Below are 118,917 nucleotides of genomic sequence, written 5' to 3'. Positions count from 1 at the left end.
TATATTTCTTCTGACATAAATTTAGTTTCAGAACAGAGACAGTTACAGGTTTGTGTTTATAGTTCCAGCGAAGGCATTCTAATACATTATACTTTGGCAGAGAGTTTACTATCACTAGAAGCGTTTTACAACTTTACTGTGGTCTCTAGGACACAACGCAACTCTCCTTCCATGGCCTTCAACTGCTCTTAAATGCAAGTAAAACTAAATGCATGCTCTTCAATCGATCGCTGCCCGCACCTGCCCGCCCGTCCAGCATCACTACTCTGGACGGTTCTGGCTTAGAATACGTGGACAACTATAAATACCTAGGTGTCGGGTTAGACTGTAAACTCTCCTTCCAGACTCACATTAAGCATCTCCAATCCAAAATTAAATCTAGAATCGGCTTCCTATTATGCAACAAAGCATCCTTCACTCATGCTGCCAAACATACCCTCGTAAAACGAACTATCCTACCGATCCTTGACTTCGGCGATGTCATTTACAAAATAGCCTCCAACACTCTACTCAGCAAATTGGATGCAGTCTATCACAGTGCTATCCGTTTTGTCACCAAAGCCCCATATACTGCTCTCATTGGCTAGCCCTCGCTACATATTCGTCGCCAAACCCACTGGCCCCAGGTCATCTATAAGTCTTTGCTAAGTAAAGCCCCGCCTTATCTCAGCTCACTGGTCACCATAGCGGCACCCACCCGTAGCACGCGCTCCAGCAGGTATATTTCACTGGTCACCCCCAAAGCCAATTCCTCTTTTGGCCGCCTTTCCTTCCAGTTCTCTGCTGTCAATGACTGGAACGAACTGCAAAAATCCCTGAAGCTGGAGACTCATATCTCCCTCACTAACTTTTTAAGCACCAGCTGTCAGAGCAGCTCACAGATCACTGCACCTGAACATAGCCCATCTAACTACCTCATCCCCATACTGTTATTTATTTTGCTTCTTTGCACCCCAGTATCTCTGCTTGCACACTCATCTTCTGCACATATATCACTCCAGTGTTTAATTGCTATATTGTAATTATTTTGCCACTATGGCTTATTTATTGCCTCACCCCCCTTATCCTACCTTATTTGCACCCACTGTATATAGACTTTTTATATTGTATTATTGACTGTATGTTTGTTTATTCCATGTGTAACTGTGTTGTTGTTTGTGTTGCACTGCTTTGCTTTATCTTGGCCAGGTCGCAGTTGTAAATGAGAACTTGTTCTCAACTAGCCTCCCTGGTAAAATAAAGGTGAAATAAAAAAAAAAAAAATGGTGTTCAGATTATATCTGTTTACAACTTTTACTGGCAGTCTTCAGGATCCCAAGGCTCTTTATAAGTTCAATATTTGTGTTATACATACCGTCAGCGAGTTCTTATCTTTAATTGATGCTGTAAAACTATACAGTACTTTAACCAAAGCAAAACACCATTTTGGGAGTGATGGAATCACCTGAGGAACATCAAAGTGCTGCATGGATCTGTAAAGCTAAGAGAATAGGCCTGGGAACTATCAGGAGTGAATCAAGTGCATCAGATTAGACACCATTCTGGAACAGAAACACACCCAGGTTATTTCTCACTGACACGTTCATTGCGTCATACAGTATTACTGTAATCTATAATTGCCAGCTCCAGTCTCTAAGCTTTTTGAGCGATGTCAGGCGGCGGCAGACTAACTCTCCCCCCTGTTAAAATCAGTTTTATGTTGCGATAAGGCAGCCAAAGAGGTTTATTCTGTAAAAATCCCTGACTGGAGGCAGACAAATGGTTTCCAATCCCAGCTATTAAGAGGATAGAAAGCTGGGGATTACAGGTTCTGGCCTCGGTCCCTCCCAAAGTCAGCACAAGATTTGAAGGCTGACGGAGGGACTTGGGCAGGCAGAGATGGTATGGATGGGCTATCCTGGTATAACCCTAGTATAACCCTAGTGAGAGGCTTTGTGGGTATGCATTTGAGTCCTGCCTCATTCAGCAACGCAAAAGCTCCCAACTACCATAAATGCACAATTTCTACATTTTTGTTCCAGTACACTGAGTTTCTCACACACATTCTGTCAGGTACATTCACTTCATGTAGAGTGTAGAACATTTTCTGAATTGCTCTGCAAGTGTTCTTGGCCTGCTGCAGAGTTGCAGGGGTCTGCTGGAGTGCAAGCTCTTGACGGTTTGTGGTTAGCTGTTGGGTGTTTGCTTGAGAGTTTCCAGTGTCACTGTCTGCCTAAAGTGGGAGAGCTGATTCACAGCAAGCTATTTCACACTCATCCAGCTTGCTGTGCACTCTCAGTACACTCGGTGGCTACAGTAGAAAATCAGCCTGCTCTTCACTGTGACGTATTGGCTAGTGAGAGGCTTCTGTAGCCTGTGCTGGGTGAACACAGCATGAGCTCCCTCCCTCTCAGGCTTGGATAGGATCTAGTGTAACCATTGGCATTTAAAGAAGTGGAACACTTCTGAGGAGTGTTTTATGTTGGGCCTATAAAGGCCAGTGGGTTTAGCACAGACCAGTCAAGACTCCAAACTGTCCATCACATCCACATACTGTGGCCTTTCTATCATCCAGTTATTTCTCCTTGAATATGTTTATCATTCTATGTTGACTGTAGATACCCAACCCACACGCGACATGAAACAGACTGGGATTACGCCATAGGTGTTGTGCAGCCTAAATGTGGCTGTCACAAATTCCCGTCGGGTTAACTGGGAGTTTCAGTCCTTAATCCACTCAACGTCTGTCCTCATCCAAGCATCCGTCTTTAATGACTCCCCCTTGCCGCCGATAAATCTCCTCAAACAACACATGATAGGGTGTCCCTCTCACCCGAGTACTCTTTCAGAAGATGGACACTTATCCCCCACTAGTTTAGCTGTATATGTAAGGTCAGGTTAATCGTCTGGCAGCCAGGGTAAGTCTGCATCTTGACTGACGCTACAGCACATTAACCCTCCTCTCTTCTCCCACTATTTCACACAGATTTCAACACACACTAATAACATGCGAGTGACTGAGCTCTCTCTGTGAGCTGACAGGCTGGCTAGCTGGCACTTCATGGCGAGGGCCTAGAAATAGGCCACCAAGCCTCATTAAGGCCCTAAATTCGTTTGCCTCGGTATAATGCCCATATACAAACGCTGGCATCCATGGGCCTGGGTGTTTGTGTCTGTTTGCAAACATCAAAGTCTGGCCAATCAATCTAATGAGGAGAATGAGGACACGCATCTGTTGTCTCTCGCCTCTCTCTTACCATTGTCCTCATTTCTGCAATTAGATGTCCCCATGCTAAAACCACTGCTTTAATCCAGATGAGTCATGACAAATATTTATTTATCTATCTATTTAGCCGGGGGAAAATGCTTCCAGATTTAAACATCGGTGGCTTACATAATAACACATCTGGCAGTTAGCTGAGGAAACATGGGTGATAAGCCAGTCATCTAAGTGGAGTGGCTGTCGTCCAGCCCAACGGGAAGCGTCTTCCATGTGGACTTGCCACACTGTTTGTTGGTTTATTACGGCATTACAATCCTGTAGGTTGGTAAGTGCTTTTTGATTTTGAGAAGGATTATGTTTTTTTTATGGTTTTATCTATTGACTTTGATCATGGCTTTCATCTCTGCCTGTTTGTATTTTGCAACCTTTAGTGATATTAGTATCACTAACCTTGTGGCGGTAGGATTAGTGTTAAAGAGCACTGCCAAGGGTCTCCCTGCCTACCTCGTGTTCTGATTAGAATGGATCATTTGATTAGATAAAGATGACATGAGACGAACGGCAGAGCAGAACCGCTAATTGTCCCAAAGCCTCTGACTAGCCTGGATGGGAGTGTTGCATGTTGTACATACTTCTGTCTACTTTCAGCATTGTTCTGATGACTGTGTTTAAAGGATGTGGCTTCTAAAGAAAGCTCACTGTATCGTATTCCTGGACCCATAGTTTTGCCACAATTTCCATGTTTATTTGTTTCTTTACAGAAGACTGTTAATGACCCCAGAGGAAAGGGGGCTCAGCCATGTACCTGTTGTGGAGAATGGAGAGAGGCAACAACAGAGGACTGTGTCTATAGGCCAGGCTTTTGATGGTGATGTGTGAAGAGGCCGTAGGCTGCCGTTAGGAAGGCAAACGCGTGTTTGCGCACGACAATGGCTGAGAACACAAGAGCACCACAAAAAGAAAGTGTTGCTTGTACAAACACCAGGCTGTGTGAAAGCTTCAGAGACAAGCAAACAAAGGTGGCACGTATAATGTGCCACAAAGACACACTGACAGGTGAGGGTTGAATGGAAATAGCATTCTCATAACCTGCCTGTGACATCAAACCTTCCAGCGCGTGTGTCTGTATGACGACAGAAGCGTATCTGATTATCGAGCGGTGCTGGACTGGGCTGTGTCTTTATCTGTTCAATTACTCGGCTGGGTTGTCTGGCCTAATAGCCGCAACATCCTAATTTTAGCACGGCAAAGTTCCTTATAAAACCGGGGAATTGCTCAAATGGAAAGAGAGATCACTTTGAGGGAAATATTATTCACAGCGACAGGGTGCATTTTGTCTGTCAAAATGCACTATACAACCACGATATGACATTATAGCACGTTTACAAAATCCACCTGGATAATAAAGGAAGAGATCTCGTGAGCTACAGTGCCTTGCGAAAGTATTCGGCCCCCTTAAACTTTGCGACCTTTTGACACATTTCACGGTTTCAAACATAAAGATATAAAACTGTATTTTTTTGTGAAGAATCAACAACAAGTGGGACACAATCATGAAGTGGAACGACATTTATTGGATATTTCAAACTTTTTTAACAAATCAAAAACTGAAAAATTGGGCGTGCAAAATTATTCAGCCCCCTTAAGTTAATACTTTGTAGCGCCACCTTTTGCTGCGATTACAGCTGTAAGTCACTTGGGGTATGTCTCTATCAGTTTTGCACATCGAGAGACTGAATTTTTTTTCCATTCCTCCTTGCAAAACAGCTCGAGCTCAGTGAGGTTGGATGGAGAGCATTTGTGAACAGCAGTTTTCAGTTCTTTCCACAAATTCTCGATTGGATTCAGGTCTGGACTTTGACTTGGCCATTCTAACACCTGGATATGTTTATTTTTGAACCATTCCATTGTAGATTTTGCTTTATGTTTTGGATCATTGTCTTGTTGGAAGACAAATCTCCGTCCCAGTCTCAGGTCTTTTGCAGACTCCATCAGGTTTTCTTCCAGAATGGTCCTGTATTTGGCTCCATCCATCTTCACATCAATTTTAACCATCTTCCCTGTCCCTGCTGAAGAAAAGCAGGCCCAAACCATGATGCTGCCACCACCATGTTTGACAGTGGGTATGGTGTGTTCATGGTGATGAGCTGTGTTGCTTTTACGCCAAACATAACGTTTTGCATTGTTGCCAAAAAGTTCAATTTTGGTTTCATCTGACCAGAGCACCTTCTTCCACATGTTTGGTGTGTCTCCCAGGTGGCTTGTGGCAAACGACACTTTAAACAACACTTTTTATGGATATCTTTAAGAAATGGCTTTCTTCTTGCCACTCTTCCATAAAGGCCAGATTTGTGCAATATATGACTGATTGTTGTCCTATGGACAGAGTCTCCCACCTCAGCTGTAGATCTCTGCAGTTCATCCAGAGTGATCATGGGGCTCTTGGCTGCATCTCTGATCAGTCTTCTCCTTGTATGAGCTGAAAGTTTAGAGGGACGGCCAGGTCTTGGTAGATTTGCAGTGGTCTGATACTCCTTCCATTTCAATATTATCGCTTGCACAGTGCTCCTTGGGATGTTTAAAGCTTGGGAAACCTTTTTGTATCCAAATCCGGCTTTAAACTTCTTCACAACCGTATCTCGGACCTGCCTGGTGTGTTCCTTGTTCTTCATGATGCTCTCTGCGCTTTTAACGGACCTCTGAGACTATGACAGTGCAGGTGCATTTATACGGAGACTTGATTACACACAGGTGGATTGTATTTATCATCATTAGTCATTTAGGTCAACATTGGATCATTCAGAGATCCTCACTGAACTTCTGGAGAGAGTTTGCTGCACTGAAAGTAAAGGGGCTGAATAATCTTGCACGCCCAATTTTTCAGTTTTTGATTTGTTAAAAAAGTTTTAAATATCTAATAAATGTCGTTCCACTTCATGATTATGTCCCACTTGTTGTTGATTCTTCACAAAGAAATACAGTTTATATCTTTATGTTTGAAGCCTGAAATGTGGCAAAAGGTCGCAAAGTTCAAGGGGGCCGAATACTTTCGCAAGGCACTGTAAATGTACACTGGTCACTGTTACTGTTTAAGAGCAGTCATCGCTGCCACCCGGAAGGGTCGACGGCAGTGCACACAACTATTCTACGCATAGATCAAAACCTTGCGGTATCATGCCTTACATGCTCACTGGGAGGATTGCAACGACGGGTGCCATGTTCAATTATTTTGTTTCGTATAAATCACAGAAATGACCTAAGTGGGTCCTATTGCCTAGACTGTTCTGGTTTCATAGCAGCCACTCTGATTGACTGAAGCTCATATGTGAAAAAACAGCTGGTTAAAACCAGATATGAGAATATCTAATATTCACACTGTTCCTATAGAGCTGAAGGGTGTTTAACACCGTGAAGTGACAGACTATATATTATAATAAACTCAGTGTGTTGCAAATTAAGGTTAAACAATCCTAAATAGAAGGGGGGAAACTTTGACCAGGAACTATTTGACAGGAAAGGGAAATAATAGCAGGATCAGTGGCTGTGTACAGAGGCCTGTAATTGGGAGAATATTTTGACCCCGCTGAGCCCAGGAAAGCAGAACAAGCTGTCAAATGTGTGCCAAGTCCTGGGTGGAAAGCATCGCTCTGCCAGGCTGCAATTTCTTACCACTTTCTGTCAGTTTCCAACTTCAAACACACAAACATAGTCCCAGGGGTTTAAGAGGTGCTTGCAATAGCCCATCTTTTTATCTCCCGCAAATGTTCCACTGTGGAAAACTTTGCGTCGGCACAAGAGCCCCAGTGTCCTGAGGTCGTGAAAAGCGAGATGTACCTAATTTCCGAGGATTAGGGGGTACACTGGCTCCCAGAACAGGAGTGGGTGCCTCTGACCTCAGAACCTTGATGGGTACGTCAAATCTTCCCCCACTCAAACAAACAACCAGTATCGCCAAAAGCATAGAGTTTGATTAATAGGTCCGTTGATTCTTGGAGCGCTAGAACTTTCGGACCAGAAGTGAACAGCTATCAACCTCCAGCAAATTTCAATTTATTGTTTTATTTCCGGCGTTTTTAAGTCGCGTCAGTATGAATCAGGTCAGGCATACTTACACTGTTTGGGATTGCTCTAGTAACACATACTCTGTACCTCTTTTGAACTGAAGTCTGGAACTCTGTCAGAGTCAGTATTCTAGTTGACCACCAGGGGTCTTTGTTTAGCTCCGTCTGGTACCATAGGGAAGAGAATTACAGCTCCTCAGCTGAGAAGCTTTCAACAGGCCTTATATCAAACTACATAGAAATGTAGAGCACTCTCTTAAGTGTCATTACATGACTTAACACAATGAGGCACCTGCCATACAACCAATAGGGTTGAATAAACAAACGTGTCAGACTCTTGGTAACAGAGGTACAGTATTACCCCATTCGATAACAACAACTGTGGTAAGGGAAACTAAGTATGATGGGAATTAATTATTTCTCATATCTGTATGTGTCTGTCCTATCAGTGAGAAATGGTGTGCCTACGTGCCTTTCTCAGGTATGTCTGATGAAGCCTGGGTTGTTTGATCATAGTCACCCGTCCGCTTGGCGCAGTTTTTACTGGCTGTTTTACAGCCTTGGCGCGGGAGATGAAAGCAGCTCTTCGTTGAGGATTCACCGGTGGATGCCTGTCATGCTGCGTTAGCTCCCTGCCTCATCACTCACACAAACGGACCTTTGTCATGTGTAACACATACATTTCCTTATGTAATTTCCTGGCAGCAAGAGAGAGAGGCGCTGACGCTGGGTTTCCAGTGAGTGGCGCAGTGCTGAGTGTTAGGGTTAATCAGAGGAGCTGAAGGCTGCACAATAGCAGAAGATTAGTGCTGGGTACAAATAGGTGTGGAGCCTGACAGGGGAGCGGCTATGCCAAGTGGGTAAGCACCGGCAATCCATCAGCTGTCAAGGCCTCATTGTCTCCCAGAGGCACTGGTTACAGCCATGGGACGTGCCTGAGGGGGAGAGAGAGTGTGTGTGTGCGTGCACGTGTGTGTGTGTATTACTCAGGAACTCTATCATGCTTTCGATGATGGTGGGGAAGGACAACAGGCAGGATATGTGCTCCAGAGACTGTGTACTTCAGGAAGTGGACTGACTGATGACTGTGTACAAAATGCTGTGTTTGGACAGGCCTTCAATGGACAAGCTGTGACTTGGCTGTGTTCTGTCTCGGCCATTAGACAATGACGAAGCCTTTCAAGGGGCTTGTCTCAGGGTCTATCTGAGAAGGGATCAGTTGACAATAAGCATTATGTGTAGGAGCTCAAAGTACTGCGACAGTGATTCTCAAACCTTTTGAGTCCGGGGACCCCTTCATCCGGGACCCCCTCATAATTAGAACACAAGTCATGTGCGATGAAAATAGCCTACAGGGATTTTCACTATGACGTCTACAGTACATGGCTAGAGTCTCGGACCCGGGGAAACAACAGTTCAAAGGCCCACCATCTGAGAGAACATTTTGCAGTTTTGAAGCCAATTTCCTGCAATTCTACACATTTTTCCTTGAGTCAAAGAGACAAACTTAGTCGTTTTAAAGCTAAAATGACATTGCATTTATGTTTAAAAAAAGTGTCAGTTAGCCTAGCGGTTAAGAGCATTGGGCCAATAACTGAAACTTTGCTGGTTCAAATCCCCAAGACAACTCTGTGAAAAATCATCCGATGTGCCCTTGAGCAAGGAACCTAACCCTAATTACTCCTGTTGCTAATTGAATGTAAATATAAAAATAGAAATAGGGGAATAAATAAAATGTGTAATTGGTGGTAGAGTACTGTCTGATACCAATATCCCTGTGAGCCTGTAGATGGATAAGAGGACATTGTGTTACACACTTTAAACTTATTCCAGAGATCAATTGGACAAAAGTTGTTTAATCGGGTTAGTAATATTCATTATAAAAATTACATAAATCAAAATATCCCTCCGCTGACCCCACTTTGAGAACCCCTGCTGCCTGTTATAGTAAAATAGTATCATCATTTGATGTGGTAATGGATCATAAACATGGATTTACAACTGAACATTATATTAAACATTCATAAAAGGATCATTCACCCTGTTGCAGCAACATAGTTTGATTTACAGTGTGAAACAACTAGTAGCACCTGCTTGGCTCATGGCCCATTATGTTTCAGTGACTAAGTCAGAGTACAAAATACTTGATCTGTGGGAATACCCTCAGGTGTCCTTGGATTAATAAGTCAAAATGTTAGACTCATGCAGATACTCGTACCAGCAGCCCTGATTTCACCATCTCGGAACACTGTGCCAATGATGCAAGATAACCCAGCAGAGAGATGCTGTTCTAACATGCCGTTTGAGGTCAAGAGCACAGGTTCTCTCTCTTGTTTCTCAAGAGGAAAAATAGCTTCTGTAAGTGGGTGCAGTAGCCAACCATGATCTTTTTTTGAAAAACTGCATATGATTGTGTTATAAACATGATTACAAACACAGTCATGCATGCTAGGAGAGACTGAAAAGATTTGGCATGAGTCCTCAGATCCTCAAAAAGTTCTACAGCTGCACCATCGCGAGCATCCTGACTGGTTGTATCACCGCCTGGTTTGGCAACTGCTCGGCCTCCGACCGCAAGGCACTACAGAGGGTAGTGTGTACAGTCTAGTACATCACCGGGGCCAAGCTTCCTGCCATCCAGGACCTCTATACCAGGCGGTATCAGAGGAAGGCCCTAAAAAGTGTCAAAGACACCAGTCACCCTAATCATAGACTGTTCTCTCTGCTACCGCACAGCAAGCAGTACCGGAGCACCAAGTCTAGGTCCAAAAGGCTTCTTAACAGCTTCTAACCCCAAGCCAAAATACCCCTGAACAGCTAATCAAATGGCTACCCAGACTATTTGCCCCCCCCCCCATTCTAGGAAAGGCAGCTCTCTGTGTATTTTCTATGCGTAGTCACTTTAACTATACCTACATGTACATATTACCTCGACTAACCGGTACCCCCTGTATATGGCCTCGCTATTGTTATTTTACTGCTGCTCTTTAATTATTTGCTACTTATTTTTTTATTTTTTTTACTTAACACATTTCTACTCAACCAACGATGCAGTTTTAAGAAAAATGAGTGTTAAGGACTTGTAAGTAAGCATTTCACTGTAAGGTCTACACATGTTGTATTCGGCACATGTGACATATATCATTTGATTTGATTTGAGATACACTATATATACAAAAGTACAGTATGTGGAAACCCCTTCAAATGAGTGGATTTGGCTATTTCAGCCAAAGCCGTTGCTGACAGGTGTATAATATCGAGCACACAGCCATGCAATCTCCATAGACAAACATTGGCAGTAGAATGGCTTTACTGAAGAGCTCAGTGACTTTCAACGTGACACCGTCATATAGGCTGCCATCTTTCCAACAAGTCAGTTCGTCAAATTTCTGCCCTGCTAGAGCTGCCCCGGTCAAATGTAAGTGCTGTTATTGTGAAATGGAAACATCTAGGAGCAACAATGGCTCAGCCGCAAAGTGGTAGGCCACACAAGCTCACAGAACAGGACCCCCGAGTGCTGAAGCGCTTGGCACTTAAAAATTGTCTGTCCTCGGTTGCAACACTCACTACCAAGTTTCAAACGGCCTCTGGAAGCAACGTCAGCACAATAACTGTTCATTGGGAGCTTCATGAAATGGGCTTACATGGCCGAGCAACCGCACACAAGCCTAAGATCCCCATGTGCAATGCCAAGCATCGGCTGGAGTGGTGTATTTATGAATTTTTTCACCTTTATTTAACAAGGTAGGCCAGTTAAGAACAAGTTCTCATTTACAACTGCGACCTGGCCAAGATAAAGCAAAGCAGTGCGACAAGAACAACAACACAGAGTTACACATAAACAAACGTAGTCAATAACACAATATAAAAATATGTGTGGGAGAAATAAGTCTCCAGCTTCAGTGATTTTTGCTATTTGTTCCAGTCATTGACAACAGAGAACTGGAAGGAAAGGCAGCCAAAGGAAGTGTTGGCTTTGGGGATGACCAGCGAAATATACCTGCTGGAGCGCGTGCTACTGGTGGGTGTTGCTATGGTGACCAGTGAGCTGAGATAAGGCGGGGCTTTACTTAGCAAAGACTTGGAGCCATTGGGTTTGGCGACAAATATGCAGTGAGGGCCAGCCAACGAGAGCATACAGATCGCAGAGGTGGGTTGTATATGGGGCTTTGGTGAAAAATCAGATATGGGATCGCAATATGATATACTACATCCAGTTTGCTGAGTAGAGTGTTGGAAGCTATTTTGTAAATGACATCTCTGAAGTCCAGGATCGGTAGGATAGTCAGTTTTACGAGGGTATGTTTGGCAGCATGAGTGAAGGAGCCTTTGTTGCGAAATAGGAAGCCGATTCTAGATTTAATTTTGCATTGGAGATGCTTAATGTGAGTCGGGAAGGAGAGTTTACAGTCTAACCAAACACCTAGGTATTTGTAGTTGTCCACATATTCTAAGTCAGCACCTTCCAGAGTAGTGATGCTAGTCAGGCTGGAGGGTACGGGCAGCAAATGGTTGAAGAGCATGCACTTAGTTTTACTAGCATTTAAGAGCAGTTGGAGGCCACGGAAGGAGTGTTGTATGGCGTTGAAGTTCTTTTGTAGGTTTGTTAGCACAGTGTCTAAAGAAGGGCCAGATGTATACAGAAGGGTGTTGTCTGTGTAGAGGTGGATCAGAGAATTACCAGCAGCAAGAGCAACATTATTGATATATACAGAGAAAAGAGAATCGCCCGAGAATTGATCCCTGTGGCATCCCCATAGAGACTGCAAGAGGTCCGGACAACAGATGCTCCGATTTGACACACTGAACTCTATCTGAGACGTAGTTGATGAACCAGGCAAGGCAGTCATTTGAGAAGCCATGGCTATTGTGTCTGCTGATACGTATGCGGTGATTGAAAGAGTCAAAATCCTTGACCAGGTCGATGAAGATGGCTGCACAGTATTGTCTTTTATTGATGGCGGTTATGATATTGTTTAGGACCTTCAGCATGGCTGAGGTGCATCCATGACCAGCTAGGAAACAAGATGGCATAGTGGAGAAGGTACGGTCGGATTCAAAATGGTCGGTGATCTGTTTGTTAACTTGGCATTTAAATATTTTAGCAAGGCAGGGCAGGATGGATATAGGTCTACAACAGTTTGGGTCTAGAGTGGCTCCCCCTTTGAAGAGGGGAATGACTGCGGCGGCTTTCCAATCTTTGGGGATCTCAGATGATATGAAAGAGAGGTTGAATAGGCTAGTAATGGGGGTTGCAACAAGTTCGGCAGATAATTTTAGAAAAAGAGGCTCTAGATTGTCTAGCTCAGCTGATTTGTAGGGATCCAGATTTTGCAGCTCTTTCAGAACATCAGTTGTCTGGATTTGGGTGAAGGAGAAGCGGGGGGGGGGGGCTTGGGCAAGTTGCTGCAGGGGGTGCTGAAATGTTGCCCTGGACCCTTTACTGCCGACACAGAGCCCCGCTGATCCATCACGACTGGTCTGCCGATGTAACCATCCGAGTGGGTTTCAACAGGCTCTTCCGTTGCAAGCCTGCTAGCCCCGGCATGCTAGCCCCGGCACACTTGCCTGATAGCTGTCTGAATCGCTGTGTCTCCAGCTCACCTAGCTACTCATTGGACCCTATGATCACTTGGCTAGACGTGCCTCTCCCTAATGTTAATATACCTTGTCTATTGATGTTTTGGTTAGTGATTATTGTCTTATTTCAATGTAGAGCCTCCAGCCTTGCTCAATATGCCTTAGCTAGCCCTTTTGTTCCACCCCCCCACACCTCACCTGCCTTAAATAGTGCCTCTAGAGACAAAACCTCTCTCATCGTCACTCAATGCCTAGGTTTACCTCCACTGTACTCACATCCTACCATACCCTTGACTGTACATTATGCCTTGAATCTATTCTTCCGCGCCCAGAAATCTGCTCCTTTTACTCTCTGTTCCGAACGCACGAGACGACCAGTTCCTATAGCCTTTAGTCGTACTCACAATTCACCATCTGGCAGTCCGACAGATGAATCTGGATTTGGCAGATGCCAGGAGAACGCTACGTGCCCCAATGCATAGTGCCAACTGTAAAGTTTGGTGGATGAGGAATAATGGTATTGGGCTGTTTTTCATGGTTCAGGCTAGGCACGAACATTACAGCATACGTTGACATTCTAGATGATGCCATGCTTCCAACTTTGTGGCAACAGTTTGGGGAAGGCACTTTCCTGTTTCAGCATGACAATACCCTGTGCACAAAGTGAGGTCCAAACAGAAATGGTTTGACGGGATCGGTGTGAAGAACTTAACTGGTTTGCACAGAGCCCTGACCTCAACCCCATCGAACACCTTTGGGATGAATTGGAATGCCAACTGCGAGCCAGGACTAATCGTCCAACATCAGTGCCCGACATCACTAATACTCTTGTGGCTGAATGGAAGCAAGTTCCTGCAGCAATCTTCCAACATCTAGTGGAAAGACTTCCCAGAAGAGTGGAGGCTGTTATAGCAGCAATGCCCATGATTTTGGAATGAGATGTTTGATGAGCAGGTGTTCACATACTTTTGGTCAGGTTTTGTAGGTTAAGGTGGTTTAGTAGCAATGTTGTTTTTCTTAAAAATGTTTATGTTGGATAACGTTTAGCTTTTTTTAATGTATCCTTTATTTATGCATGTGTCCCATTCAAGTATAGGTATCTCTTACCAGGGAGCCCTTGCGGAAGTATGACAATATAACTCCAAGAAGTCCAGCCATGATTTAAAGACATCAGTTAGTTTAGGACCATGGGAGCTGATCTCTCTTGTGAATGGCTTTCTTAGAGATTAGAGAGAGGAGGTATCCATGGTGTTTCCATGGGGACTCCCAGGTCATAGCTGATCTGATGTGACCATCAGCTACCAGAGACAGTAAGCCACTCATGTTCTAGCTGCTAATCCACTTAACTCTACACTGAGTGTACAAAACACCTTCCTAATATTGAGTTGCACCACCTTTTGCCCTCAGAACAGTCTCAATTCGTCAGGGTATGGACTCTACAAGGTGTCAAAAGCGTTCCACAGAGATGCTGGCTCATGTTGACCTAAATGCTTCCCACAGTTGTCAAGTTGACTGGATGTCCTTTGGGTGGAGGACCATTCTTCATACACACAGGAAACTGTTGAGCTTGAAAAACACTGCAGCTTTGCAGTTCTTGACACACTCAAACCGGTGTGCCTGGCACCTACTACACTGAGTACACAAAACAGGCGCACCAGTTTGAGTGTGTCAAGATCTGCAATGCTGCAGTGTTTTTCACGCTCAACAGTTTCCTGTGTGTATCAAAGGCACTTAAATCATTTGGATTGCCCATTCACCCTCTGAATGGCTGTTAGGAGTGTGTATTGGAGGTGAAGTCAGGTGCAGGAGAGCAGAGTGTATTGAACAGGCACACTATTTATTCCGGTCCAAAATGACAGCACAAAGTAACATAAAATGTTCCCAAACATGGAACATAGACAAAAAGTAATGCGTGTAACAATATACACAATTCCAAAATACACGTAACACAAACAATCTTACACAAAGACGTGATGGGGAACAGAGGAATAAATACATATGGATTGATTGGGGAATGAAAACCAGGTGTGCAGGGAACAAGACAAAACAAATGGATACATGGAGCGGCGATGGCAAGAAAGCCAGTGACGTCGACCGCCGTACGCCGCCCAAACAAGGAGAGGAGCCGACTTCGATGGAAGTCGTGACAATGGCACACATACACAATCCATGTCTCAATTGTTTCAAGGTTTCTAAAAATCCTTCTTTAACCTGTCTCCTCCCCTTCATCTACACTGATTTGATGTGGATTTAACAAGTGTCAGCAATAAGGGATCATGTCTTTCACCTCGATTCACCTGGTCAGTCTGTGTCATGGAAAGAGCAAAAGAGTGTTCTTAATGTTTTGTACGCTCCGTGTATATACATACAACACGCATGCACACACACGCCAAAACATACTGGAGGAGTTACTGGCTAGCTACAAGTGGGTAGCTTAGCTAAAGAACTAACTACGTCGGTGACACATCGATGACCCACCAAAGGCAAACCCCACTTCTGTTAGAAAAGATGAGGAGTTGGACAGTTTTTTGTGCCAAAAGTTGACTGTTAAAGCCAATTTCCTGAAATTCTACACATTTTAACATTGCTTACAAAGTGTTCATATGCTATTTGGGGGGCATCTGAACTACAGGGGGGCCAAAATCAATTTGTTCTTAATATTGTGGGGGACAAGTAAGACATTCCCTTGGCAATTTTTTTTAATTTTATCTTTATTTTTCTAGGCAAGTCAGTTAAGAACAAATTCTTATTTTCAATGATGGCCTAGGAACAGTGGGTTTCTACCTTGTCAGCTCGGGGACTTGAACTTGCAACCTTTTGGTTACTAGTCCAACGCTCTAACCACTAGGCTACCCTGCCGCCCAGCTTTGCATTTCTTGACACACTCAAACTGGTGTGCCTGGCACCTACTACACTGAGTACACAAAACAGGCGCACCAGGTTGAGTGTGACATTTCGTCTATAGCATATTGAACCATGACAATAAAGAGAACGTTTACACTGTGGTACACAGTAATTGCACTATGGTATATTTATTAATAGGACATGCTAGAGACATATTTTCAAATTGTTCCTCGCATGAAATGTACCCTGGTCTGTCTGTCTGTCTGTCTGTCTGTCTGTCTGTCTGTCTGTCTGTCTGTCTGTCTGTCTGTCTGTCTGTCTGTCTGTCTGTCTGTCTGTCTGTCTGTCTGTCTGTCTGTCTGTCTGTCTGTCTGTCTGTCTGTCTGTCTGTCTGTCTGTCTGTCTGTCTGTCTGTTTGCGTGTCACGTCCCTGGGTGCGCTGCATAGGGAGTTCCCTTTGTACAAAGCACGGGGGAGAGGTGGGACGGGGACGGATTCTCCATGTCCTTGTCCCTCTAGCACCTCACACTGCCTCGCTCCACCGCTTCTTCCTCTCTCTCCCTGGGTCGCGCTGGGGGATCCGATGACGTCACGCACCAAACACACTGTCACATTCTCCCTCTCTCTCGTTCTCTCTCTCTCATCTTTTCTATTCTGGGAAGTAGTTCCACAAATAAACCCTGTGTCTCCCGATCGCAAACTCACGCTCTCAGCTTCGGCGTCTTCCTCAAAAACGGAAAAATCCTGTTGAAGAGCATTTTTTTACTGACAACTTTTCTTTATTTAGTGGCAGCATAAGGTTCGACAATAGTCCTGCAGAAGTCGATCTTTGCTAATTTTGCTCGTTCTTGTGTTCTCGTGACGTTTTATCCGGCAATTAGCGAAGTGTCAAGAGCGTTGTCATAGGTTGTCATTTCTCTGGGATGTTAGGCAACCTGGACGTGGGGTTTTGCACGAAACTTTAAATGTGACACGGTAAGTGACTAAATATAAACTGTCAGTTGATTTCCAGTGTACAATTTCGTTATTTTGTAACGAAAAATCTATTGTCTTTGTTCCGTTTATTATAATAGCTATGTGGGGATGGGGAATACCCAGCGCTTGCGCGCAGATTAGGAATGTTGCGTAATATCCTAAGGAATTTGCACAGCCAATGCAGCGGGCAAACGGTTTGTAAACCGATTAAGATGGATTCGTGGAGGAAGATTGTATTCTCTCTCCGCGGAATAGTCAAGACAATGCACCTTTCTCCGTCACCTATTGACTGTCGTGGTCTGTAATTTGATGTAGCCTACATCCTATGTTTCTGTGTGCTTGAATGTGTGTGTGTCTGTGAGAGGTATGGTGGGTGGTACACTAGCCCGTTCGGGGAATGTTCCATGACGTGTTCGCCGTCAAAAACGGGGCCCATTAAGGGGGTTCTCAGGCGCCTGCTTTTTTTTTACCCACTTTCTGGTGAAAATAATATGATTTAATGTAAAAAAAAAATATATAAAAAAAATTGTTCGTAAGAGTTGACTTGTATTATCCATTATGTATGGATTACGAATGGGTTGTTTCTGCACCGGATTACCCAACAGCAACATATGTACAGAGCTAGTGATGTTGAAAATTCAAATTTTCTCCTTAGCTTGTATTTTTTGCCTAACTGTTATTTCCTCCCAACCATTTGGTCAACATGTATTTCTATTATATTATTTTCCTAATAGAAAGCACATTTTTCAATGGCTTTTTATAGAAAGATAGTTTACAGAGATCTGTGCTCTGGCACATACAGTACCAGTCTTTAGGATGATACATTTTCATGTTTAACATCCTTCTTGGCTGTCCAATTTATGTTTGACTGATTGAACCCATGTCAATAATATTTACCTGCTGGGTCCTCAATCCATATTTCAGTCTGTCATCATGACAATGACAGGTGACTAAGTCATGTGTTTTTCATCATCAAAACAGAACTAACCATCAACATGTGATATATTTTCCCATGAAACATTAATGGATGTGCTCAAAGGCTTTACACCCATGATAACAGTCTATCAACACGGTACCACAATTGAAGCCTACGTTACCCAGTGGCAGCTTTTGTCTGTTTCTCATACAGTACCTTCATTTAGATGTCCTACATTGCTTTAATGCAGATACAGCAATAACCTACTATCCCATCATTGTAATTCACCTTTGTTGAGCATGATCTGACTCTAAACGGATATCATTCAGGTTCGGCACCCACAGCCAAAGGCAGAGAGCAGTAGAGTGGCACTGTGGATAGCCAACAAACACTGGGCATGAATTCTAAAAGACCTACATGCTGTACCATCTGTCCCACAGCGTTGTAGGAGAGGAGTGGGATATATTATGCCATACTGCACACATATTTTAGCGTGTCTTTGGCAGTACCAGCAACCTGATTGTGAGAGGAGGACGGTGAGGTTATGAGCCTGGAATACAGAACGTAAGCAGTATGATATTGCTCAATTTCACAATGGTCACTTAGCAGTGGATGAAACCCTCTACTCATCTCTTTGTGTGTGGACGTTTTTGCATTGTGTCTCTGGTTAGGGAGCTGGTCTATTGTGAAGCTTTATTTCAGATCTACAGTACCTGTCACAATATACCGATAAGAGTCTTTCCTCTACTGACTGCACGGAGACACTGGACCATTTGACAACAACAGGCTAATGATACAGTCAAATGTTCTGTGGTGGGGTAAATAAATAGTAGTCTAATGTCAATCTCTGCCTTTGAGCTACGGCCCTGAATACACACAGAACACGGAACACAGAACACAACACACAGCCTGGGAAGAGGAGATCTACTTTGCACCATTGTCGTTATGGAAGATTCCCTCTCACCACTTAGTTTCAAAGACCAAACCATGCAACACATTTAATGACTTGATTACCCAGAGAGGGAATGGAGTTGGGAACGGAAGACCGTGGTATCTAAAACTTGCTGTTACTAGTGGTTCTGCATGTATTATCTATAGTGGTGGCTGTAGTGTATAGATCAGGAGACTGGGATGCGAGGATATTACTGAGCATGGATCCTAGGTATCTTTGCCTTCATGTCACCCTTCAGTGATGGGAAGATGACAGTGATTCACACCTGAGCTGTGTCTGGCCCCTTCTAAGTCCTCTAAGCAATCTTTCTATCTAACTCTCTAAATTGTTGTTGTCCCCCCGTCCCAATCCCCAAGGGGGTTCCCAAATAGGACTGTGATTTAGTGAATGACCTTTGCCTCCTTCCAGGCCTGAGGGCACACACTTTCTAGTAGGCTTAAATTGAAGATATGGCAAATAGGAGTGGCAATATTGTCCGCTATTATCCTTAGTAATTTTCCATCCAAGTTGTCAGACCCCGGTGGCTTATCATTGTTGATAGAAAACAATCATTTTTTTCACCTCTTCCACACTCACTTTACAGAATAAAAAATGACAATGCTTGTCTTTCATGATTTGACCAGATATACTTGGATGTGTAGTGTCAGTGTTTTGTCGTTGGCATGTCATGCCTAAGTTTGCCAATTAAAAAATTAATTAAGTATTTGGCAATATCAGTGGGTTTTGTGATGAATGTGCCATCTGTATCAAGGCACAAGGCGAGACCCAAATTCAGACACAGGAGTCAGATGGTTGGAGTCTTACAATGTTTATTAATCCAAAAGGGGAGGCAAGAGAATGGTTGTGGACAGGCAAAAAGGTCAAAACCAGATCAGAGTGGCAGACAGGCTCATGGTCAAGCAGGCAGGTACAAAGTCCAGAAACTGGCAAGGGTCAAAACCGGGAGGACTAGAAAAAGGAGAATGCAAAAAGCAGGAGATTGAGAAAACCGCTGGTTGACTTAGAAACATACCAGACGAACTGGCACAGAGAGACAGGAAACACAGCAATAAATACACTGGGGAAAATAAGCAACACCTGGAGGGGGAGGAGACAAACACAAGGACAGGTGAAACAGATCAGAGCATGACGATCTGTTTCAATGATTGAGCTGAGTTTTATTTTTTCCCCAAAATGTAATTTAAGATGCTCCAAAGCTTTTTACTATCATTCTTTATATAATTTATCTTTGTTTCATAGTATAGTTTCTTCTTATTTTTATTCAGTTTAGTCATATGATTTTCTCAATTTGCAGTAAGTTTGCCAATCGGTTGTGCTTCCAGACTTACTTGCCATACCTTTTGCCTCATGCTTCTCAACCATACAATTTTGGGTTTACTACCATTTTTATTGTTCAGAGATGTGCTGGGTACTCTCTTCGTTCGCAGGACTTTATCCTGTTAATTGTTCCAAATGTCCGAACTGAATTTGGTAGAAGGGCTTTTATGTACTCTGCGCCATCGGCTTGGAACGCCTTACAAAATACTTTTAAACTGGAAGAACTTGTCCCGATTGGTGTTTTTAAATCAGGATTTTGAGGCTGATTCCCTGACCTGTCAATGTTTTTAATTTGCTGTTTTATGATTTTGTTATACTCTTGTGAATTCTATGGTTTTTATTAGATTACTTGTAGTTTATCATGTTGTCTGTCTGTAATTGTGTAATGACTTTGTGCTGCCTGTCTTGGCTTGGTCGCTCTTGAAAAAGATATTTCAAATCTCAATGATCCCTTCCTTGTTAAATAAAAAAATTCAATTCCACATCAATCCAAGGGGATTTAGCAGTTTTTACAGTCATTCTTAATGGGTGCATGCTTCTTAGTACCTGGAATAGTAAGAATACCAAGTGCAGGATCTGGTTGCTAGTCATTACACACCACAGACCAGCAAATATTCTTTACATCTTCAACATAAGAATCACTACAAATCTTATTGTATGACCTCTTTTACACTATATTAGGCCCAGCCTTTGGAACTTTAATGAGGACACAGAGGTCCAAGCACCTGGATGACCTTCAGACTAGTCGGTCCCTTTGATCTCAGTGTGGCATTGTAGATCCAAATCATATTCAAATGTATGAGATGGTCAGAGATGAGTCAAATGGTTAGAGATGGGTCATTGTGACCGTGTAGTTGTGGCTGTTGATCCAGGGTGTACTGCAATGGGTATGTAGGTCTGAGGTGTTGCTTGCATTACGCTAGAAATGTTTTCACGTCACAATACACTCAGACACCTGTGTCCTTCATCTGACGCCATGGAAATGTCTGTAACTCTGAAAACAGCACAGGATCCTGACCTTGGCTTGAAATCTTTACAATCATGTGATCACAAATAACAAAAACAGGGGTTGACACATGTGACTCGATGTTCAGGTTCCCCCCTCTACAGTATCTTTATGTAAGGTGTGTGTGTGTGTGTGTGTGTGTGTGATAGTCTGTATTTATATAAACAGGGTTTTCCGTAAGTACATGGATTAGCCAGCCAAATATAAAACTTAGCCATGGGCGGGAGAACAAGCCCTATTTTTGTGGCCTCTGGTACATTCGAATGCCTTGATTCCATAGGAAATACTCATATTGGTAAAATGAGTTGTGTTTTTCAGTAGAAATACATTATTTTAGAATTAAAATGACTGAAAATGTATGATTTCAGTAAACTAGTTGTTTTAGGCCTGTATGATCAGGACTATTAAACCTGTCTTCTCTTGAGATTAAAGTCATATTTATACTGAGCAATAAACTCAACGTATCAATTTCAAAGATTTAGTTACAGTTCATATAAGGAAATCAGTCAATTGAAATAAATCAATTAGGACCTAATCTATGGATTTCACATGACTGGGACTTGGTGAGGATGACCAGCACGCAGATGAACTTCTCAGAGATGGTTTCTGACAGTTTGTGCAAAAATTATTCAGTTGTGCAAACCCACAGTTTCATCAGCTGTCCGGGTGGCTGGTCTCAGACGATCCCGCAGGTGAAGGAGCCGAATGTTGAGGTCCTGGACTGACATGGTTACACGTGGTCTGCAGTTGTGAGGCCGGTTGGACGTAATGCCAAATTCTCTAAAATGATGTTGGATGGAGCTTATGGTACAGAAATGAACATTCAATTATCTGGCAACAGCTCTGGTGGACATTCCTGCAGTCAGCATGCCTATTGCACGCTCCCTCAAAACTTGAGACATTTGTGGCATTGTGTTGTGTAACAAAACGGCACATTTTCGAGTGGCCTTTTATTTCCCCCAGCACAAGGTGCACATGTGCAATTATCATGCTGTTTAATCACCTTATTGACATGCCACACTTGTCAGCTGGTTGGATTATCTTAATGTTTGGAGAAATGCTCACTAACAAGGAGGTAAACAAATGTGTGCACAACATTTGAGAGAAATAAGCTTTTTATGTGTATGTTTAATTTCAGCTCATTTAACACGGGTCCAACACTTCACATGTTACATTTATATTTTGAATCAGGGTACATTGTTACTGCAATATATGAATTGCCACATTGATGCATGTTCTTCAAATAATGTATTGTATTGACTCTGCTGCTGTGGACACATAGTGTAAGAAAACCAATGTAATTTTGTAATTGTGTGAACTATCCCTCTGACAGTTTGGCCTGTCATTCAATCACTGTCCGTGGGATTGTCAGGGGAGGGGGCAGGATGTTTATAAATCACAGAGTTAGGGTTTCAGATCCGTCAATTAGTCACTGTGAGTGGGACTTTGAGGGAAGACATTAGATTAGTAATACTGTCAGAAAAACTAGTCTAGTCTACTCATTAAATGTAATGTATTGTGTAAAAAACTGAATCTAATCTACTGTTCCAATTGAGTTTGTGGCAAAACCTAAGAAAAAATGTTGTGAGAAACAACATGTGTAAATTCACATGGAGCTGACTGCGGCCAACTGGAGCGCACAAAAAATAACACAGTTACTGAGAGGCGGTGACAGACAGCAGACTAACAAATCTTCACTCGCTAAGTGACTGACAGGAGCCTGTCCTATCAATAGATCACTAGAAGATGTTTGGCTACCCAATGAGCAAGGGCTATTTTGTTTCAAGGTTCCGTTGGTCCCATAGTGACAAATGACATTGTTTTGATAGCAACGTTGCTATGTTAGAATCAGCTATTTTTTTTATGTATTTGTTATTTAACTACGCAAGTCAGTTAAGAACAAATTCTTATTTACAACGACTGCCTACCCTGGCCAAACCCGGACGACGCTAGGCCGATTGTGCACTGCCCTATGGGACTCCCAATAACGGCCGGATGTGACACAGCCTGGATTCAAACCAGGGACTGTTGTGACACCTCTTGCACTGAGATGCAGTGGGTATGGGTAGCTACCGCGAGAATTTGGACTTCTATCAATGTGAAGTTGAGGGAAGTAGCTAGCTAGGACACCGGTAGAAAGTGTAATTCGCCACCCCGGAAATAGCTAGTTATTTTCCATTTGTTGACAAACAGTTTTCCATAACAGCTGGCTAGCTTCCTTAGCCAGCAGGAAGTCATTTGTAACTGTGGGCTACTCAATTCGCAGGGGGTCCATTGTTAGTGAGGATTTAACAGAAATCCAATCTCCTGTGGTAGCTATCCATAGTTGACGCTAACGTAGCTATCAAAACAATATCATTCGTCACTATGAGGCCAGCGGAACCTTGCTAACAAAGGACTCTGTGCATACTGGGTGGCCCGTACTCATTGGCTAGCCACCGATGCATGTCGTTCATTCTAGCGGGAGAAGGCTATACAGACTTTTCTGACTAGTGAATTTAAACTTTTAAATGAAAGTAAGCCTAGTTAATAAATGAGGTGGAAAAAGTAGCCGGCTGACAATGAGTCTGTTATCGGCTATTTAGCCGACCGCCGTCGATTATGGAAAACATTGAGTAAACCCCAGCAGTGTGTATGTGTTCCTCCTCACAGCTCTCAGGCCCCAGAGGTAAGGTGATAGGGCCACCTGTGACCGGGTCCCTGAGAGGGGCCCTTTGAATTATTCACCGGCACCGTGCTCCCTGCACCGTATACAGTTAATGGGCTGACGCGGTTCAGTGGTTCACCCTGCTAAACACTCACCCTGCTCTGTGGTTTCCCCTATTAGCTGCACATGTACACCTGCAGAGCTAGGAGCCAGGGGAGGGGAGGGGAAGAAAGGGAGAGGAGGGAGGGGGTGGTATGTAGCGCTGACTACAGCTCCCCTGGAGTAGCAGTGGAACAAGGAGGAAATGGCAGTGGTAACCAAGGCGACCCCCTCCCTCTCTCTTTCTCTCTACAAGGATGCTTTGTTGAGCCAACGCTGGGCTAACAGAATGTGCCTCCTGTTGCCCTCCTCGAGTGTCGTTTGGCCCATGTTTGCGTAGGGTCTGCCGGGCCGGGCTTCCGAAGAAAATTACCCTCAGATGGCTTGATATAAGTGGTGGAGGGAAATTGCAACAGTAGGAAGCTTGATAACATCTGCACCTGTGCTCTGTGGCTGTAACCCAGTGCAAAACCATAGCAGGCTGTTCAAGGCTAATGGAAGAGAGTAGTCCTTCAAAATAGAAAGACAGAATTGGTGAAAAAAAACATGTAATTTGTACGCCTACTAGTTTTATTCTCCTTCTTGTGTATCATGACACACTTTCCTTAAAAGGGAAAAGCCTGCATACATATACTTGTAGATTCTTGGCGTATTTGCTTTCCTTAAATGAACGGGTTTTCTCTGAATAAAGTGTTGATTTACAGTGTAATTGGCCCTAGCTGGGTATCAGTGCAGACAGGCATAGTGTGGCCGGATGGGGCTATTCACAGCTGAGTAATGACACTCCTCCTCAGATGCTGTCATGGACCACATTGACTATAACCGCATAATGGATCAGTGTGACACACATGCACATGCACACCCACCCACACACAGGGCTATATGTCTTCTAAATGTGAACCCCTGTCAATGGAGCAGGACATGGCCACTTAGGAAACAGAGGGGCAGCAGTGCAGGCACATTCTGACAGAGAGTCAACACATGGAGTAGTCTTTGTGCTGTTGTCCTCCTGCTACTCCTCCTCCTCTGGGTGACTGAAAGGAGTGTATCTCCTCCGCCGGCTGTGCCGATGCCCTGGAGGAGTGTGAACGCTGTGTGACGTCCTCGCTAGTCACTCGCCCTGGCTGCACAACAGGAAACACTCATGGCCTCCTCCTTCCTGCTCTCAGAAAGAGGTAGCCTCTCTCCCTTTCTCCCGATTTCTTTCTTTTCTTTTGCTTTCTGCAGCGGTAAGACCAGCTGAGACCTACTGGTATGGCTGCACTCTGCCAGCCAGCAGCCACTGATGGTGTGTCACTGGCTCGATTTATTCCTCCTCCGCTCCCAGCCAGCCAATCAGACCACAGCTGCTTATGCTAAAGAAATATGATAATTTTTTTCTCCCGCTCTGCTCCCACCTCTGAGCAGCGAGCAGTGCTAGAGGCAGAGAGAGAGTGAGCAGGCAAGCTAGAGAGAGAGAGGGAGGGAGGGAGGGCTGCATACAGTAGAAAGGAATAGTTCTTATTCTCAGAGCCGTGTGAACGGCGCTCGTAGAGGCTTGTGCGACTTGGACTCTCTGGCTGTGATTTCTACCCCCCGCCCCTCTCCCCCAAGGCTCCCCATCGCTGAAGGGATGCAGAGGACACCGAGTCAGGTGGGCTGCTGTGAGGCTTGGCTCTGGAATACTGCTGAATAATGTCGGGAGAGAGATAGATATGAAGGAAGCGAGATAAAGAGAGAGAGGGTGATACAGAGAGAGAGAGAGAGAGAGAGGTCTTGTCAGTGTGTTTCGGTGCTGCTCTTGTCACCTGCCTCTCGTCAGCCAAGGAGGTGAGGTGACATCACAGTGAGTATGTAGGACAGAGGACGGGGCACAGAGGACAGGGGTGAGAGCAGAGAGGGTCTCTCTCAGGGATGGTGGTAGAGGCTCCACCACACCACCTGAAGGAGAAAGAGGAGCGTAGCAGGCTGACAGGCACAGATACACAGAAGAAAAGTGTGGGGAGGAAGTTCACTGATCACTTTGTGCAGAATATACATGAATACCAATTTACACTTTCACTGTGTTTGTCTGGGATTTGGGTGGTATTTGTGCATGGTCATGCACATTTAGCCACTAGTCTTTATATTCTGACAGCCCGTTTCTCTTTCTCCCGATCACAGAGTGTGTGAAGAGGGTGTGTGCCTGGATAACTTTGCCAGGGAGAAGAAGTCTGACAAATCCCAGAGGTATGTTCCCATACTGTACTCTACTGACTGGACTGTACCGTTTTTCATCTGTATATCTCTGGTCAGCCATTTCCATCATTCTTTACACAGGACAGGAGCTACATCCTAGAAGGGACAGCTCGCTAGAGGTGTTAACGTGTGAATTTCTGTCTAAAAGTGAGAGATCTTTAACAGAACCAATGAAGCTGTTTCTCTTTTTCTCATAATACCCATCATTAGAGGGTAAAATGGCAGTCCCTTTGTCTGATAGACAGGTTTGAATGAGGCGTAATGTAGTTATTTTGTAGAATTATTCTCAATGTCACTGCTGAATACCATGGTAACCAAATGACTCCGTTAATAATCTTTTGCCAAGAGTATAATATCCTAAATTTAGGATGTTTTTTTGTGTGCACTTTTTCACCCGTTAACATATTAATGCCGCTAGACTAATTATGGTGCAATTATTTCCATGCAATGGGCTTGATAAAAGAAACAGTCGGCGTCAGATGATGTTGTTGACGCTGTTGACAACGTGCAGCAATGTAGCCTTTGAAGGTTTAAAGAGCGTCCTTCTGTCACTCGTGTCACCGTGTCATATCCTGTTCCTTTATACGTCTCTCTCTCTCTCTCTCTCTCTCTCTCTACTGCTTCCCTTTGTGCCTTGTTGCGGAGGTGGTGTGTATTCCAGCTGCAGCACAGTTCTTTGACTGACTGAGGCTCTCAGTGGGGCTGCAGATAGAAAAATACATGTAAAACACTGATAACCATCACACTGCTGAGTGTGTGTGTGGGTGCGCCCGCCCCACACGTCCGTCAGTGTTAGTGTGTGAATGTCAGCATCTCGTCGTCCCCGGCTCACACAGGAAGTGGGAGTGACAGTGTGGGGGTGCTTCAGTGCTACCTGTGGCTGCGAAATGGGGTGACAAGCCTGGCAGTGCCAGTGTAGGTGGGTAACGGGGGCACAGGCAGGGATAAATGTCACTAATTGCACAACTTTGTGTGGCAAGCTGCTCAACAAGAGAAAAGAGAGACTTCTTCCCTTCCTGTTTGAAAAGGAGAGCTTTCCAGTTCTTGAAATGACTATGGTTTTATCGATACGTTATTAAATATTATATTGCAATAGAATTTGATACCGTTTATTACTTCAATATTTTTTCCTCATCATTTTGTACCATATAGTAAACTCTGGGTTGGTAACTGTTTATTTTTCCTGCAGACACAATCCAATGGTATTAAGTGCTTAGTCGGTTAAAAGGAATTTATAATCTTGTTTCTCTCTGCCTTGGGATCTGTCATCATGCAATGTTTATGTTTCCGAGCTCTATTTTTCTAAGATGACAGGAGAGCACTGTAGTAGAGCCCTCCAGTTGTTGTTTCATCTGCTAATTGGAGATTCATGCAACCCCCTGGAAAACTGTGGGATCCAAAATGGCGTCCAGTGAGTCAGCTGAGCAGCAGGAGCTGTCAACAGCCGGGAGAGTTTAGACATCGGTTCGTCAAAGTTCAATATAGCGGGTATTGGGGGTGCAACTGAAGCTTTTAGTGGAGTGGGACGCATGGTGTTTTGGGAGGGAAGACGTGGGAGAAGACGTCAGTCGTGAACAGTTTATGGAGGCTCTCTGTATTTAGGTCATGTCCTGTCCAATGGAAAATAGTTTCCATGGGTCTTCAGTGTAGACAGACAGACAGGGAAGTAGGATTTATACAGTCTTGCCTGCGGGTGTATAGCCATAACCCCTCCCTCCCACAGAGCACCAATGGACTCTCACACAGAAGTGGGGTGAGCTTAATGTGTTATAATTTATGAATAGTGGCTTGATACATGGTAACATTCATATTATTATGCCAAATGATTATCAATGTTACCTATGTTTATTGTCCAGTGACTTCTTGTTTCCGAAGCAGTACGTTAACCATTAAGGTATATTTACTCATAGACGGTGCTTGCATTGTACAAGTGACAGTGGTGTCTCGCAGTACCTTCCTTCTGCTGTTATCCATAGCTTCATGTTCCCAGTGGAACTGCCTGACATGCTTACAGGTCAACCATGGCCACTCTGGCCCTGCTGTCACCCCAGCCAGCCATGCACCCAGGAGGCTCATGCGAGGTAGGATTTGAGTTACACTGGTGCTTATTTCGTATTCAACAGGAAACACTCCCACCCCACATCCATGTCGACAAGAGTCTGTCTACTGTGAAGTTTAATCCCCATAGGAGAGTGGCTACTGTAGCAGAAGGTCAGACTACCATGCCCTGGGTCAGATAAGACTTCTCTGGTCTACTCTCTCCTTTGGTGTAGTAGTGAATGTGTGCCTGTCTCCCATGTGCAGTGTCATACAGGCATACAGAGGTGGAGGTGGCTCAGCTCTGTGGCCTGTCACGCGATGCCCTTGAGTTCAGTGCTGTCACTGTTTGTCATGCGGCATCGGCCCAGCCAGCTCAACTCCCTCTGAAAGCAGCGGGGTTCTGTCAGCGCCGCCATCATCAGCCCTAAGCCCAGAGAAAGGTCAATGCTGCCAGGCGGAAGGATCGGACCAAGGTGCTGGGGCTCAGACACTCGCACACCTGGCAGGGAGAGCTCGGACACAGAGAGAGATCTGCAGCTACGCTGGTCACCAGGGCTAAACCCCATAATGAGCCGTCGGCTCCCTACTAGCTCAGATCAGCTCCCGTCTCCCTGAAGCAGACACATTTAGGTACATCGTGATGGGTTGGTGGGATTTAACAATCCACACACGTAGACTTTCTAGGTAAGTAGGTGTGCTTAAGGCAAATAGGGTAAGACCATGAGACCTCTGGCGCAGTTGGAGCGTGTGTGTGTGGGTGTGTGTGTGTGTGTGTGTGTGTGTGTGTGTGTGTGTGTGTGTGTGTGTGTGTGTGTGTGTGTGTGTGTGTGTGTGTGTGTGTGTGTGTGTGTGTGTGTGTGTGTGTGTGTGTGTGGTTATGCCTGTGTGTGTGGTTATGCCTGTGTGCGTGGAAGGGCTCCAGGCGTAGAAGTGTTGTCAAGCTGCCGTGTCCCCTCTGACCGTATGGCCATGGGGAGTCCCAGCAGGACAGGAGAGCAGGCAGCTTACCACAGCTATAACGTGCTACAGCAACCCCAGGCACAGCAACACACTTATTGAATACTGGGCCCCCAAAGCCCTCCCTGGCCTCCACTGGACAGCCAAGCCTAGTAGGAATCTACCCGACACTATGACTGGGCTGTCTTTAGGGTTTCAGTCTGCAGCATCACTGCCATAAACCACCACCAAAGACCGAAACCAAAAACCTAAACATCGATCTCCCTCGTCATCCAAAATAAAAGGGTCCACTCCAAGAGAAACACACAGCCATATTCATAAGTGGCCAAAGAAAATGGCCGGCCACTTTATGAACCACAGCAGGCATCCCGAAAGCTTGTCATGGACTGGGGAGCTGAGGGGGGAGGAAAATAGATGAGCGCTATTGGTCAGCCCGGCATTTGCTTTGATTCAAGCTGCCGGCGTGGTAGACAATAGATAGAAAAAGAGAGCCCTAAAGTAGAAAGACACATTCTGTTACTATGGGAACCCTCAGCACGCGGCTCAGCACGTCCTTGGCAGAATCAGATTGAGAGTGTAACAGTATGGACGTACGGGGCTGAACAAGGGAGAGGAGAGGAGGGGGCGCTCAGCCTGTGAAACAGCTGTGGCCAAATATATCCCCCCCCCCTGGGGGGGGGTTAAATATTGCTGCTAAGAATTAAGGCACACGTGATTGCCCTGTGTGCACACGACGGCCGCCTCTCATGTAGGTACTCACAACCCCAACACGTCAGTTAACTAGAAAGATAACCTCCCCCCCTTTCTCCTTAGCCCTCCCTCCCTCTGACTGTCTCTCTCTCTCTCATTCTACTTCTCTATTGATTGGATACATTAACAATTGATATCCAGGAGTCAGGAGCAGTGGCTAGACTGATGGCTGTGCTAATGTGACGAGGTTGTTAGCTGGCTCCCGGCTGCTGCTGCTGCTGCTGCTGACTAATTGTGTTGTCTGGGTTTCACCTTCATCAACACACGAGGGATAGGTGATAGTCGATATGTTGTAGCACAGCGCGAGCGGCTATTTGCCTGTTCATGCTGGTGTACACAGGGGGCAGCAGCATGCCAAAGCGCTGCGTCTGCATCGGTGTGGACTTAGAACAAGAGCTCTGCTCGGCGTGTGTGCAGGAGTCTTGTCAGATCTGGAGCGGATCTCACACACATCTATGGACATGTTCAGTTTCTAACACATGCACGTTCATAACCGTACAGAACCATGATCACGTGGACTCATATGCAGGGAATTGAGTGGTGTGTGTATACATACACTTAAAAGTCACATTTATTCCCTCGCCACCACGTGAACACGATCTCTGCTTATAAGCAACTAGTCTCACACAACAACAAAAAAACCGCTCCGCACGTCGGTACATCTCCGTGAGTCCACACCCATTCACCCCTGTTCACCCACATGAACCCATTATTCTGAGTTGTATTGTGTTACCGTCATTTTGTCCTTTCACTCTGTGTCCATGGGGAGGAAAATACATGCATGTCACCCACACACACACACACACACACAGTGATCCATTTCCCTTTGGTGCTGGGGGGATAGATAACAGAGCATTTTTTAATGGATGGATTGAAGCGTCGCTGAGTACCAGTTTGCTTGTTCCCATTTCATGCAGCTACCCAGAAGTCCTTGGGCAGGCCTTATGTCCTTAGTCAAAGCACATGGAAAGCAGTGTTTGGGGATGAGGAAACGTACGGCGCAGCGGCTCAGTACAGTAAAGGCATAGCGAAGCACGGTTTCATTTCCTCTTCCTCTTCACCACACATGCAAAATGATGCGCTCACAAACTCACGTCTGTGCAGCCATGCATACTTCCTGTTTAGGGAAGCTGCGGAAGCGTGCAGAGTTCGCGTCGGTCCGTCCTGATGAGAGAGATGGAGGGGGAGATCAAGTAGGGCTGGAGTGATTGCACCCATCAAGATACGCAGACCTGCCCCTTACCTCCACTCTACCTCCTCTTCCCACACATGCTGAAGGGGTTCTTGATTAGGTACGGACTGGTACGACCTGAGTGTAACATGTGGGTCCTGAAGAGCCCATACCATTGCTTACCTCAGTCTCCCAGCTATAGTGTTGATAGACAGTAAGCTGTATCTCAACATTTACATGGGCATTTTAGTCATTTAGCAGATGCTCTTATCTAGAGCGACTTACAGTAAGTGCAAGGGTGAAGATGGATCTGACAAGCTATATCCCGTGTTACTATATCATTAGTGCAGTACACTACAGTTCTACCATAACCCACCACTACAGCCAGACCAGTCTAGGTGGTACGGACTGACTGGACCAAAGAGGGATGATGAGCTACAGTAGGCTGCAGAGCTGTGCTCTCCAACCCTTAAGCCCCCCTCTGTCTGTCTCTCTGGACCCCTGCCTGCCTGACTGCCTGCCTGCCTGACTGCCTGCCTGCTGCATAGAGGACACTCCACAAAGGGATCCTCATCTCACACCTGTTCCTCCCTGCAACTGTGAGCTTGATCCCTATCTCTCTCTCTCTCTCTCTCTCTCTCTCTCTCTCTCTTTTGCCATGGCAGAACAGGTGGCGGGCTCGCAGGAAGAACCAGTTGGTCTCCCCGGAGCCCGCAGCTGTGCCAGGCGGTGACTAAAGTGCTACTTCACTACGCCCACGCTCTCTAAAGAGCAAATGGCAGGAGTGTCCCTCGTTAGCTCGCTCTGCTCGCTGAGTGCCGATGGAAGTCTGGGGACCGAGAGAGGGGGTGCGGGCAGGGGAAGGAGGAGATAGAAGCGGGGAGGGTGTTAAGGGGCGGTGGGGACTGACTGAGGTACATGGTTTTCTAGGAGAGAGAGAGCGAGAGATTAGTCGTTTTATCAACAAAAAAAATCCCACTAGTTTCAGGCACTTACACGTGAAAGAGGAGAGAGAAAGAAAAAACCGTTTTTCCGCCCAGTGAGATTTGTATGAATGGTAAAGGTTTGCCATTGTCACCACTTCCTGCTTGTGTGTCCTGCTACTGGAAGGTTGTCATTTCATTCTCAGCATGACTGAACTCTCAGTCCTTTACATGGACACATGTGAATCTGTGTGTGCACGTGTTTGTGATTGCATGTGTCTGTGCGTGAGCCTGTGCGTGAGCCCTACAGGACAGTGCTGCCTGCTGAGGAGATGGATAGAGCCCCTCTGACATTGCCATATTTGCACTTCCTCTCTCTCCATCTCTTAATCTGGCCTGTCTGCCATTAGTGGACCCCTTGCTGTTCAGCCTCATTCAGATTGCCTTTCACTGCGTTAACCAGAGGAGGGAGAGAGGAGAGAGACGTGAAAGCCGGACAGACGGTGTCTCTTCTCTTTATTGACTCCAATGATGAGATGATGGGAAGATGGCGATGATACTCATCCACTCTGCAGTCAGAGGCAGGAACCATGGATGCGTTACAGTATTTGATTAGCCACAGTTGGCCACTCAGACTGAAGCACTCCTTACACCCTTACCTCACACCAGACCAAAGATGTTTGTTTTCATTTGGGGTGGGGGGTGGGGGAGTGACAAAAGGTCAATAGCTAGGAAGATGTGACACTGAAAGTCGGAGCCTGGTTTAGCTCACATGGCAACATCACATCAAACGCCTATAAAGTGCTGACGAAGTAGCAGGTCAGTGTACAAACCCAGGAGAAGCATCCCTCTGTGCACGCAAGTGTGTGTGTGTGTGTGTGTGTGTGTGTGTACGTGCTCTCTCCACTATCCTCCAGCCTCCTTCTCTGGCTCTTACATAATACCCTCTTTAGCCCAGAGTGTATTGACATGTATGGGATGAGAGTGGCAGGGGATTGGACTTTTCTATTAGCCCTCAGGATTAGCTAGCGCTCGCTAGCTCCCAGCTTAGCTCCCAGCTCCCATCACAGGCAGCCAGGGCATTAAAGAGAGAAATCTCTACATCACCAAAGTCGTCATGAATTTGTAAGGACCCCAGAAAAACATGTTTTGAATGCTGAATTTCAATACTGATGCTAGAACTTCAAGCAAACAGACAAACAAATTGACAAGAAACCTAAGTAGGCCAATATTATTCGTCCATTTTTTTGCGATGGGTGCTTTTGATAAGTTATATGTACGATATGCGTGTCTTTGCATGTGATTATAGCTGACTCTCCCTCTTGCCTGGAGAGGTTGCCTTTTCCGCCTGTGTGTGTGTTTGTGTGTGTGTGTGTGTTGCCATCCATCACAGAGCTGGGCCCTTGATCACAGAGCTGGCAGTCTTCAGACGTCTTCAGCACTGAATCTACTGTGAAGCGCAGTGTCAGAGGTTCTGATGAATACAACCCCTCCCTCCCTCCCCCCCCAAAGCCCTAGCGATCTGTCTGTAAACATTGATCCTCTTCCTCATCCTGTCAACGCGCAGCGACACCCCAAAGACAATATTTGCAAAGAGAAAATGGTTCCTTTTCTCCGTACGTGTCAGAATATCTAGCTCCGCTCTGAAGCTCTTCTTTGTTTGTCCTCGATCCTTTTAACTGGCGAGGCGAAGAGGCATCTAAAAGAGCGTTTTGATGTATATGTTTAAACGCTCTTTACTGTGTTCCCCTGTTTGACATAGTAAAAATAGTGGTGCTTTGTTGCCACCTGCAATCCGATCAGCGCAGTCTGACTACTACGTGATGCAGCACCACTTTACAAACACAGAGACTAGTCCCCTGACAGCTCCAGACAACGCCATCAGCCTGATATTCAACCTCTTTGTGAACATGAACTAGATGTGAACATGAAAGCCAGTCAGCTATTAGTGTATTCGGCGTCTATGTGTTTTTAGCAGGCTTCGTTTGTCTAGTCTCGTTTACCATTTTGAAGTCGTTGGCACTTTGTTCAGTCTTGGTGGGCACCAGTCAGACAGACATGCCACCACTCGTTTTCTGACATGTAGTGTATGTTATCTTAGCTGTCAGACCCATACATGGGGGTTCATGTTGTTCAGTGTATTTATACAGTATCTTCCCTATCCTATATCTAAATAGGTTGATGGATGCCTAGCACAAGGGACAAATTGGAACAGTTGTGGAATCATCACTTCCTCCCACTCGACACCTGCTTTCAGAGCTGCATCCTGCTCCTCTCCAAGCAGACTGTGATTTTGGGCTGAGAAGAGGAGGCGTCGCCATTGCACACTCACTCACGCACGCACTCACCCACACCCACAACACGAACACTCTCACATCTTATTTAGGTGGGCTGAGGAAGGGAAGTGTGAGCTGTCTCTGTGTCATGTCTCTAGTGCTGCCAGTGACCAACGCTGCATATGCTTTAGCATCCTGCCTGTGTCAACACCACGGTCTACGCACCACCTCTCCTCCTCCTCCTTCCTCTTCCCTCCTCTCCTGTCTCCTCCTTCTCTCCTCTCCTCGCTTCTCCTCTCCAGTCTGGGCCCACCGCACCACACAGCAGAATAAATCAGGGAATAAACACACCTATAGCGCACCACAAAACACTTGGAGGGAAGATAAAGAGAATATTTGCGGAACCCCCAAATTAAAAATGGTGCCACCTCTCATTCGGAGCACGTCTCAAATAAAACATAGTCTTGCAAAGGCATAATCACTCAATCTACACCAGTGTGCACACACCCTACCCCCTGGACACAGAAAGCAGGTTGTGTGTGTGCGATTTCAAAACACTTCCAATGCAAGTGGCATACGTAGCTAGTAGTCCTGTAGGGGCTGTGTCTTGGCAGGCAGGTATGCACCGGTAGCCTAGTGGGAAGTTTCTCTTTTATCTGATTTCTGGCCATTTTCTCATCCCATCTGGCAGTTGGCAGATCCACAGAAGCTGACATTGTTGCTCCTCTCCTGAGTATCTAATTTAAGCATCCGATCTGTCAGAACTGCATTGGGAGCCTTCAATCTTCCATGCTGTGGCATGCTACACACTTCCCTCACAACTAACAACTCTTATCTGTATTGCAAGCCAGTTCGTACACAACACCGACTAAAGTGGACGAGCAATAATGAGGAGTAACGTGCTTTAAAGCACAGCGCCCGGGCCCGGGCCCGCATGCATGGAATGGATAAGAAGAATGCCCTCCATCTCTCTGTGATGTTCTCCTCCATCCTCAGTTCACCCCTCTGCTCGCCATAGAATTACTAGCAAAGTCAGGGAGCTGTGTGTACAGTTAGTTCATCCATGAGAATACCTGTGTCTGTATAGAAGGAGAGTTAGAGACCTGGGCCACACTGGGTCGTATCACTCAGCGCTGACAGCTACAGGATCATTGATAGTCCTGGGATCAACTCTGTTCTAAGTCAATGAGGAGTAATTGGAGTTAAGTGAGCCCTGAGTATCCATGCCTACTGGGCAGGATACTACAGGGGAGATGCTGTTCTATGTGTGAGAGGCCCCACTGAATTTACAAGCTGCCTTCCTGTAGAGCGAGAAGTTCATACAGTATATTGGTGTACTATGCAGTATGAATTAGGCCAATGTATTATTTTTCTTGCTGCAAGAATGTACTTTTTTTTGCATTTGAAATATTGCGATGCAAAAAGTACTGTAAAAGATTGTGCAGAAAGAGTTTAAAAATAAACAATGTTTTACGTCTTAAGGAGTGCATAAATATTATTTGGTGTTGAAAGGGAGTCCCTGTAGTTTCATTTGAGGTGTCTGATGTGCCACTGTATAGAAAGCTATAATTTAGGTGTTTTTTCTCTCCCAAGCAGAGATCCAAAAAGCTGCTCTGGCAAGTTTGTGGGATATATAAATATTGAAGCAGCAAATTCCGATGCTAGTCGAGACTGTAATCCTGTAAAAGATTGCTGCATATTTGCTCTGTCTTTTTTTAGGCAACATACATTTATGTGAGAGATTTTGGTCAGCCTCTCACACAGAGTAGCACTGCTGTTTAGCTACAGCCAGATGGGGGAGACCTTGTTAAGGATAGCGTTGAGAGACTGAAGGTGTGTGGGGGCGGATGCTTCCCCATCCGCCAGGTGAATTGAGCAGTGTTTAAAGCATCATTGTTCAGCGAGACCCCCCCCAGAGAAGGATCTAGCCTGAGGCCTGGGTCCTTCTGCCTTCTTTAGTACTCCTCACAGATGCCAGTTTTCCCCAGCCTCTCTCTCTCCCTCCCTCCCTCCCCTGCCTGCTCTTGTCTGCACACAAACTGCTCTTTGTTCGTCTCAGAATAATGTTTCCGCTTCGTATGCGCCCACTCATGACATCTCCTTAATTCCTTGAATGGATAAGGAAAACGATGGTGTGTGTTGGTGGCCTTGTGAGGTGATTAAACCACACTTGAGTGTGAGGCTGATATCACAATATGCATAGGTGACTAACTGTTGGCGATGTAGATGTTAGTATTGATAAATTATTAGGTTAGCCCTACAGAACAGCAGGGGAGGAGAGAAGGATCTGCTCCAGGATACAGATGAATCAGTGCGGCTGCCTGACTGGTGTTACCCATGTGGTCCGGTGTTTGCGGAGGACTCTATTAAAGCTAGTAATCTGCATAAACACACAGCGGATCTGAGGAAGGCCCAGCAGCAGGCAGAGAGGCAGGGAGGCAGATTGATTTCCTCTGCTGGGACAGACCTGGGCTCTCCGCTGATGAAACCCGGGTCTGTCTGCTCTGTTTGACTGGGGACCTTATCTCTCTCTCTCTATCTCCCCCCACCCGCATCCTCTCCTCCCTTCTCTCCCCTGCCTTGAGCCACTCTGTTGCGGTAGCTCCGGAGCCTCCCGCTGCTTCTCAGCCTCCTGTTTCTGGGATGGGCTCGGGGGAAGGACCTAAAATTAGCAGCTCCCCCTGCTCTGTTTTGCTCGGCACGGATCGCTTAATTAGCTGTAGAACACAGCATTGCTTAGCCCGGACTTGTGCCAGGGATGCATTATATAAGCGTTATATCATTTGATGCATATTTTATGCTGAACAGTGCAGAGAGAGAGAGTGTTGCTTGATGGCGGTGCCCCGCTCGCAGACCTGCGCCGTTGAGTCAGATAAGAGGCCGAAGGTGAACTCTGCTCGCAGAATTTGACATTGAGAGAAGTTACTTTAACCAGTATACAGAGGCAGCGTCTCAGAGGCTGGGGGTGCTAATGGTGTCTCTAATACTACTGTATTCTCCACGGGCAGTGTAGTTAGTGTGGTATTGGTAGAGTGTATGAATGGAGGATGATTGGCATATACACGTAATCATCCTGCTGTGAAGATAATGAAGTCACTTATTATTTCCAGTGTGTCTATTTGTAGCGCCGCTCTCATTCGTCGAAGACAAAATTACTTGACTACAACGGAGGTGCAAAATGAATTTGCGTCCCATCTTATCCACGTTCACCATCTAGAACTACCTTCACTTATATGAGTCAGCACGCGTGCTCGTTATACAGTAGTTATACTATATCCTCTATATACCCACTAAATTCACAGAGAAAGTAGGTTTCGTAGTGGTGTAGTCCTCTATGGGTAAGCGACGTGATGTTGTCTTCTCTGCTAGCTGACCTACAAGGACATTGCCGGACACAAAGTGTCCTGTGTAAAGGCCTGTCTTTGTTGATGGCTTTGAAGAGATCAAATACTCTTGATTTTTTTATTACTAGTCATTTTTTAAATATTTTTAATAAGTGTACATTGTGACCATGGTTACAGTATATGTGTTACTGTTGTACCATCTCGAATGTTCTTTCATTACAGTTGATGGGATGACCCTGGTCATACAAGGGGCCTTCAACAAAGCAATGGCATCTATTTAGCGTGACAATGTTGTGAAAAGTCACACCGTTCTTTACACTAGCTAGGATTACACACGCACTACAGTTACATAAGAAATTGCAACATTCACACAAATCAAATCACAACACCAACAGAGGCATCCATAACACAACATGATATGAAGTCACAGATACAGTTGAAGTCAGAAGTTTACATACACCTTGGCAAAATACATTTCAACTCAGTTTTTCACAATTCCTGACATTTAATCCAAGTATAAATACCCTGTTTTAGGTCAGTTAGGATCCCCACTTTATTTTAAGAATGTGAAATGTCAGAATAATAGTAGAGAGAATGATTTATTTCAGCTTTTATTTCTTTCATCACATTCCCAGTGGGTCAGAAGTTTACATACACTCAATTAGTATTTGGTAGCATTGCCTTTAAATTGTTTAACTTGGGTCAAATGTTTCGGGTAGCCTTCCACAAGCTTCCCACAATAAGTTGGGTGAATTTTGGCCCATTCCTCCTGACAGAGCTGGTGTAACTGAGTCAGGTTTGTAGGCCTCCTTGCTCACACATACTTTTTCAGTTCTGCCCACAAATGTTCTATGGGATTGAGGTCAGGGCTTTGTGATGGCCACTCCAATACTTTGACTTTTTACCACAACATTAGAAGTATGCTTGGGGTCATTCTCCATTTGGAAGACACCATTTGCGATCAAGCTTTAACATCCTTACTGATGTCTACGAGACATTGCTTCAATATATCCACATAATTTTTCATCCTCATGCTGCCATCTATTTTGTGAAGTGCACCAGTCCCTCCTGCAGCAAATACCCTCACAACATGATGATGCCACCCCCGTGCTTCACTGTTGGGATGGTGTTCTTCGGCTTGCAAACCTCCCCCTTTTTCCTCCAAACATAACGATGGTCATTATGGCCAAACTATTCTATTTTTGTTTCATCAGACCAGAGGACATTTCTCCAAAAAGTACAATCTTTGTCCCCGAACCATAGTCTGGCTTTTTTATGGTGGTTTTGTATCAGTGGCTTCTTCCTTGCTGAGCGGCCTTTCAGGTTATGTCGATATAGGACTCGTTTTACTGTGAATATAGATACTTCTGTACTGGTTTCCTCCAGCAACTTCACAAGGTCCTTTACTGTTGTTCTGGGATTAATTTCCGCTTTTCGCACCAAAGTACGTTCATCTCTAGGAGACACAACCCGTTCCTTCCTGAGCGGTATGACGACTGCGCGGTCCCATGGTGTTTATACTTGCGTACTATTGTTTGTACAAAATGAACTTGGTATCAAGTTGTGTCAAGCAAAGAAACACTGAGTTTGAAGGTAGGCCTTGAAATATATCCACAGGTACACCTCCAATTGACTCAAATGATGTCTATTATCCTATCAGAAGCTTCTAAAGCCATGACATAATTTTCTGGAATTTTCCAAGCTGTTTAAAGGCACAGTCAACTTAGTGTATGTTAACTTCTGACCCACTGGAATTGTGATACAGTGAAATAATCTGTCTGTAAACAATTGTTGGAAAAATTACTTGTGTCATGCACAAAGTAGATGTCCTAACTGACCTGCCAAAACTACAGTTTTTTAACAAGAAATATGTGGAGAGGTTGAAAAACAAGTTTTAATGACTCCAACCTAAGTGTATGTAAACGTCCGACTTCAACTGTATATAGCTGCTCCCATAGTTTAATAGAACCCTATAAAACTTCCCATTAAGAGTATTGTTGTGTGTGCAAGCCAGGACAAGCTAACAAAGCCTGTTGATTTTTCGGAGAAATCACTAAATAAATATGTGTCATGTTACTTCCCGAAACAAGACATGTTTACAACCGGGGCTAAGGGCCCAGTGACTCCCTTTCTTGGCAGCACCGTACACCGGGAGCGGGAAAAAGCATGCAGGTCCTCATTAGGAGTGAGTGTGGGAAAGTAAAGTAAGGAAACAGGATCGCATCCAGGATCGGCAAGTCGTTGGCGGTCTCCAAGGTGAGAAGGTTCCCACAGAGACTTCGTCATTGAGGATTTAGTTTGGTTGGAGGTTGATGCCATGTATTGGGATTCCATTACCTGACCAGTTACCAGACCAGTTGACTGTGTCTGCTTTCTTCAGCGTGGCACTCCATTTATGTTAGCTAACAGCTGTGTTTACACATCCATCAGGCAGCCATGGAATCAATCACTGGGCTGGGAGCGAAGTGTTTCATTCAGTTGTATTCCAAACGGAACTAGATGGATCGACGGCACATGCATATGTGGTGTTTCGTTCTATCCATTTGGTACATGGGAATTCATTTCATACCGTTATTGGTCTTTCAGAATGAAATGCTTGCCATTACAATTGACCTGCTTGGTCATATATGTGTGTGTGTGTGTGAGAGAGAGAGGGAAAGAACATTCAAGGGGCAGCCCATTGTAACTTCAGCTTGAGCCTATCAGCCTGCATGTCCTTCAACGCTCATCCACAAACAACCTCTCAGTGTTACTCTACTCCCCAGCCAGGCAATATAATGTAAATGACAGTCTGCCCAGGCAATAAGGATGAATGGTATGTCTGTGCTTTCGCTTGGTTGTCACTGCTGGAGGGAGTTGTTTTTCGAACGCAAAAAGGTAAGATTATCATCTCAGTTGAAATATGTAAAGAGATGTGTCATTCTGATCATGGTCCTCTATAAATGTACTGGTCTTCTAGAACACGCTTGCTTATTTGTGGTGTAGAGCATCGTGTACTGGATATTCATGTCATTGAAATGCTTTTTTTTATTACATCTGTCAATATTCAAGATGCCACTTACCACCTTCTCAGAGCCTCCTACTCGGTTCCTGTGTACATGCCACAAATAGCTACAAATTGGCTGCCATTAAAACCTGTTAAAACCCAGATTATGTAAATTGTCTGTAAAACTGAAAGGTGTGATGCATCCCAATTAATATCATGTTTGATGAACATTTCATCCAGCCATCTGTGATGGAGGATTTGGGCTGACAATTGTCTTTCGTTTAAATAAAAAAAGTGGCAAATCACAAAAATGTGATTATGAGGCGATAATGCTTTTTCCAGGGCAATTATTACAAATGATCATAATAATTGAATTGTTTATTAACTCCCATCCATGGTCTTTCATGAATCACAACATTATATGACCTATTAGTTGGCTGCAACATTTGGTTTTGATTCAAGTTTGAAAAACATGCATTTTCAGTGAGCCAGCCTGAACCCAGATATCTTTTGGTTGTTTTGTTCTTGAGGCTTAGTGAGTCACCTGCACTTCCATGCATTGATGTTTGGAGGGGTGCTGAGGGCCATCCAACCTCAGCAGGGGTGATCTGTTTGGGAAGCCCCCGCATAAGCCAGCTGATCTGAGTTAGGGCCAAGTCTAAAATTGGTACTGCTTGTCTGGCGCATTTTGGCGTAAACTGACACTCTAGTGGGAGTAAAAAAAGGCCATGGGGGAGTGGAGGGGTGAGCGGGGGGGCTCTCTGGGCTGTTCTGCCTGCTTTGCCTTACTGCCGGGGGCAAAAGGTGCCCTGGGCAACATAAGACCCTGTGGAATGACAGGGCCAGAGAGAGGGGCTCGGGAGAGACGTTCAGTTTTCGGTTTTCGCACCGAAAGGTTTTCATCGCTGGAATCGGGGACAGCTGTGGGATACCCACTTGGCTGACGGTGGAAAACACGCAGACAGGCAGGCGGGGTTGCGTTGTGTAACTACTAACCAGGTCCCTGATGGCTGGCTGAGAGCGAGTCACTGCCTTGCACTCCGATGAGCAATTGTGCCTTGGGTTGCATGAGAGCGTGTTTGTTTTGGAGGGGCTGTTGAGTGACTGTTTTCATGATCGCTTGCTCTCATTCTGTCAGGCTCCCTCACGCTCCCCCAAGGCTTGCTGGGGGGATCCACCTCCTGGCCAGGGAGCGTCAGGGGTCGCCAGGTCAAATATGACATTAGAGAGGCCAGGAACATGTGACACACTGTGTTTCTACTTATCTCTCTCTGTCCCTACCTGGCTAAAAGGAGAGAATGGAAAGTGATATATAGTGATTAAATGTGATGAACTCATTCGATATCTGCTTATTCAATATCTGCGTAAAGGAGCGCATTTGTCAAGTTAAATGGGGAATGATGTGAGGGAAAATGTTCATTGAAAAATGAACAATGTGTTGTCTGGAGGTCGTACAACCTGCATTCAATACCGTAACTTTAGACATACAGTGCATTCGGAAAGTATTCAGACCCCTTGACTTTTTCCACATTTTGTTACGTTACAGCATTATTCTAAAATTGATATTTTTTTAATTCTCATCAATCTACACACCCCAGAATGACAAAACAAAATGTTTTGTTGTTGAATTTATAGCAAATTGGGAATTAAAATAAAATAATGAAATATGACATTTACTTCAGTATTCAGACCCATTACTCAGACATTGTCCTGAAGCCACTCCTGCATTGTCTTGGCTGTGTGCTTTGGGTTGTTGTCCTGTTGCAAGGTGAACCTTCGCCCCAGTCTAAGGTCCTGAGCGCTCTGGAGCAGGTTTTCATCAAGGCCTTTGCTCCGTTCATCCCTCGATCCTGACTAGTCTCCCAGTCCCTGCCGCTACAAAAACATCCCCACAGCATGATTCTGCCACCACCATGCTTCACCGTAGGGATGGTGCCAGGCTTCCTCCAGATGCCAAAGAGTTCAATCTTGGTTTCTTCAGATCAGAGAGTCTTGTTTCTCATGGTCTGTGTCCTTTAGGTGCTATTTGGAAAACTCCAAGTGGGCTGTCATGTGCCTTTTACTGAGGAGTGGCTTCCGTCTGGCCACTCTACAGTACCATAAAGGCATGATTGGTGGAGGGCTGCAGAGATGGTTCTCCTATCCCCACAGGGGAACTTTGGAGTTCTGTCAGAGTGACAATCGGGTTCTTGGTCACCTCCCTGACCAAGGCCCATCTCCCCCAATGGCTCAGTTTGGCCGGGCGGCCAGCTCTAGGAATAGTCTTGGTGGTTCCAAACTTCTTTCATTTAAGAATGATGGAGGCCACTGTGTTCTTAGGGCCCTTCAATGCTGCAGAATTTATTTGGTAACCTTCCCCAGATCAGTGCCTCAACACAATCCTGTCTCTGACCACTATGGACAATTCTTTCGACCTCATGGCCTGGTTTTTGCTATGACATGGTGGACCTTATAAGGACAGATGTGTGTCTTTCCAAATCATGTTCAACCAATTGAATTTTCCACAGGTGGACTCCAGTCAAGTTGGAGAAACATCTCAAGGATGATCAATGGAAACAGGATGCACCTGAGCTCAATTTCGAGTCTCATAGCAAAGGGTCTGAACAATTACGTAAACAAGGTATTTCGTTTTTTTTGCTTTGTTTTTTTGGGGTATTGTGTGTAGATTGATGCTAAAGAAAAAGAAAGAATTTAATCCATTTTAGAATAAGAATGTAACGTAACAAAATGTGGAAAAAGGGAAGGGGTCTGAATACTTTCCAGATGCTCTGTATTGCTATTAAAAATGTAGTGTGTGTTGCATGCTGTGGGGACTTCCTGTATTCCTCTTCGTGAGCTCCAGGGGTGTATAAGTGAAACCCACTGCTCAGCTTTAAACATAAGAATACAGAGAAGGTTCCAGTTGTGCGTTTTTTTTTTCCTTCTCTCTCTCAGTGTAGCTCTCATGGCCACTTTACATTAGGCACAGATATGCAATATGTGGCTGATGAAATGTAACATCTTTAAGAGGGCCATTGTTACTTTTTTTTCTCTTCCTGTTTTATAGGAAGTTCAATATGATTCCAGGTCTCTGATTACTTGCATTGAGGTTAACTACTCCTGAAGGCAATGGGTTTCAGAGGGATACGGTGTCGTATTGCCAACCTGCTTTTGGGGGAAAAGTATAATTTCCTTTCCCGCCTCTCTGCCTGCTTTTAAACAAGGGATCTGTGTCGCAGTGCCGTAAAAAACTTCCAAAATAATAATATAAAATAATATAATAACTATTTAGTATGATGCAAGCATTTCATCGAGGTAGCTATGTTGGTTAATTATGCAAGTGTTAATAGGAAATCACTCTTCTAACAGGATATCAGCGCGTGTAAAATACTTCCAGCAATACTTGAGATGAAATATTGTTGCTGTAAAGGAGGGGATGTAATGGAGGGGATGAAAGTCCTCAATTAACACTGTTTGTTTGCTCTTGTCCCAGAAAGAGGCTTACTGACCTTTTCTAGCATACATTTAGGTTATATTCTTTTGAGACATTTTGTAGCCTTTTAAAAGGGTACACTCCACTCAGAGTTTTGGGACTAATGTTGTCCTGAATGGAAAAGGTTGGAATCTTGCTAGACATTTTATGGTATAGAAACCCATAAGGCAATGCATTGACCTGAGGTGCTGCAAAAGGATCTTCTGCTGTGTTCATAGAATTGTCCACTTGAAGAACTCATGGTTCTCTAATACATGTACCTGGGGATACCTAGTAGGTTGCACATCTGAATGCATTCAACCGAAATGTGTCTTTGGCTTTTAACCCCACCCCTCTGAATCAGAGAAGTGCGGGGGGCTGCCTTAATTGACGTCCACGTCATCGCCGTCCGGGGAGCAGTTGTTGTTAGGGGTTAAGTGGGCAGAAGGGCAGAAGAGAAGATTTTTCCACCTTGACAGTTCAGGATTTGAACCAGTGACCTTTTGGTTATTGGCCCAACACTCTTAACCGCTAGTCTACCTGCCAAGAGATGAGAGTTGGTTGATTCTCTTTTCAAGACACTGAGGTGATCTGTGTGGGCAACAACCCCCCCCCCCCACACACACACACACACCCAGGATGAGTTGGGATGAAGGACGATGGCCCCTGTGTATTGGACATCAGAACAGAGCTACTTGGTTTGGTATTTTATACCGTTTTTGACAATCAAAATACAATATTCCTAAAACACTATGAAAACATGTTGCTACTATACCATTCTGTTGCTTGGTATCCAGGGTATGTTGCGCCTTTATATGAGTATGTGCACTTTGCACAATAAGTAGGTTCATTATTTATACTCTGAGTATGTTGACAATATGAAAGGGCCAACATGGTAGAGAGCTGTCCTAGTTTTACACGCTTACATAACCAACATGTTTCTCAAATGAAGACAGTCAACCAGTACAGGAGGATGGGGGGACTGTCTCTTTAAGATAAAGTCTGAGAACGTCTGGAGCTTGTTAAACACTGCCGACTGTTTTCCTTAGCGACTACCTGTTTTTCTCTCCAACCATCTGTTCATATGTTGTGTGGTGTCGTGTTATTCTCTTTCGGTTGCCTACCACTGTAAATACACGTGCAGGGTAGAAATAACGAGGCATGTCGTTGTGAGCTATGTGAAATTGGGTTCTATTGATCTTGTCTCAGACATGCCTTCAACTATGCGCCTGGTACTGCTCACTGCTCAGGAGCACTGTGCTCTTAGTAAGAGGTGTACAGTGCGGACTATTGACTTCTGTTCACAGCAGGTGTTGGTTATGTTGAATTGCCCATACGTAGCTATGGTGTCAGGTCTCCCGGGAGTCCTTGGTGTGTGTGCGTATTAGGGCCAACTATTCCCAGTTGTCTCCTGCCCACACCGGTTCCTGATTCCCCATAGAGAGGTCAACAGAGGTTAAGTTATTTTTAGACCTGCAAATTGGATTCTCCAGTAAGGGCAAAGTAACAGTGGGCTTCTTATAGATGTGTACGTTTGTCTTGCATGACAGCATGGGTGTTATTAACCAATTTATCACCAGCACGGGACTGGTGTCTAACCTTGGTCGAGTTGGTCCACTTTAAATAAGCGCCATACGTGTTTGTTGTCATCCGCCGAGTGTTGAGCTGAATTCCTCTCCACAATGCCTGCTATTTTGGCCATGTGTGACCCTGAATGTATGCAATGCGGAGAATGTTACACGGTGACCCTCAAACTAGCCGCACCGCTGTCACTCGTGACATACCTGTGGCTGACACAGAACCATAAACATGCACTAATATCCACACTACAGCTGCAAAGAGGGTTGTCGCTGGAGGCCTTTTCTCAACAGGGATACTCTCCCTCCTCTCTCCCTCTCTCCTTTCGCACTTCCCTCTCTCCCTCCCCCCCCCCACTTTCTGTGATGCCTTGTCGCAGTGCTGACCTGTCCCAATGTCACTCTCCGTGGCCGATAATGTGGTGGTAGCCGCACGTTGAAAGAGCAAGACAGGAGGAAATCATATCGTTGACCGGAGAGCAGAGGATGGGGCCAGAGATGGCACATCTCAGAGGATTTTACAGTATTGGCCTGGCGAGATATTTATAGAGGTGAGGAGTGGGATGTAGGAGGGGGAGAGGGGGAGTCACAGCCGGCAGGGGAAGCAAGCTGGCCGGGAGGGGTAGAGGGGAGAAGGGGGGGGGGAGTTACCATGTTGTTTTGGCCCCCTGGCCGGTACACACTCTCTGGGACAGGACAACCCCCGGGGGCCTGCCGGGCTGCCCCGATAAGGCTGTGCTACTGTGTCATCACAACAGTAAAGAGTACAGCTGCACGATATGGGAATGTCATCTATTTGCTATTTTGTCTACCAAATATTGTGATTGCCATTTTACTTGCGATTTAGATCAAAACACTTGGGTGAACTGTTGGGATCATAGAAATAAAAATGATGGTTGGTGTCTATGGTTGGTGTTGTTTGGCATGACAACGACAGGTACAGTAGAAGTTGTTGTGACAGGTTAGGAACCAAAGTGTTGATCAGAGCTTCCTAGGGGGATGCTTTTTACATTAAAATGGTCCATTCGTGGCATTTAAAACAAATTGCAGCCTCTTGCGATATTGATATTGCACATGTCAATATTGCAATTTTGACTACAATTCCATTCATTATGCAGCCATAACTAAGAGAGAGCAGCATCCTGCAACAGCCATGCTCCTACCACTCCGCCCCCTAACTGTTGCCTTTCACTTGACCCCTCTATTTGTGCTCATGTCTTGCTTAGGAAAATGTCAACTTACTTTGTGAAAAAGACTCGGGGGCCAGCAGAGAGAGAGACATAGAAAGAAAAAAGAGCGAAAGAGAGAGAGCGCGAGTGTGTACAAGCCGCTGCCTGGTCTTTGGGCCAGTGGAAGTGCCTCTAAATGTAGTCTGTTGTATAATCCCTCTGGGGGCCCTATTGCTATTTCTGTTCCTAAGTATGCGTCATGACTGACTGGGTATTTTCTCTGGTGACTAGCTTACATCAGTAGGTCTCCTAACAAGCATACACTCTCTCTCTACCAGTGAGTGGCTATTCTGATTGATGGGAGTTTGGCCCTGGAGTTTGGTTTTTCTATTGGTGACCACAGAGAATGGACAAGAGGAGTTTCACCCCAGAGGAATGCTGTCGGTGACTGGAGATGTTGTGGGACTGGGGAGCTGATATAGCTAGGTTGGTAGACCAAATGTTTCTCCCTCTCTCCTTTTCTCTGTCTCTCCCGCTGGTGTTGCTGCTGAGAAGGTGATTTCCTTGTTGTCAGTGTGTTTTGTGAACTGAATGGGGGATGACAGTGGCTGTTGGATTGCCACCGGAGTGTTGATAGTGTTACGGACAGGGCAGGGGGGCCTTCTGCTCTGTGTGTTGTGTTACCCACTGTCTGCTGTGTGTTGTTGTAGCGATTCAGCCTTCACTTTGCTTGCCTGTGTGTGTGTGTGTGTGTGTGTGTGTGTGTGTGACAGATTGGGCGTGGTCTGGGCTGCAGGGGTTGTCACAGGGCTGTGTGTGTGTGTATGACAGATTGGGCCTGGTCTGGGCTGCAGGGGTTGTCACAGGGCTGTGTGTGTTTGCCTGCTCTGTGTTCCTTGTTTGCACAGCCTTGGCAGGCGTCTCCCAGACAGAGATAAGAGGGAAACAATGCCTGCCTGTTTACAATCCACCTTTTCTTACGTATCCCCCTTCCTCCCTCCGTCATTCCCCTGTCCTCTAGCTCTCCTCTCCAGGAGCTCTCCAGTGGGGCACTAGTTGTTTACTCTGTAGGAAGCATGGCTGTAGGACCCCCGGTCACTTCCCCCTGGGCTCCACTGATGAGCTTACACAGAGCTGTCAGTTTTCTCCACCCCACCCCCTCCTCCCCAAGCTGCCGTTGCATGCTTTGAATCAAACCTCCCTCTATCTGTATTCCCCAGGGAGAGGGACAATGTTGTTTAACAAGAACGGGTTCCTTTTACAGCCTAGCACCCAGAGCCACAGAATCGCTGCGTGTCTGTCTGCCTGTCTCTCTCACTCTGTCTGTGTGTGTGTGTGTGTGTGTGTGTGTGTGTGATCATACTGGAATAACTTGCTATGTGAGGGAATGTCCTGGTGATAAGGCAGGGAAACACCACACGTACACACACCTCTTGCCTCCCGCAGGTCTTACCCACATGCACATACACACAATTTCAAAGATGTTGCTTTCGGAAAAGCTCATCTTCCTGCCACTCTGCATGCTAATAATCACACACACCACCCCAGCAACAGAAACCCCAACCCCAAACTCAGTCTCTTTTCCGCACTCTTTCTCGCTCCTGTAGTCTACAGGAGTGAAATTAGCACAACCTTGAAATGAACTTGAACAACATTCCCCTCTACTCCTCCCTCCCTCCTCTCCTTCTCTCTCTCCCTGCCCACCACAGTCAGCCAGATAGGTTCCTTTTATGTACTCTCTCGCTTTTCTTTTTCTCACTCTGTCTGTCTTTCTGCGGAGAAGAGAACTGTAATACCCCTGTCTGATAACTGTGGAATGAGGATTCGTGCCTATGCCAAGTGTGCTAAACCATTTTTCCATTCACAAATTCTCAGACGATTTAGAATGTGTGTCACTGCTACTCACAGTGCTTCAGGGCGTTTGCGGGGACATTTTTGCCTGGGCATGGCTGGGGGACACCCCCTCCCTCACTGTAGGCTCCTGTCTGGCCTCCTACTGCCTCCCAACTCATCTCAACCTTTTGAGAGCTTATGTCCTAACCCTAACTACAGGAAGCTATGGGAGGGAAGACACGGTGTGCTCATGCTCATGTTTGTCTAATGTCCTCACGTCCTGGCTCTGTGCTGTGTGTGTAGTAGTGGATGCTATAGCGCTTGTACTCCTGCCTCCTGACAGGGCAGAGAGACTGAGTGGTGGGTCCCACGCTACTGCCTCATTGTTGCGTGGTGATGGGGCGTGTTGGTCAGTTGTCTCATTATCTGTATCTGTCGGTGGGGACCAATGCAACTACCCGACAAAGTTGGATTCCAATAGGCCTCAAAGGGCACGGGTAATGTTATGCAGGGCTACGTGAAGCAACCACTACTATGGTTGCAATGGAGCCACATCGAGAACAGCCTGATCCGGCCCCTGCTTTATCAGTTGCACTCTCTTGGCAGCGGGACAGGCCAGTAATTGTGTGCAGGTTTCGGTGCTGCATTCTTTGTTGCTTGTTTTCTGCTTGCGATTATTTGATTAGCCTCGAGCCTGTTTTTGAGTGTTCGCAAGCTATTTTTTGTGTGTGTGTGTGCGCGTGTGTGTGTGTGTGTGTGTGTGTGGTGTGTGTGGTGTGTGTGTGTGTGTGTATGTGTGTGTGTGTGTGTGTGTGTGTGTGTGTGTGTGTGTGTGTGTCTGTAATAAAGGATAATAAGGCATTTCACCCTGGAGCCCAAACAGTGGGAAGGGGGTCTCCCAACTTTATTTTTCCATCTAACTTGGTGTTTACTGCTTGCCTCCAGTCCTGTCTAAAGTGAGTCACAGTCAGTCCCACTCCCTCCACTCTACAAGGGTCTACTATGCAGAGAGGCCTTACTGCAAGCTGCGTTATTGCTACTCCACTCCCACGTCAATGACCATCGCTGTGCGTTATTCACATCCAGTATCCTACATTCTCTGTATTGGAGTAGGTTGGGATTTTTTTCTGCCCACGTACCTCACCCAAGGTCAGCCTAGCCTGGTAGCAGATATACATGTTTGCCCAAGCATATACAGATCTGTGACCAGGCTAGGAGCAGTTTTTGTCCATGACCTTTTCTCTGTCATTATCTCTGCTTTTCAGTCTCTCAGTCCCAGCTTTGATGCACCTGTTCTGACCTCGCCTTCTGGATGATAGCGGGGTGGACAGGCCATAACTCAGGTGGTTGATGTCCTGGAGGGCAGGCAGTGTGCCCCCGGTGATGCGTTGTGCAGGCCGCACCACCCTCTGGAGAGCCCTGTGGTTGGGGAGAATGGCTGTCCTGTCCAGTGTCCTGTAGTGTACAGTAGGATCCAGGTGGATGGGCTCAGTGTCTTAACCTGAGACGTGTGATCCTCAGTGACCCTTTTTTCAAGGAGTGTTCAGCTGTCTGATTCAGAGGAGGAAGTACATCAACACGTCAGTACTTTCATCACTGCTCTCCTCTCTCACGGCCTTTCTTTCTTTCTTTCTTTCTCTCTCGCTTTCTGTCGTTTCCCTTCTCTCGTTCTCTGTTTCCATCCCTCTCAAGTTCTCTCTTCCTTTCTTCCCCTCTCTCTCTCTCTCTCTCTCTCCCTCATCCTCTCTTTCGCTCTTGCTCTCTCTTTCACCCCCCCCCTCATGTCTCTCGCTCCCTTTGAAAAGTAAGTGTGTTCTAAGCAGGAGCTTGGCCCCAGTGACTGTGCATAGTACCAGTGGGGGTAATTGGCTAGCTCGGCCGTGCTCCTCTAGTATGGACATTTACCTCTATTGATGTGACCTTTATCTGGTCCCCGCTGTGTAGGTGGTAACATAACCACACAGCTAGAGTCACTCAAGCCAGCACGACTTCCTTTAAGGTTTGCATTCTCAAGCGCTAGCTGTTCAATACACTCTTCTGAATGGATGCTTCCACACAGCCGCTGTACAGAAAATGCCTTGATTGAATGGAAAAAGCCATTTCGGCCTCAGCAATCCTGGAAACACACACACAGGCATTATGATAATCATTGAATCCCCGATTCATTCTATATTTAGGTCCATTGCGGCAAACATCTTTTCACTATTCTCCTTGAAGCTGCACAATGGGCTTGTCTCAGCAAAAAAATGTATTGCTCACCTTCCTATGGAGAATTATGATTCATCTGTTCCTGTGAAGAACGTGGTAAGGACAGACAGACAGACCAGTAAGTTTAGCTGTGGAAATGTGTTTGGAGATGGGTGACTGTAATGTTTGTGTGTTTCGGTAAGTGTATCTCCTACTGTGAGAGTGCCTGTGCCGTGGTCTCTGACAGGGCGTGGCAAGTTCTAAGCCCCCCATACCTTCTGTCATTCTGTCCAGCAGCTGCTGGTGCCAGGTCCATGGCAGAGAGAGAGAAAGAAAGAGAGAGAGAGAGAGAGAGAGAGAGAGAGAGAGAGAGAGAGAGCGAGAGAGGCCCGGGCAGCGGGCACTGCCAGGCGGGCAAGCTTTCCTCTCCCTGGCTCCTACCCATTTCCTACTCAGCAGGTATCAGTCAGGCTAACACAGCCCAGCCTCTGTTCTTCTGGCAAACATGTCTTGTGCTCAACAGTAAAGCGAAAACAATGGAGGTAGTGAGAGTTGGGAGAGAGGGGAGTGAGAGGAGAGTGTGGGGCATCTATTTCTCAGTCAAAAACATATTGTACCTTTTGAAAATACAACAGCAGGCCCAGCATGCTTCATGTCCATTGTGTTCACAATCAGTATTCCTTTCCCACAGTTACCATGGGTTACTATTGCTTGTACTTCTAGGGCTAGCTTTGGCCACTTTTAGCATATCAGTGTATGTGGTCCGTGTGTCAAGTTAGATGGTGGGCTGGAGGTGCTGGTTCCTAGCCTGTATGGGAGGATTAGCACAGATGCTAATGCTAGTGTCAGTGGTTTGGCAGGGCAGAACGCCTCAGTGTCCAGGGTTAGCTGCTGGTGCTCTGTCATTACAGCCTGACTGCCAGCGCTGGAGGCCATGGCACCAGGCCTGGACAAACACGCACGGGTGCAAACAGGCAGGCAGGCAAGCACGTACACGCAAACACACAAACAGAGGAAGTGGAAAGGCAGGGCCAGGGGGACTCTCACACAGATGGCCCACTGACACGGGACACAGCGCCCATGGCAGACTGAGAGGACATGCAGAGAGAGGGAGGTGAAAGAGAGGAGAGAAGGAAAGAGAGTTAATGAATGAGAGGCTCCATGTAGAGGTGAGACAGATATTGTGAGGCAGCCAGGAAACTGGGACTGTGTTCCATGGAGTAAACACTTCAACTCTAGGTGATACCGCCTGTCCACCAGGCTTATTCCAGGCCACGTCAACTCTGACCACCTCACACCAACAGCGAGGGGACTGGAGGTAGAATGGAGCTCCAATGCAGGGGCTCAATGTGGCACAGCCAGGCTACTCAACAACGGCTCAAAATAGCTAGAAGGCTAATTGCTAGCAGGCTGGCCGTTTGGTTCCTTTCTATATTTTCCACCATGGAGCCTTTTGTTGAGAGGCTTTCTGAACTACAGTAGGATCAGCTTCAACTCTCGTAGACAATGTCCCTCTGAAATGATCCAGTCTCTGTCTGGCGAGGCTGGGAATGTTTCCTGTCTGCAGCTCGCTCGTTCAGATTCACCAATCACCTCCCTCCCTTTCCCTCGCTTGTTCCCTTCCAGAAAACGACTGCTGCTACACTGCTCATTAATGCTGGAAAAATCACCAGGCCAGTCCGCCTGCATTACTCATAGCACAGGTGGGCCCAAACGCCCATAAAAATATCCGTGGACTTATGCATACAGATGTCTTCATTTGAATGATTCCCCCCTTATTTTCCTATAAACCAGATGGATGTAAGAGATTGCAAGTGTATATAGTATTATTATTGTTTTTCCATGTCTTTTGTTCTAGCATTTTTCCATATCGACTCTTCTTTCCATGTTTGTAGGTCCAGAGTGATAGTGGAGGGAAATGCCTAGAGCCTATTATTAATCATCATGTAGGTCTGCGGGGTTACAAGCCAACCTAGAGACATGTCTGTTGTGTGCAGCAGAGAGACAAAGGGAGGGAGGGAGAGCTGGCAACCATTCAGCCAAATTGCTGTAGAGTGGGTGGCATTTTACACCCATGAATAATAACGGTATGATTTAGCAGCTGAGACATGAGGATAGATGGAGGAAAACACACCCGCAAGAGGAGAGACAGAAACAGCAAACGTAGTGAGGGAGTGTGAATGAGTGGTGCACATGGTTACATAGAGGGAGTGTGTGAGGAAGGAGAAGTATATGGAAATAGCACACTGCCCCCGGCCTTGCAGTGGCCCAGTGTACAGCAAAACAGCACAACACACTGGCCTAACTGTTTGTTTGAACCACATGCTAACACAGTCAAGAGATCAGTTGTGATGACGACAGGTCCATAAAACAAGGCTGGTCAGGTTCAGCCCACCAGGCCCATGCTGTCCGCTGACACAAATAAAGGCTCTCCCTTGCTCGCTTTACTTACAGTGCCTTCGAAAACGGTTCACACCACCTTGACTTTTTCCACGTTTACAATGAATTAAAATGTCATTTTTGGTCAACGATCTAACACAAAATATGTCAACGTGGAAGAAAAATTCTAACACAGCTTTGCACACCTGGACTGTACAATAAATAAACAGCCATTTTCAAATCAAACTGGAACTAGGCCACTCAGGAACATTCGATGTCGTCTTGGTAAGCAACTCTAGTGTATATTTGGCCTTGTGTTTTAGGTTATTGTCCTGCTAAAAGGTGAATTTGTCTCCCCGTGGCTGTTGGAATGCAGACTGAACCAGGTTTTCCTCCAGGGTTTTGCCTGTGTTTAGTTCCAGTCCGTTTCTTTTTATCCTAAAAAACAGCCACTGTGGGTGTGCCGAGTAGTCGGACAAAACGAGTATCGTAATGGATATGGGCATTTTCGGGTGCCAGCACGTGTCTTTCTCATGTCCGTCAATCATGTGCTAGGTTCTATGTGGTCTAATTAACTCAACTGGCTGTTTGTAGCGAGAAGGGCGGGCTGTACAGTTGATCCTGCTGCTCTGATTGGATCGAGTGAAGCTGTATTTCTCCGTCCACTTGCTTCATAATTTCCCCCCGATGAATTTCCCTCGCATGTTTTCGGTCTGATCGTTTAGATTGCTGCTGCCTGCTACTATGATAAATCGCACGGCGAGGACATTTGCGATCGAGCATCAATGTGCATAATATCTAACAATCGGGGCAAGTTCATTTCTTTGCCATATTGTTTTGCAGTTTTACATTACTGCCCCATTGCAAACAGGATGCAATTTTTTGGAATATTTGTATTCTGTACAGGCTTCCTTCTTTTCACTCTGTCAATTAGGTTAGTATTGTGGAGTAACTACAATGTTGTTGAGCCATCCTCAGTTTTCTCCTATCACAGCCATTAAACTCTGTAACTGTTTTAATATCACCATTGGCCTCATAGTGAAATCCCTGAGTGGTTTCCTTCCTCTCCAGCAACTGAGATGGGAAGGACGCCCGTATCTTTGTAGTGACTCGGTGTATTGATACACCATCTAAAAATGTGTAACTCATAACTTCACCATGCTCAAAAGGATATTCAATGTATGATTTATATATATATTTTTTACATTTACCCATCTACCAATAGGTGCCCTTCTTTGGGAGGCATTGGAAAACCTCCCTGGTATTCGTTGTTGAATCTGTGTTTGAAATTCAATGCTCGACTGAGGGAACTTACAGATAATTGTATGTGTGGGGTACAGAGATAAGGTAGTAATTCATGTTAAACACTATTATTGCACACAGTGAGTTCATGCAACTTATTATGTGACTTGTTAAGCACATTTTTACTCTTTAACTTATTTAGGCTTGCCATAACAAAGGGGTTGAATAATTATTGACTCAAGACATTTTAGCTTTTCAATTTTAATTAATTTCTAAACATTTCTAACTGGCAGCTTCATTAAATAGTACCCGCAAAACACCAGTCTCAACGTCAACCGTGAAGAGTCGACTCCGTGATGCTGTCCTTCTAGGCAGAGTTCCTCTGTCCCGTGTCTGTGTTCTTTTTCCCATCTTAATCTTATATTTTTATTGGCCAGTCTGAGATATGGTTTTTCTTTGCAACTCTGCCTAGAAGGCCAGCATCCCGGAGTCGCTTCTTCACTGTTGATGTTGAGACTGGTGTTTTGCAGGTACTCTTTAATGAATCTGCCAGTTGAGGACTTGTGAAGCGTCTGTCTAGACACTCTAATATACTTGTCCTCTTGCTCAGTTGGCACCGGGGCCTCACACTCCTCTTTCTATTCTGGTTAGAGCCAGTTTGCGCTGTTCTGTAAAGGGAGTAGTACACAACGTTGTATGAGATCTTCAGTTTCTTGGCAATTTCTCGCATGGAATGGCCGTCATTTCTCACATGGAATGGCCGTCATTTCTCAGAACAAGAATAGACTGAAGAGTTTCAGAAGAAGGTTCTTTGTTTCTGGCCATTTTGAGCCTGTAATCGAACCCACAAATGCTGTTGCTCCAGATACTCAACTTGTCTAAAGTATGCCAGTTGTATTGCTTCTTTAATCAGAGCTAACACAATGTGTCATTGGAACAAAGGAGTGATGGTTGCTGATAATGGGTCTCTGAATGCCTTTGTAGATAGTCCATCGAAAATCTGCCATTTCCAGCTACAATAGTAATTTACAACATTAACAATGTCTACATGGTATTTCTGATCAATTTTATGTTATTTTAATGGACAAAATATTTGCTTTTCTTTCAAAAACAAGGACATTTCTAAGTGACCACAAACTTTTGAAAGGTAGTGTATGCTTGTAATATTTCTACACACATAGCGATGCATTCAGGGCTGTTTGGTCTAGTAATGATACTGTAAATATTTGTTTTTTTCACATAGCCTTGTGCTACTGGTTCTTTTGTAATCAACTAAACACAGGAGGATCTTCAGAGCAGGACAAAAGGAAGAGGGGAAGTGATACAATGTCATGGGATGAACCAGATATTGTGTCTCTGTCTCACCTGGTGAAACCTCTGAGCGTAGCCAACCCCACTAGGCTGTGGTGTAACTAAGTAAAACTAAGTAGAAAATACTTTTGAAGTAGAACCTAAAGTAATTTTTGGGGGTATCTGTACTTTACTATTTATTTTTTTGACAACTTTTACTTTTACTCCACTACATTCATAAAGAAAATGTGTACTTTTTACTCCCATGCAATTCACGCACCTATCAATATAACATGGGGTCATCTGATGTCTCTGATCTGGCAGACTCACTTAGCACAAATACTGCATTTGTAAATGATGTCTGTGGGTTGGAATTTGCCCCTGGCTGTCTGTAAATGCATGTTTTTTAAAACACAGTGTAAGGAATTTAATGTATGGCATTTACTTTTTACTTTTAGTCAAGTATGAAAAGTACTTTTTCTAACACTGTACTGAAATACATTTAAAATCAGATACTTTTAGGCTTTTACTCAAGTAGTGTTTTACTGGGTGACATTTACTTGAGTCATTTTCTATTAAGGTATCTTTACTTTGACTCAAGTATGACAATGTAATACTTTTTCAACCACTGCCAGCAGGATCAAAGGTCACCTGTGGAGAATAGAGCGGGGGAAAATCTGCTTTCTGGTTCTGCCTGATGCTCCCATTGGTGCAAAGGTCAAGTGTGTTAAGATATTCAGCCCGGAGAATTACGCAAACAGGGCACAAGCTCTGGAAACAGGCTAGAATGTTTTTTTTTTTACATGATCGGGAAAATAAGTAGTGTTATTACTACTGTAACTAATAACTTGTGATAATATATTGCAAAGTACAGCACAGGTCAAATTCCAATGATGATACTAGTGTAACATTCATTCTGTATGGTATTCTCACACCCCAGACCGGTATGTACTTTTTTGGTGTCATATTTTGTGCTGTAGTGGTAATGGAAGATGGCTGTGCATTTGACTTGTCTGGTCAGCCATTCATACATACAGTATGTGTTTAGAGTTAAGGTTTTTACGGAATCTTCGATCAGGCTGTCTAGCAAACCTTTTGACCGGAGTCTGACTTACACACACACACACACACACACACACACACACACACACAGACACAGACACAGACACAGACACAGACACAGACAGACAGACAGACAGACAGACAGACAGACAGACAGACAGACAGACAGACAGACAGACAGACAGACAGACATACAGACAGACAGACAGACAGACAGACAGACATACAGACAGAGAGTAGTGAGAGACTTCCCAGAGGTCCTCCAGCAGATGTGTGGCATATGTGTCTGGCCCATGGAGATGGTGGAATGTGGAACCTCGTAACGCACCTCCGATTTTCCATTCCTGCTGCGTACACGTCCCATTATCAATTTTATATGAAAGTAGGAAATTCCTTTAAAGCGCTAGCGTGATCTGGCTGCCGGTCCATCAGCTGAGGGGGCATTCCTGGCTGGGGGGCCACAGGGCCCAAGGAGGAAGAGGACAGGGATCCAGGGTGGCCCTTTCATGGCCACATTAATGGTGGTATTAAACACTGCTTTACTACTTCACCTATTCTCTCTCTCTCTCTCGCTCTCTCTCTCTCTCTCTTCGCTCTCCCCCCTAAAATAGACCTGCTTCTGGTCATTTGCAGCTGAAATGGAATATAAATGGCAAAAATATATTTTGTGTCGGTGTGTGTAGCACGTGTTGAAACCTTTGGAAGAGGTGATTGAAATTGTCCGGTTTTTCAAACTTATTTCACAGATTACCGCTGGCTGTAATTAAACAGAGGCTCATGCAGTGGGGTGAGCTGAATAGGAGCTGTTGATAGAAAGTGCAGTATGGTTTTGCAGGGTGAGCAAACTGTTCCTAACCAAGAGGAGCTTCTATCATTCAGTAATATTGCAGCCTGACTGTTGCCCACAGATGGACGGGCTTGAAGTTGTAACATTTCCAAGAGCTGAAGTCAGTTGTGACAGCTGAACTTGTACCCAGACAATACAGACAGTGCCCCATTCAGACTGACAATGCCTCACCTTTGTCGGGTCTCCCATGAACGCTCCACAGATGACAGATTTCTGCCGGAGCGAAATAAACTTTCTCCAAAGAACAGAACAGAAGCCTATAACATTCCCTGGTTGTTTCTGACTGCCATTTAAACTCACAGGAGCAGTGCTAGGTGACGAAAGAGGATGTTGACTAAGCTCACGTCAGTTTCCTGGTGCGTTGATGTGGCCCGAGGAGGCTGGAGACTGTTGGTTTCCTTTTCCTTTGCGGTTAATCTTAATGTCCTAGAGGCTTTATTCTCTTTTCCTACTGTTTGTCAGTGTTGCCCTGTTTAGAGGTTGCGGACTATTCTAGCTGTATACCTTGCTTCTTCCTGGGACCTGGTAGAGTAGTAGAGTACAGTCGGGCCCAGAGTTGTCTCAGCTCCTGGCCTGGCCCACTAGAAGCCATGTTTTACCACCACAGTAGGTGCTTGGTAGTTATGTTCATATGAGAGCCCTTCGAGAGCTATGTCACAGCGGTGGAGCTCTGAGAGAACACATCAGGCCCAATAAGACCACCGGTCCCAGATTCCAGATAGTGGGGAAAAGGACAAGGAAATATTTCTCCCCACCATTTCTCCAGGTCGGGGAAAAAAAAAACATTTCGGTTGAATATGTGGTTTGTTTACTTGTGGGTTAATCCCCTCCACTCTCTCTTTCTGATCCCCCTCTAGATATCTATACACCACACACACACACACACACACACACACACACACACACACACACACACACACACACACACACACACACACACACACACACTGGCTGATGGTTGTGTGATTGGAGGGGAGGCAGTTGTGACTGCAGTGTGTGTCCCAGAAGAGCCAGTGTAGTGTGTGGTGTGTTGCTCTCCACCCCAGTCAGACAGCAGCTGCTAGCGTTATGTAAGCAATGTGCTGCACTACTCTGCACTGCTCTATGCTGTCAGTATGCATTAACCCAGCCCAGCCCTGAGAGATGTGGGGGTTGCCCAGAGCTCTTGAGCACACGTGTGTGTGTGTGTGTGTGTGTGTGTGTGTGTGTGTGTGTGTGTGTGTGTGTGTGTGTGTGTGTGTGTGTGTGTGTGTGTGTGTGTGTGTGTGTGTGTGTGTGTGTGTGTGTGTGTGTGTGTGTGTGTGTGTGTGTGTGTGTGTGTGTGGGAGCTCAGAGTTATAATACCAAAAATGGTTGAATTTTATATATCTATATCTCAGAGGTTTATGTAATGTTTCCTGGCGACCTCCATCGCTGATTGGTGGGAGGGAGGGAGGGAGGTAATATAGTAATAGTGTTGCAGAGAGAGAGAGGTAATATAGTAATAGTGTTGCAGAGAGAGAGAGCTAATATAGTAATAGTGTTGCAGAGAGAGAGAGGTAATATAGTAATAGTGTTGCAGAGAGAGGTAATATAGTAATAGTGTTGCAGAGAGAGAGAGTAGGGTAATATAGTAATAGTGTTGCAGAGAGCGAGAGAGAGAGGTAATGTAGTAATAGTGTTGCAGAGAGAGCGAGGTAATATAGTAATAGTGTTGCAGAGAGAGGTAATATAGTAATAGTGTTTCAGAGAGAGAGAGGGGTAATATAGTAATAGTGTTGCAGAGAGAGAGAGTAGGGTAATATAGTAATAGTGTTACAGAGAGAGAGAGGTAATATAGTAATAGTGTTGCAGAGAGAGAGAGGTAATATAGTAATAGTGTTGCAGAGAGAGGTAATATAGTAATAGTGTTGCAGAGAGAGAGGGGTAATATAGTAATAGTGTTGCAGAGAGAGAGGTAATATAGTAATAGTGTTGCAGAGAGAGAGATAGAGAGGTAATAGTGTTGCAGAGAGCGAGAGAGAGAGGTAATGTAGTAATAGTGTTGCAGAGAGAGAGAGGTAATATAGTAATAGTGTCGCAGAGAGAGCGAGAGAGAGAGGTAATATAGTAATAGTGTTGCAGAGAGAGAGAGGTAATATAGTAATAGTGTCGCAGAGAGAGCGAGAGAGAGAGGTAATATAGTAATAGTGTTGCAGAGAGAGAGAGGTAATATAGTAATAGTGTTGCAGAGAGAGAGAGAGGGGTAATATAGTAATAGTGTTGCAGAGAGAGAGAGAGAGGTAATATAGTAATAGTGTTGCAGAGAGAGGTAATATAGTAATAGTGTTTCAGAGAGAGAGGGGTAATATAGTAATAGTGTTGCAGAGAGAGGTAATATAGTAATTGTGTTGCAGAGAGAGAGAGAGGGGTAATATAGTAATAGTGTTGCAGAGAGAGAGAGAGGTAATATATTAATGGTGTTGCAGAGAGAGAGAGGTAACATAGTAATAGTGTTTTAGAGAGAGAGGGGCAATATAGTAATAGTGTTACAGAGAGATAGAGGTAATATAGTAATAGTGTTGCAGAGAGAGAGGTAATATAGTAATAGTGTTGCAGAGAGAGAGAGGGGTAATATAGTAATAGTGTTGCAGAGAGAGAGAGGTAATATAGTAATAGTGTTGCAGAGAGAGAGGTAATATAGTAATAGTGTTGCAGAGAGAGAGAGTAGGGTAATATAGTAATAGTGTTGCAGAGAAAGAGAGAGAGAGAGGTAATATAGTAATAGAGAGAGAGAGAAAGAGAGGTAATATAGTAATAGTGTTGCAGAGAGAGAGAGTAGGGTAATATAGTAATAGTGTTGCAGAGAGTGAGAGAGAGGTAATATAGTAATAGTGTTGCAGAGAGAGAGAGAGAGAGAGAGAGAGAGAGAGAGAGAGAGAGGTAATATAGTAATAGAGAGAGAGAGAGAGGTAATATAGTAATAGTGTTGCAGAGAGAGAGGTAATATAGTAATAGTGTTGCAGAGAGAGAGAGAGAGAGAGAGGTAATAGTGTTGCAGAGAGCGAGAGAGAGAGGTAATATAGTAATAGTGTTGCAGAGAGAGAGGTAATATAGTAATAGTGTTGCAGAGAGAGAGAGAGAGAGGTAATATAGTAATAGTGTTGCAGAGAGAGAGAGAGAGGTAATAGTGTTGCAGAGAGCGAGAGAGAGAGGTAATATAGTAATAGTGTTGCAGAGAGAGAGAGGTAATATAGTAATAGTGTTGCAGAGAGAGAGAGAGAGAGGTAATATAGTAATAGTGTTGCAGAGAGAGAGAGAGAGAGAGGTAATAGTGTTGCAGAGAGCGAGAGAGAGAGGTAATATAGTAATAGTGTTGCAGAGAGAGAGAGGTAATATAGTAATAGTGTTGCAGAGAGAGAGGTAATATAGTAATAGTGTTGCAGAGAGAGAGAGAGAGAGGTAATATAGTAATAGTGTTGCAGAGAGAGAGAGAGAGAGGTAATAGTGTTGCAGAGAGCGAGAGAGAGAGGTAATATAGTAATAGTGTTGCAGAGAGAGAGAGGTAATATAGTAATAGTGTTGCAGAGAGCGAGAGAGAGAGGTAATATAGTAATAGTGTTGCAGAGAGAGAGAGGTAATATAGTAATAGTGTTGCAGAGAGAGGTAATATAGTAATAGTGTTGCAGAGAGAGGTAATATAGTAATAGTGTTGCAGAGAGCGAGAGAGAGAGGTAATATAGTAATAGTGTCGCAGAGAGAGAGAGCGAGAGAGAGAGGTAATATAGTAATAGTCTTGCAGAGAGAGAGATGTAATATAGTAATAGTGTCGCAGAGAGAGAGAGAGAGAGAGAGAGGTAATATAGTAATAGTGTCGCAGAGAGAGAGATGTAACATGGTAATAGTGTTGCAGAGAGTGTAACGGTTCTCGTCTGGTAAAGGAGAAGCGGACCAAAATGCAGCGTGGTGGTTATTCATGTTCTTTAATAAATGAACTCAACATGAAATAACTAAAACACGAAATACTCAAAGAATATGGCTGCCTAAATATGGTTCCCAATCAGAGACAACGATAAACACCTGCCTCTGATTGAGAACCACCCCAGACAGCCATAGACTATGCTAGACACCCCCACTAAACCACACACCCAATACCTAACAAAACACACCACAATAAACCCATGTCACACCCTGGCCTGACCAAATATATAAAGACAAACACAATATATTTCAGAGAGCGAGAGAGAGAGAGAGAGAGAGAGAGAGAGAGAGAGGGAGAGGGAGAGGGAGAGAGAGAGAGAGAGAGAGAGAGAGAGAGAGAGAGAGAATTATAATATAGTAATAGTGCTGCAGTGGATGTCTTGTTTCTGAACTACCCCTGGCACATTTTTCACTCCTACTTCACTGGAGAATGAAGGGTATTTCCTCAGAGATACAGGCCGAGCGCAGAGAGAGAAGCCCATCTTCTGACAATTTATATCTCACTTTGGAGAAATGCTATAAGCCACCGGCTTTCTAGAAAATGGCAGAATGGAAGGAGAGTCCACCAAAGTTAGTGAACAGCGATACTGTATTTTATCTGACTCTGTAAGTGTTAACACACATCAGTTAATGATACAGGCATATTCACTTTTTGAGCTTTTAATATAGTACAGTATAGCCGCAGGCTTGGCGTAGGCTGTTGTGGATAAGTCCTGTTATCCCCAGTATGGGACTAGAGTAATACTCAGCCTGTGGGTTTCCCCCATGTTTTCCACTCCCTCCTCCCCTGTCCTCCTGATCCCAGCTGGACTGGAAAGTGTCCCAATGGTAGTGACAGGAAGTCCCATACAGGCAGGAACACCTATGCTGTTGTGAGGGTTGGTGTGGTTGCTTGGTTGGCAGCCCAGCCCAGGGCTCTGGGTCTCTCTGGGGCCCTGCTCCAACACAGGGTCTATTTGTGTGGCTCCCACCCCAGCCGTGTGGCTCTCACCCCAGCCGTGTGGCTCCCGCCCCAGCCTCGTTAATCAGACCAGGGCCCTCCCTCCCCTCCCTTCTTATTGGAGCCCACAGCTGTTTTCCTTCCCACTACCATTCATTACCAACACACATGTTGAAGGCCAATCAGGAGGGACCTGCTCTGCTCTCTCTAGCCGTGAGGGTGAAGGAGCAGGAAGCGTTAGCATGCTCCGTTACCGCGGGTACCGTACCGCTGAGCCATGCTATCTCGCAGGAGAACTACTGAAAAAAACAAGTCATTATCCCCCAAATGTTCTTAATAAGGGAAAATTGGGTTTATCTTCTTACTTTACTGGATAAAATAAGAGGCTACGATGTTTCCTGACCGCGAGTCTCTCTGTCGCTCTCTGACTGTCTGCAGTGGGAACCTTACATCAGAGGCCCCTTCTCGAAAATCAACTCGCCCACGGAGTGGATTCAACATGTTAGAACAGACATGGAAAAATAAAAGAGACACAATTGTCTTCTTTCCTTGGGCAGGGCCAAATGACTTGGAAAAATGTGTTAGGGTGAATAGGGTGACTAGATGCGGAGTGAGAGGAGAACAAGTGGAATATGCTCTGTCACAACCCCTGTGTGTTTGTGTCTGTGTGTGTTTCTGTTTTCCACGGGTGATGTTTGGTCACGGAAAGAAAGAGAGCGAGATCAATCCAGCTCCTCCTCTCCCTCCCAGCGAAGGAACATGTTGTTGAGTGTCCCAGTAGGAATCTGACTAACTTTCCTCCTCATGTGGAACCAAGTGTTTCCACTGCTTGCCAGTCAGAGAGTCAGTCAGTGTTTACTCCCTGAGTCCATGTCTCATAGACTGCTCCCTGTCAGGAAACCTGGGGTGGGCCCTCAAAGGTGCGAGAGAGCGCTGATATATGGTGAACATGAATGAAAATGTTTTCTTTATCGATTTCCTACTGCTTTGTCTTAAGCCCGTGTCCCGTCCTTTATGTTCTTCGTTGAGCGGAAGCTGTGTGTGACTCGCTCTCTCTCTCTCCCTCTCTCTCTCTCCCTCTCTCTCTCTCTCACGCTCTCTCTCTCTCTCTCACGCTCTCTCTCTCTCACGCTCTCTCTCTCTCTCTCTCTCCCTCTCTCTCTCTCCCTCTCCCTCTCTCTCTCTCTCACGCTCTCTCTCTCTCACGCTCTCTCTCTCTCACTCTCTCTCTCCTCTCTCTCTCTCTCTCTCTCTCTCTCTCTCTCTCACGCTCTCTCTCACTCTCTCTCTCTCACGCTCTCTCTCTCTCTCACGCTCTCTCTCTCTCTTTCTCAGTAGTCTTGTTCTTTGTTGTCAGGGGAGTCAAGTTCACACCTCTCGTGACCACTTCCTTTAGCGTCAGCAGCTCGATTTCGGCTACACGCCTCTCTCTATCGCTCTCTCAATCTCACAGCTTTTGTTGCCATTCAACACAAAAACACTTGGGCGGGAATTTATGTCGGTGTTGTGTTAAAACACAGCCACATACACTACCATTCAAAAGTGTGGGGTCACTTAGAAATGTCTTTGTTTTTGTAAAAAAAGCTATTTTTTTACCATTAAAATAACATTACATTCATCAGAAATACAGTGTAGACATGGTTAATGTTGTAAATTACTATTGTCGCTGGAAACAGCTGATTTTGAATGGAATATCTGAATAGGCGTACAGAGGCCCATTATCAGCAACGATCACTTCTGTTTTCCAGTGACACGTTGTGTTAGCTAATCCAAGTTTATCATTTTTAAAGGCTAATTGATCATTAGAAAAACCCTTTTGCAATTATGTTAGCACAGCTGAAACTTTTTAACTGATTAAAGAAACAATAAACCTGGCCTTCTATAGACTAGTTAAGTATCTGGAGCATCAGCATTTGTGGGTTCGATTACAGGCTCAAAATGGTCAGAAACAAATAACTTTCTTCTGAAACTCGTCAGTCTATTCTTGTTCTGAGAAATTTAAGACTATTCCATGCAAGAAATTGCCAAGAAACTGAAGATCTCGTACAACGCTATTTACTACTCCCTTCACAGAACAGCGCAAACTGGCTCTAACCAGAATAGAAAGAGGAGTTGGAGGCTCCGATGCACAACTGAGCAAGAGGACAAGTACATTAGTGTCTAGTTTGAGAAACAGATGACTCGCAAGTCCTCAACTGGCAGCTTCATTAAATAGTACCTGCAAAAGACCAGTCTCAACATCAACAGTGAAGAGGCTACTCTGGGATGCTGGCCTTCTAGTCAGAGTTGCAAAGAACAAGCCATCTCAGACTGGCCAATAAAAATAAAAGATTAAGATGGGCAAACAAACACGGACACTGGAGTCGTCTCTTCACTGTTGACGTTGAGACTGGTGTTTTGCGGGTATTATTTAATGAAGCAGCTAAAAATCCATCCACCCACGTCATAGACTGTTCTCTCTGCTACCGCGCGGCAAGCGGTACCAGAGCATCAAGTCTAGGTCCAAGAGGCTTCTAAACAGCTTCTACACCCACGCCATAAGACTGCTGAACAGCTAATCAAATGGCTACTCAGACTATGTGCAAACCCCACGCTGCTACTACTCTCTGTTATTATCTATGCATAGCCACTTTAACAACCCTACCTGCATGTACATAATTGTCTCAATTACCTCGACACCGGTGACATTGACACTGTACTGGTACCTGCTGTATATTTCCCCTATATTGTTATTTACTGCTGCTCTTTAATTATTTGTTTTTCATATCTCTTACTTTTTTTTAAACTTTTTTTTTTAGGTATTTTCTTAAAACTGCATTGTTGTTTAAGGGCTTGTAAGTAAGCATTTCACTGTTTGGCGCATGTGACAAATAAAATGTGATTTGATATTCCATAAAAAAATCTGCCGTTTCCAGCTACAATAGTCATTTACAACATGAACAATGTTTACACTGTATTTCTGATCAATGTGACGTTATTGTAATGGGCAACAAAAAAAAAGTGCTTTTCTTTCAAAAACAAGGCCATTTTTAAGTGACCCCAAACTTTAGAACGGTGGTGTATCTGGCTACATTCGGGCATTGAAATAATGGCTGGGAACACAAATAAAATAAACCATCAGAACAAAACAGCAATACGGACTTGAATCCACAGGGACGGCAGAATCATTTAAGTGTGTAACTTTTGTTGCTGAACAGACACAGTATATTACTCATGGCTTTTCTCTGAGTCTCAGCAGTTCCTCGACGCTCCAAGGCCACTTGCGCAGTGTATCAAAAAGGTGTCCTTCGTCACCACACTTCCAAATCCACTCAGACAAGTCGACAGACAGATCATTTTAAGATATGCAGGCAGAAATACCATCTTTTTTTGCCCCTTGGAGTTTCTCCCCACATCCCTCCCTTCTCTCTACATAAAATCCTTATTATGGAAGCATCCGGAATATTGTTGCAGCTGCTCTGTTGAGAAATGTTCTTAGACTTATTTCCATCAGCAGCTTTAAGCCTTCAACTGTGAATACCCAGCTGGGATCTGGTGCCTTATTAACATAAACAGGGAAGACACTCAATGGATAGTAATGAATGGATTAATTCTATTGGGACAGGGTTACAAAACCACCTAATGTTTAGTGTACATACTGCATCTTATTCAATAAAGTAATAGTCAATGAAGCCAGTTTGAAGCGACTCAGTTATCTCCGTCATGCCGAGTTTAAGAATATAGTTTGCAGTGTCTCTAAAGTCACCCACATTATGGGTCAGTATAACATGAAATGTAACATCAGTTAACATCATCCAGCTCCTACGGTAAGCCTACGTTACAGTTGTCAGTCAACGAGGTATCACAAATCTACTGTGGCTTAAATCAGGTTAATGAACTTCCTCTTCCTTATTCTACTTTGCCAGGGTTAGAGAGAACGGTGTACCTTACACACTGTACTGTATGAATGGTTGGTGAAGAAAGACACGAGTGGAATGCAGTTGTTACAGTACAGCCACATGGTAACTGTTCATTCATATAATATGAATAGAGGACTCTGCGTTTTTCTTAATAAGCACTGACCCAGGATAAACCTCTGGGCCCTAACTAGAGGCCAATTCTATTGTAGGCTATAACCAAGGCTCAGTTGTTTTCTTCTTCTCTCGCTTGTTGTCACATGGTCAGGAGAAATCAGGTCTCTAAACACAACTCCACCTGGATTCCCATCAAGTTCTGTCGAGGTCGAATTAATAGAAGAAGCCATTTTGAATCAAATCACATTTTATTGGTCACACGCGCCGAATACAACGGGTGTAGGTCGACCTTACAGTGAAATGCTTACTGACAAGCACTTAACCAACAATGCAGTTTTAAGAAGAATAGGTGTTAAAGTATTTACTCAAATAAACTGAAGTGAAAAAGAAAAAAAAGAAGCAAATAGAAAAATAACAAATAATTAAAGAGCAAAAGTAAAATAACAGTAGCGAGGCTATAGGGGGTACCGGTACAGAGTTCCAGCCTGACACATTGTCTGCAGTCAGTCAGTCAGTCAGTAGTGTGAGGTAGTGTTCCCTCTGGTCTCCCCAGTCTGCTGGACAGAATTCCTGTGCTGACCGCCACAGCTGTGAGTCCCCCACTCCCTCCCCCCAGCTACTTCAACCAGACGCTAAACGAAACCCTCTTGTCCCGCCGACCGACACATTCCTCCAGCTTAGGGTCATAATCACATTAAATGACTAAGTCCACTCGATACAAGGCTCTGACTGGACTGAATAACATTTGTTGTCTAACTGTGAATGGAGCAGAACTGTTTCCCCTATGGCATGTTTGTTTAGAAGCTGTCTGTCAGTTGATATGAGGAGATAGAGGTATATCAGCAGGCCTTTACTCTTCTTACTTGGCCTGGCCTCCTCCTCACTCTGGCTGTGAAGAACGGAGAGCGGAGAGCAGTGGATGTCTCTCTCGGGGACGTTGCTGTGTACGGTGTTGTGTCTGTGGAGGTGTGACCGCTGGTTGTTATCAGCCTGGAGTGGTTTAACAACACTTGGCCACGGCTGAGTGTGACCCTGTTGTCCTGTCGTTGTACTGTATCTGACTGTGTGTGTCCTCCTTTCTCCTATCTGCTTATCACTGAGATTCTCTCCTTTCTCCTCCTCTTTTTGCTCTTTCTTTCGCTCCCTCGTTTGCCCTCTCTCTCCCCTCTCTCGTTCTCTCTCACCCTCCCCTCTCCCCCCTCTCTCTAAACTTGCCAAGTGCTATCATGAAAGAGAGGACCACAATGACTTTATGTGTTCATTCTCGAAGATTCTTAATCAAGTGCATAATGTGTATGTGCACCTTGCTTTTAAATGATCAAATAAACTGAACTCTCTCTCTCAACCAGCTTTGTCAAGTGGGTCACTAAGCACTACTCCTGTGCTTAGTTTAGCTTGAATATGAATGGATATTGAGGCTCACTCAAGCATTGTTATTGTCACGCGTACGGGGCCGTCTTCCTCCCAGTGCGGCTGTTAACGAGACAGACACCGCTGCTAAAATATAGACGCTCTGTCTGAAGTGGCTTTTTGAAAAAACCCAGCAGAAAGACCGACAGACAGATAGGGAGATATTCTTGGCTCTGGGTAACATCCTCGTTTCCCCCTTCCAATTAGCTCTTTATTAGGAGTGTGGACAGGGCAGGCAGCCTGCTTTCCAATGACAACATTATGATAGGGGGCCCCAGAGGATGGCCCTGGTCCCTGCAGCATCAGGCTTGCACAAGACGCTCCAATTCCCTACAGTCACTCTCTAATCCCCTGGGCGGGGAGACAGGGACTCTGGTAAGGGCACTACTTTATCTCGAGGAAGCCTTTTACAGCCTATCACACCCACCGTTATACCGAGATTAGCTGGGAAAGACTGTGCAGACACAGCAGTTTCTGTATGGAAGTCCATAATGAATAGGACAGCCAAGGCTAGAGCATCAGCATACTACCCTCATCTAACGCCACTGTGGTGAGTCTGCAGTCAACCTGAAGCCGTGGCTTGATACCTGAATAAGGTAAAAAGCTGGAAAACTGATGTGGGATGTCATTTTTTTATGTTTTCCTCACCCACTGACAAATGACATCATACTTTTCAAACTGTTTGGGATGTGCTTACATTATCAGACCTTTTATCATAAACAAACCATTTCTGACTCATGATCAAGGACTCTTGATCATTTATTGTTTTGTACACGTTTTAAGGCATCTGAAATTCCAAGTTAAAACCCTGTTTTAAGCTGCTGATAACGTCACGTCTGGACGGCAGTGTTACGACGGTGTTGAACGAACCTTTCAGGCGGCTCCAAAAGTGTGCCCTCTCAACACCGTGAGTGGAAGGCTTCGGGTGTGAGCACGCCTTTGTTTATCATAGTCCCTCGGTGTTGTCAGGCAGCCTCTTGAGCAGTGACACTGCTGCTGTACTGAATGAACACAATGCTTTGGAAGCACCCCCCCCCCCCCCCTCTCTTGACTAAGCTCTCCCTTTCAAGGACGGTAATGCATGAAGGTCTGATCGTCTGATTGTGACCCTCCCATTTCACAATCCTCTGTCTGGGGGAGATTAGCTCCTCCGGCCCATGGGCCCGTCACCTGTAATCATTCCTGGAGGGGGTGCGGCAGTGTTGCGTCACACCGAGACTGAGTGCGTGTTTGTGTGTGTGAACGGAGTGCTCTTCATTGATAACTGTGTCTGCTTTCAACAGGGTAGCCCAACCTACTTCCTGTACTGTGTGTCTCTTGTTTGGCCATACAGACATCCCCTACCAAAACCAGATACCTAGCTCTACCAAGGCCTTCCTCCCATGGCATGTTGACTGTAGGCAGTGGGGGATGTAGACTGCCTTTGTTTGATCAACATCCAGGGTTTCCACAAATAGGGTCGGCAGGACAGCCAGAGCCAGTTACCCTCTATACCCACCCTATGAAAAACGTGGTGTGTACAAAACAATGGTGGAATATAGACCTCTTTCACATGCCTTGGCAGTTTCAGGTTACACTTGGTTTCCTGCGGATTTCAGGGAATTTCATCAGAAGGCAGTTGGTTCATCAGAGCGCTGTGTGTGTTGGAGGGTATGGATGAGGAAGTGACTGTCGTACCAGGGGAGGACAAAGCTAGGGGCTATTGTTCAGCTCCCTGTAGTGAGAAAACAGCTGTGCCCTTAACCACACCACTGTGTAATGCAGCACACTGCGTTAACATGGGAGGGAAGCAATTAACAAGTTCTCTCTCACACTCCGGCTGGAGGAACAAGATTTATAGGAATAAGGTGGTCTGACTTGTTAATAATATATTGCCAGACAGTATGTATGGTGGAATTTAATTTGCATCATAAGGAACAGTCTTGTGGTGGCAGTTGATTTGGAGTACCCTTGTGTTGTGACCACTTCTGTGTAAGCAAAGATGGCTAGCGTCTGACTGGAGAAGCTGACGCCAACAATATGAAAATGTTCACCTTCTCTGGCTGCAAACCACTTATGATTGAGTGTTTATGTGTTGAAGTGCACAGAGTCCCCTGTCTCCTCAACCTCAGTGTCAATCAGCATGTTTCCAGTGGGACCCGATAAAACGGGGGACCGGCTAGTACAGGATATGGGTATGTGCTGCTGTTGTGCTGCCCGTCCCCGAGCCCATCAATTACACAGCCATAAAGCTCTCATTTCAGCCCAGAGAATTCCGCCCCAGCACACCAGAAATCCCACCAGATGCTCCTCGGTGCTCTTAAAAACCCCAAAGTTTCATAAAAAAAAAAGAGAGTGAGACAGAGAGAAAAAAAAGTGCGGGGCGGGTGTGTATTGGGAGGCGAAACTAGTGGAAACTGGACAGACGGGGCCTTGATAGGTTTAACAGGCTGACTCAGAGGAGCGCAGGGCCAGATCCCACCTCATATAACAGGAGTAGGCTTGGCGGGGATGCCGGCTGCTATTGCTGCTGCTGCTGAGACTCACAGGCAGCCCAGGCTAGTTATCATGGCGTGGCTAGGTTGTTTTTCGGGGGGGTGGGGGGGGTACGTGGACTCACCCCTAACAGACCCCACTGAACCTGGTATCCTCACAGCCCCCAGAGGGACAACGAGAGATCTAGTGAGGAGAGGGAGGGTGGGAACGGATCCTCATTCCTTTGTTTTGGACATGACAACCATAGTGGGTGTCATTGGGCCGTCAGCTCACCCCACCCACACCTCTGATGGCGTGACGCTGTCTGGGGCCTGTGTTAGTGTGAGTGTGTCGAAACATTACCCCCCCCCCCCCTCCATCACAGCCACAGAAAGACACATTGATTTGGAGACGTGATTTGGTTGAGAAAATGACACTGATTATCTGTTCCCGGATGCTGCGTGGACGTGCATGTCGCTCTCTCTTGCCCAGCAGTGAGCACTGAGTTCACTGTGTGATTAATGCCCATTAAAGGCCATGCGGTTCCCATTTTGGTTCAGCCCAAATCCTGTCTCCCAACACGCTGATTACAGAGCAGCGGCCCAGTGGCCCAGCTCTCTCTGCAACACCTGCTGAAGTCTGGCTCCCGGACCCTGATTGTTTCCTGGTTCTGGTCTGCTTCTGGAGCCTCTCTGGGGTTTCACACAGTGGTGTTAGTTAGTGTAACTAGTATTGAGGCTTTGAACTATCGTTGTTGATTCGTTTAGGGGAAACTGTCTGTCTGAAGGCTATGGGATCTGAGGTTCTGTAGATGTATTAAGGCTGTTGAAAGGAAAGTGATGTGTTATTCTTTACTCTCAGGAATGCACACACACACACACACACACACACACACACACACACACACACACACACACACACACACACACACACACACACACACACACACACACACACACACACACACACACACACACACACACACACAGGGGATATTGTATTGAAACCGCAGTCTTGACAAGGCCTCAGAGTGGAGGAATCCATGTGTAGGCCTGGCCAACCAACCAGCTCCCTCCGAGATCAGACGTTTGTCTATTGTCCAGCAGCACACAGAGAGATCCTTCTCTCCTTTTGACTTCACCGCAGAACAAACACCAGCGTCAAGCCCACTCAAATGAAAGATGGCTGCCGACGCCATCAGGAAATCCACTTAGGCCGATTTCCCGGCTCTTGTGAAGAGTAACACGACACTCGACCTCAGCTGTCAGGGGAGCGCTCAGGGCCCCCACTTGAAAGAAAGTGTGACGCTGATGTCATGACCGCAGCTATTCTCTGAATTCCACGCTGATGTACTACTCATTCTTCAGTGCTGTGCTTTCCATCAGGCCTGACCTGTCAAGAACAGACATGGGGATTGGAGTGGTGGACAGGAGGGAGGAGGGGAGGCGGGATGTGCAGCTGGAGAGGGGGAGAGAAAAACAACAGTACCCTCTGATGTGTTTTTGTGCTGGAGCGTGGAGCCCCTCTCTTTCTGTTCTCCCCTCATCACCTCTAACACAGGAACAGGGTTGAATCCTGCCCCCTTTTTGTCCATTGTGCCATTCTTCAAATGTACTTTTCAGTTTCCTCCCATAAATGTTTAAGTGTCCCCATTAAGTATACGGTAATTGCATTGTCTCTATGTAACGCCCCTGGCTACGAGACTAATTAAAGCAGAAACAGGAGTTTAGGCATATTTATTAAGACGACTTTGATTAATTATGGAAGACAGACGTGTGACTTTAAATGAGAGACATTAAGAGAGAGATGATCCTCATCCTCCAGCACTCAGACTAGTTTAGACGGCCGAAGGAGGGAGGGAGGGAGGGAGGGAGGGGGAAAAGGGAGAGAGAGAAAGGGTTGAGGGAGAGAAAGAGAAAGAGGGTACTGAAACAGGACACGCTCACACAGGGGGCCTTGTTCCCGCAGCAGCATATTTGTGGGCAGTGGGTTTTTTTCGTTTTTTTTGCGGGGCTCTGCTATTCTCTCCGAGTGAAAGGCGACGCGGCAGACATGTGAGGCCGTGACTGATGCCAGAGAAATGTGTCAGAGGGGCACGTGGCGAGGCGTGGGCGGTGGGCGCTTTGTCCCCCTGCCTCCCTGCCACTTCAGCCCATTATATGGCCTTAATTGGCCCTTCATTATGGGATCTCAGTCGTGTTAGGGAGGCCGGCTGCCCTGGTTGCCCTGGTGAATAGGACTTCGGCTGAAGCAACATGCTGTGGAGGGCTGGCTGTTTCTGGGCTGGGGAGAAGAGAGGAGAGAAAATGGAGAAGGGAGGGGAGAGAAAGAGAGAGGAGGATAAAAGAGGAGGGTCGAGGGGGGAGTTTGTCGTCTAGGGCAGAGGAGGTGTCAGGCCGATGCAGGTGCACCTGACAGGGCGCTCGTCTGTTTCCATGGTTTCAGACCCGTTGGCAGGGGCAGGGATTAGGGTGAGGAGGGGGGAGCAGGGCAGGAGGTGATGACAGGCCCGGTGGCCTGAGGGTACCCCACACTGTGATACATTTAGCTTCTTAATGCCACTTCCAATGATCCCACTAACTCTCCTGTATTACTACACATTACATTTTTATCAGCTGAATAATGTTGTGGGAGCAGGGAGGGTCTTTTCATCTCCACCTAGCACCCAGTTCAGATCTCTTCAGTTTAAACAGAGACAATGGTTGTCAGGCACTGTTTTGTGAGGGAATTACTGTAAACATTGGCCTTGGTTGCTATAGATTAACACAATGCCATCCAGTGTTTGTTTTTTTCAGGCTCTGCCTTCTTCAGTTTGTCACGTACGTTTTCCTGTCGTATACCTTCGCCAAACAATGCACTTTGTATCTTCTGTTGAGTAACAGCGGTACTTTAAATAGAACATGAAAGTGTTTAAGAATCAATCGAGGGGTTACGTAAGAGGGCTGTTACGTTCAGAGTGCTGTTGTCTTTGTGGTGTATCAGTCCATGCCATGTGCCGACGCTATGCTGCTCCAGTGCTGCTACACAGACGAGCGTGGCAGGATTTTTTGATGTTTCGGAGAAATGGAAAGAGGGATTAAGATTAGAAAGTACCATAATGTGTGTTGTATTAAATGCTCATGCCTTGTAATCCAATTGAGACTGAGACAATAATAATGAGTGTGGCTGTGACGGCAGCACCTCTGCAGTAGGCAGGAGGGAGGATGAATTAGTGCACGGATAATGCTGGGGGTATTTTTGGACTGCGGAACGTACAGGATAAACATGGAACTTGTTTTGAGTGATTATCTCAGGAAGGCCAATGGATAGGAAAGTGTGTGTGGAACTGGAAGTTCTCTAATTCTAATAGAGGGACTGCTTTTTTTGTTTCCAATTTCCAGTCAGTGCTCCCTTTTTAGGAAAGAGGACATTTCATATTTCCTCAAACTGTTTTATGACTAATAATCAACAAATGCCGTTCAAATGCTTCAGAGTTTACTGGAGAACTTACTGTTATTTGCCAGTTTGGTGCAGTGATGAGTATTTATGTGAGCCTCTCTACAGTATTTGTTATCTAAATTCCTCTTACGTGCTCCAGAAATGAGAATGGACCTCTCCCAGATTTATCCCAGCATTGAGTAATGGGTGCCATGGACGTGCGCGTCATTCACAAGCCCCAGTAGTGATTCTTAGAGATAAAAAAGAAGAGCTGTGATCGCCCACTAGAAGTCAATAATCACAGCGCTTACTCCAGCTTCTCTCAGAGGAACTCCTGCTCTCTGGCTGCCAACAGGCTGCCAACAGGCTGCCAACAGGCCCATATTGAAACAAATGGCCCACTTCTCCTCAAAAGAGGATTCATCTATGTTCTGTATAGCTACAATCCGTGGGTTTGGTATGTGGTGGAAATGTGCGGCTAGCTCAGACTTGGCAAGAGACTTGGCTTTTTGAAAAAAAAGCTTTGTATTCTATCCTAACCTTCAGTGTTGAGAGAGACAGAATAGTTCCCGCCGGTTATTTCTGTAGTTATGTTATGGTGTTTTCAAACTGGGTGGAAGTGGAAAATGATTTGAGGGACCTTATCAAGCATGTTTTTGTCAACGTTTTATGGAGGCAGGTATGGCCTTCATTTTGTAGTTCTAGCAGCAACTTTTGAGTAAGTTCTGTGGGCCAAATGCGATCAAATCAAAATGGTATTTTTCACATGCCGAATACAACAAACAGATGTAGACGTTACCGTGAAATGCTTACTTACAAGCCCTTAAACAACTATTTTTTATTTGATTTATTTTTTGCTTTATTTAACTAGGGAAGTCTGTTAAGAATAAATTATTATTTACAATGACGGCCTACCAAAAGGCAATATGCTGCCTTTATGGACAGGGGCTTGGAGAAGAAAAAAAATAAATATATAAATATAGGACAAAACACACATCACAACAAGAGAGACAACACAACACTACATAAAGAGGGACCTAAGACAACAACATAGCAAGGCAGCAACACATGACAACAACATGGTAGCTTTACAACATCACAACAACATGGTAGCGACACAAAACATGGTACAAATATTATTGGGCACAGACAACAATGCAGTTAAAGAAATAGAGTGAAGACAATATTTACTAAATAAACTAAAGTAAAATATAAAATAAAAAGTAACACAATAAAATAACAATGAGGCTATAAACAGGGGGTACCGATACCGAGTCAATGTGCAGGGGTACAGGTTTGTCGAGGTAATTTGTACATGTGGGTAGGGGTAAAGTGATTATGCAAAGATAAATAACAGCGAGTAGCAGCAGTGTAAAAACAAGGGGGGTCAATGTAAATAGTCTGGTGGCCATTTGATTAGTTGTTCAGCAAGGGGGTAGAAGCTGTTAATGAGCCTTTTGGACCTAGACTTGGCGCTCCGGTACCGCTTGCCGTGCGGTAGAAGAGAGAACAGTCTATGACTTGGGTGACTGGAGTTTTTGAAAAAAATGTGGGCCTTCTTCTGACACCGCCTGGTATATAGGTCCTGGATGGCAGGAAGCTTGGCTCCAGTGATGAACTGGGCCATATGCACTACCCTCTGTAGCGCTTTACGGTCGGATGCAAAGAAGTTGCCATACCAGGCGGTGATGCAACCGGTTCCTGTAGTCCACAATCAGCTTCTTTGTCTTGCTCACATTAAGGGAGAGGTTGTTGTCCTGGCATCACACTGCCAGGTCTCTGACCTCTCCCTATAGGCTGTCTCATCATTGTTGGTGATCAGGCCTACCACTGTTGTGTCGTCGGCAAACTTAATGATGGTGTTTGGCCACGCAGTCGTAGGGGAACAGGGAGTACAGGAGGGGACTAAGCACGCACCCTTGAGGGACCCCCCAGTTGAAGATCAGCGTGGCAGATGTGTTGTTGCCTACCCTTACCACCTGGGGCCGGCCCGTCAGGAAGTCCAGGATCCAGTTGCAGAGGGAGGTGTTTAGTCCCAGGGTCCTTAGCTTCGTTATGAGCTTTGTGGGCACTATGGTGTTGAATGCTGAGCTGTAGTCAATGAACAGCATTCTCACATAGGTGATCCTTTTGTCTAGGTGGGAAAGGGCAGTGTGGAGTGCGATTGAGATAGCGTCATCTGTGGATCTGTTGAGGCGGTATGCGAATTGGAGTGGGTCTAGGGTTTCTGGGATGATGGTGTTGATGTGAGCAATGACCAACCTTTCAAAACACTTCATGGCTTCCGACGTGAGTGCTACGGGGCAGTAGTCATTTAGGCAGGTTACCTTGGCTTTCTTGGGCACAGCGACTATGGTGATCTGTTTTAAACTTGTAGGTAGTACAGACTCAGTCAGGGAGAGGTTGAAAATATCAGTGATGACACCAGTTGGTCATGCCATGACTGCATGTCCTGGTAATCCATCTGGCCCTGCGGCCTTGTGAATGTTGACCAGTTTAAAGGTCTTGCTCACATCAGCTAAGGAGAGTGCGATCACACAGTCATCAGGAACAGCTGGTGCTCTCATGCATGCTTCAATGTTGCTTGTCTCGAACCTAGCATAAAATGCATTTAGCTCATCTGGTAGGCTCGCGTTACTGGACAGCACGCGGTTGGGTTTTGCTTTGTAGTCTGTAATAGTTTGCAAGCCCTGCCATGTCAGAGCCGGTGTAGTAGGATTCAGTCTTAGTAAGGTATTTACGCTTTGCCTGTTTGATGGTTCGTCTGAGGGCGTACCAGCATTTCTTGTAAGCGTCCCTCTCCATGACTGTGGCAGCTCTAGCCTTTAGCTCGGTGGGGATGTTGCCTGTAATCCATGGCTTCTGGTTGGGATATGTACGTACAGTCACTGTGGGGAGGACGTTGTCGATGCACTTATTGATAAAGCCGGTGACTGAGGTGGTATACTCCTCAATGCCATTGGATGAATCCCGGAACCTATTCCAGTCTGTGCTAGAAAAACAGGAGGGCGAGGGAGAGCTTTGTACACGTCTCTGTGTGTGGAGTAAAGGTGGTCTAGAGTTTGGAGCGCCGCCTCTGGATGAGCATTTTCTTATTTGCTTATGGCCTTAACCAGCTCGTTGAGTGTGGTCTTAGTGCCAGCATCGGTTTGTGGCGGTAGATAGACGGCTACGAAAAACATACATGAAAACTCTCTTGGTAAATAGTGTGGTCTACAGTTTATCATGGGGTACTCTAACTCAGGCGAACAATATCTTGAGACTTCTGTAATATTAGACAAGGCGCACCTGCCGTTATTGACAAATAGACACACACACCCACCCCTAATCTTACCAGACATAGTTGTTCTGTCCTGCAGATGCACAGAGAACTCAGCCAACTGTCACGCCCTGATCTTCGAGATCCTTATTATTTTCTATGTTTGGTTAGGTCATGGTGTGACTCGGGTGGGAAAGTCTATGTTTTCTATTTCTTTGTTTTTGGCCGTGTGTGTGTGTGGTTCCCAGCTGTCTATTGTTGTCTCTGATTGGGGATCATATATAAGTTGTACTATTTCCTGCGCCTTGGTCTCCTTCTACAAACGAGAGTCGTTACACCAACTGTATATTATCCGTGTCGTCGTCCAGACACTGCATTCAAACAGTTTGGGGTGGTACATTAGGCATATCAATCCGATTAGTAGAAGTACTGTCATTTTTGGACCTTGAATTACATTGTGTGAAAGAGAGGATAGCTTGTCTTTATTTTAGTTTCTGGTGGAATCCTGCGTTGGAGGGGAGCATGGCATTCAACATGGCTCGATGTAAGCTAGCCTATGCTCTTTTGTTGCTGAGAGAGTCACACTGCAGATTATGATGCAACTCCGTGGAAATATTCTGGATTATCTTGCCTCAGAGTTCCCCTCCCCTGCAGCCCTAGGTCAGACAGAGTGGAGTAGTGTTCTACCTTACTAGAGGGGGGGGGGGGGCTCTCTACCCTCTGACCTGGAAAAGCTTACATAAACCACAGCATGCCTGGCCTGGTGGACCTCTGTCTGCCTGATTCTCAGAGAGAGAGAGTGAGTGAGTGAGAGAGTATGGTCACAGATTACTGTGACCATACTGTACTGTATTTAATCAGGGAGGAGTCCCTCTTATTACGAAACCACAGTGATATTCTTTCATGCAGCAGACCCAGCCAGTGGGCCGAGGGTCGGGGCTTTAGCACGGCCATGAAATGAAATAGGGGGGTGCATAAAGAAGGGAGGGGGGACAAAGAAGAGAGAGAGAGAAAGAAAGTAAAGGAGAGAGAAAGAGAGCGAGAGTGAGAGAGAGTGCTGCCTCTGCTATATGTCATTGACCTTGGCTCTCTGGGTCTCTGTTAATGTAATATCTGTGATTTGTCACCACGGCTGAGGAGGTTATGAATGGATCGAGCAGAGTTTCATGCTGGCGTTTTCACGGTGGATGATAAGAAAAAAAGATCTAATTCTTTCTCACTGTCCGTTAGATTAACAACCAACCTAATTATGACCACTCCTCTTTTACGCAGATAAGATTGGTCTAATTTGTCAGGTCGGAAAGGAGAGCATCAATTCGACCTCTCCTAACAGAGGGAGATATGTAGGGTAGAAAGAGACTGGGCATAGCTAGCTCTATTGAAAAGGCTTTAACAGGCAACGTAACCATTTTGCCTGTTCCTGTATGTGCACCATACTGTATCTTTCAGATCCTATGAATTATGATCTATCTCTATAAAATGTTTTGGCAGGAGTGCCGTTAACTATATGGAGTCAACCCAGAGCACTGAACCATTTAGTTAAATTAAAAAAGCAGATTGATAGAGCAATGCTAATTTTGGTTTGATTTATTGCCCCATTCAAAATCAGTCTATTGGATTTTTTTATGGCAGGTTTCTATTGTTGTGGGAGGTGTCTAAATGGTCTTCTTCTTGTTGTTTCTTTCCAGTGGTCTGTGTCGTCTCCTCACCCCTACCAAGGGGTCATCCTGACCTCGGACCCCCCTCTTGCCCCCCTCCCACGAGCCTGACCCAGTGATCCCCCCCAACCCCCCCTTGCCCCAAAGCAGACTGAAGACCCCTAAACAGTGCCAGGCTCAATCACCACTCAAGTCCCCTGAGATCACGCAGGTGAGTGTACAAACACACACACACATTCCACACAAGAGTCAGGAGTGCGTGCGGTGGAAATAATTGGAGTGTTAGGAACAGACACCTTGTCTCAGTGAGCCTCACATCTGGAAAGGGGTGAGTGTTAGCTTTAGCTGCATGCTAGCAGATGGGATATAAAAGACAGGCCTGATGCTATCTGATCTATGGGTTGTGGTTGACTCTTGATAAAGGTGATAAAAATACTGCTCATGATTTACTGGCTGTTCAATAGGTAAGTATAAATACTGAAGAATATCATGATTCAGCCTTGTTTTCCATTTCTAGCATTGGGACTTTGCAGTACCACCAGGAAACAGATAGGATTGTGTTTGTTTATGCACATTTGATTATGGCTGTGTTTATCGGGCCAGTTGTGAGACGACCCTGCTGTTACAGGTCTAAAACATCCTCTCGATCTGTGACAGCCACACTCCCAACTGACTGGCCATGTAATGGTCTAAATGATTCTGTCACTTTTCATCACGCTCCATCTGTCATCCCTCCTCCAGCTCAAACCTCTCCTCTTGACGATGGAAGACCCTCTCTTTGCTCCCGTGTCAGGCTAACCTGAATCAACTCCAAATGTCTCCGTGGTGCAGCTAGCTATTTCTTCAGGGAAGGGAAACCCATTTGACTACACACACTGTTTGTCCATTCACTCACAAACACGTTGGCTGTGGAGCTGGTGACATTTGTGCTAGACATCCCTGATGTGTACGTTTCCAACAAGTCTGAACTACGGAGTATTAGCACTTTACTGGGTTTTCCATGGTAGGCGGTGTCTGTGGGTCCTGTCTGTTTACTCGCCGTAAGCGGGGGCTGTTAACCTTGGACAGTGACGAGAGTCGTTTATTTGGTCTAGGAGGGAGGCCCTGGTTGCACCATGCAGGCAGGGAGGCACATTGGTGGCAGATGTTTGAGCTTCTCCTCCTCTTCCAACTCCTCCTCCTCCACCAGTCCTACAGGATCACATCCTCCAGACGATCCCCTTCTTGTTTTGCCTTCCCCTTCTCTTTATAGAAACTGGATTTAAAATATTTTGAAGTTATGAGGTATACTGTTCCACTAGAGTTCCCCAGCGCTGTAGTACAACACCCTGTTTGATACATTGGTTGTGTCCACATGGTGTGTGGTGTATATTAGGAATATAATACCCAAACTCTGAGCGCTGGGAGGGATCTGTGTGAGGGAGGAGGGAGGGGGGGGGGGGCATGGAGGGGTAGTGGGTGCTGCCTTCCAGGCTTAGTTAAGCCTGTGTAAGTCCTCCATCCAAGGTAGCCACAGCTGAGATGTCCGTACGGAAGCAGCCTTCTTTCCTACGGTTATGTGGTTTCAGAAGTTAGCGTGGCCTATTTTCTGTTGCTCTAAAGTGTAGCATGCCTCATGAAGTTCTATCGTCGGTGCAAAGACGGGGGCTCGGCGTTGTAAGTGGGGGAACCAGTGAGAAAGACAATTAATCAGTACCTCTACAGCTGCTTCCTGACATTTCTGCAAAATGTTGTGGAAAATGTAATGAAGGTAATTTTTCAAGCTTACCCAGTGGAAAATATGACCGTCTTTCCATAGACAATTAAAACCAACATGAAGCCCTTTTATTTCTTTCTTTTTATTCTCCCTCTCTTTCCTTCCATAGGGGGGATTTTATGTGTTTCATCCAGTGCTAAATGGAAACATGTACATTAAACGGCTACAGCTGTGGAGCATGAATAAACTAGGGATAGTTAGTTCTGCTGCTTAGCTGGAGAAATCCCCTAACTGCACCTACTACAACATAAAGAGTAAGATCTGGGTCACATGGTTTATCCCACTGTGCACGCAGCATGCATGTTTAGCCGTTACCACCTCCAGGAAATAATCATAAATCCAACCAGGAAGCATGCTGCTGCCGACTCTTATTTTGTTGCTCTTTCCAGCATTGCAGCAGGCAGCCTGTTGGAGCAGAGGGCTTGTACACAGACACAGGGAGATGGGTTTTTATCTATGCCATTTTCAATTACTGAGGCCTGGTGTAATTACCCGGCTCTGTCCCACAGTCGGTCTGCCAGAGAGTCCCACAGTACCGCACTCCCTCCCTCCCTCCCTCCCTCCCTCCCTCCCTCCCTCCCTCCCTCCCTCCCTCCCTCCCTCCCTCCCTCCCTCCCTCCCTCCCTCCCTCCCTCCCTCCCTCCCTCCCTCACTCCCTCCCTCCCTCCCTCCTCCCTCCCTCCCTGCCTCCCTCCCTGCCCTCAACCCTCAACCTAGCCTCCCCAGGTCCTTAGCATGGCAGCACTTACACCCTCTCCGCTTTGTCTGTGTCCGTCTGGCCACTTGTTTCATTGGTAACTGTATATCAGGCTGGGGACACTGGCGGAGCTGCCAGAGTGTCAGTTGTATTAAGCATGACCTCATGTTGAAAGGATCTGTTTCTCCCTCTCTAAATGGCTTTCAGCCTGTGGGGCCCGGCCTTTTGGCTCAACACCCCGGGCGCTATGCTTAGACCACTGGAGTCTTCCTGCACCCCATGATGGGCCTCTCACTGAGAGAGGAGGAGAGAGAGAGGGACAGAGACTGAAAGACGGAGAAAGAAAGGGAGAGAGAGGGAGAGAGAGAAGGAGAGTGTGTGCGTGTGTGTCTCCACTCACACTCAGGCTGATGGACTGGCTTGTCTGGGGGAAATGATGTCACCCCCTGTTCCCCATCAACCCTGTCCAAAGTCCACAGACTGTTCTGGGCTAATTCATCTTCAAGATGAGGCGCTGGGCTGGTGGCATGGCCAAACAGGTCACACTGTACACATACCCTTTAGCATCGTCTGTACTTACAACCAAGCAATACTTTTAAACATATCATGCTGGACTCTGAGTCTCTGGAGAAGGTTGATTATGAGCTGGATCTCCTCTGTACAGGGATTTTATTTTTATTTTTAATTGTTTTTATTTAACAGCCTTTACCCAACACCAACAGACAGCACTGCTCGTGTTCTCTGTAACTGGGTCTTTACCCAACACCAACAGACAGCACTGCTCGTGTTCTCTGTAACTGGGTCTTTACCCAACACCAACAGACAGCACTGCTCGTGTTCTCTGTAACTGGGCCTTTACCCAACACCAACAGACAGCACTGCTCGTGTTCTCTATACTGGGCCTTTACCCAACACCAACAGACAGCACTGCTCGTGTTCTCTGTAACTGGGTCTTTACCCAACACCAACAGACAGCACTGCTCGTGTTCTCTGTAACTGGGTCTTTACCCAACACCAACAGACAGCACTGCTCGTGTTCTCTGTAACTGGGCCTTTACCCAACACCAACAGACAGCACTGCTCGTGTTCTCTATACTGGGCCTTTACCCAACACCAACAGACAGTACTGCTCGTGTTCTCTGTAACTGGGCCTTTACCCAACACCAACAGACAGTTATGCTCCTGTTCTCTGTACTGGGCCTTTACCCAACACCAACAGACAGCTCTGCTCCTGGTCTCTGTACTGGGCCTTTACCCAACACCAACAAACAGCTCTGCTCCTGGTCTCTGTACTGGGCCTTTACCCAACACCAACAGACAGCTCTGCTCCTGGTCTCTGTACTGGGCCTTTACCCAACACCAAAAGACAGCTCTGCTCCTGGTCTCTGTACTGGGCCTTTACCCAACACCAACAGACAGCTTTGCTCCTGGTCTCTGTAACTGACTAATGTGGAGCCTGATTAACTGACTAATGACTAATGTGGAGCTGAAGATTGTCACTGAAGCCTTCAATCACACCTGAAACCCCTGAATCCGTGACTATTAAACACTCTGAATCTCTGAATGTGATTGTCTTCTTTGAGAGAGCCAGGGAGAAACCAGTTCAGAAACTGATTAAGAGGATCTGGATGGACGCATCGATCAAAAGCTCATAAACAAATAAGTGAACAGCCAAACAGTGTCTCTGGGGCAACTGTCTGTGAGGCGATGTGTGTGCTGTTGGCCTGAGTGCCTGACTATATACCTCCGCACAGCCGAGAGAGATTCTGTTTATTACCGCCGCTCGTAGGTTACGCCTCCCATAATGGCCCAGCATTCTTGGAAGAGCAGATAACATTCATCACAATCAGCAGGAACATCATCAGGCATGGGGCTGATACCCATGGCACGACCCAGTCGAGATTTGTGACACAGCGATTTGTTAAGAGACAACCCAGTGCCCAGATTAGTCCATTTTTGTAACATCAATATGTTTATAATTTGATGGATTATGTTTACCCATTCAATGCCAAATGTTTTTGCCGTATCTCATAACAACAAATGCAAATAAAAGTAAGAAATTCCACCTGCCTATCAGCGGGAAACATGTAACTACTGCCATTATTGCTTGTGCTATTGCATGGCTGTGCACAGTGAACGCCTCAGCTTAAAGTGTGGTTTGCTATGCCTAGTGAACGCCTCAGCTTAAGGTGTGGTTTGCTATGCCTAGTGAACGCCCGTCTTCCCACTTGAGCTCTCACACCGACGGCAAGAAGAGGTGGCCGAGCAGAGCGACCGACCAACCGCCTAAAACCCCAAACAGCAAGCAATGTAGGAAAAACTCCCTAGAAAGGCCAAAACCTAGGAAGAAACCTAGAGAGGAACCAGGCTATGTGGGGTGGCCAGTCCTCTTCTGGCTGTGCCGGGTGGAGATTATAACAGAACATGGCCAAGATGTTCAAATGTTCATAAATGACCATCATGGTCGAATAATAATAAGGCAGAACAGTTGAAACTGGAGCAGCAGCACGGTCAGGTGGACTGGGGACAGCAAGGAGTCATCATGTCAGGTAGTCATGGGGCATGGTCCTAGGGCTCAGGTCCTCCGAGAGAGAGAAAGAAAGAGAGAATTAGAGAACGCACACTTAGATTCACACGGGACACCGAATAGGACAGGAGAAGTACTCCAGATATAACAAACTGACCCTAGCCCCCCGACACATAAACTACTGCAGTATAAATACTGGAGGCTGAGACAGGAGGAGTCAGGAGACACTTTGGCCCCATCTGAGGACACCCCCAGACAGGGCCAAACAGGAAGGATATAACCCCACCCACTTTACCAAAGCACAGCCCCCACACCACTAGAGGGATATCTTCAACCACCAACTTACCATCCTGAGACAAGGCTGAGTATAGCCCACAAAGATCTCCGCCACGGCACAACCTAAGGGGGGGCGCCAACCCAGAAAGGATGACCACATCAGTGAATCAACCCACTCAGGTGACGCACCCCTTCCAGGGACGGCATGAGAGAGTCCCAGTAAGCCAGTGACTCAGCCCCTGTAATAGGGTTAGAGGCAGAGAATCCCAGTGGAAAGAGGGGAACCGGCCAGGCAGAGACAGCAAGGGCGGTTCGTTGCTCCAGAGCCTTTCCGTTCACCTTCCCACTCCTGGGCCAGACTACACTCAATCATATGACCCACTGAAGAGATGAGTCTTCAGTAAAGACTTAAAGGTTGAGACCGAGTTTGCGTCTCTGACATGGGTAGGCAGACCGTTCCATAAAAATCGAGCTCTATAGGAGAAAGCCCTGCCTCCAGCTGTTTGCTTAGAAATTCTAGGGACAATTAGGAGGCCTGCGTCTTGTGACGTAGCGTACGTGTAGGTATGTACGGCAGGACCAAATCAGAGAAATAGGTAGGAGCAAGCCTATGTAATGCTTTGTATGTTAGCAGTAAAACCTTGAAATCAGCCCTTGCTTTGACAGGAAGCCAGTGTAGAGAGGCTAGCACTGGAGTAATATGATCAAATTTTTTGGTTCTAGTCAGGATTCTAGCAGCCGTATTTAGCACTAACTGAAGTTTATTTAGTGCTTTATCCGAGTAGCCGGAAAGTAGAGCATTGCAGTAGTCTAACCTAGAAGTGACAAAAGCATGGGTTAATTTTTCTGCATCATTTTTGGACAGAAAGTTTCTGATTTTTGCAATGTTACGTAGATGGAAAAAAAAGCTGTCCTTGAAATGGTCTTGATATGTTCTTCAAAAGAGAGATCAGGGTCCAGAGTAACGCCGAGGTCCTTCACAGTTTTATTTGAGACGACTGTACAACCATTAAGATTAATTGTCAGATTCAACAGAAGATCTCTTTGTTTCTTGGGACCTAGAACAAGCATCTCTGTTTTGTCCGAGTTTAAAAGTAGAAAGTTAGAAATAGAAAGCTCCTTTCATAATTTCAATTCATCAGCATGGTAACCCTGCTGCATGGCATTCAGGCTTGTTCTTCCCACACAGGAACTGTCACCCACACTCCTCACCTCACCCTGTCTCAATGAGGCTGTAGCCAAGGCCTCTCACCCACGCAGAGCCCAACTCTCTCTTTTCACTACTCACTACACACACACCCACCATGTTAAAAATACCAGCTCCCTTCTTATGCCTAGCTGTACCTCGTACTTTCTGCTTGAAATGTAGACCTGAATATGACAGGATGTATGACTGGATGTATGACAGGATGTATGACAGGATGTATGACTGGATGTATGACAGGATGTATGACTGGATGTATGACTGGATGTATGACTGGATGTATGACAGGATGTATGACTGGATGTATGACAGGATGTATGACTGGATGTATGACTGGATGTATGACAGGATGTATGACTGGATGTATGACAGGATGTATGACTGGATGTATGACAGGATGTATGACAGGATGTATGACTGGATGTATGACAGGATGTATGACTGGATGTATGACAGGATGTATGACTGGATGTATGACAGGATGTATGACTGGATGTATGACAGGATGTATGACAGGATGTATGACAGGATGTATGACAGGATGTATGACTGGATGTATGACAGGATGTATGACTGGATGTATGACTGGATGTATGACAGGATGTATGACAGGATGTATGACTGGATGTATGACTGGATGTATGACTGGATGTATGACAGGATGTATGACTGGATGTATGACAGGATGTATGACTGGATGTATGACTGGATGTATGACAGGATGTATGACTGGATGTATGACAGGATGTATGACTGGATGTATGACAGGATGTATGACTGGATGTATGACTGGATGTATGACTGGATGTATGAAAGGATGTATGACTGTCAAGATATGATTATTGTCTTAATCATGTGCCTTGTAGTTTTACCAGTACGGGTCTTTACTTTTCTCATTTGTTGCTGGAGTTTGTCCCAAAACTAAATATCCATCCCATCATGCCATACGCATTGCACATACACTCATCATTCTATAAATGTGTATGATGCACTATACATTGTAGTTGTAAGTTTAGTATTGCTCTGTGAGGGCACTGGCTCTGCTGACCACCTTGACGTGGTTTGAGCAATGGATGGTCTCTCTCTCTCTCCCCCCCCTCTCTCAACCTGTTGTGTGTTGTCTCTCCACAGTCTCCAGACTGCAGTATCTCCCAGCTGCAGTCTCTCCCAGCTCCAGGCTGTGCTTCATCTTTGGGCCCCTAATGAGGAGTCAATATGACACTTCCGGGGGCTGACTTGCGAACGGACTGGGTGATGCATCCACAGAACCTGCTTACAGGGGATAAAATCACACCACAAAACCTGCTGGCTGTGCAAATGGTGAATCTCTCAGGCTGTCAAGACGCAAACTATTGGTGGTATAAGTCTGAAGATGAAAATAGTTATTTCTGGGATTTCAATAAGATTCAGGAATATTTTCTGTTTCATAGATTTTTTTTGTGGGGGTGTATATTTATTGCATATTATTTTGTTTTTATTCCATTCTATTCATATTTTACAATATGTGCATTTTTGTATACACGATACAGACTGGAAAAGACAAACAAGCTACTTTTGTTGCCCATGTTACATTGAGAGGCACAGATGAACCTGCAACTGAATAGAGTAGAGAAGTGTGTCAAGACTGCAGAATGAATACATTTCACTCAGTCCTTTCAATAGTCCCCAAAAAATATGTTGTGTATTCTGTGCATGCAGTCCATTTGAGAACAGAGGGATTCTTCAACATTGTATTGTGAATGACTCCCTGACACAGTTCAGGTAAAAGGCGCGTTGATTCAGACGCCCCTAAAACACATAATGCTTAAATGTAGGAGCCTTGCTTCAATCTATTTTCAGAGCCCTTTCAGATTTTCCCCTAGCTAGCCAGTTGATAAAGCCAGTTGGAGCTTTTAACGTTGCCTCCATCCCCAATGAGCTGGAATAGCTGGAACAAAGACCCCAGCAAACTGACCCAGCTCCCCTCTCATTCCCACTGTAAGGAAAGACAGAGAAAGGTATGAAACTTTTATGCAGATATGTGTGTGTTTCTAACAAACACAAACACAGATAAATAAACAAGGGTCTCGGTTGGGGGTCTCATTAGGCCCCCTGAGGCTGAGGCACTGACCATGATGCACTTCTAGGCAGGACTTTGTTACCATAAACTCTGTAATTACTGAATGGAAACAATTAGCAATGATTTGAATTATTCAGAGTCTGCCCTGGAAAGTACAAGAAACTGTGCCGGTTTCCGTTCACGGAAATAAGAAACGGCCTGTGTGTGTGTGTGTGTCTGCCTACATCGCTGCTGTGAACGTGATGTCACCAGGGGGACAAACAAAAGGGGTAACTGGAGCTTTGAAAACACACTGGCGGATGTGTCACGGTCAACCCCACAGACAGGCCACTGAATTAGGCCACTGTGCTGATCGAATGGCCCTGTGGTTTAGGAGATACCCAAAACACACAGGCGGCTACCCATGCGACTGGCCTTTGTTTCTACAGGAATTACTCAGGTATAATTGCAGATGTCAATTTGCTTAGACCAACATAACTGTGTGTACTACCCTCTGTAATAGAGATGGAACTGAAACTAGATGAGGTTGATTTAATTACCTTCAGCTGTTTATTGGAGTGACTATGTAACACTGATAGGTCTAAAACATCAGTCGATAATAGCAGTGTCAAAGACTATGACTCCAAATATTTAAAGAACATAGTTTGGCAACGGAGATATTTTCCAGGTCTGTTTTTTTAAATTTTATTCCTACAATTGTATTTATTTATTTCAAGTGCTCGTGTCCTGCAAATAACTTTTAGTTGGACAGTGATAGATATGGCATCATGGTTCATTTTTAACTTCAGATGTTGTTATTTTATGGGAAAAGAAAACGGGATTCACTCTATTCTTTATTTCAGTGTTGAAAGGAATTCCAAGCACTTCAAATTGGTATGTGGCATCTTGGCTGTCCAAATGGTTTAAGGATAACTACACATCACTCATTGTCACACAAAATAACAAAACATTTTCTAATCCTCTCTCTTGAATCTGCCAGCCCAAAAACGCTTAAATACCTAATCCCTGCATTGGAAAGAGGATGTATTTTGATTGAGTGAAAGGGCCTCTTTAAGGTTTGCTCTTTCCCCAGTCACAATGGAGATGTGCGTCAGTGTGTAGGGCCTGGTACGGCCCCAGGCTACCAGCTTATCCCCCACTCCCCATAGATCTCCAGCCAGAAACCAGAACTAGGCCCGAGGTGGGCAGAGGCTCTCTATCACCGTAATGTTCTCCCCATGAAAAGAGAGCCCAAATAAAGAAGCTAACATGGCTTATACCCACACTTTATGTATACCTCTGGGGAGGAGGGGGTTGATGGAGATATATGTACTGTAATGCTCGGGGGGGGGTGACTTACTAGTAACTTACTGTGGGGGTGCCGGTGTACTGTAAATAATGAAAATGTCCGCCTCATCATGGTCCATCAGTTTTTGGCGGTGGGGCCTCCTATCAGATGAACTACTGTTAGACTATGGAGATGTTACATAAAATGCTTGAATCATCCAGTGGAGTGTTTCTGTTTATATCTTTGAGAATGTGGTCTGTCTCTATAGAGCGAGGTGTCCCTAGCACACTCTGCCTCTGTGTGTCCCACGCACACTTCCTTCAGGTACTCCACTTAAAAATGATGCCAAAGAATATTCCCACCCACACTCAGTCAGAAAATAGGATGGCATTTTAGTTAGGATGAAAACACTTTATATAACCCATTCAATAGTTTTTCTTTGACTTGAACAATGATAACCTTATGCAACACGGCAGAGAATAATTCATTAATGGTTTTGGGCAGATGCCTACTGAACTGTATGTCCTAAAAGAAAGATTTTAGAGAACTTTGGGCGCCATGGTAGCGGATCTGTACTGATAACAAGAGATACTAGACAGATGGATTCATGGAAGGAGATGCGCCCAAACATGGAGGGTGGGTGGGTGGGGGGTGGGGGTTGGGAGAGAAGGGAAGAGGAGAGGGGTGCACCAACCTGGCCACCATTAAGTGTGATATATGAAACTGACTCTAGCTTAGAAAGATGGCTCTTTTCCACTCAGTGATAGGTTTTCTCTGGCTTCAAAAGGCTCATCAGCTGACACTTTTTCACAAAATACGGAGTGCGTATTGTGTGAATAGGCTAGGATGAGTTATTATTCCTCTCAGAATGTTTCTCTCTGTAACTACGTTATCTTTACAAAGCTGACAATCGAGAACATTTCATGAGGTTGGTATGCAACACCTGTTGATTACAGGTGTGTTGCAATTGATACTGCATTGTGTATCTTCTAATCTCTCTAAACATAGCAACATCTGGCTGTGTTTTCACATACACATTTGGCTTTGGGTTTAATTGAAACATGAACATGTACAGTTTTTTTGAACAGGATCGCAGGTGGTATTTATCGTTGGTCAATAAGAAAGGATATCTGGCCGGTACCAAACCTCCTTCCAACAACTTATTCTGAGCGCCTATGACTTTGTTCTGTTGTTTGCACACATTCTTTTTGTGTAACAGCACGGAAGAAAACAAAAACCGACGAGAAGTTCATGTTTCAGGTGCTAAAAATACCAGTGTTTTCGACTGGGATATTTTTATCTCTCACATTGGCCTCAAGACACCCGTGTCACATAGCTTCCATGCTCCTACCCCAGTAGCGCAAGAGCAAAGGGGCCTTGTGTGTGTGTGTGTGTGTGTGTGTGTGTGTGTGTGTGTGTGTGTGTGTGTGTGTGTGTGTGTGTGTGTGTGTGTGTGTGTGTGTCGCAATCAGAGAGAAAAAATGAAATCAAAATCACGGCAGAGACTTACATGTTCAGTGTGTTTGTCTCAGACACTGGATTCATTCTATATTCAAGTGTTGGTGTGGTTTCTGTACGTTAGCACTCTGAAATAGAATCACAAACGAATGCAAGTTTATTTGTAGCTTCTGTGTTCACTAGGCATTGCAGTATGTGTATGTATGGGAAGTAAACATCAGAGGCCAGCGAAAAGAAAAATGCTAGTGCTTGTAGTTCCTTTACGACTTGCCCTTTGGACGCCCACACACATATGATGTCTTACGTCACCTCCATTTGGCCGGCTATTTGTACTTTTTTGTGTCTTTTTAGGAACTGCGTGGGCCTAGTTGTTACTGATGACTCACTGTAAGCATGAGGGGGTGGGTGGCCCAATCACAAACTACACTAATTCGAAATATTTTAACCTCAATCTAGTTTTGCACTGTACTCCTTGTACTGCATGCCACTGTACATAAGAATATACAGTTGAAGTCGGAAGTTTACATACACTTAGGTTGGAGTCATTAAAACTTGTTTTTCAACCTTTCTGTAAATTTCTTGTTAATAAACTATCGTTTTGGCAAGTCGGTTAGGACATTACTTTGTGCATGACACAAATAATTTTTCCAACAATTGTTTACAGACAGATTATTTCACTTATAATTCACTGTATCACAATTCCAGTGGCTCAGAAGTTTACATACACTAAGTTGACTGTGCCTTTAAACAGCTTGGAAAATTCCAGAAAATGATGTCATGGCTTTAGAAGCTTCTGATAGGCTAATTGACATCATTTGAGTCAATTGGAGGTTTACCTGTGGATGTATTTCAAGGCCTACCTTCAAACTCAGTGCCTCTTTGTTTGACATCATGGGAAAATCAGAAGAAATCATCCAAGACCCCAGGAAACAAAATTGTAGACCTCCACAAGTCTGGTTCATCCTTGGGAGCAATTTCCAAACACCTGAAGGTACCACGTCCATCTATACAAACAATAGTACGCAAGTATGAACACCATGGGACCATGCAGCCGTCATACCGCTCAGGAAGGAGACGCCTTCTGTCTCCTAGAGATGAACGTACTTTGGTGCGAAAAGTGAAAATCAATCCCAGAGCAACAGCAAAGGACCTTGTGAAGATGCTGGAGGAAACCGGTACAAAAGTATCAATATCCACAGTAAAACGAGTCCTATATCGACATAACCTGAAAGGCCGCTCAGCAAGAAAGAAGCCACTGCTCCAAAACCACCATAAAAAAGCCAGACTACTGCACATGGGAACAAAGTTCGTACTTTTTGGAGCAATGTCCTGTGGTCTGATGAAACAAAAATAGAACTGTTTGGCCAAAATTACCATTGTTATGTTTGGAGGAAAAAGGGGGAGGCTTGCAAGCCAAAGAACACCATCCCAACCGTGAAGCACGGGGGTGGCAGCATCATGTTGTGGGGGTGCTTTGCTGCAAGAGGAAGGAAAATGATGTGGATATATTGAATCAACATCTCAAGACATCAGTCAGGAAGTTAAAGCTTGGTTGCAAATGGGTCTTCCAAATGGACAATGACCCCAAGCATACTTCCAAAGTTGTGGCAAAATGGCTTGAGGACAGCAAATTCAAGGTATTGAAGTGGCCATCACAAGGCCCTGACCTCAATCCTATAGAAAATGTGTGGGCAGAACGGAAAAAGGGTGTGCGAACGAGGAGGCCTACAAACCTGACTCAGTTACACCAGCTCTGTCAGGAGAATGGGCCAAAATTCACCCAACTTGTTTTGGGAAGCTTGTGGAAGGCTACCCGAAACGTTTGACCCAAGTTAAACAATTTAAAGGCAATGCTCCCAAATACGAATTGAGTGTATGTGAACTTCTGACCCACTGGGAATGTGATGAAAGAAATAAAAGCTGAAATAAATAATTCTCTCTGCAATTATTCTGACATTTCACATTCTTAAAATAAAGTGTTGATCTTATCTGACCTAAAACAGGGAATTTTTACAAGGATTAAATGTCAGGAATTGTGAAAAACTGAGTTTAAATGTATTTGGCAAAGTGTATGTAAGCTTTCGACTTCAACTGTAGATGACTGAACTGCGTTAAATTTTTTGAAAATGGAGGAAAATCATAGAGACATAAGTTATTAACTGACTTCACAGTAAATGCTTTGTTTCAATCATTGAATTGTTTCCCTCTCCTCTCTCCAGGTCGTACATAAAGATTCTCTTGGAAGTTGTAAAAGGAGGGATATCAACAAAATCTTTTTTTTTCAGACTGGTAAGTGTTCAGTAATATATATTTTATACCGAATCATGATTTTTAAAACCACGTTTTGTTTCACAGTACATGGAATTTATTCATGTTCTGTTTGAATTTTCAGATCACTCAAAGGTCTTGATACATTTAATAAACAAAAAGAAAATTGAAGGGCTGATGCAAGTTCGCAAGTTTACAGTATGCTTGACAGAAAGAAAGGGTTCTGATGCCCACTATAGAGGATCTTTGTGACTCAAATGTAGAACAACCCAAAACAACTTCAGCAATGGAAGGCCCCTTCATTTGAGAAGTACAGCATCTGACATTTGACCTTTGAGAAACCCAAAGGAAGTATAGTTGGACAATGGAGCCACATGAATCCGCTTCTGGTCAAAAATCCACCAAGGAGCCACGGGAGAAGCTACAAAGGAAGTGGGTCTCCGAGCCCTCAGCTGTCACAAAAAGAAGCACTTTCGCTGACCCGGAGGGAAAAAGGCACTCGCATCGCGAAAGCCTGCAAAGTGGTGCCAGTGGCAGCAATATTACTGGCTCAGCACAAAAGTATGGCTCTGGGAAGATGTTATCAACTGCAATGGGTCAGCCGCATCAAGACAGTCAATACACACAGGCTTTCCCCCGTACTTACTCCTACCAGTTACCACAACAGTACCCACAGCAGCCCATGCAAGAGCGCTTCCTGTCCGGAGCCAAGCCACAGCCTGGTCTGGAGGCCCATGCCTGGCCTTTCGCTGGACAGCTCCCTTCCGACGACATTTTCCCTGGACACTCCCGTGCCCATGGAGTTTTCTCTCGTCAGAAATCTCCCAGTTTACCCAGTTCTTTTGGCCAGTATTCCAAATCAGGGCCGGAGCTGCCAGAGGAGGGATACAAGAAGGAGCAGAAACCCAAGAAGCCAGGAAAGTACATCTGCCACTACTGTGGAAGGGCTTGTGCAAAACCCAGCGTGCTGAAGAAGCACATTCGTTCACACACTGGGGAACGCCCCTACCCTTGTGTCCCCTGCGGGTTCTCATTTAAAACCAAGAGTAATTTGTACAAACACCGAAAATCTCATGCCCATGCCATCAAAGCAGGACTAGTCCCATTCTCCGAACTGGCAGCTTCACGCACAGACATGGATCACGCGTCCTCAGTGGGAGAGACAGATGTACACTCAGACGGTGAACAGAGCACGGACACCGACGAGGAGACGGCAGAGGTCTCTATGTTTATGGACAAAGTCAGCCCCATCCCCCAGATATCATTTGAAATGGACAAAAGCACAATGGAGAAGGGTGGGGAGCCGGCATATGCTGACTCAGCTGAGGAACTAGCTATGGCATCCATGAAAGTGCCTATCCTAATTGTCCCAAAACAAGGGATCCCACCAACAGCAATGGAGTGCCCCCCATTCATGGAACTCAAGGCTTCTCACATCAGCTCCCAGGTGAGCCGCGTGGATGACTCTCCTACTATAAAACAGAGACTGGCTCTGAAACTGACAGATAGGAAGGGATCACAGGACTCAGACCAGCAGTCCCAGCAGTCCCTGAACCTTCTGAGTCCACACAGCAAAGGCAGCACAGATTCCGGCTACTTCTCTCTTTCAGAGAGTGCGGAGCAACAGATCAGCCCTCCCAACACAAACGCAAAGTCCTACGAGGAGATCATGTTTGGTCGGACTTGGTATTACAAACCTAACTCTCCTAGATCTAGACAATCCATTGCAGTAGGCATGGCCACTGTTGGCCAAGACACTAACCTAGTCATGGGGAAGATATCTGAAGATCATATATTCTTCCGTAATGATAACAGTGAAGCGCATCTACTAGCAGGTGTTGACCCTAAGCAGTATCCCACAAGCCCTTGCCAAAGCAACACAGGTCTATTAGAAGCTCCTGATTCAGGGCCACTCATTAGGAGTAACTCAATGCCAACATCCTCCCCAACCAACCTCAACGTTCCACCGGGGATAAGAGTGAGCCACTCCTTCGACGAGATGATGACCTCTGATGATGTCTTCTACCCGGGTGCTGCCGGTCTTAGGAGGCTTAGGAGACAGGCAGCTTTTGAGCATTCAGCACATGAAGGGCATGGCGAATCTGAAACCTATGGACACATTCCCAAGAACACAGCCCCATTTGTGGTTTTAAAGCTAGGGGAGCGTAGTCCTATGGTGCCAGAGCATACAGCATACAGCCCTTATGGTACTAAAGTGGGAATGACAGAGATTGCCACTCGTAAACGCAGGAAGGAAAAGAGTGTAGGGGACGAGGAGGATGGCCCAGGCCAGTATGACAGTAGTGGCTCAGTAGATATGGTTGGGGATTATGATTCAAAACAAGGTAGTCAAGTAGGTTCAAGGGCAACACCTACTGGGAAAGGATCCATAGGATCCATGTACAATGCACATAGCCAATCAGACAGTTTTGAAACATGCTGTAGTAGTATGTGCTCAGAGGATGTAGTGCTAGTCCCAGACTCTGACAGAAAGGCAACTGGCAACGTTATCTCTGTCATTCAGCACACAAACTCACTCAGTAGGCCAAACTCCTTCGAGAAGTCAGAGTCCTTCGAGCACCCAGCCTACCTGCAAGACAAATCCTCTAGCCTATATTCAGAGCAGTCAGATACAGAAAACACAGAAGATGTGCAGAGCCCGGACTCTATCCTGAGGTCTGAGAGCATGGAGCAGCAGAGCGACAGTGATTTAGCTTCACCCAACCAGTCCTGTCACATGCCCCCCAAACTGGTGCGGCAGCCTAACATCCAAGTGCCTGAGATCAGGGTGACGGAGGAGCCAGATAAACCTGAGAAAGAGCCTGATGTACCGACCAAGGAGCCGGAGAAGCACGTTGAAGAATTCCAGTGGCCCCAGAGGAGTGAGACACTGTCCCAGCTCCCTACGGAGAAGCTGCCTCCTAAAAAGAAGCGTCTGCGTTTGGCAGACTTGGAGCACTCCTCTGGGGATTCCAGCTTTGAGTCCTGCACCAGCCTGTCCAGGAGCCCCAGCCAGGAAAGCAACCTGTCCCACAGCTCCAACTTCTCTATGTCCTTTGACAAGGAAGAAAACCTGAAGTCTGTGTCACCGACCAAGCAGGATGACTTTGGCAAGCAGTCTGAGTACAGTGGCAACTCTCTCACCATCCCCGGCCATCACCAGCAGAGGGAGATGCGACGATCCTCATCCGAACAGGCTCCCTGTGCTCTGGCCACCGAGATCCCAGAGATCCGTAGCAAGTCCTTTGACTATGGCAGTCTCTCAACATCATCCAGACAGGGAGAGATTTACTCCAGTGCATCAGCCATGAAAGAACGGAGAAGGGGCTATCTAGTAAGGCAGGCATCCCTTAGCGTTTACCCTGAGACAGTGGTGCATGAGCAAGGTGGTCTCGAAATGACCATCAAGCAAGAGCACTCAGACCATGGACCCTTATCTTGGCAGAGCCCCCCATCCTCTCAAGGTTCTCATGGTGTATCAGCCAGCGAAGTAGCAAGACCCAAGAGAGGGTCACCTTATCATCTTCTGCAACAGAGAATTAGTGAGGACAGCCAGGAAGAGCCAACACTGTTCCAGAAGTCATCTTGTTTGCCAAGTCAACAGTCATCAGAGGTAGAGCATCCAAGTCATGAGCTCATGAGCCAGGAAGCCATGCAATACTCCTCACTCCAGAGCAGCTTGGCTTCACTGCCTTTCCTGCCATTTCAGCCCGGCCTGTTCTGGCATCCGGAGTCAACACAGAGACACAAGCAACATCTAGCTTTCCAGCCACACCAGTTACAGAAACTACATATCAGACAGCCAAGTATACCACACATGCTCCAGAAATCCCACCCACCTCATCATCAGCTACAGCAGATCCAGGAGCAGTGTGACATTAAGGCTGACGGTGCTATCAGTCAGAACTACCAGTATCCCTCCAGAGTCTCCCCCCAGGCCCAGCATTACAGCTCTCCACCATCTAAAGTGGCCCTCACCGAGAGTAAAATGCTCCTGCAACAGGTCCAGCCAATCTTCGCCACTCAGAATGCAGGATCACAGCCATCACTCCCAGGTATGCTAATCCCCGTTAGGATACAGACTCACGTGCCATCTTACGGAAGTGTTATGTACACAAGTGTTTCACAGCTCTTAGCTAACCCCAGCCAGAGCGCTTATTCAGCAAGAGTCATATGCTCAGAGAATGCATCATCCAGTTCACTCACAGGCGGCAGTGTTTCAAAGCACGGAGTTTGCTTCAACTTATCTCAGATCCTTGGTCAGCCTGAGGGAGCTCCACGTTATCCACTCTGGAAAGTTCCAGATCTGAACACTGAACATGGGAGACTAAACACGGGAATTCCGCTGTCGTTGACATCGAGAACCATCTCCACCACAGATGCGTCCTCCAGTATCGGGGGAAGCAAGCGAATGTTATCACCAGCCAGTAGCCTGGAACTCTTTATAGAGACCAAACAGCAGAAACGGGTCAAGGAGGAGAAGATGTACGGTCAGATTGTAAAAGAGCTGAGCGCTGTTGAGCTGAGTGCTTCGAAGGACAGCGTCAAGTTACCAAAGCATGCACCTCTAAAGAGTGAGGGTTCAATGGACGATCAGGAGAGGATGTCCTCCTCCCCACCAGCAGACTTCCCTTCCACCCAAATCCCAGTGCGTTCCAACGCACCTCACATACCCGATGTGCCACCAGCTGACAGCTTCACTCCCCCTCTGCAAATTGTGATGGACCCCCCTGGGGGCAGAGAGTCCCCAGAGGAGCTGGATGTTGACGACTCCTTCACCCCAGAGGCTAGCTCCAGCCCACAGTCCATGGTCTCCTCCAGTGACACTCCAGAGGAGGCCAAGCCACCCATGGGCAGCAAGATCCCTGTCAACATGCTGGTGCAGCTGGCTGCCAATCAGAGTGGGGGCGCTGCTGGTAGCACTCTGCTGCTCACAGATCTGGCAGACGTTCAGCAGTTCTTTCAGTTCCCCAGCCTTCGCACGGCAACCAGTGTCAGTTGGTGCTTCCTGAACTACACCAAGCCAAACAACGCTCAGACGACTCCTCTGACTTCTGTCTACGGCTCCTGGTGCGTCAGCTCCTACAACCCCAACCCTCTCAGCCTCAGCACCAAGGCTACTCTGGCCCTGCTCCGATCCAAGCAGAGGAAGAACACAGAAACCTACACGATGGCTGCTATGTATCAACCCGGAACTGGAAAACTTGTGTCCTCTCTTGCTTGGAAGCAGAAGTTTGAGCAGGTAATCAACTCATCACATTTGCCTCTTGTTCACAATTTACTAAATTTACATTGACTAAATAAGCATTACAGATTTCATAACTCACATGTAAGTTTTAGAAAGTTTGAAATCCCCTACAATATTATAAAGCAATCTTAGGTACAGTAAAATGTTATTTTTGAGCCGACATTTCATTACATCTGCCATCAAGTGTTTTTGTCTGTTTGCGAGGATTTAACTTAGTGTAATACATGTTTTCCATTTGCAGATGAAGCCAGAGCTCATGCAGCTAGATGTGAGCAAATATGGGAAGAAAATCAAGGGGCTGAGCTCCAGGGATCGAATCAAGGAGGACCATGGAGAGAAGGAGGCCTCCTCAAAGCAGGCTGAGCCCACTCGCATCAGAATCTTTGAAGGAGGGTATGTCAAGATGGCTGCCATTAGCCATTAAAATGTAATTGAAAGCCTTTTGATATCAGTGTGGAACCTTCTGGAGACGGCTGCTTAAATTGTTATATTGTTGTGACTTCTATACAAAATGTACAGCTTTGTATAGAAATTAGCAGCACTTAAATATGACATATTTTGTGGTTAAGTTGGATTTAATGCCTGGTGGCTGAAACCACTTCTTCATGGCCTATGTTATATGAGAATGATACAACAATTACTTTGGTAACTGAAATGCAGCTATTACATGATTTTGTCAAATTACTGCTTTTCATGGACTTGAAGGCTTTCCCCGCAGAAATAGGATGTATACACTGCATTCAGAATGTAGTCAGACCCCTTGACCTTTTCCATATTTAGTTACGTTACAGCCTTATTCTAAAATCTAATTTAAATACATTTTCTCATCAATTTACACACGATTGCACACGGTGTTACACACGATGAGGTTTCACACAATTTGCACATAATGACAAAGCAAAAACAGGTTTTTAGAAATGTTTGCAAATGTATTAAAATACTAAACTGAAATATCATATTTACATAAGTATTCAGACCCTTTACTCAGTATTTTGTTGAAGCACCTTTGGCAGCGATTACAGCCTCGAGTCTTCTTGGGTATACAGTCTTCTATACAGACTGTACAGCAGTACAGTCTTGGCACATCTGTATTTGGGGAGTTTCTGCCATTCTTCCCTGCAGATCCTCTCAAGCTCTGTCAGGTTGGATGGGGAAAGTCGCTGCTGGGTTCAAGTCCGGGCTCTGGCTGGGCCACTCAAGGACATTCAGAGACTTGTCCCAGAATCTGCATTGTCTTGGCTGTGTGCTTAGGGTCGTTGTCCTGTTGGAAGGTGAACCGTCACCCAAGTCTGTAGTCCTGAGCACTCTGGAGCAGGTTTTCATCAAAGATCTCTCGATACTTTGCTCCGTTCATCTTTCCCTCGATCCTGACTAGTCTCCCAGTCCCTGCCACTGAATAACATCCCCACAGAATGATGCTTCCACCACCGTACTTCACCGTAGAGATGATGCCAGGTTTCCTCCAGATGTGACACTTGGCATTGGGGACAAAAAGTTAAATATTGGTTTCATCAGACTAGAAAATATTGTTTCTCATGGTTTGAGAGTATTTAGGTGCTTTTTGGCAAACTTAAAGCGGGCTGTCATGTGCCTTTTACTGAGGAGTGGCTTCTGTCTGGTCACTACCATAAAGGCCTGATTGGTGGAGTGCTGCAGAGATGGTTGTCCTTCTGAAAGGTTCTTCCATTTCCACAGAGGAACTCTGGAGCTCTTTCAGAGTGACCATTGGGTTCACCTCCCTGACCAAGGTCCTTCTCCCCCGATTGCTCAGTTTTACTGGGCGACCAGCTCTAGGAAGAGTCTTGGTGGTTCCAAACTTCTTCCATTTAAGAATGACAGCCACTGTGTTCTTGGGGACCTTCAATACTGCAGACATTTTATTTGGTACCCTTCCCCAGATCTGTGCCTCAGCACAGTCCTGTCTCACAGCTCCACGAAAATTCCTTTGATCTCATGGCTTGATTTCTGCTCTGATATGCACTGTCAACTGTGGGACCTCATATAGACAGGTGTGTGCCTTTCCAAATCATGTCCAATCAATTGGATTTACCACAGATGGACTCCAATCAAGTTGTAGAAAAATCTCATGGATGGTCAATGGAAAGAGTATGCACCTGAGCTCAATGTCGAGTCTCATAAGCAAAGGGTTTGAATACTTATGTAACTAAGTTTTTTCTGTTTTTATTTTCAATACATTTGCATAAATATCGAAAAACCTGTTTTTGCTTTGTCATTATGTGTAGATTAATGAGGAAAAATAAGGCTGTAATGTAAAAATGTGGAAAATGTCTGAATACTTTCCGAATGCACAGTATATATAAAGCAGAATGTATTTTTCAGATGGCTTTTAATTGTGGTTGAAAGGTGTTACTAGCATAGGCTACTGTTTTTATGGAAATACAGTAGAGCATAGTTTTGTTGTTTAACTGCCGTGGTATTATTGACTACTGTCCGTGAGGCTTCGGTTAACCTATTTACTTTGGTTCAAGCGATAAATAGATTTCCAAATCATTTTTGAAATCATTTATTTTCTTCTAATCACAATATCATACGGTGTCTTGAATATCCCTTTGAAGATATTACCATATACAGTTCGATTTTTTTCTTCATATAATTCAATTTCAGAAACGAGAACAGCTGTAAAAATGTCTGACCAATACCCAGTTGAATCTGGCACCAGAATTATTTTCTCTGAGCAGTTGCAGGCTAACTTTCCCAATGTAAAGTTAGCTGTTTGATGTATTTGATATTTGCTCCCTTAACACATGCTTCGATATACTCAAAACCCTCCACTAATGTTGAATAATCTGATCTTGTTATGATTTCAGGTACAAATCCAATGAAGACTATGTTTACGTGCGAGGTAGAGGAAGAGGGAAGTACATCTGTGAAGAGTGTGGGATCCGCTGTAAGAAGCCAAGCATGCTGAAGAAACATATCCGCACACACACCGATGTCCGGCCGTATGTCTGCAAGTTCTGCAACTTTGCTTTTAAAACCAAAGGTGGGTTTCCTTCTTCCATTTCATACAAACACATGTATGCAAATGTACACCTTTCTTCTCAAGCACTTTCACCTAATAGTTCAAACAAAAACAGTGATCACATTGGAAAATGATTTATGTACAGACTTCTGTCTGCATTGCGTTAGAAGGGTGGCAAGGTTCTCTCTCTCTCTCTCTCTCTCTCTGCTGCAGTGGAGTGTTGATGAGTGAATTGAAAGGCCAGGCGGCCTATGCTGCTTCCAGTAAGACATTTTAAAAGTCGTAAACTCTTGTTTCAGGAAACCTGACAAAACACATGAAGTCGAAAGCCCACATGAAGAAGTGCTTGGAGCTCGGGGTGTCAGTGACATCTGTGGAGGATCCTGACGCCGAGGAAGCTGGTATGAATCAGACAGACTTACTGAGCATATTTTATAGAGATGAGCCAATATTTGATAAATACTGGGCCCTGTATGTTGCACTGGTGCGGTTCTTGAGGAACAATTATTGTAATGAAAAACAGGAACCACCTCTGTCAGGTTTATGTAAAATGACCAACTTTAAAGATACACAGTTCACATTTTCCCTGCTTGTATCCCATCATTTAGCATTAAGTGGGAAAGAACACCAATGACCCATTCAGTCCAAAATAAGTAAATTGCAGTTGCTGTAAAAGATGTGTAAACGCCTAAATAGAAAAGCACTACTGTGTTTGTATGTCTCATTTCCTTGTTAAGACTGCACTAAATTCGGTTTATTTGTCTTGCAGAACAAAGTAGGCTACTGTTACTGCATTTGCATAGGGTTTGACTGGATCAACGGTTGGATAAACCATATGTTTCTTTTTAGACAATGTCGAGGATGGCCAGAGGGAGACTGGGAAGATGTCAGGCATCATGGCTGACCACCAGTTCTCAGACGCCGATGATTCTGATGGTGGCGAGGATGACGGGGATGAGGTGGACGACGATGAAGATGATGACGACGATTACGATGGCGAATCCACGCCGAAGACTCGCTCCAGAAGCACCAGCCCTCAGCCCTATGGCATACCATCTCTGTCCGTCACGGACTCTCAGGGCGCCTGCTCCTCAGACCTGCTGGGCCACTGCTCCAAACCACCCCTCTTCAGCTACTTCACCAGCCTGCCCAGCATTCAGATCACCCAGCTCATGGTGCCCAGTGAGGGTGCAGGCCAGGGCCAGATGGCAGAGTACCAGCAGCTGCTGCAGGGCGCCCTGGGGGAGGACTATAAGAGCAGGCTAGACGTACCCAGCTCCATGGACGAGGACTTTGGCCTTTCCCCAGCTCACAGCTCCTCATCATTCGACCTGTCCCTGTCTCGCCTCTCTTCCCCAGGCCTGGACTCCTCCCCTCTCCGAGAGCCATCCCCCACCTCCACTTCACGCAAGTACCTCTACCCCCGACGGGACCTGTCCCCCCATGGCCGCCTGTCACCCCACAGAGAGGTATCCCCTCTCAGGCACCACTCCCCCAAGAGGGACATCTCCTTCAGAAGGGACCTCTCGCCCCGCAGGGACCTTTCCCCCAGGAGTCACATCTCACCCCTGTCCCACGCCGGACGCCCCATGTCACCGGGCAGAGAACTGGTGGGCAGGAGGGAGCTGTCTCCACGGAGTCGCCACCGGGGCATGATCAGACCTGTCTCCCCCAGGAGGGGCATGCACCATCACAGTGCCCCCTGGAGTCTGGGCCAGCACCTACACTCAGAGATGGTGCCAATGGGTCAGCGTAGCAGAAGCCACTCAGAGATGGAGACAGTAAGTGTTCTATTCTATTATATAAACATTGCACATCAACCTTCATGAACAGCTCCTTACTAGCATAATATACACTGAGTATACCAAATATTAGGAACACATTCATAATATTGATTTGCCCCCCCCCCCCCCCCTCCACACACCTTTTGCCCTCAAAACAGCCTCAGTTCGTCGGGGCATGGACTCCAGAAAATTCTGTCATGGCTTTAGAAGCTTCTGATAGGCTAATTGACATCATTTGAGTCAATTGGAGGTGTACCTGTGGTGGATTTCAAGGCCTACCTTCAAACTCAGTGCCTCTTTGCTTGACATCATGGGAAAATCAAAATAAATCATCCAAGACCTCAGAAAAAAATTGAGTTGCATTGAGTTGCACCCCCCCCACACTATTGAGCGTAAAAAAAACAGCAGCGTTGCAGTTCTTGACACAAACCGGTGCTCCCATTCAAAGGCACTTGCATTTTTTTTCTTGACCATTCACTCTCTGAATGTCACACATATACAATCCATGATTCAATTGTCTCAATACTTAAAAATCCTCCTTTAACCTGTCTCCTCCCCTTCATTAAAGTGGATTTAACAAGTGACATCAATACGAGATCAGAGCTTTCACCTGGCTTCACCTAGTCAGTCTATGTCATGGAATGACATCATTAAATAGTAACCGCAAAACACCAGTCTCAACGTCAACAGTGAAGAGGTGACTCCGGGAAGCTGGCCTTTTAGGCAGAGTTGCAAAGAAAAAGCCATATCTCAGACTGGCCAATAAAAAAAAAAGATTAAGATGGGCAAAAGAACACAGACACTGGACAGAGGAACTCTGACTATAAGGCCTTCATTTCTCAGAATAGACTGAAGAGTTTCAGAAGAAAGTCTTTGTTTCTGGCCATTTTGAGCCTGTATTCAAACCCACAAATGCTGTTGCTCCAGATACTCAACTAGTCTAAAGAAGGCCAGTTTTATTGCTTTATTGCTTCTTTAATCAGGACAGTAGTTTTCAGCTGTGCTAACATACTGTAATTGCAAAAGGGTTTTCTAATGAAAAATTTGCCTTTTAAAATGATAAACTTGGATTAGCTAACACAACGTGCCATTGGAACACAGGAGTGATGGTTGCTGATAATATGCCTATGTACAGTTGAAGTTGGAAGTTTACATACACTTGGAGTCATTAAAACTCGTTTTTCAACCACTCCACAAATTTCCTGTTGACAAACTATAGTTTTGGCAAGTCGGTTAGGACATCTACTGTGTGCATGACACAAGTAATGTTTCCAACAATTGTTTACAGACAGATTATTTCACTGTATCACAATTCCAGTGGTTCAGAAGTTTACATACGCTAAGTTGACTGTGCCTTTAAACAGCTTGAAAAATTCCAGACAATTATGTCATGGCTTTAGAAGCTTCTGATAGGATAATAGACATCATTTGAGACATCATGGGAAAATCAAAAGAAATCTTCCAAGACCTCAGAAAAAGAATTGCGGACCACCACAAGTCTGGTTCATCCTTGAGAGCAATTTCCAGACACCTGAAGGTACCATGTTCATCTGTACAAACAATAGTGATCAAGTATAAATACCATGAGACCACACAGCCGTCATACCGCTCAGGAAGGAGATGCATTCTGTCTCCTAGAGATGAACGTACTTTGGTGCGAAAAGTGCAAATCAATCCCATCTCCTGTGGTCTGATGAAACAAAATAGAAATGTTTGGCCATAATGACCATCGTTATGTTTGGAGGAAAAAGGGGGATGCTTGCAAGCCGAAGAACACCATCCCAACCGTGAAGCACGAGTGTGGCAGGAGCATCATTTTGTGGGTGTACTTTGCTGCAGGAGGGACTGGTGCACTTCACAAAATAGATGGCTCATGAGGGAGAAAAATTATGTGGATATATTGAGCAACATCTCAAGACATCAGTCAGGAAGGTAAAGCTTGGTTGCAAATGGGTCTTCCAAATGGACAATGACCCCAAGCATACTTCCAAAGTGGTGGCAAAATGGCTTGAGGACAACAAAGTCAAGTTATTGGAGTGGCCATCACAAAGCCCTGACCTCACACCTATAGAAAATGTGTGGGCAGAATTAAAAAAGCGTGTGCGAGCAAGGAGGCCTACAACCCTGACTCAGTTAGACCAGCTCTGTCAGGAGGAATGGGCCAAAATTCACCCAATTTATTGTGGGAAGCTTGTGGAAGGCTACCTGAAACGTTTGACCCAAGTTAAACCATTTAAAGGCAATGCCTTCAAATACTAATTGAGTGTATGAAAACTTCTGACCCACTGGGAATGTGATGAAAGAAATAAAAGCTAAAATAAATAATTATCTCTACTATTAATCTGGCATTTCACATTTATTAAAATAAAGTGGGATCCTATCTGACCTATGACAGGGAATTATTTCTCGGATTCAATGTCAGGAATTATGAAAAACTGAGTTGAAATGTATTTGGCAAGGGTATATGTAAACTTCCAACTTCAACTGTAGATATTCCATTAAAAAATCAGCCGTTTCCAGCTACAATAGTCATTTACAACATTAACAATGTCTACACTGTATTTCAATTTGATGGTAATTTAATGGACAAAAACTAGGACATTTTTAAGTGACCATGAACTTTTGAATGGTAATGTGTATATATACTGAAGAAAAATATAAATGCAACATGTGTTGGTCCCATGTTTCATGTGCTGAAATAAAAGATCCCTGAATCTTTCCATATGCACAACAATCTTATTTCTCGAATGTTGCGCACACATTTGTTTAATTCTCTGTTCGTGAACATTTCTCCTTTGCCAAGACAATCCATCCACCTGACAGGTGTGGCATATCAAGAAGCTGATTAAAACAGCATGATCATAACACAGGTGCACCTTGTGCTGGGGACAATAAAGGCCACTCTAAAATGTACATTTTTGTCACACAACACAGTCTCACAGATGTCTCAAGTTTTGAGGGAGTGTGAAATAGGCATGTTGACTGCAGAATGTCCACCTGAGCTGTTGCCAGAGAATTTAAGGTTAATTTATCTACCATAAGCAGCCTCCAACGTCATTTTAGAGAATTTGTCAGTACTTCCAACCGGCCTCAAAACCGCAGACCATGTGTAACCTCTCCAGCCTCAGACCTCCACATCTGGCTTCTTTACCTGTGGGATCGTCTGAGACCAGCCACCTGGATTACTGATGAAACTGAGGAGTATTTCTGTCTGTAATAAAGCCCTTTTGTGGGGAAAAACTCATTCTGATTTGCTGGGACTGGCTTCCCAGTGGGTGGGCCTGGCTCCTAAATGCGTGGGCCTATGCCATCCCAGGTCCACCCATGGATGCGCCCCTGCCCAGTCATGTGAAATCCATAGATTGTGGCCTAATTTATTTATTTCAATTGACTGATATCCTTATATGAACTGTAACATAGTAAAATTGTTGAAATTGTTATATGTTGCGTTTACATTTTTATTCAGTGTATTATTAGTGCCTGCTTTTATAGGATGATAAATGGAGAGTCTAACTTAAAGTTATAGTACAATGGAACCGTGCAGGCCCACTATAGAGTGCTCTTACAGTCTCTGCGGTTGTTTCTATTTATATATGTGGCTAATTAAGAATCCCTGGGGAAAGTGGAAAAATGCAGTATTCTTGCACTGTGGAGTCATTCTTGACTTCTCCACACCATCTGGTTGGTTTCCGTGGTAGTGAGGGATAAAAAGATAAGCCAGCCGTAGCCATAATGTACTGTAAGCTTGGCTCATCACTCAGTGGTTAGTAACTGTTTTTTTTTTCTTTCTTAAGATTCTTTTTAAATCCAGACAGTTTAAATGAAGCGTGAAATGGAGCCTGCTTCAGCTGTATAATATATATATATATTTTTTTAATATTCATATTTGACTTCTTTTTTCGCTGGTAATAGTTTTGTCGTATTTGAGTTGATTTTTCCTACCATCTCAAGATCCATTAAAATCCAAACTAACACTTCATTTGGATAGTCAGTAACCTTTCAACTACATGTGTACAAAGCCTAACCCTAGCCCTTATCCTAATGCTAAACTTAACCCTAACCTTAACCCTCACCCTAAATCCATATTTTAAAACTAACCTTAACCATAACCAGCATTTGCTTATCAACCGATAGTTTGTTGATAGTATGAAGAAGCACAGGGCAAAGTTCTATTTCCAATGACATACAATTCCTAAAAACGATAGGCGATTTACATTGAATGTAAATAAATGTTGTTTCATGCATTTGCCTATTTTCATACAGTGCATTTGGAAAAAATTCCGACCCATTGACTTTTACCACATTTTGTCAAATTACAGCATTATTCTAAAATGTATAAAATTGTTTTTTTTTTACCTCCTCAATCTACACACAATACACCTTAATGACAATGAATACTTACAGTACCAGTCAGAAGTTTGGACACACCTACTCATTCCAGTGTTTTTCTTTCTTTATTTTGTCTATTTCTACATTGTAGAATAATAGTGAAGACATCAAAACTATGAAATAAAACATATGGAATCATTTAATATCCAAATGAGTGTTAAACAAATCAAAATACATTTTATATTTGAAATTCTAAGTATCCACCCTTTGCCTTGATGACAGCTTTGCACTCTCTTGGCCCTTGAAACCTGTTTTTGCTTTGTCATTGTGTGTAGATAGATGAGGATTGAATCCATTTTTGAATCCATTTTTTAATAAGTCTGTAAGGTAACAAAATGTGGAAAGCCTGTTACTTGCGAGGCACATCATGGGCATTAAAATTACTAATTTAACATTTATTTTTATTTTTATATCACTGGACTGATGGTTCGATTTTGTATCAGTTATTGAGAAATATAGATTTTTTCAGCATTAAAATGCACCATGTATTATGTGGGTTGAATGCTGTAACAGCGCAGAATAAAACAATGAATAAAGTCCCATGAGGGTAGTGACTGCCCATTACTGCCTATCTATTAACATCATTTATTCACATTACTTCACTTTAATAAATATTTCAAACGTTGCGTATATTACGTTCATTTTATTTGATGACTTTATTATGTCTTTAAGTTAATAATTATTTGACTAATTCCCACCTTGCGAGCAAAACATTTTAGCGGCCCCCTCATGACAGTGAAGAGAGACATTTTTTGTTTAAATGTTCATTTCTTGCAATTCTACATATTTTGCCACAGGGCGGAGAGAAGATTTTAACAATTGTATAACTCATTTCATGCAACTCTACTCATTTTGCCGTGGGGTGGAGAGAAAAATTAAACATTTTACAGCTAATTACCTGCAATTCTACACATTTTGCCATAGGTTGGAGGCAAATGTTGTCCGATTTTTATATGATAACTGATGATCAATGGGACCCACCCCGTTTGGAACACTGACAAGTAATAATAATAATAAAAACATTATACAATAAAAATATGTTATTGGGGGATTGCTCAATCTGATTGGGTGGGCCTGGCTCCCCAGTGGGTGTGTCTGCGCCCACCAGTGCCTACGCCCCTGACTTAAATTGAGAAAATGCGTAGTACTTTCTGCATATTCTATAGTCGAAGATCCACAGACCCTATTTATCTTTGGCCACTATATTTTGTACTGAATTCATCTTGTATTGTTTCAGGATCAGAGGAAGGGTTCCCCTCCCAACAGCAGCCAGGAGTCCACACGGCCACACCAGGGCCTGTTCAGCCACCTCCCCCTGCACTCCCAGCAGCAGGTCCGCATCCCCTTCCCCATGATCCCTATCGGGGGCATCCAGATGGTGCACTCCGTGGCCACCTCCGTCACCGGCCTGGCCCACCCTGCCCGCCTCCCTCTGCAGAAGAGCACGTCCGAGGAGTCTAGCACCAGTGAAGTGTCCTTCCCGCTGGCCAGGGGGTCCACCAGGTCCACCGATTCGCCCCAGTGCCATGAAAGAATGGAGAGGACCCCGGTTCCTTCCTCCGGCCCGTCCTTACCCAGGTCAGGAAGTCGCCGGGACAGCGCAGACATGTCCGACATCAAGGACAATCAGCAGCAGGAGGAGAGCATACAGACATGTACCAAAGCTATCGCCTCTCTCCGCATCGCTACGGAACATGACACTCTGGAGAAAGGCGTGGTGGCGTGCTCTTTAGAGCCCCACCAGAGACGCCACTCCCCGCTGCCTCACCCCTGCCATCCCCCTCACCCCATCCCTCAGGAGAGCGCTCCCAGTAGGATTCAGCACTTTAGTGGCCTAGAGGTTAGGCAGACCCCGGCCGGCCGCTCGGCCTCCCCTCTCCCCCTATCCTCCAGCTCCAGCTCAGAGACCTCCCTGCCGGCCACATCAAAGGGCCCGGCGGGTCCCACGGCAGGGCCAGGCCACCATGTCAAGGAGAGGTCACCAGGTCGACAGGGCCCAGGGGAAAGGGCAGCAAGCACAAAGAGAGGTAAAGATATATCAAAGGACTCCACAGAGAACAGGTGAACGATGTTTAAAAAGGGAGGGACGTGCAACGTAAAGACATCAACCCATACTATTGCACACACACAACACAAGAACACAGAGAGACAGACATTCAAACACACACACACGCAAACACAAGCAAATTAAGTAGATACTCTGCAGTTTCAATGTATGTGTATAGCATGCCTTTTATAATCTGGTTTGCTATTTTAACAATGTATTTCTTATTTAAAGTTTCAGAGAATATACATACAGTATATGTTAACTTATCCATGAGCCTGACCAAATTGCTTATGGACTCCAGTCTGGTACTTTTAAATGTACAAATGTGTGTGCCTTTTCTTTACTTTCTGCTTATATTCTTATAAGCATATTAAGCAGGAAGAGATGTAAATATATAAAGTTTATCAGCTTTGTAATAAATGCAATTTCCCGTCCTTTTTGGACACTTGAGTCTGAATGATGTGAAGTATCAATATATGTAAGGTTGCACTAAAACATATTTTTATATGAGTGAAATTAAATGGCTTTTGTGTACAGCAGCAATTCTATAATACTATTTATTGTATCATGTTTTATAAATTGTACATTTTTCTTAATGTTGTGTATGCCTTTTCTATGTAAAGCATGGGTTTTGCTATGGCGTAATTAGAGCAAAAAATATGTACACTGTAAAATGGCTTTATATGTTAGTGAATACACTTTACTTGGAAGTATATACATATAATTAAATTTGCAAGAATATATACCTATTGTATAAATATATATATATTCTATATATATATATATATATATATACACTTACATTTTGGATTGACACCCACATACAGTATGGTAGTTAGTTCTAAATGCTTTTTCTCTCCTGCTGGATTGGCTACACTAGTTGTGATTTTGTCATTTTTTTACAAAAAAGTAGAACTTATTATTTTTTTGTTCAACATGTGCACTTATGCATTTTCTTTCTTTTTGTTGTTGTTCATCGCTTACTGAAGTAGTAGTGAAATATTAAAAATAGTTTGATCTTCTGTGAATCATGTTGCTTGAAGTACTTGATTTAATGAGTAGTATGGGGAACATTCCAGCAGATGTAATATTGAATGCCCATGAATCTGTGTGTATATATGTATATATATATATATATATGTATGTATATATATATATGTATATATATATATATATATATATATATATATATATATATATATATATATATATATATATATATATATATATATATATATATATATATATATGCAGTCATACACATTTATACATGGAAAGAGTTGATTCTGGGCGATGCCGTCAGTTCATCCCCAAAACATTTTTAAAGGCTTGTACACACAGATATCAAGAACTCTGAAGAAATGCACCTTATGTTCCCTAAATTTTGGGGGTACAATCTCATAATATATACATTTTGGAACTGGGATTTGGAATCCCCAGTTGCTTGTAAAAAGCTGTGCAAATAAACAACCTAAATGAATGGGAGCATTCAGCCAGTCACTCTTATGTATCTGTATTTTGTATGGTGTGTATAAGCTCGGTGTTTACTCTTTGGATATTTTTGTCAGTAGTCCCTGGTATTCACTTAACTGTATTAACATGTCTTTCAAATATAAGGTATCAAAGCACAAATCATTGTATCGGAAGAAAAGAGAAAAAAAAGGTAAACATACATAAAAAGGGTAACTTTGTGATGTTCAGTGGAAAGTACAATATCATGTAAGACCCCAGTTTTAATAATGAATCACAGTACAGGTGGGAAAAAAAAAATTTTTGTTAAAAAAATAAATAAATACGACTACAATAATATGCATGTCCTCGATGCTTTCATTCTTTGTCTCCCTCAAGTGCTTCATATGTACGTACAGTGCCAGTCAAAAGTTTGGACAACTCATTACAGGGTTTTTACTTAATATTGAATATTTTCTACATTGTAGAATAATAGTGAAGACATCAGAACTATGAAATAACACATATGGAATCATGTAGTAACCAAAAAAGTGTAAAAAAAATCAAAATATATTTTATATTTGAGATTCTTCAAAGTAGCCACCATTTGCATTGATGACTAAAGTTAATTTGTGGAATTTATTTCCTTCTTAACTTAAGGTATAGGGGGCAGCATTTTCACTTTTGGATAAATAGCGTGCCCAATTTCAACTTCCTGCTACTCAAGCCAAGAATATAAGATATGCATATTATTAGTAGATTTGGATAGAAAACACTGAAGTTTCTAAAACTGTTTGAATCATGCCTGTGAGTATAACAGAACTTATGTAGCAGGCAAAACCCCGAGGACTAACCATTCAGACTTTTTTTTGAGGTCTCTGTCTGTTCAGGAAACTTCTCATTGGGAAACGATATTTCTTAGGAACTTGTTTTCAGTTCCTTCCGCTTCCACTGGATGTCACCAGTCTTTGGAATTTGGTTGAGGTTATTCCTTTGTGCAAGGAAGAAGTATGGCCATCTAGGAACTGCGTAACACTGTTGACGGTTGCGCAAGACTTGAACAGTAACTTGGTTTGTTGTCTTCCTGTATTGAACACAGATAGACCCGTCTTCAATTTGATCGATTATTAACGTTTAAAAATACCTAAAGTTGTATTACAAAAGTAGTTTGAAATGTTTTGGCAAAGTTTACAGGCAACTTTTGAAATATTTTGTAGTGACGTTGCGCAATTTGGAAGCATTTTTTTTCTGGATCAAAAGCGGCAAATAAATTGACATTTTGGATATATATGGACAGAATTAATCGAACAAAAGGACCAATTGTGATGTTTATGGGACATATTGGAGTGCCAACAAAAGAAGCTCGTCAAAGGTAAGGCATGTTTTATATTTTATTTCTGCGTTTTGTGTAGCGCCTGCAGGGTTGAAATATGCTACCCTCTTTGTTTACTGTTGTGCTATCATCAGATAATAGCTTCTTATGCTTTCGCCGAAAAGCCTTTTTAAAATTTGGCATGTTGGCTGGATTCACAACAAGTGTAGCTTTAATTTAGTATCTTACATGTATGATTTAATGAAAGTTTGATTTTTATATAATTTTATTTGAATTTGCCGCGCTGCATTTTCCCTGGCTTTTGGCCAAGTGGGACGCAAGCGTCCCCTATACCATAAGAAGTTAATGCATTTGAGCCCCCTTGAACTTTGTGACCTTTTGCCACATTTCAGGCTTCAAGCATAAAGATATAAAACTGTATTTTTTTGTGAAGAATCAACAACAAGTGGGACACAATCATGAAGTGGAACGACATTTATTGGATATTTCAAACTTTTTTAACAAATCAAAAACTGAAAAATTGGGCGTGCAAAATTATTGAGCCCCTTTACTTTCAGTGCAGCAAACTCTCTCCAGAAGTTCAGTGAGGATCTCTGAATGATCCAATATTGACCTAAATGACTAATGATGATAAATTCAATCCACCTGTGTGTAATCAAGTCTCCGTATAAATGCACCTGCACTGTGATAGTGTCAGAGGACCGTTAAAAGCGCAGAGAGCATCATGAAGAACAAGGAACATACCAGGCAGGTCCGAGATACTGTTGTGAAGAAGTTTAAAGCCGGATTTGGATACAAAAAGATTTCCCAAGCTTTAAACTCCCAAGGAGCACTGTGGAAGCGATAATATTGAAATGGAAGGAGTATCAGACCACTGCAAATCTACCAAGACCTGGCCGTCCCTCTAAACTTTCAGCTCATACAAGGAGAAGACTGATCAGAGATGCAGCCAAGAGGCCCATGATCACTCTGGATGAACTGCAGAGATCTACAGCTGAGGTGGGAGACTCTGTCCATAGGACAACAATCAGTATATTGCACAAATCTGGCCTTTATGGAAGAGTGGCAAGAAGAAAGCCATTTCTTAAAGATATCCATAAAAAGTGTTGTTTAAAGTTTGCCACAAGCCACCTGGGAGACACACCAAACATGTTGAAGAAGGTGCTCTGGTCAGATGAAACCAAAATTGAACTTTTTGGCAACAATGCAAAACGTTATGTTTGGCGTAAAAGCAACACAGCTCATCACAATGAACACACCATCCCCACTGTCAAACATGGTGGTGGCAGCATCATGGTTTGGGCCTACTTATCTTCAGCAGGGACAGGGAAGATGGTTAAAATTGATGGGAATATGGATGGAGCCAAATACAGGACCATTCTGGAAGAAAACCTGATGGAGTCTGCAAAAGACCTGAGACTGGGACGGAGATTTGTCTTCCAACAAGACAATGATCCAAAACATAAAGCAACATCTACAATGGAATGGTTCAAAAATAAACATATCCAGGTGTTAGAATGGCCAAGTCAAAGTCCAGACCTGAACTCAATCGAGAATCTGTGGAAAGAACTGAAAACTGCTGTTCACAAATGCTCCCCATCCAACCTCACTGAGCTCGAGCTGTTTTGCAAGGAGGAATGGGAAAAAATTTCAGTCTCTCGATGTGCAAAACTGATAGAGACATACCCCAAGCGACTTACAGCTGTAATCGCAGCAAAAGGTGGCGCTACAAAGTATTAACTTAAGGGGGCTGAATAATTTTGCACACCCAATTTTTCAGTTTTTGATTTGTTAAAAAAGTTTGAAATATCCAATAAATGTCGTTCCACTTCATGATTGTGTCCCACTTGTTGTTGATTCTTCACAAAAAAATACAGTTTTATATCTTTATGTTTGAAGCCTGAAATGTGGCAAAAGGTCGCAAAGTTCAAGGGGGCCGAATACTTTCGCAAGGCACTGTATATACCTCTTATATAAAACCTTAAAGATCTCATCTCCAGCTGCTAATTTTTGGCTATCACTGCGTGTAGTTACTTCCCTTTGGTTTAAATCCACTCTGACACAACTAGGTTGGTTATTCTCACTAATGTGCTTGTCTTTCAGATCACTTTGAAAGATACTTTGATCTTAGGATATTTTAAACCTGATGAGTTTATATGTTTCTACTTTGAAAGTCATCTGTTTACGTAAATTCACATGGGAATTCTCCCTTTAGATCTTCAGTAACTCAGAGACCTATTTTGGATTGTCATATTGTCATCCTCATGAATACTGCATCTGACAACTTGTTCTTACAGTATGTCGGTATTCAGGTAGAATATACAATACAGCCAGCAAATGACTAGCCTATTGGTTATTTTGTATCCAGGCATGTGGGTGCAGTGGCCTGGTGCTGTCAGGGCTGTGAGTGAGCACGCTAGATGTATTATTTTCCTTACATCTCCATCAGGGTGGCAGGCAGGCAGTCGGTTGAGTGTCCTCCCCTAGGACATGGCTGTGTCACCCAGACACCTGCCATCCGTCTGGCCTTGTCCTGTCTTTTCATGTCCAACCCTCTCTGATGAACGGCTACCACAGACAGATCAGGACTGCAGGACGTGCTGCTGGAGCCAGCCTCTGAATATAAAGCACAGCCCAGAGATTTCTCCTGGCCCTAAAGATAGCCTACCTACTCTCTATTGTTCTCTTACAGACATTTACAGTTGTCGTTGGTTTAAGGGTGAGGCACGTATAGTAAATAAACATTTTGATTTGTTTGAAAAAAGGAGGAGTGGCCATCCCCATAATGCCACAATCACCCACTTCACACTTTGTACTGAGTGGCTATTGTGAAATGTTATAGAGCAAGAGCAACATTAGTTATGGGTTTAGAGGGCGTGCTGTCGCATGCCACTAAGGATATAGTTTCTGTACATTACAGCTCTTGGATGTCATTGATCATAACCTATTGCTGAAAAACATAGCTGTTATGGATTTGCATCCTCTGCCTTATTATTGGCAGCCGGCTAGGGACATTATTGTTTTCTGTTTTTACAAATGACCTTCCACTGTTCTTGAATAAAGCCTGTGTCTATGTACGCTGACGACTCAACAGTATACACATTGGCTGCAACATTCAAATAAATAACTGAGAAATGTAACATAGAGCTCCAGTCAGTTTCAGAATGGGTAACGAGCTGGTGCTAAATATCTCTAAAACCAACCAGTGGTCTCGTCACAGTCCCCAGATCCAGAACAAAGGCTGGGAAACACACAGTATTAAATAGAGCCATGACTACATGGAACTCTCTACCACCCCAGGTGACTCAAGCTAGCAATAAAAGCAGTTTTAAAAAACAGATAAAAGAACAACTTAGTGCACAAAGGGGACTGTGAAGAGACACAGACATTTTATATATATTGTATTGTAATTTCGTTGTACTATGTATTATACCTAGATAATGTGTGTATGTACTGATATGTCGGCTATGTGTGACATTTTAAATTGATGCATTTCAGTCATTGAATAATATTGTTCTGTAATATGTATTATGTCATGTTTTGTGTGGACCCCAGGAAGAATAGCTGATGCTTTTGCAGTGGCTAATGGGGATTCTAATAAACACACACAATGACAGGAAATAATCTCTTTATGTTTTTGCTGTGCTGTGTATGCACTGTATTGTGTATGATCAATGCATTATTTTTATTGAGGTGCCATCTTGGCCAGGTCATAAATGATCAATGGGACTTTTCTGGATAAAGCAAATGCATGCTAGTTATAAATGATGACTCGTCAAGCCGTGCAGTTTGTTCAATGTGCAGTTAACAAGCTGTCTAAAGCGGTCTTATTTTGCCAAATGATTTACTTCTCTCATTTCAAATTGGTCATTTGGAATCACTAGGATGTAGTACTAGCATAATGGAAGACTGCAATGTGTCGTTAAGATTGAACTCACAGGTTCCAAGGAAGTAGTGAGTGTTTGGTTTGGGGGGTACCCTCACAGTGTGTGTGCCTGTTTTCCTGGAGAGGAATTTGTTTGGAGGAGGAAATAGTTGTCCATATTTTTGTGTCAGGAAAAAAAATGTATCAATTAAAACCATAATGTTCTCTCTCATGTCCATGTTTTCAGGACCGGGAAGGTTCATCTGAGCACTTGACAGGAAAAACTGGTGACGTTAACAAGCTCTGATGATATCCCTCAGATGGAAACCCACTTGCATGGGAAATAATTTAATGTAACGTACGTAAAATTTGGGGCAGCAGGTAGCCTACTGTTGGACCAGTAACTGAAAGGTTGCTAGATTGAATCCTTGAGCTGACAAGGTACAAAATCTGCTGTTCTGCCCCTGAACAAGGCAGTTAATCCACTGTTCCTAGGCCGTCATTGTAAATGAGAATTTATTCTTAACTGGCTTGCATAGTTAAATAAAGGTTAAATAATTAAAATGTACTCTACCTATGCATGATGGCTTGACAAAAATGATATAGAGGAAGGTGTGTGCCAGGAACATTGGAATATGAACCAAAATGTGTGTTTACCAGAAAATTGTATTCTGTAAATGTCAATGACAGGATTATATACACAGTAAGCATAAAGCGGTGTATTGCACACAACAACCCATATGTCCTACATAAAGGCTGGGTAGACTGTACCCTAAGTAAAAGTCAGCACTGACCTAGAATATAATATATGAATGCAGATGCTTTTATTTTTGTATTTTTTTTGAGTCGAGTAGTCATTTTCATTATTATTTCTTTGTTTTAATTAACAAATATCCGCAAACAAAAGAGGAATAGTCACATGCAAACAAGCATACATAAAAATTATTTAAATTGCCAGGAATCCTAAACAAAGAGATCATATTCATTAATAATACAACAAGTTCGAATTGCCTTTTCTCCCCTTCATTTTAGTTAAAGTAGTGCCATATTGTTTAAATGTATTAATAAAGTGAAAAAAGTTAGGTTTTGAATTAGACCATTTGCATTTGTGAATAGGAAACTTACCTAGTATTATAAGAAGTTGAATTAAATATACTACGACTCTAGGCTAAACTGCTTCAAGAACATTCATTGTAGACATGTCATAGAGATATACTGCCACCTGTAGGTAAAACATAGTAGTACAGCTGTGTTGAAAGCCTGTTGAAATGTGAACTGCATGCATGTAGACGGATGACTGTTCTGCATTCGTCTGCACCTCTCATGTATTTAGTTTTATCCACTTACTTTACACTTTATGGTTTTCATTTCATGAGACTTCGTCAAGCGTTTTAAATCATTTTTGCATCACTCCTAACTAGATTATAATCCCCCAAAATGACTGCAGTTTAATTACACATTTAAACAATGCATCCTTAATGTTGCTGTTCAAAACAGCCCAAGGCAAGACAATGTCTCAAGAGAAAAATCCCTCCCATGTCCCTGATAAGATAACAGCCACTGTACTTACATGAACAGCCTATTATATGTACAGTATTAATTCAGTCAGACTCTGGTTGGGATAAACTCTCTTTCTACAAAATAGGGAGGTGTTTTTATTGTCCAGGCTGGGCTTGGCTGCCTGCCGGATGGATGAAGTTCACTCTCTCTCTGGCCCCAAGATCCAGGCAAGCTAGCTTGGGGACTGGAGCCACATATGGTCGGCATGGGAACTCATAAACAGAACCAGATGTGAAGCAGATAACAACAGTCTCAGAGTCAAACTAATGTTATTGTTTACTGTAATCTCACATTGGTGGGGATATGAGATCCCAACGAAATTGATAAGCAATCAATATATGTAGACTAAGAGAGCAGTTTTGGGGGAATTATTGTAAAATCTGCAATGTCCTAAAAATGATTTTTAACATGAAATGTATTTCATGGAGACATGGTTACACCACGTTTGCCGGCTTCTGTCTCCTAAAAATGTGGTCCCCTGCGTATGATTATGGCAGATAGATCATATCTTTGGTTCTACATGTACTTCCTCAGATCCTGGCTAATTTATATGGTCCATGTCAGCTATCCAATGTTTCCCATATAGGATACTGTATGTTCCTCTGTAAATATGTTTTCATTTTTTAATATATTTTTTTCTCATTTACAATTGCGACCTGGCCAAGATAAAGCAAAGCAGTTTGACACATACAACAACACAGAGTTACACATGGAGTAAAACAAACATACAGTCAATAATACAATAGAAAAATAAGTCTATATACAATATGAGCAAATGAGGTGAGATAAGGGAGGTAAAGGCAATAACTAGGCCATGGTGGTGAAGTAAATACAATATAGGAAGTAAAACACTGGAATGGTAGATTTGCAGTGGGAAGAATGTGCAAAGTAGAAATAAAAATAATGGGGTGCAAAGGAGCAAAATAAATAAATAAATACAGTAGGGGAAGAGGTAGTTGTTTGGGCTAAATTATAGATGGACTATGTACAGGTGCAGCAATATGTGAGCTGCTCTGATAGCTGGTGCTCAAAGCTAGTGAGGGAGGTGGCGGGCAGGTGCAGGCAACGATCGGTTGAAGGGCATGTATTTAGTTTTACTTGTATGTAAGAGCAATTGGAGGCCACGGAAGGAGAGTTGTATGGCATTGAACTCGTCTGGAGGGTTGTTAACACAGTGTCCACAGAAGGGCCAGAAGTATACAGAATGGTGTCATCTGCGTAGAGGTGGATCAGAGACTCACCAGCAGCAAGAGCAACATCATTGATGTACACTGAGAAGAGAGTCGGCCCAAGAATTGAACCCCGTGGCACCCCCATAGAGACTGCCAGAGGCCCGGACAACAAGCCCTCCGATTTAACACACTGAACTCTATCAGAGAAGTAGTTGGTGAACCAGGCGAGGCAATCACTTGAGAAACCAAGGCTATCTAGTCTGCCGATGATGATGTGGTGATTGACAGAGTCGAAAGCCTTGGCCAGGTCAATGAATACGGCTGCACAGTATTGTTTCTTATCAATGGCAGTTAAGATATTGTTTAGGACCTTGAGCGTGGCTGAGGTGCACCAATTACCAGCTCTGAAACCAGATTGCATAGCGGAGAAGGTGCGGTGGTATTCGAAATGGTCGGTAATCTGTTTGTTGACTTGGCTTTCGAAGACCTTAGAAAGGCAGGGTAGGATAGATATAGGTCTGTAGCAGTTTGGGTCAGGAGTGTCCCCCACTTTGAAGAGGGGGATGACCGCAGCTGCTTTCCAATCTTTGGGAATCTCAGACGACACGAAAGAAAGGTTGAACAGGCTAGTAATAGGGGTTGCAACAATTTCGGCAGATAATTTTAGAAAGAAAGGGTCCAGATTGTCTAGCCCAGCTGATTTGTAGGGGTCCAGATTTTGCAGCTCTTTCAGAACATCGGCTGACTGGATTTGGGAGAAGGAGAAATGGGGAAGGCTTGGGCTAGTTGCTGTGGGGGGTACAGTGCAGTTGACCCGGGGTAGCCAGGTGGAAAGCATGGCCAGCCGTAGAAAAATACTTATTGAAATTTTCAATTATAGTGGATTTAACGGTGGTGACAATGTTTCCTATCCTCAGTGCAGTGGGCAGCTGGGAGGAGGTGTTCTTATTCTCCATGGACTTTAGAGTGTCACAGAACTTTTTTGAGTTAGTGTTGCAGGAAGCAGATTTCTGCTTGAAAAAGCTAGCCTTGGCGTTTCTAACTAACCTGTGTATATTGGTTTCTAACTTCCCTGAAAAGTTGCATATCACAGGGGCTGTTTGATGCTAATGCAGAATGCCATAGGATGTTTTTGTGTTGGTTAATGGCAGTCAGGTCTGGAGAGAACCAAGGGCTATATCTGTT

At 44.6% G+C, this 118,917-nt stretch overlaps 1 protein-coding gene across 5 annotated transcripts; it reads left to right on the top strand.

Annotated features, from left to right (window-relative positions):
- The first annotated feature begins 16,254 nt into the window (after window positions 1-16,254).
- LOC135557608 (transcription factor HIVEP2-like) lies at window positions 16,255-109,381 on the top strand. Of its 5 annotated transcripts, none has more exons than XM_064991045.1 (10): window positions 16,255-16,662; window positions 25,742-25,807; window positions 78,421-78,601; window positions 91,854-91,923; window positions 92,027-97,144; window positions 97,392-97,543; window positions 99,979-100,154; window positions 100,433-100,534; window positions 100,983-101,914; window positions 107,544-109,381. In XM_064991045.1, the coding sequence occupies exons 5-10, from the start codon at window positions 92,267-92,269 to the stop codon at window positions 108,369-108,371; spliced, it is 7,068 nt and encodes a 2,355-aa protein (XP_064847117.1). In that variant the 5' UTR covers window positions 16,255-16,662; window positions 25,742-25,807; window positions 78,421-78,601; window positions 91,854-91,923; window positions 92,027-92,266; the 3' UTR covers window positions 108,372-109,381. The 5 variants fall into 5 exon arrangements, with proteins under 5 accessions (XP_064847117.1, XP_064847118.1, XP_064847116.1 ...); XM_064991044.1 differs by lacking the exon at window positions 16,255-16,662 and adding an exon at window positions 25,089-25,232; XM_064991046.1 differs by lacking the exon at window positions 25,742-25,807.
- The last annotated feature ends 9,536 nt before the right edge of the window (window positions 109,382-118,917 follow it).

Source organism: Oncorhynchus masou, chromosome 16, assembly GCF_036934945.1.
Source record: "Oncorhynchus masou masou isolate Uvic2021 chromosome 16, UVic_Omas_1.1, whole genome shotgun sequence".
Classification (NCBI taxonomy): Eukaryota; Metazoa; Chordata; class Actinopteri; order Salmoniformes; family Salmonidae; genus Oncorhynchus; species Oncorhynchus masou.
Note: the sequence above shows the minus strand (reverse complement) of the source record. Positions and strands in the feature narration are given on the sequence as shown.

Bases quoted from the DNA above. Each gene is read 5' to 3' on its own strand.
- LOC135557608 (XM_064991046.1), top strand. From the start codon at position 92,267: ATGGAGCCACATGAATCCGCTTCTGGTCAAAAATCCACCAAGGAGCCA. The intron at 97,145-97,391 runs GTAATCAACTCA...TTCCATTTGCAG, and splicing joins GGAAGCAGAAGTTTGAGCAG to ATGAAGCCAGAGCTCATGCA. The intron at 100,535-100,982 runs GTATGAATCAGA...GTTTCTTTTTAG, and splicing joins TCCTGACGCCGAGGAAGCTG to ACAATGTCGAGGATGGCCAG.